The sequence below is a fragment of the Mobula hypostoma genome, chromosome 19 (genome assembly GCF_963921235.1).
Source record: "Mobula hypostoma chromosome 19, sMobHyp1.1, whole genome shotgun sequence".
Classification (NCBI taxonomy): Eukaryota; Metazoa; Chordata; class Chondrichthyes; order Myliobatiformes; family Myliobatidae; genus Mobula; species Mobula hypostoma.
In genome coordinates, this window is record NC_086115.1 from 24,509,207 (window position 1) to 24,653,385 (window position 144,179).

Below are 144,179 nucleotides of genomic sequence, written 5' to 3' on the forward strand. Positions count from 1 at the left end.
CGTCAGAATGTTGTTTCCGGATTTCATTTTGGCATTCAGCACCATAGTCTCACAGACTTTGTTGAGTGAACTTCTGCTCCTCATTCTAAACACACCACTGTACAACTGGGTGTTGGCTTTCCTAACTCATAGACCTCAGATAGTCAGGAAGCACAACCGCTCCTCCCTCCCCATCACCCTCAACACAGGCGCCCCCCAGGGCTGTGCACTGAGCCCATTGCTGTACACTCCGCTCACACGCGACTGACTGCTCGGCCAAACACCCGAGCAACCCCATCGTCAAGTTCACCGATGAGATGACAGTGGTGGGGCTCATCACCAGCAAGCATGAGACGGCCGACAGAGAGGAGGTGGAAGAGCAGGAGGCCTAGTACCAGGCAAAGAACCTCTTCATCAATTGCAACAAGACAAAGGAGATGGTTATTGCCTTCAGGAGAACTCACAGCGTTCATCAGACCAGCGGCACAGCAATTCCAAACTCCTGGGAATGCACATCTCACACAGCCTCTTGTGGTCCCAGAACACATCCTACACAGTCAGGAAAGCCCACCAATGCCTCTACTTTCTGAGGAGGCCGGGGAAAGCCAGACTATGCACACCTTTGTTCATGTCCTTCTGCAGATGTGCAGCAGAGAGCATCCTAACATACTACATCACTGCATAGTGCGGAAACCGCACTGCGGGAGACTGTAAGGCTCTGCAATTGGTAGCCCAATGCAACACCGGCACCAGCCTACCCACCATCAAGGACATAGATAGAGAAAGGTGCTGGAAAAGGGCCAGTAACATCATGAAATATCCCACCCACCCTGTCCCTCTCCCATCAGGGTGGAGCCTATGTAACATCCACACCAGGACTACCAGACTCAAAAACAGTTACTTTCCCCCATCAGTAAGGCCTCCACCCACTAGTTCACCTCACCACACCCCCAACACCACTGCTTTATCATTTCCTATCAGTCACCTCATGCACGGACACTCCTGTGCCTAGTGTCACTTTATGGACATACAAATAATCAATGTATGTAAACTATCTTCTGTATTTATACTTATTGGGGTTTTAAATTATTGCGTTCTTTATCTTGTTGCATTTTTGTTTGTGCTGCATCGGATCTGGAGTATTTTGTTCTCCTTTACACTCGTAACCGGGTGACCGTCGGATCTTATTCAGTAATGTTAAAAGTGTACTTAGGCCTCCATCCGGGTAATGCTAGAATAGTTGTCTGTGCCTTTAAGGGAAACGGTGATGTCACTACGCATGCGCGGGATAGTGGGGAGACCATTCTGCTTTCGGCTGAAGACGTGGTAAGGCGTTGGGAATTGGGTTCCTCCTGAGGCTGGGGATAGTGAGGAAAGATTTTCTCGAGTGAACGACTCAACGCTGGATCGGGTGGCTTGGGCAAAGTTCCTCACCATCCAAGTAGAATTGCCACTACCGTATTTGTACTGTATTAGTTCTGGTATTTTTATACTGCATACCCAATTCTGTCCATACACAAGGGTGTGAATCGGATGTTAAATTGAAATTGTAACAGCAAGAACTGGTTGTAAATTCGTTCGTTTTGTTTCGCGACCCTCTTCTGGCACTTAAACATCGAAAACCGATAAAGGAATTAAAACCCGAAAAAGTCTTTGTTGTCCTGAGCGTGTACTTTTCCCCAGGCTACACACTCGTGTACTGGAAATGACATTAAAGACTGTTGAATGTTGAACAAGGGTAACTATATATAGTAGTTAAAGCAGCCTTAGAGGTGTATTATACAAGGCATCTGTCTTTAGATATTTCCACCATTTCTCCGGGCTTATTAATCTGTCAGAGGAGTCTCTCACCAGCCTGTGGTTCAATCTTCGTGAAATATATCAGTAAAATGGAAACATTTTTATTGAATACAACTTCACCTTTGCCACAAATACAAATTTGTAGACAGAAAATACAGAACACGTCCCAGTGAGCACATTTCTGAAGACATTCTAAAACTCATAAAAAGAGAATCAGACGTATTGTGCATGGTGAGCAGTTTGGGGCCCTTAATCTAAGAAAAGATGTGCTGGCATTGGGAAGGGTCCAGAGGAGAGTGATCCCAGCAATGAAAGAGTTAATGTATGAGGAACGTTTGATGGCTTGAGTTTAGAAGAATGAGGAGGGGATCTCATTGAAACCCATTGAATATTGAAAGATCTTGATAGAGTGGATGTGACGAGGATGTTTATGACAGTGGGGGAGTTTAGGATCAAAGGGCACAGCCTCAGAATAGAAGAACATCTGTTTAGAACAGAGATGAGGAGAAATTTCTTTAGCCAGAAGGTGGTGAACCTGTGGAATTCATTGCCACAGACGGCTGTGGAGGTCAAGTCATTGGGTATATTTAAAGTGGAGGATGATAGGTTCTTGATTAGTAATGGCATCAAAAGTTACAGGAAGAAGGCAGGAGAATGGGGATGAGAGGGATAATAAATCAGCCATGATGGAATGGCGGAGCAGACTCGATGGGCCGAATGGCCTAATTCTACACCAATGTCTTATGGTGTAAAAATAACCACACCAGTTGAAAATCGAAGCTGAGAGTGCAGACTTTCAAAGGCACGTGAAAGACAGTGCTCTTTGCGAACTGAGTTGTGAATGTGGTTCATCAAATATTCTATCATAATGAAGGGCAGTCGATAGTATTCTAGTTTACAAGTGTAATTTGTGTAGTTTATGGTAACCAGGGTGTGATACTAGATATTTGCTTCACTTTTGCTTCAAGGCACCATAAATAATTTCAATTCCGCCAGTTCTCCAGTTGGGGGCAGTAACGCCTCACACGTTCTGTTGTCTTCACTGTCACACTGTCACGTCCCGCTCTGTCTCAATCCCAACTCCCAAAGCAGCTTCCAATGTCGCCACGAAAGTTCCAATATCATCCCTAAAGTTCCAATATCACCACTAAAGTTACTGCAGCTTCCCTACGGGGGAGCAAGAAAACAGGACTGGTGGATTCGAATCAAATCAAGATGACTGAAAGTTAATTTTGGTAACTCAGGGCAGCACACAGAGCAGTAATTAGTACTTTATTACTTTATACTTTATTGTCGCCAAACAATTGATACTAGAACATACGATCATCACAGCGATACTTGATTCTGCGCTTCCCGCTCCCTGGATTACAAATTGATAGTAAATATTAAAAATTTAAATTATAAATCATAAATAGAAAATAGAAAAATGGAAAAATGGAAAGTAAGGTAGTGCAAAAAAAAACCGAGATGCCGGTCCAGATATTTGGAGGGTACGGCCCAGATCTGGGTCAGGATCCGTTCGGCAGTCTTATCACAGTTGGAAAGAAACTGTTCCCAAATCTGGCCGTACGAGTCTTCAAGCTCCTCAGCCTTCTCCCGGAGGGGAGAGGGACGAAAAGTGTGTTGGTTGGGTGGGTCGTGTCCTTGGTCCTGGCAGCACTGCTCCGACAGTGTGCGGTGTAAAGTGAGTCCACGGACAGAAGATTGGTTTGTGTGATGTGCTGCGCTGTGTTCACGATCTTCTGCAGCTTCTTCCGGTCTTGGACAGGACAACTTCCATACCAGATTGTGATGCACCCTAGAAGAATGCTTTCTACTGTGCACCTATAAAAATTAGTGAGGGTTTTAGGGGACAGGCCAAATTTCTTTAGTTTTCTCAGGAAGTAAAGGCGGTGGTGGGCCTTCTTGGCAGTGAACTCTGCTTGGTTGGACCAAGTCAGGTGATTTGTGACATTGACCCCGAGGAACTTAAAGCTTTTGACCAGTTCCACTTGCGTGCCACCGATGTAAATTGGGTCGTGCAATTGCTTTTACAGTGCCAGCGATCATTGATCATCGTTCCATCAGGACTGACAACGGGTCTCAGCCTGAAACATCAACTGTTTATTCTCCCCTATAGATGTCGCCTCACTTGATGAGTTCCTCCTGCAACTTGTGTGTGTTTCACAAGTTCAAACACTTCCCCTGGCTCAGAGCTAGTGGATGGTCCTCTTCTGTTCTCCACCGGGAGACAGACAGCCTGGCCTTCAGTCCAAAGCATTGACTCTACCCCTTCCCACAGATACTGCCCGACTGACTGAATGCTTCTGTTATTTCAGATTTGAGAGGTGGTAGGCAGGGCCCTTAATGAACACTTTGCTTCTGTATTCACCAGAGATATTTATGAGGACAGAATAAAAGCAGACGGATATGCTAAAACATGCCAACATTAGGAAAGAGGATGCACTGGAGTGTTTGAAAAACATTAGGATAGATAAAATCCCAGGGCTGGATGGAATATACACCAGGTTTCTACAGGAAGTGAAGGGAGAGATTGTTGCACATTTGGCCACAGAGGTTTGACCTAACGATTGGCAAATGTTATTCCTTTGTTCAAGAAAAAAAAACCCTGGGAATTATAGACTGATGAGTCTTACTTCAGTGGTGGGCAAATTACTGGAGAAGATTCTTAGAGACAGGATTTACAAGCATTTGGAGAAGCACAGTCTGATGGTCAACATGGGTTTTGTGAGGGCCAGGTCGTGCTTCACGAGCCTGACTGAATTCTTTAATTAAGGTGGGGTAGTGGATGTGGTGTATGTGGGTTTTGATGTATATGGGGGGCCATGTAGAAGGGAAGGGTTACATTGATCTTGGAGTAGGTTAACAGGTCGGCAAAACATTGTGGGCCGAAGGGCCTGTACTGTGCTATAGTGTTCTATGCTCTTTATGTTCCTTTGTGTCGAGCTTACCTCCAGTACAGGGTTGGGCAGCTCTGCGATCTATTACTCCAACCTGTTCAAGACTCAGTACATTTCAGGGAATGTCTGCTGAGGGAAGCCGGGAGCAGAAGTGCTGAGGAGGAGGGGGTGCACTTTGGGCTGGTGTGGGCACGTGGCCAAGTGGTTAAGGCATTGGACTAGCGACCTGAAGGTCGTGAGTTCGAGCCCCAGCTGAGGCAACGTCTTGTGTCCTAGGGCAAGGCACTTAAACACACATTGCTCTGCGACAACACTGGTGCCAAGCTGTATGGGTTCTAATGCCCTTCCCTTGGACAACATTGGTGTCGTGGAGAGGGGAGACTTGCAGCATGGGCAAATGCTGGTCTTCCATACAACCTTGCCCAGGCCTGCACCCTGGAGAGTGAAGACTCATCTCGCAAGACTAACGGATGCCTTTAAACTCTGGAATTTATCCCGAGGTGCTGCTGGTGATTGAGCTGATGAGAGGCAAGTCACATCATCAATAATGCACAGGGTGAGATGGAATACTCTCTGCCTGCTGGGATAACCCCAGCCCAAACATCGCCCAAGGTTGACACCAGACAGAGCGACACATCTCTGTTCGACTGGCATTCCACCCACCAATCCAAACAGACACTTCATCGACCCGACCGTCGCACACACCGCTTGCTCCAGTGGGTACCTGTACCGGCAATTACTTGCCTGGGATGCAACAGTATCTCTTAAAGCCTGTGACCACCACCAAAACCATACGTTCGTCCAGCAAATGGGAATCTCCACTCGCAGTTTGCCCTTCAAGTCACACACTATCCCGACAGGGAAAAGTATTGCTATCTTTTCTCTATCTCAGTTTGGGAACATCCAGCTAAATAATACTTTGGGAGGGCAGACCTTGGCCAGAAGAACATCATCAGGGCATGAAAATGGCTCAATGCCACCTGCTGAAGGATAATTAGTCTTGGATAAAAACCCTGTCCTCAGCACAACTCCTCAAAAATGAATAACAAGATCAGAAGTTTTGGATTAAGTATTCATTTAGAGAGATGATTAGTTGATGGCTGATACAGGAATAATGAATTGAGCATTGTGTGGGGCACAGGGTGTATGAGAACTGAACTCAGCGAGTTGTAGTAAGATCATTAAACTCCCATCACTTGCAGCCACAGTGCATCTTCCATTTGAATACGTGGACTGCCTTTAAGCAGGGCAGACTGCTGCCAAGGCCGATACTTGCAGCCCTGGAGCAACGAGCATAATCCAAATCGATTTCATCGAACAACTGGACGTGGGCTGATGCACTGTTTTGCGGGGCTAAAAAAAAATGCAAAACGTGAACGTGATGGACCAGTCAGTGAATAAAAGAAATGATCATGTGCTCCTCATTCTGGATCAGCTGTCTCGCTGTCCGGCGTGACAGTGGGTACATTAGTGTAGTCTGATGGCCGTAGAGCCGTGTCACGTAACTGCAAAGGACTCTCTGTCAGGAAGCTTGCATTTCCCGCAATGTGGGGTCAGAGGAGCGAAGTCAAACTGGAGTTTATTGTCTTACGCACAAGTATATACTGTCTATATACAGATGCAATGAAAAACAGCACCGTCACAGGCATATAACACCAAATAAGTAGCCTTCAGAAGAAAAAATAAATTAAACATAAAATACACCTTTTTTAACTATCAAAAACACAATTAGAACAAAAAATAAGTCTATTGTAGTGGCAAAGTGATAAAGGTTGCCATGGTGTTACTAAACTGTAGGGATTTGGGTTTTGATGGTTGGTTCAAGAACTAAATGGTTGAAAGTAGCTTTTCTTGAACCTGATTTGTGTAGGACTTCAGGCTTCTGTACCTCCTGCCTGATGGTAGTTGCAAAAAGACGGTCTAGCCCAGACGGTGGGGATGGTGTCGTGATGCACTGGGCTGAGGTAACTACTCTCTGTATCTGCTTATGTTGTTGTACTTGCGACTATGATGCAACCAGTCAGGATACTTTCAACAGCACTGCTGTAGAAGTTAGAGCATGCACTAAGCTAAATGCCCGTAACTTCTTAAGAAAGTGAAGATACTGGTACACTTTCCTCATGATTGTGTCCATGTGCAGGGTCCAGGACAGTTCATCCGATATGTTAACACCCAGTAATTTAAAGCTCCAAACTCTCTCCACCAGTGATTTTCATTGGTAAGAGGCAAGTTTGCTCTCCTTCCCTTTCCTGAAGTCAGCAATCAGCTTTTTTAGTTTTGCTGCTGTTGAGTGAGAGGTTGATATTCACCCAAATGTCCTATCTCACTCTTGAAAGCTGACTTACCGTCACCTGTGGTTCATCCAACAACAGAGGTGTCATCGGAGAATTTGAAGAAGCTGATGGAGAGGTGAACCGGCAGAAATGAAGACTGAAGCAACGGGATGCCTGAATCACAAAACCCGATCCAGGGGTGTGCTGCTATTTGTCACAGCTTGTACAAGATAGAACATCTTCTCTGGACTGTCCATTCGTCAGAAACCGGTGCTTGTCAGAAAATTATATTTACTGCCCCAAACAACTTTATGCCTATCAATTTTTATCATGTATCTAATGATTTTTTGGTATAATGAAAAAGGCTATAAAAAAAAATTAAGGGGCATTCAGGGGCAATCTTGACCATCTGTGCAAGTGGGCCGAGGAATAGCAAAAGGACTTTAAATTGTATTAGTGCAAGGCGCTGCATTTCGGAAAGTCAAGTTAAGGTAGGACTTTCACAATGAACGTAGGGTCCTGCGGAGTGTTATAGAACAGAAGGACCTTGGAGTTCAAGTCCATGGTTACCTAAAAGTGGAGTCACAGGTAGATAGGATGGTGACAGCAGCTTTTGGCACACCAGATTTTCTAAGTCAGAGCATAAAAATTTAGAGTTCATGGTGCGATTGTACAAGAGGCTGCACTTGGAGTACTGTGTTCAGTTTTGGTCACCCTGCTATAGGAACTGGGAAGAGTGCAGAAAATATATTACCAGGACTTGAGGGGGAAGTTGGTCAGACTGGGACTTTATTTCTTAGAGAGCAGGAGACTGAGATGTGTTCTTATGGAGTTGTCTAAAATAATGAGGGGTGTTGGTAAGCTGAATACACTCAGTATTTTCCCCAGAGTTGTGGAACCAAGAACCAGGGGGAAAGGTTTAAGGTGAGAGGGGAAAGATTTAATAGTAGTCTGAGGGGAAAATTGTTTTTACCTGGAGGAAGACACCTATGTGGAATGAGCTGCCTCAGGAAGTAGTTGAGGCAAATGCATTAATAATTTCTAAACTCAGTTGGACGGTCGTATGGACTGGAAAGATATAGATGCTAGCAAGTAGCCCATCTAAGCTGAGCCCAGCTTGGTCAGCAGGGACCAGATGGGCTGAAGGGACAATAACCATACTCTATGATTAACTTCAGCTGCTCATGAATAAACTTCTTGCATGAGGAAGCTAAAGGGGCCGTGCAGAGTGACGTAACAATTCAAATCCAAGTATCTCCTGCTTGACCCATGGGAGCTTTCTGCTAATTTCATGGGTTTCAACAGCTACTTGTCATCTTTCTGAACGTCATGCAGATACTTGTAATAAAAGACCACAGTGCAGAGCAGTAGTTCCCAGAGTCGGAGATATCGACCCCAGGGGCAGTGAGAGGTTCTAAGGTGGCGATAACAATGAAGAGGGTGGTGGTGGGGGCACTCGATAGCAATGGGGTCTGCTGAGGGATTACAGCCTTAATTTAAGAAATGAATTATTCATTACAAGCATTTTATTCTTAGTGCCTCATAACCGATTACAATGATAACGTAATTATCTCAGCTCTTGCAAATTGACCGATCTCATGGACTTTACTCAGAGCATATTATAGTTGTTGAAAAGCAATGTGACACTTCTGTATTTGCAACTTCATGAGAAATCTGGACTGAAGAAATCGTGTTACTTCCAAGAGCATTATTACCCTTCCCTACAGTACAGTGTTAGCTAGTACCCAATTCCCGTACTCTAGTAATTCCTGAGAAGCAGGTTACAGCGCTTGTTACGTTTTGTAGCTCCAAGACAAAAGATGGAGAGCCCCAGCTTAGTTTTTACTTTAAGCGAGGTGCGTGTGTATATGAGGTGACAGTGTGATGTCGTATGCTGAATTATTTAAACAAACAATGCTTATTCAAACAAAACATTTACAATATTACTCAAATATTACTGACATGTTAAATACATAACATTCCTCCCTGCTTAGCAATAAACTGCAACTCAATGTATGTAGAATGCATCTCAACTGTATACACAGCATACTATACAGTACAACTACTATATAGACATCCAGAGCAGAGTAAATTTTAAATGGTCTCATTCAAGCCTAAAGATTTAATCACTGTGGAGGCTTTCTTACTCTTGTGGGATAATGTTTTTCCTGACAAGGATGGTCAGTCTGCTTGGCAGGAGCAACTTGCGGCTGTGAAACCCTCTCAGGGTCTGGGGCTTTTTCTGTGGTGGCTGTAGGGGTTGACTCTGGGATGAAGGACGTTGTTTTAACAGCTCTGAATACCTTTCTTCTGGACATGCTGGTCATAAGGTGTGGGTAAAGCATCTGACCCCACCATTTTCTTTGCCTTCTGGAAAGCCACCTCATACAGCTTTGTTTATTGCCATTTCTTCCCAATGAGTAGTAATGAGCACAAGAGGTGGAACACAGAAGACAGGTTTGGCAAGATATTGTTATAATAACTGACAAATCCTAAAAAGGGACCAAAACTACAATATGTGTTTTGGCATTGGGGCATCCACCCCGTTTGAATTTTCTCAGCTCACTTGTGTAATACTTGTGTGTCAATGGTGTGATCACAGTAAGTGATGCTTAGTTTAAAAAACACATATTTGTTGTGTCCTGTTCTGAGCCCACAATTTTCCAATCTTTTTAACGGTGTCTTGAGATTTTCAGATGTTCCTTGTCATCCTTACAGGTAACAATGATGTCATCCAGATAACACTGAGTGCCTGGGCAGCCTTGCACCACCTGGTCCATAGCTTTCTGCCAGAGTGTTAACCCAAAAATAAGCTTACTGTAGCAATAAACCCTTTGTGAGTATTTATGGTGAGAAACACTTTGGACTCTTTTTCCATCTCTATCTATAAGTAGGCCTCAGCTAAGTCCACTCTGCTGAAGTGTTTCCCTCCAGAAAGGTTTGCAAAGATGTCCTGGGCAGAGGGTATTGGTCTACTTTCACTACTGGGTTGAGGGTCACAGATCCTGACAAACTAATCCTTCTTGGACGCCGGGACAACTGGCATTGCCCATGGGTTCCACTCAACCTCGGAAAGTATTTCTTCAGCACCCGTGGTATCTAGCTCACTGGCTATTTTATCACGGATGGTATAAGGAACCAAGTGGGCTTTGCAAAACTTGCATGTGGCATTTCTATTGAACACTGTTTTACCCTTGATATGCTTCAGTTTTCCAGTGGCACCCATGAATACTGCCGTGTCATCGCCCAGTAACTTTTTAAAATCACTCTCACTTGACTCTATTACAAGGAATATGGCATGCAAATTGTGGATGGCTCTCCGATCAAATTGTAGCAATCTCAGTCAATCATGTCCCCACGATGCTGGCCCTCCTGTTTTTACCACATCCAAGCCCAATGTGGCTTGTTGGTTGTTGTATTTCACTGTTACGAATTTCATTCCCACAGAAGTTATCTTGTCTCCAGTATAACTTCTTAATTAGCATATCTACAGGCTTCAGTTCAGTATTTTTGAAATGTCTTTCAAACTCATTTTGTGGAATTACTGAAACGGCTGAGCCAGTGCCCAATTCCATTTTAATTAATTTTACTTCTGGTGTAAGTCATATTGCTTGTCTATTGTTAGCTTTCACATTGTAAGTCTTAAGGCTATTCAGACCTGTGTCAATCATCATTATCAGCTTTTTCATCAACAGCATACAGATTAGTGTTCTTTCTGAAAATGCAACTTGACTTTTTATCTTTTCCCCTCCCCTATGCAGTCCATTTATTTTGTCTATCTGACATGCCCTTTGTATGTGCCCTACTTTTTCTGTAAGTTTCAGCTTTAAATCTGCATTGGTCTGGTGTATGTAAACCCCTGCCACAACGGTAACACAATTTGTTCAGTCAGACCGGTTTCTGTTTAGACATTGTAATTTTGTTCATGCTCACTTTCCTATCTGACTGCAACTCAATTGTGTCTCTGGCTGCTGTTTCCATTGATACAGCAATTTCAACTGCTCTTTTAAATGTAAGTTGTGTTTCAGTTAGGAGCTGTTTTTGCATATTTTCTTGGAAGATTCCACAAACTAAACGATCTCTCAGTGTATCATTAAACTCATCACTGAACTGACCATGCTCAGACAATCTATTTAATTTAGGCATGTATGCTGAAATGGACACCTCTTCGTTTTGATTTGGTTTATGAAACTAAAGTGTTCTGCAATCAACAATGGTTTCAGTTCTGCATTACTTTCATAATGTCAGCTAACTTAACTTCCGATGGTTTTGCTGGAGCAGTCAAACTTTGAAGCAAACTGTATGCCTTTAAACCCAATGCACTCAGCAAGACTGATACTTGTTTCTCATTGGCTACTTCATTAGCTTTAAAACAGAGCTCAATCTACTCCATGTATAATATCCACAAATCTTTTTTAAAAAAAAATTCAATCATGTCTGTCTGTTCCCGAAGGAACCAACTTCCTTTTCACTCCACCGTTTTTGCTGTGCTTTTTTTAAAAACTCAAACATCTTGCTGTGCTTCAACAGATAGGTAGTAACCTAAAACTTTTGTAACTCCAAAACATAAAATTAATTTAAACAAAAAGATGGAGAGTCTGAAATGTGAAACTAACTTAGATTTTACTATTAGCAAGGTGGCAGATATGATGTGGCAATGTGACGATGTATGCCATTTGTGTACTATTACATATAATGCCTAATGATTTATTTAAACAAAGAATGCTTACACAAACAATATATTTACAATATTAATCAAATATTATTGAAACAGCGTTCAATGGGGCAAAGTTCAGAATCTGCCCTTTCAATCAGTCTTCTGCATTTCCTGAGCCCACTGTACATCAGGGATATCACTACCCTACTTTATGTACCTTCAGGCAAAGAGTGAGGTCTCTCTTGAGCTATGATGACATCATAACTTTCCTGTTTATTGATCACAGTGGTTGAGGCTGGACTCCAACAATGGGTGATTGATCGTGGTCATTAATCCATAACGAAAATGGAAGAAGTGTAGTGCGCAATATCTGAAATATAGATTTATACCTACACCAAGCAACCAACAGTAGCCAATGTGTCTGTTGTATGGAAAAGTTTTTTCAAATGAGGCAATGAATTAGTCCAGGCTCCTTGAACATTTGAGGAGAAAACACTCTGATAAAGCAAACAAGAAATTGCTTTACTTTCAGTCACTTTATGAATGCTATCCGAAACACAGTACACCTCAAAACATGTTTACCAGCACGTCACAACAAAACAGCAATGGTTTGTGTGCTTCATTGCTTGCTCATTGCTAAATCCAGAAAGCCCCAATCAATTGGAGAAGAACTGATTCTGTCAGCGGTAACGGAGGATCGAAGTATGGTTTTGCATAAGTCAACAGGCCAATTAATTGAAGTGATTCCACTTAGCAACAACTCTGTTCAAAGATGAATAGTTGAAATGTTTGAGAATGTGGAAGACACATTGTGCAACATACTTAGGACAACAGAATTTGCTCAGTACAGCTCCAACACCACATACAAATATGCTGATGACACCACGGTTGTGGGCTGTACCAAAGGGGCAGCAAACAGGAGGGAGATTGAAATTTGGCTGAGTGGTGTAACAACCTCTCACTAAATGTCATTTAAGACCAAGGAACTGATAAACTTCTGGAGAAGGAAATCAGAGATCCATGAGCCAGTCCTCATCAGAGGATCAGAGGTGACGAGCGTCAGTAACTTTAAATTCCTGAGTGTCACTATTCCTGAAGACCTGTCCTGGATCCATCATATAAATATACTTGCAAAGAAAGCGCAACAGCGCCATTAATTCCTCAGGAGTCTGCGGAGGTTCGCATGTCATTAAAAACCTTGGCAAGCTTCTATAGATGTGTGGTGGAAAGTGTGCTGACTGGCTGCATTGCAGCCTGGTATGAGAACACCAGTGGCTTTGAGAAGAAAATCCCACAAAAGGTATTGGAATTGGCCCAATACATCACAGGTAAAACTCTCCCAACCGCTGCGCATATCTATGTGAAACATTGCCATAGAAAAGTAGCATTCATCATCAAAGATCCTCATCACCCAGGCCAGGCTCTTTTCTTGCTGTTGCCATCAGGTAGAAGGTACAGGTGCCTCAGATCAAGAACAGTTACTACCCCTCAACTATCAGGCACTTGTACAAAAGGAGATAACTACACTCATTCTATTTCTGGTGTTCCCACAACTGATGGCCTTACTTTGAGGACTCTTTATCTTTGTTATTTCATGCTCTTGTTATTTATTGCTATTTATTTATATTTGCATTTGCACAGTTTGTTGCTCATTGATCCTGTTTACAGTTACTGTTCTATAGATTTGCTAAGTATGCCTGCAGAAGAAGAATCTCATGATTGTATGTGGTGATATGTGTGTACTCTGATATAAATTTTACCTTGATCTTTGAACTTTGCCTTGCAGAGAGATTATTCAACTTTGCCAGGCAATGAATCTTTGCTTTTTGGTTATGTTCACTTCATAAAAGATGAAAGATCCGTTCAAAGAGTTCTTATTTGCAAGGGAGCTAGAAAGAATTATGAATGGGAGTCAATATTTTGATTGTTGAGCAACTTTACAAACAGAAGGGTATTCTGCTCACCAATATTCTTGCTTGTGTAACAGATGGGGCACCATCAATGCCAGGACACAATGCCAGGGTTACTACTTTCTTCAAAAAAGCTGTACCTAACATATTTACCATTCACTGTGTAATTCACAGACAACATCTTGTCGCAAAAAAAGTGATCAAGTCACTAAATACTATTATCACAGTGGTAAATAAAATCAAGTCCCATGCTCTCAATTCTCAACTATTTTGAGAACATTGTACCGAGAATGATAAACAGTTTGAACGCTTGCTGTTGCACACAGAAGCCAGATAGCTTGCAAAAGGAAACTGCCTGAGATGTTTTATGCACTTTTTGAATCTCTGATAAAATTCTTTCAAGACTCAAATGCTTCATTCAGTATTCAACTCAAGAGTATTAGGGCTGACATTGCTTATTTGTCAGAATTATCTGCATTCAGACCATAATACAGGGAGGTAATTATACCTGAGGTGCAAGACACAGGTAACCGTCAGATGGGGACAGGGGATTGGCAGCCAGTTCAGAGTACACCTGTAGTCATGCCCCTCAATAACAGGCATACCATTTTGGATACCATGGGGGATGGGTGGATGATCTAGCAGAGGAAAGCCACAGTAGTCAGGTCTCTAGCATTGAGGAGGCAAGCTGTGGTAATAGGGGATTTGTTAGTTAGGGGGACAGAAAGGAGGTTCCTGGATGGTATGTTGCCTCCTGGGTGCTGGGGTTGGGGGTATCTGGGATCAGGCCCATTGCACATTCCTAAGCAGGAGTGTGAGCAGTCAAAGGTTGTAGGCTACGTTGGAACCAATGACATAGGAAGGAAGGGTGACGAGGTCCTGCTAAGTGTGTTCAGGTGTTAAGTTAAAGGACAGGACTCTAGGGTTGTCAGGATTCAGAATTGCTAGCTATGCCGCTTGCTAGCGAGGCCAGGAACAGGAAGACCGTACACTTTAACACGTGGCTAAGGCGATGGAATAGTGGGGAGGGCATCAGACTTTTGGATCATTGGATCCATGGAAGCTGGAACCTGTACGGACAGGACGGTTTGCATCTGAAATGAAGGAGAATGACATCTTTGTGGGAAGGTTTGCTGGTGCTGCATGCGGGTGGATGGTGGTTGCAGGGGTTGGGAGCCAGAGTGCCAGAACAGAGAGTGGAGTGGTTGTGGGGAACAGTATTGTTAGGTCTACATACAAAGTCAGGAATGGAATAGTTGAGCATGGTGAGACTAACATTCAGAGTTATGTACAGTTCAATGTAGGAAAGGCAGATGAGTTTAGTACGTGGATCAGCATGACATTGCAGCCATTAGTGAGACTGGCAACTCAGTGCTCTGGGGTTCCTTTGTTTTAGACATGACAGAGCGGGAGGGACTAAAGGGGGAGGGGTGGCAATACTAGTCAGGAAATTGTCACGGCTGAGGCTATATGGGTGGAACTGAGGGATAAGAAAGGGATGACCATGTTAATGGGATTGTATTATAGACAGCCAATAGTCTGTGGGATTTAGAGAAGCAAATTTGTAGAGATCTCAGACTGCTGCAGGAAACATTAGGCTGTGATAGCAGGTGATTGTAACTTTCCACATATTGACTGGGAATGGAAGTGGTGAAGGAGAGGGGGGGCATTACTGGAAGTACGAGAAATCGATGTTCATGCCATCAGGTTGGAGGCCACCCAGATGGAATAAAGGATGCTGCTCCTCCAACCTGAGTGTGGCCTCATCGTGGCAGTAGAGGAAGCCATGGACTGACATGTTGGAATGGGAAAGGGAAGTGGAGTTAAAATGGGTGGCCACTGGGAGATCCTACTTTTTCTGGCAGATAGAATGTAGTTGTTTGGCAAAACGATCTCCCAATCTGCATCGGGTCTTATTGATATACAGGAAGCCACATCCCACTGGAGATGGCATAAGTTACAGAGAAATGTGCTGGGTGTGGAGGCTGGTGGGATGGTAGGTGAGGACAAGAGGAACCTTATTCCCTGGTGGAGTGGTGGGATGATGGGGTGAGGACAGATGTGTGTGAAATGGAAGAGATGTGGTTAAGGGCAGCGTTAGTGGTGGAGGAAGGGGAGCCCTTTTCTTTGAAGGAGGAGGTCATCTTCGCTCTGGAATGAAAAACCACATCCTGACAGCAGATGCAGCAGAGACAGAAGGATTGAGAAAAGGAAACGGCATTTTTACAAGTAACAGGGTGAGGAGAGGTATAGTCCAGGTAGCTCTGACATCAGTAGATAAGCTGTCTCCAGAGACACATAGAGACTGAGAAAGAGCAGAGAGGCATTGGAAATGGACTAGGTAAATTTGAGGCAGGGTGGAAGTTGGAAGCAAAGTTGATGAAGTTGATGAGCTTTGCATCACTGCAGGAAGCAGCTCCAATGTTGTTATCGATGTAGCATAGGAAAAGTTGGGGACAGACACCAGTCTAGGCTTGGAACATAGACTGACAAACAGGCAGGCAGGCAAAGCTGCAACCCATGCGAGTGCCCAGGGCTACCCCTTCTGTTTGAAGGAAGTGGGAGGAGCCGAAGGGGAAATTATTGAGAGTGAGGACAAATTCCACCAGATGGAGGAGAATGGTGGTGGAGGGGAAATGGTTGGAGAGCTTTGCGGCTTTCCTTGTGGGGAATGGATGTGTATAAGGACTGGACATCCATAGTGAAAATAAGATGATCGGGGCCAGGGAACATGAAATCATTGAAAAATTCAAGAGCTTCTGAGGTGTCATGGATGTAGGTGGGAAGGAACTGAACCAGGGGGATAAAACAGAGTCGAGGTATGCAGATATGAGTTCAGTGGGGCAGGAACAAACTGAAACAATCAGTCTACCTGGGCAAGCAGTTTTGTGGATTTTGGGTAGGAGGTAGAAACGAGAGGTGGGCGGTGCAGGAACCATGAGGTTGGTGGCAGTGGATGGGAGATCGCCAGAGTCAATGAGGTTGGTGATGGTGTGGGAGACAATGGCTTGGTGCTCCTTAGTGGGGTCCTGTTCGAAGAGTAAGAGGAGGTGTCTGACAGCTGTTGCCAGGCCTCAGCAAGGCCGAGGTCAGTCCCCAGACTACTAAAGCACCCCACTCCCTTATCTGCGAGTTTGATGGTGAGATTAGGATTAGTGTGGAGAGAGTGGGGAGCTGACTGTTCCGGAGGAGTGGGGTTGGAATTGGAAGAGGAGTGGTGAAATTGAGACAGTTGACGTTCCATCAGCAGTTAGCAATTAAAGGCCAGAAGACAAGAGCTGGTGTCCAGGAAGGGGGTGGGGGGTTGAAGACTGGAGAAGGGGTCACCAGTACAGGGTGGAGATTTTGTTAAATGTGTTCAGGAAAGTTTCCTTTATCAATATTTAGAAGTCCCAATAAGAGAGTGGGATACAAAATCTCCTACTGAGGAATGAGGCAGGGCAGGTGACAAGTTTGTGTAGGGGAACATTTATCATCTAGTAATCATAATGCCATTCGTTTCAAGATAATTAAGGAAAGTTAGGTCTGGTCCTTGGAAGGCCATTCTAAGTTGGAGAAAGGCCAATTTTGTTGGATCAGAAAGGAGCCGGCAAGTGTAGATTAGGACAGGTTGTTTTCTGGCAAAAGTGTACTTGGTAAGTATGATGCTTTCAAATATGAAATTTTGTGAGTACAGAGTTTGTATGTTGTGAAAATAAAAGGCATGGATAACAGGTTTTGGTAACCTTGGGCTTTGAGAGATATTGAGGCCCTGGTTAAGGGGAAAAGAAGGTGCATAGTGGTTATAGGCAGGAAGGAATAAATTAAGTATTTCAGGATTATAAGAAATGCAAGAGAACACTTGAGGAGGAAATCAGGAGGGCTAAAAGGCGGCATGAGATTGCTCTAGCAAAGTGAAGGAGAATCCCAGATATTCTACAGATATATTAAGAGCAAAAGGATTACAAGGGTCAAAACTGGTTCTCTTGAAAATCAGTAGCCTCGAAGCCAGAAGATACGGAGATCTTAAATAGATTTTTTGCATCTGTATTTACTTGGGAGATGGACGCAGAGTCTATAGAAGTGAGCCAAAGCAGTAGTGGGCTCCTGGATCATTTGCAGATTACAGAAGAGGAGAGGTTTGCTGTGAGGTAAATTAGGGTGGATAAATCCCCAGGGCCTGACAAGGTGTTCGCTTGGACCTTGTGGGAGGCTAGTGCAGAAATTGCAGGTATCGTAGCAGAGAGATTTAAAATGTTCTTAGCTATGGGTGAGGTGCTGGAGAATTAGAGGACTGCCGATGATGTATTTTGTTTAAGAAAGGCTGTAAGAATAAGCCGGGAAATTGTAGTCCAGTGAGCCTAACATCAGCAGTGGGTAAGTTATTAGAAGGGATTCTAAGAGACCAGGTATACAGTATAAGCATTCGGATAGACAGGGACTAATTAGGGATAGTCAGTAGGTCATGTGTAACCAACCTTATAGAGTATTTTGTGGAAGTTACCGGGAAAGTTGAAGGCAAGGCATTGGTTGTTGTCTATATCGACTCTAGGAAAACCTTTGACAAGGTCCCATCTGGAAAATTAGACCATTAAGATACAACACACAGGAGCAGAATTAGGCCATTCAGCCCATTGAGTCTGCTCCACCTTTCCATCATGGCTGACTTATTATCCCTCTTAACCCCATTCTTGTCTTCTTCCTGTAACCTTTGATGCTGTGATTAATTAAGAACCAATCAACCTCCACTTCAAATATATACTTCTTTATAATTTGGCCTCACTGGGAGTATTGTGAGCAGTTTAGGGGTGCTTATCTAAGAAAAGGCATCTGACCGCAAGTCCCGACAAAGGATTGCAAGGACTGCTGACAGGATCACTGTGGTCTCTCTTGCACACGTCCGTAATATTTATCAGCAATGTTGCATGTACCAGGCTCTTAGCATTGTCCATGATGCCCCCCATCTGTCCAACCATCTCTGACACCCACACACCGCCGCATTAGGACAAGAACTGTTAGGATGGGAAACAGCTTCTTCCCCCAGGCTGTAAGGACTAATTAACTCTCTGCCACCACCCAGGCCTCATCATGTATGAAGTGCCACTACTGTTATATTGTTTACTTTTGAACTTGTATCATGCATGGACCTTATTATTTTGTTACTTTATTTGTGGTAAAATTACTTTGCGTGTTAGATGTGTGAGTTATATGTACTGTGTTGTACTTTGGTCCAGAGGAACATTGCTTAATTTGACAATAGATGTGTGTACAGTTGAGTGACAAGAAACTGAATTGGAACTTGAACTTGAAAGGATGTGCTGGCATTGGAGAGGATACAGAGGAGGCTCACAAGAATAATCGTAAGAATTAAAGGATTAACATATGAAGAGCATTTGATGGCTCTGGGACTGTACTCACTGGAGTTTATTAGAATGAGCAGGGGATCTCATTGAAACCTATTGAATATTGAAAGGCCTTGCTGGAATGGATGTGCAGAAGATATTTCCAATGGTGGAAGAATCTAGTACCAGAGGGCACAAACTCAGAACACAAGGAAGTCCCTGAGGAGGAATTTCTTTAGCTGGAGGGTGGTAAATCTGTGGAGTTCATTGCTGTGGAGGCCATGTCATTGGGTATATTTAAAGCAGAGGTTTACAGATTCTTGGTTGGGGCATCAAAGGGTATATGGAGAATGCAGGGGAATTGGTGGGGGGGGGGTGTTGAGAGGGATAATAAATCAGCCATGATGGTATGGTGGAGCAGACTTGACGGGCTGAACAGCCTAATTCTGATCCTATGTCTTAACGTTCTTATAAATCAGTTGAGTAAATTTCAAGCCTTCTCTCCACCAAAGCCAAATACAAATTAACATTTAGTTTGCAAAAAAATTGAATATTATTTCTTACTTAAAATCATAGATCCTTACATTTAACAGACTTCCCGAGCTAATCAGTTTAATTTGCTGTAAGGATACAAATACAAAGTAATTCTGTTCATGACAGACTGGGAGAGGCAGTTCACTCAAGGCTGGAGTTACCAAAGTGGTAAAAATTGGTTTAAGGAAACACAGGTTTATCTTGCATGATATCACAATTTATGGACACAGTTTTTTCAGTCAGGTACAACAGAAACATGCAGGCAAATACCTTTATGTCCCCCATATTCAGTAGGAAGACTAAAATAGCTCCTAAGTACAAGCAGAAAGGATATCCTGTGCCACATTATTTTTGTTATAAACCTGTGGACTTACTTTTATCAGAGGTTGAAGTCTCCATTCTGATAAACCAAAATTTAAAACTTGCTAAATTTAAATTACATTGGAATTAGCTGTAAACAAGCACTACATTCTTAAAGCATGGCACTATAGTCGCTACATTGGTTATTTTAATGACAGGTCATACGTGATGCACTGATAGGAATAATTTTGTTTTTAAAGCATCTGTGAGGTTCTGGTGAAGCAACATTTATGATGAATTATTTTAAAGCCACTCAGGATCATGTCAACAGTAACAGAATAAAATGGCCATCCAGAGGAAAGCAGGTCACAGCATCAGAAGTCTCCTCTTCAAACAAGGTCATATAATCTTTCAGATCTGGTCCAGTAGCGCCCCTCTCTTTCCGCATCGACGTGATGAGGCTAGATCCTCCAACCAGCTGTCTCAAAGGGGAAAAGTACAACCAAACATGTGACAATAGTGCTTTAAAAAAATGGTAATTTCTATAAAATCAAATTGCAAGGATAGTATTTTTATTTAATTATCTGATCTGCAAATCAAATACTGATACTATTTTATTCATTCATGCAGCAACAAAAAAGTTACAGTTTGTCTTTAGACAATTTATATCACACAGAGTAATTTGTTTAGATTGAAAGACTACAATAAAAAAGGTATACAATGATGCACCCCAATTATTGTAATGTAAACTGATCATTGAGAAGTTGTTGATTTGGTTCCCTCATTATACAGTAGAAATACGTGTAACGTTCCTGATTGGCTTTGAAATACACATCACATTAAGAGCTCACTGAGTGGCACAGGTTGATTCATGAAACTGAGTACCCAGCTGTAAACAGTGCCCCAGTCCATCTGCATGAGAAAGTCATAAAGATCATACATCTGATCATCTGGCACTCATGTTGTACACACAACAGGAACATTGACTGCTATTCTGAGGCACTGTACCTTTAATTTGTTAACAATTTGTTTTTTTTTTTGCAAGTATACTCCCTATAGTTTGTCTTTTGAGGTTTCCTTTTGGTTGTCCAATAGTTCTTTCAGGTTACACACAACCTCCTCAGGAAGTTCTAAAAGGGGGAGATCAACCAGTGAAATGTCCTGAGCTGGCATTTCCAAAGGAGGAAGGTTGGGTATTGGAATGTCTTTTGCTTTCCCAGCATTGGTGGCATCAGTGGACGGTTGACTCAAGCACCATAACTCTGACTGTACAAAGTCAGAGTCCACTTCCAATTCCTTCTCCAATGGGGACTTCCTGAGCCTCGCAATCTCCGTCTTCAGCTGCTTATTCTCCTTCTTTAACCTCTCGTTCTCAGCCAGAAGAAGGTCAACAAGTCTCTTCAACTCAGAGATTTTCACCTCTTGCTCCTCAATCCTTGTTTTGTCATCTTTAGGAGTTTTGCTCACTGCACAGGTTTTTGAAGCAACATGCTTTTTTTCTAACAGAAACAGAAGAGTGTCTGGTTCCCGATCGCAGGAATTCTGAATCCGTCGCAGATATTCCTCTTTGTTAAGGCTACCTATTTCTACACTTGCAGAAAGTGTCTTCAGCCCATCAGATTCAGAGGAGAGTCTTGTAGATGACTGCAGATCGGCCTCCCTGTCTGTTGCTGCTGGGTGTAACTGAGCCCTCAGCTTTTCTTCCCTCTTAGCTCTCTTCCACCTCTCGTGAATTAAAAGCTGATGTTTGATATGACTGTCTCTCTGTAGTTCCAATGACAATAAAGCCTGAATATTGAGAAAATAATAATTTATTAACACAGGAATAAAAGTCTTCACAAAACATAGAACATTACAGCACAGATGTTGTGTTGAGCTATTCAACTACTCTAAGATCAATCTAACCCTTCTCTCCTACTGAGCCCTCTATTTTTCTATCACCATGTGCCTATTCTAGAGTTTATTAAATGTCCCTAATGTAGCTGCCTCTACCACCATCCCTGGCAGTGCAGCCCATACACCCAACACTGTGTAAAAATCTTTTCTGACACCTCCTCTATACTTTCCTTAGAATTAGGCTCCCTGGTATTAGCCATTTCTACCCTGGACAAAGGTTCCGGCTAATCACTTGATTATGCCTCTGATCACTTCGTGCACCTCCACTAAGTCACCTCTCGTCCTCCGTCACCCCAGAGAGAAAAGCCCTAGCTCACTCAACTTATCCGCAGAAGATGTGTTCTTTAATCCAGGTAGCGTCCTGGTAAAGCTCCTCTGTACCCTCTCTAAAGCTTTAACATCTTTCCTACAATGATGCGACCAGAAAAGTAAAGTAATATTTCATTGACGAAATTGAAGAAGATAGCAGTGACTCTGTACACGGTTGTCAGGATTGCTGTTGCTCAGTCACTTGCTCAAGTTGGGTGAATTCCATGCTCCCTGGTGGTAGATCATACAGAATTAAGGAATGAAAGGGAAACAACATTTGTACATTTGCCAAATTGTCCGAGAGCTGATCACTGCTCAGTGATTATACTGTAGCAGAAAGCACAATCTGCTTCAAGATGTTATCAATTTCACATAACCTCCCAGGATTTCCCAGAGTCAACCCTATGAACCCTCAACAGTACTGTGAGACCAGAGGCCTTGTCCGATCTGGCCCTGGCTACATGCTACACTTTCACCGAGATTAACCTTTCCATCTATGTTCCAACCCCAACTGAGTGCTGATGAAATTTTGATGTATGAAACCAAAGAGCTCTCCATCCATTCTGCTTCACTCTACCGTCCATTACCACAGAGAGGATGGTGTGGGTTCATTAATTTGTATAATCATGTAAATGCAAGCTGTAATGCGTGAATATTTGATATTATCCGATGCCTTCGCTTGGAAAAAAAAATCAGCTACTACCTCCTTGGTGACATGCAAGGAATTTTTATTCATGGAGCCCTTTGTCATGTTAATGTTAACGCAGATGCACGTCAGTAAGTATTTACAAAGTGCTAGAAAGTTGTGAACCAAGCTTTCTTGGCCACACATGATGAAACCCAAGCTCTGGTCCTGTATCAAACAGACATACTTAGAGCATAGAAATAGGCCCTTCAGCCCACCACACCCATACTAACATACTAACCATTCTGTCCTAATCCCATTTGCCAGCACTTGGTTTACAGACTTTATGAATCGGCAATTCAAGAGCTACGCAACTGTACCATGGGTGGTACTGAGCTGCCCAGGTTGGGACCTGGCCTGATTCGAACTCAGGACCATCTGCCTTGTACTCCAGTGCTGATGCCACTACACCACCAGCAGGCATAGACTTTATGCATTGGCAATTCAAGAGCTATGCACCCGTACTATAGTATGACACAGTGGGGTAGCTGTTAATGCCAGTGACCACCAATTGGGACTCAATTCTTGCAACTGGGAGGAGTTTGCACGTTAGGATTAGTAAGTTCTGGGCATGCGATGTTGGTGCCAGAAGGGTGGCGACATTTTTAAGCTGCACCCAGCACCTCCTCCACCTGGGTTGGACATTGACGCAAACAATGCATTTTGCTGTATGCTTCGATGTTTCAATGTACATATAAAAAAGTAAAGCTAATCTCTTATCTCTTTAATTTCTGCTCACCTAAATTCCCAGACACACATTGAATACTATAGGTATCTGCCTGCACCCCGGGCAAGGTGTTCCACATTCCATCCAGCCATCGCCACAGGGTGGGGAAAAAGTCCTTCACAACTCACCTCTAAACCTCTTAACTAATCTTATGTTTCAGAATGCTCTGGTGTGGGGGGGAAGTTTCTTTCTGTCTGTCCCAGCTATTGCTCTCATCAAATTGTGGGCTTCTACCCTGTCTCGTCTATTCAAAGGAAAACAGATCCACCCTATCCAATCTCACACCACAACTGCAACGCTTCATCACAGGCGTGAATCTCCATTGCACCGCGGACTACAATTAAATCCTTCCTATGAAGAACTGTACACCCTTTCCAATCTAAAATTGAAATTGAAGTGGTCTTCCCTTTGAAATTTAGAATGAAGAATTGAGTCTCTCTCAGAAAACAGAACAAGAGATTTGATCTGGAAAATTTGGGAAACCAGACATATTTTTCAATGAGGTACATCCATAAATAAGTGCTCTAACATAGAAACCATTGTTACACAACCTCCACTTTCATAATTCGTTAAGAAATCACATCTAGATGCCTTGCAGGAGCATTAGTGGGACGAGGGGTGGGTGGGTGGGCAGGTCAGCTGTAAGATGGGAATTGTAGTCCTGCCACTGTCCGTAAACAGTCCGTATGTTCTCCCCGTGACCGCATGGGTTTCCCTCAGGTGCACCGGTTTCATCTCACATTCCAAATACGTACGGTCAGGGTCGGTGAACGGCGGGCATGGTATGTTAGCGTTGCAAGAGTGGCTGCCTGCAATCCGCGGTGACTTGATTTGATGCAAACAATGCATTTCGCAGAGTACGTTTTGATATTTCAATGTACATTTGACAAATAAGGCTAATCTAATCTTTAAAAAGCATGATACTAAATCACAAAAGGAGATGTTAGGGAAGGTGACAAAAAGGCAAGGTTAAAAAGGAAGCTTTATGCAAAATCCTACAATGAGGGAAGAGGTTAATGAGGGAATTCCAGAGACCCAGGAGACGGCAGAGGCTGGAGCCTGCAAGGACAAAAACTGCTGGAGGAACTCAGTGGGTCAGGCAGCACCTGTGGACAGTTGATGTTTCAGGTCAAGACCCTTAATCTGGAGATAGTCAACATAAAAAGGAGAGTGGAAAGGTTCGGGCAAGAGCTAGCAGGTGATAGGTGGATCCTGTTGTGGATGGGGTGATAAGCAGAAGGAGAAGGGAACAGTGGCAATACCAAGAGACTGGGAGGCTGCAGATGATGGAATCTAATTGGGAAGGAAGGTGGAACACAGAATGAATTAAGGGAGGTGGGAACAATGGGGGTAGGGGGGGGAGATGAGCCAAAGGAAGAGCAAGGTACCTGAAATTGGAGAATCTGGAATTTGGGGCTAGTAAGCTCAAGGACATTTAACATGCTATGATTAGTGCAGACCTCGGAAGGTTGTTTTACTAAGCACTGTTGGTATGCTATGTAGGCACCAGAGTGTGTGGTCACACTGGCGAGCTGCTCCCAGCACACGCTCAGGTGCGTTGGTTGTTAACATAAATGATATATTTCACTGTATATTTCGATATACATGTGATAAATCAACTTGAATCTTGGTTAAAGCCATGTAGAAGAATACGAGATTGTAAATGGAAAAATCATGGAAGAATTTAAAAATACAGATGAGAATTTAAACAACCTGTTACCAAACCAGAAGCTGGCTGAACCTGAGTTCTATTGCTGATCTGTATAGCTCAACAAGCAGAGCAGTGTTATAGAGTCGAGAGATACAGACTGTTCAACGCACTGATTAGCCAACCATCAATCACCCATCTGCACTAATCCTACATTCTCCTATATTGCATATTTTATTCTCCTCACAATCCCATCAATTCCCCTATTCTACCAGTCACCTACACACACACACACAGGCCCTTTGGCTCATCTAGTCTGTGCTGAAGGGCTGGGACAAGTTGCAGCACCCAATTAACTATCAACCCCCATGTCGAGAGTGTGGCAGGAAACCTGAGAGATCATGCAAACTCCAGACTACATGAGCGATCAGGATTGAGTGTTGTGTGTACACAATTTACACATTAGCAGATAGCCAGGAGAGCTCCGGATAATTCCAAGACCATAGAGAGTAGGATGAATATATTGGAATAGTTAAGCATTAGATGTAACAAAGAGATGAATGGGAATTTCAGCACCAGAGTAAGGAGTGGTGGTTTACTGTGACTGGAATATAGCTTCCTGTAACAATCAAGAGATATCTAAAATGTCTTAAAAATTTATTAGTTTTAGCCTGTACGGTTAACGGCTCAGTGAAGAGGGCAGGAGAACGGAATAGTTAATCCACATGATTTCTGAAGTACTCAACAAGGTTAATTATTAATCTGGGTTTAGATTTCTACACATTGTATTTGGAAGAAACACCATGTTTATTGCATTTTTCTTGTGAAGACAATGTCCTCTGTAGCCAAAGGGAAGGTTTATTGTCAAAGGTTTATTATTAAAACTCAGCAACAATAACCACAGAGGTGTTAACAAGGCATCTTTGTATCATGGCTTTCTGAGGCAGAAGACTAGTTGCATTGTTAAACACTGACTTGTTTCACAATTGGTCAGGGGTTCAGAAAGGAAGAATTGCAAACCATTAAAAGCATGGAGAAAAAAGCAATACGGAGAAAAAATATGAAATATGAAGATTAGCTAGCTGATAATATAAAAAGAGGAAACCAAGCTTTTTTTTCCATAGATATATAGAGAGAAAAAGAGAGGTGAGATTGGATATTGGTCTGTTGGAAAATGAAGTTGACGTGGCAGTAGCGGTGAACAAAAAAATGGCAGACAAACTCAGTAAATATTTTTGCATCATTTTTCACTGTGGAAGACACAAGCAGTATGCCAAAAATTTGAGAGTGTCAGAGGGCAGAACTGAGTGTGGTTGCTATTACTAAGATGATGCTTGAGAAGCTGAAAGGTCTGAAGACAGATAAGTCACTTGGATCAGATGAAATACACCCCTAGGGTTCTGAAGGAGGCAGCTGAAAAGATTGTGAGGGCATTAGTAGTGATATTTCAAGAATCACTAGATTGTGGAGTGGTTTTAGAGGACCGGAAAATTGCAAATGTCACTACACTCTTTAAGAAGGGAGGGAGGCAGAAAACAGGAAATTATAGGCCAGTTTGCCTGAATTCAGGGGTTTGTAATGTGTTGGAATCAACTATTGACAATGTTTCAGGGTACTTGGTGGCAGAAGTCAGCAAGGTTTCTTTAAGCAGAAATCTTGCCCGACAAATCTGTTGGAATCCTTTGAGGAAATATCAGGCAGGATAGACAGAAGAGAGCCAACAAATTTTTAATTTAAATTTTCAGAAGGTCTTTGACAAGGTGCTGCACATGAGGCTGCTAAATAAGATAAGAGCCCAGGGTATTACAGGAAAGAAACATGTAGAAATCGTCTGATTGGTAAGAGGGAAAAAGTGGGAATAAAGGTGCCCTTTTCTGGTTGGCTGCCAGTGACTAGTAGGATTATATAGGGGCTGATGTTGAGAACAATTCTTTTCACATTATATTTCAATGATTTGGATGACAGAATTGATGGCTTTGTTGCCAAGTTTGTGGACAATATTAAGATAGGTGGAGGGGCCATTAGTGTTGAGGAAACAGGTGGTCTTCAGAAGACAACAGATAAGGAAAATGGGCAAAGAAATGTCAGATGGAATACGGTGCAGGGAAGTGTATGATCATGCACTTTGGTAGAAGGAATAAAGGCAAAGACTATATTCTAAACGGAGATCAAATTCAAAAATCAGAGGTGCAGAGAGACTTGGGAGTCCTCATGCACAACTCCCAAAAAGCTAACTTGCAGGTTGAAGTCAAAAGCAATATTAGCATTCGTTTAGAAGGGACTAGAATATAAAAGCAAGAATATAATGCTAATGTTTTATAATTACTTGGAGTATGCAGAAAGGCAGACAGATTAGGCAGTTTGGGGCCCTTTATCTAGGAAAGATTGTGCTGGCATTAATGAGGAGATTTTGATGAATCTGGGACTGTACTCACAGGAATTTAGAAGAATAAGGTGGGGAGGGGGGATCTCACTGAAACCTTTACAAATATTAGAAGTCCTAGATAGAGGGGAGTGGATTTTTCCTATAGTGGGGAAGTCTAGGACCAGAAAGCACAGCCTCAGAACTAAGAATGTCACTTCAGAACAAAGCTGAAGAAGAATCTCTTTACTCAGAGGGTGGGAGTTATAAAGAAGGCAAGACAGCATCTATACTTTATTAGGAGTTTGAAGAGATTTGGCACGTCGACAAATACACTCAAAAACTTCTATAGTTGTACCGTGGAGAGGATTCTGACAGGCTGCATCACTCTCTGGTATGGAGGGGCTACTGCACAGGACTGAAAGAAGCTGCAGAAGGTTGTAAATCTAGTCAGCTCCATCTTGGGCATTAGCCTGCAAAGTACCCAGGACATCTTTGAAGTGTCTGAGAAAGGCAGCATCTATTATTAAAGACCTCCAGCACCCAGGGCATGCCCCCTTTCTCACTGTTACCATCAAACAGAGGGTACAGAAGCCTGAAGGCACACACTCAGCGATTCAGGAACAGCTTCTTCCCCTCCGTCATCCGATTCCTAAATGGCCATTGAAGCTTTGGACACTACCTCACTTTTTAAAACAAATATACAGTATTTCTGTTTTTGCATGTTTTAAAAAATCTATTCAATATATGTAATTGATTTACTTGTTAATTTATTATGTTTTATTTTATTTATTATCATTTTTTATTCCTCTCTGCTAGATTATGTATTGCATTGAACTGCTGCTGCTAAGTTAACAAATTTCACGTGGCATGCCGGTGATAATTCTGAATCTGAGGAATTCGTTGCAACTGAAGAGGCCAAGTCATTAGACAGGGTAAAGTGGAGGTTGATAGGTTCTTGATTAGTAAGGGTATCAAAGGTTACAGGAAGAACACAGGAGGTCCAGTACTGATGCCACTACACCACTGGCTGCCATATTCCTGGGTTTATACAGGAGGAAAATTAGTAGGAATTATCAGATGGGGAGGTGTGGTATGGTGTAATTACAAAGTCCTGGGAAACAACTAAAGCAATTACCATACGGGAAGACACTGGAAAAAGGATAAAGAGTATCCAGAGAGTTCGAAGTATTTTCTTAGCAGGGGTACAAGACACCCACCTCTGCAAAACATTTCGATTAAAATGTGTCTACATAAGCACTTTACAGATGTGTTGAACAGTGGACAGTAAAAAATAAAGGAGTCTGCACCCAGGTTGAGGAGGGATCTTTAAAAATCAGCACTTCACGGTCGTTTGTTTTTTGGAGCTTGAGTACTGGCCAAATTGAATTTTGGGATTCATTAGCTAGATCAAACAAAAATAAGACAGGGCCAAGTGGAGCAGTCATTGTTGGAGTGGGACAGTGTGAGAGTGGGGAGACTTTTGGCTTTGCTCAACAGGCTTGGTCAATAACAGACAAGGGTTATATACAGATAAGTATCTGGTAAGCTTTTTCTTGCTCAATCTTCATCTGTTAATGTATAGTTAGGGCAATAAGAATGGCTCCAAGGGCAGTGTTTTGTTGTGTGTGTGGGATGTGGGAATCCTGGGAGACCTCTAGCGCCCTGGATAACCATACCTGCACCAGATGCACCAAGCTGCAGCTTCTCAGAGAACGTGTTAAAGATCTGGAGCTGCAACTAGATGACCTTCAGCTCATAAGAGAACCAGGGGAGATGATAGATAGGAAATACAGGGAGAAAGTCACCCCTAATTGCAGGAGACAGGTGAATGGGTGACTGTTAGGAGAGGGAAGGGAAATAGACAGACGGTACAGAGTACCCATGTGGCCGCTCCCCTCAATAACCAGCATACCGTTTTGGATACTGTTGGGGTGAGGGGAAGAGAGCAGGTTGGATCAACCTACCAGGGAAGAGCTGTAGTGACTGGATCTCTAGCATTGTGACTCAGAGGGGAAGGGGGCAGAGAAGGAATGCAGTGGTGATAGGTGATTCCATAGCTAGAAAAGTAAATTGGAGTCTTTGTAGATGCGATAGACACACTCAGATGATATGTTGCTTCCCAGGTGCCACAGCCAGGGATGTTTCCGATCATGTTCATGACATTATGGGGGTGGGGGGGGTGGGAGTGAGCAGCCAGATGTCTTGGTATATATTGCTACCAATGACATCAGAAGGAAAAGAGAGGAGGTCCTAAAGAGAAAATTTAGAGAGCTAAGTAGAAAGCTGAAAAGCAGGACCTCCAGGATTGCAGACGTCCCACTTCTCGCAGAAGTTCCAGGAGTCTCCCGCATATTGATAGCGGCTCCCTGACGCCCACAAATTGTGTGGTGTGTGTCAGACAGAGAGAGACAGACAGAGAGAGACAGACAGACAGACAGACACACACACACACACACACAGCGAGACAGACAGAGACTCACACACAGCAAGACAGACAGAGAGATTCTGATTGGTCTCTCTTTGTGCTAAGTAGACCTATCAGTTTTTTCTGTGGGCGGGCTTTACAGTTGGCCTCTCTCTCTCTTTCATTGTCCATCAGTTCAGTTTAGTGTCCTGCAGCACCATGGCAGAGAGTTCCAAAAAAAGAAAATATTAAACGTACTTCACCCCAGACTAAAGTGTACCCCTGCCTAATAGGGGTCAAAAATAGTAACAGTGTTGCTCACTGCACTGTTTGCAACAGTGACTTTTCTATTGCCCATGGTGGGCTAAATGACTGTAAAAGACATGTTGAGGTGAGTTTAACAAGTGTCATTCATTTATTAGCATAGCTAACATTATTTAAACTAGCTGGCTAGCTGCTAAGGAACTACTCTACTGATGTCCTACGTGACGAGGCCAAACTCCTTGTAGACTTGCTTAAAGTTGTAATAGAATCAAAAAACTACTCCATGATAATACAGTATATTGGAGAAGTTCCCAATGAGAGACCAAATCTTGAAAAATCTGTCAGTGGTCAATACAGAGAGCCAAGATGAGGTGAATCCAGAGCAGATTTTGACTTTGGCAGAGAGATTTCCAAATATGATCAAGGCAGATGCAAGAGAACAACTCCACTTGGAAGTCCTGGATTATGTCTCAACTAACCTTGAAGGACTGGTGCCAAACTACAAAAGTTTGCCAGTTGATGAGTTCTGGGGGAAGCTGTCCAAAGTAAAATCTGTGAGCACAGGGCAGTTGAGATTCAAAGAGCTCTGCCAGTTGAAGAAGCTGCTTTTGGGGGCTATTTCATTGAAACTTATCGAATGTTGAAAGGTCTAGATAGAGTAGATGTAAAGAGGATGCTTCCTTGGGTTGGGAGGCGGGGGGGGGGAGTGGGGGAGTCTAGGACCAGAGGGCACACCCTCAAAATAGAGGGTGGTGAATCTGTGGAATGCATTGCCACACGTGGCTGTGGAGGCCAGGTCATTGCGTGCATTTAAGGTGGAAGGTGATAGTCCCTGATTAGTCAGGGCGTGAAAGGTTATGGGGAGAAGGCAGAAGGGTTGAGAGGGAAATGGATCAACCATGATGAAATGGCAGAGCAGACTCAATAGGCTGAGTGGCCTACTTCTGCTTCTGAGTCTAATGGTCTTGTGATCTTTTACCTAAACGTGTCATGTGATGGAGAGCAGGGAGGAAAGTTGTACACTGCAGGAATATTTAAAGAAATAATCATTTGATGAAGGGAATCTATCTTGACATGGCATGAGGTTCGTACTGGGGAAGTGCAGACAGAGAAAGTTAATAAAACATGTAAAAGCAAGTTAGAAGACTTCAAGGAGGACAAGGGAGATTTAGCAGTCAACGTTCATAGATTTCTGAAAGGAGAACAATTTAATAAAGTGGTTGTGAAAGTATACAGTGAAACTTGAGTTTGTTGGCTGAGGTAACTGAACAAAATGTCAGTTATGGCACAGTCACATACAGTTTTAGTCACCAGACCAGAGGAAGGTTTGGCATAGTATTAGAACAGATGCAAAGGAAATATAACATTTTAGTTATAGGAACAGACTCAGATTTAATTGTTGCATACAATATTATAAAACACATAGATAAGGTGAATAGGAAGGATCTATTTCCCTTGGCAGTGTCAATAACTAGATAATTTAAACTTTCTTTTATTAGTAAAGGGAGACAGGAGGAAGACGAGAGATGGTCTGATTGGAATAGTGCTGAAGAGGTTTTCAGGATACACACTTGAGGAGCCTTAACCTGCAAGACAATGAACCTAGAAAAGCAAAATAGAAATGCCTCAAATAGCTCCTTTTTTGGCTGGTATGTACATTAAAGGTCAAATGTACTTTCCTGTGCTGTAAATTTCTACGGTTCTTTCATACTGGATCAGGAGAGGGTAGAGAATGCCAAGCAAGAAGCATTTACTTTCCTGATTCAAAGTGATGTTATATAAAGTACTTGTGAATTAATCACATTTCTCACTCAATGCATACCTGTTCTGAACGTGTTAGCTTCATGGCTTCTTCAAGATGTTCTGCATAGAAAGGAGAAAAAAAAGCATTGTTAGTGGATGATGCACGATGTGGTGTAAACAAGTAACAAATAGACCACGTTTAGAACAGCATAGAAGCAGGGCCTTCGGGCCATCTAGTCCATACCAAACCATTTAAATTGCCTATTCCAATTGACCTGCATCAAGACCATAGCTGTCCATACCCTTACCATCCATATACCTATCCAAACTTCTCTTAAAAGTTGAAATCGAGCTTGCATACACCATTTGCACTGGCAGCTCCTTACACTCTCACCATCCTCGAGTGAAGAAGTTTCTCCTCACATTTCCCTTAAACATTTTACCTTTCACCCTTACTTCATGACCCCCGGTTGTATGCCCACACAACATCAGTAGAAAATGCCTGCTTGCATTTACCCTATCTATACCCCTCCTAATACCCTTCATAAACGGACAGGACAAATATTACAAAAGATCAGGGCTTTATAGACAACAGTAAAATCACTTAATGCACAACCTATTCCATTCCACAAGAACTGTCCCACTCACTGAACAGTGGATATCACAGAAATGTAGTCACCAAGTAAACAACTAAACGAGAGGTAGAACTATAGCATCCAGGTGCACTACTTCCATGTTATCCAGGAAACAAACCATGTTTGCATATTTAAATATCAACACAAAGGAAGTTGTGTAGCCTCATACAGACATACACAGCTCTACATCTTTATCTAAATGATGAGGTTAAACGTTAACTGGATTCATTAAAATAAATACCGAAATTACACGCCTTGTCTCTAAAATGTTGGACAAAACTTGGATTATGGAAGCTTCAGAACAAGTTACAATTTAAAATGTTAACATTAAAAAGTTCACATAGGTAATCCAAATCCAATAGTCCACTTTCCAGCTTCAATTCATCTTAATATGATCGACATCATGGGGTGAAGTTGAAAGTTGGAGGCCCAAAATCTGGGAGTCAGAGAATCCAGGGACAAGGACTGGAGGCAGTCTGTACTGGGGTTGGAAGTCTGTTTGGAGTGTGAGTGTGAGCAGGGGAGCGGGAGTGGTGTATTTTGTTGTGGGTTATCTTGGTTTTTTTTTGCTGCCTCTGTTGTTCTGTGAAACACTGTGGCCATGCTACTGTATGTTGGCATGTATGTGCCAGACTGTGTGGTGATACTTGTGGGCTGCCCCCCAGCACATCTTTGGGTATGCTGGTTGTTAACGTATTTCACTGTATGTTTTGATGTACATGTAATAAATCTGAAGCTTATATAACAATGGACAGTCGGCATTCATGTTTAATTATTGCCACTTTTAGGAGAGCTATTTCAACTTGCATTGCAATTTTGAAAAATATTGAAAAAACATTGATCATGCAATACGCTGGAGGAACTCAGCAGGTCGGGCAGCATCAGTGGAAACGATGAGTTGATGTTTCAGGCTGGAACCCTTCATCAGGACTGAAGAGGGAAGGGGCAGAGGCCCTATAAAGAAGGTGAGGGGAGGGTGGGAAGGAGAAGGCTGGTAGGTTCCAGGTGAAAAACCAGTAAGGGGAAAGATAAAGGCATGGGGGAAGGGAGGCAGGGAGGTGATAGACAGGAAAGGTGAAAAAGGAACAGGGGAAAACACAATGGGTAGTAGGAGGAGGCAGAACCATGAGGGAGGTGATAGGCAACTGGAGGAGGGGGCAGAGTGAAATAGGAATAGAGGAAGGGAGGGGGAGGGAATTACCAGAAATTGGAGAACGCTATGTTCATACCAAGGGGCTGGAGACTACCTAGACGGTATATGAGGTATTGCTCCTCCAACCTGACTTTAGCCTCATAATGGCAATAGAGGAGGCCATGTATGGACATATCTGAATGGGAATGGGAATGGGAATTAAGAGTTGAAGTGGGTGGCTACCGGGAGATCCTGTCTGTTGTGGCGGATGGAGCAGAGGTGCTCGACGAAGCGGTCCCCCAATCTGCATCGGGTTTCACCGATGTAGAGGAGGCCACACCGGGAGCACTGGATGCAATAGATGACCCCAACAGACTCACAAGTGAAGTGTTGCCTCACCTGGAAGGACTGTTTGGGGCCCTGAATGGTGGCAAGAGAGGAGGTGTAGCGACAGGTGTAGCACTTAGGCTTACAGGGATAAGTGCCGGGTGGGAAATCCGTGGGGAGGGACGTGTGGATAAGGGAGTCGCGGAGGGACCAATCCCTGTGGAAAGTGGAGAGGGGTGGAGAGGGAAAGATGTGCTTAGTGGTGGGGTCCTGTTTAAGGTGGCGGAAGTTGCGGAGGATAATGTGCTGGATCTGGAGGCTGGTGGGGTGGTAGGTGAGGACAAGGGGGACTCTGTCCCTATTGTGCTGGCGGGAGGATGGGGTGAGGGGCGAAGTGCGGGAAATGGAGGAGATGCGGGTGAGGGCATCATTGATGACGGTAGAAGGGAAACCACGATCCTTAAAGAAAGAGGACATTTGAGATGTCCTGGAATGGAAAGCCTCATCCTGGGAGCAGATGTGGCAGAGATGGAGGAACTGGGAATAGGGAATGGCATTTTTGCATGTGGCGGGGTGGGATGAGGTATAGTTGAGGTAGTTATGAGAGTCAGTGGGCTTGTAGAAGATGTCAGTGGATAGTCTGTCTCCAGAGATGGAGACCGAGAGAGAGGAGAGAAGTGTCCAAGATAGACCAAGTGAATTTGAGGGCTGGGTGGAAGTTAGAAGTAAAGTCGATGAAATTGACGAGCTCAGCATGGGTGCAGGAAGCAGCACCAATGTAGTCATCAATGTACCGAAGGAAAAGTTGGGGAGCAGCAGGTTTGGAGCACAGACTGTTCCACATAACCAACGAAGAGGCAGGCATAGCTGGGGCCCATGCGAGTTCCCATAGCTACACCCTTAGTCTGAAGAAAGTGGGAAGAGCCAAAAGAGAAGTTATTAAGTGTGAGAATCAGTTCCGCCAACCGGAGGAGGGTAGTGGTGGTGGGGAACTGGTGAGGTATGTTATCCGGAAAGTAGCAGAGGGCTTTGAGGCCTTCTTCATGGGGAGTGGAGGTGTGTAAGGATTGGACATCCATAGTGAAAATGAAGCGGTCGGGACCAAGGAACTGCAAGTTATTGAAGAGGTGGAGGGCATGGGATGTATCCCGGATGTAGATGTGGAGGGACTGAACTATGGGTGACAAAATGGAGTCCAGGTAAGCAGATACAAGTTCGGTGGGACAGAAGCAGTCCTCTACAGTCCTGACGAAGGGTTCCAGCCCGAAACATTGACTCATCGTTTCCACGGATGCTGCCCGACCTGCTGAGTTCCTCCAGCGTGTTGTGAGTGTTGCTTTGATCCCAGCATCTGCACATTATTTTGTGCTATTGATCAAGCAATAACCCCACTTGTTTGGAAGGATGAGACAGGGCAAATGACCAAAGCTACACTAGGCTAGGTAGGAAGATGCTAGTTTGGATCTGTTACTTGCTTGGACTATATGCATGAATACTAATGACTACAGTAATGGAAGCACTTTTTGCTTGATGTCTAACATCCAAGATGAAGCATCAAAACTTAAAGGAGTCACCTGATAATCTGAAAAGTTTTATACCCTTAAACCACAACTCTGGTTATCTACTTATCTGCTTATCCTCCATATTTCACTTGTTTCTGTCCGGATCTTCAAAGCCCATCCATATCACCCCTATACCCCCACCCCCAATCCCAGTGAGGAATTTTAGAACCCAACATGATTCTAAATTAATTTAAAATAAATTTTAAAGTACCGCACATTATGCACAGTAGCAGCAATTTGTATGGTCTACAGGAAGCTTTGCTGCAACTCTGGCAGCACCTACCACCTCTACCAGTTAGAAGTACATGGACAGCAAAAGCATGAACACCACCACCTCCACCTGGAAGTTGCCCTCCACACCACACACTTGGAAATATGTCACACTGGTTCAAAATTCTGGCACTCTCTCCCTAACACTACAGTGGATATACCCACACATCAAGAACAAACAGTTAAAGGCAGCAGCTTCAAGGATAATTAGGAATAGTCAATTAAATCCCAGCTCAGTCCATAAAGTCCTCATCTCTTGATTGAATAAGAATTGTTCATAAGTTGCTGTAAATGGTTGATAGCTTCATCCTGTTATAGTGATCCTTTGAACATGTACCAATATAGCATGAGAACAGGCTCTTCGGCCCACGATACCTGTACCAACCAGGATGCCAAATTAAGTCTGCATGCACATAGTCTAAATCTCTGCCTGTTCATGTGCCTGTCTAATGCCTTGTGAATGTTTCTGTTGTATCTACTTCCACAATCTCTCCAGGCTGCGCAGAAATCTCCACTAAGTGTTCCCTCTCAACTTTACCTGTACAATTAGCCAAAATTTCTATTCTAAATATAAATCCTATGATTAATCAATCATTACAAATCTGGTACCAGTTTTGTAAGTTTTTTTAATCTTAAAAAATTTAACCTTTTTAGTTTAATTTATCAAAACTATTTATTTAAACCTTCACTTAGTGATCCCATCTTTTCTCTTTGGAGGAATAAAGGAATTTTTTCCTTTATGGATTTGTTTCAAGGCCGATTGCTAGTAACTAAGTACTCTCTCTTATGTTCACACCTCTTGCAATATCTTCAGGTCAGACATTTCTTACAAGAATATTTACGTAATTTTCCATATATACAAGACTCTGACCTGTTAGACATTATTTTAAAAATGAACCCTTTAGTGGAAGGTTCCATTGGAAAAATTTATATTTTACTATTACAACAGGATAACTATCCTTTACTTAAGATTAAGCAAGATTGGGAAAGAGAGCTTAACATGACCTTGATAACAGAGGATTGGCTGCGAATTTTGAAGCTGGTTAACTCTTCTTTGATTTGTGCCAGCCAGTCATTCTCTAATTCAATTTAAAATTATACATTGTTATTATCTGACAAAGGAGAGATTGTCTAAAATATTTCCTAATGTAAATAGTCAGTGTGATATTTGCAAAACTGAGATAGCTACATTGACACATATGTTTTGGTCGTGTTCTGTATTGAAACAATTTTGGAAATCTATTTTTTCTACAATTTTTAAAGCTTTAAAAATCAATTTACAATCTAATAAATTGACAGTTTTGTGTGGTATAATTCCTCAATATTTTCATGGTATTTCCTTATCAGACCAATACGTAATTGCATTTGTCACATTACTGGCTAGAAGGGCTATTTTATTAAAATGGAAAGATGCCTCTGCTCCCACTTTGATACAATGGTTCTCTCAGGTGATGTTATGTCTTAGTTTGGAAAAAATTAGAAGTCGAACTTTTGATCCTAGATTTGACTTCGAGAAAAGGTGGGGTTCTTTTGTCCGTTACTATCATTTGATTTGAGTTAATAAAGATGGTCCTTTTCTGATGCTTGGGTAAATGGATTTGGTTGGCGGATTGATGTCTTTTTTTATGGAAGCTTGTAAGGCGTATAGCTCTGGGTTTGTGCTCCAAATGGGTTTTTCTCCCCCCCTTTTTTTGTTATTAGGGGTTTTTTGTTTTAGTTAGTAGGGGTTCTTTTTTCTTTCTTTCTTTTTTTCCCATAAAAAAAGCTTTAACACTTTGTTTTTTTTTAATTATTATTGATATACTGTTCAGTTTGGTTGATAGTTTAACTCTTATTCTACATATGGATATGTTGTCTTGACTATTTTGATGTATTTTTCTTTGTTGATTTTCAATAATAATTAATAAAAAAGATTTAAAAATGAAAAAGAAGTGTTCCCTTTCTCACCTTAAAGCAATGAGCTCTAGTATCTGATATTTCCACCCTGGAAGAAAGACTGACTATGTTAACCATACCTCTCATAATTTTATATATTTTCTCCAGAGAAAACAATCTAAATTTGTCCAATTTCTTATAGCCAAAACACTAATCCTAACATCCTGATGAATCTTTTCTGCATCCTCTCCAAAGCCTCCACATCCTTCCAATTATGCAGTGACCAGAACTACACATGCTAGCAGGCATAGTCTTGGCGGGCTAATCAGCCTCCTTCATATGGAAAAATGGAATATTCCAAATGTGGCATAATTAAAGTTTTACACAGGTGCAGCACGAATTGTCAGCTTTTAAATTCAGCGCTCCAACCAATGAAGGCAATTACACTGTACTCATTCTCCACCTTATCCACTTGTGTAGCCACTTTCAGTGAGCTATTGACTTGCACCCCACAATCCTTCTGTACATCAGTGCTCCTAAGGGTCCTGACATTTACTGTATAATTTCCTCTTACATTTGACTTCCCAAAATGCAATATCTCATACTTGTCTAGACAGAGCTCCAGCCGCCATTTCTATACACATATTTTCAACTGATCTACATCTTATCCTTTGCATTGAACTTTTTTTTCAGATTTAAGATCAAGGACAAAAGAACCAGAGGGGAAGCGAGGAAGATATTTTTATGCAGCGGGCTTACAATCCCTTAAGGAATACACTACCTTAAGGAAGGGTGTGAACATTTTTCAAAAAGTAATTTTCTGAATTTCAGGGTATTGAGGAGTAGGTAATCAGACTAATTGGATAAAACTCTCTAAGGATCTGCCACACGCACAATTTGGCATATGCACAATGAGCTCAATTTCCCCCTTCTGCGATGTATTACTTTACTACCTACAGTCATGACTGTACCATAACTACTCTGAAGGCTTCACACTTTCAAACACATAAATTTGAGTTCACCTTGAACTCCAAGATTTTTATCTCAATTAATGTTCATTCACACTCATGTTATCCCTGTCTTAATAGCATGGGCAGCCAACACTCAGTCTTTTCTGTAACCTCCTCCTCGTTTATAACACTTCATAAATTATTTATAACTCTATCTTCTCTGCTTGTACCCTTGTGATGTCCCTCCATAATTGCAATTGCTTATATTCCAAGCTTAGGAATTCCTCCTTAGTCATTTCTCTGTGAGTTGGTGTCAAACTCTGTCGAATTACACTCCCGTGAAACAACTTGGGACAGTTTACTACATTAGAGAATCTTCATCAGGACAGCTTGGTACTGATTTCATACTATTCCAAACTAGAAGACACTATAGCAAGGAGACTACACCAGGTATATAAAATAGTCAAACAGTGTCCAAGATAAATCACATTGTGTAATGTCTCCTAAATTATTTGAACCACAATAAGAACGGGCTTTCAGATGCAAAAATTTCCAAACATGCTTTACAGAAAAACTTTTTAGTTACATATGCTGGAAAGATTCACCAACCTGCAGCCTTCCCATGACAATCAATTGCTTCAGCATATTTTCCTGCTGCTAGCATACGCTCCGCCTTTCTGCTTTGCTGGTGAGCCTGAAAGAAACAATACTTCTGAGCAGGATACACTTGCACCATACGTCATTTCAAATCAAGACGACTCTTGCCCTGCAGCTGAACTCAGCAGTTTTATCATTTCTGCTGGCAAGGACTGTGAAGAGAGTGAATGCGTAAACTTTCTCGTGACATTACATCTCCTAACTTATTGATCCCTGAAGAATGACTTGGCAGCAAGTTCACAAAATAACATACAACACTTGAACACACTGCAACTCGTACAAAAGACAAAAACACAAACAACATGAAGACCTCAGTGGGGAATGTCCTATTTCCAGATATAGCAGATCATCACACTGAAGCTGCTGTTGTTGTACTACCTTCAAGTTACTGACTAAACTGCAATTATCTATTTCACACTATAATCAATGCTTCCTTAAAGACACGGATTTTATTCCTGAAATGTTCAAAATGCTGGCCTTTAAATTTCTCAATTAAAAGTACATCCCAATGCTCCCACATTACACCCCTTTACAGTTAACATTACAAATTAATCTGTATTTGGTTCTGGCCAGTACAGGTCACTCTGGCAGATCAATAGGTAATCCTCAGGTTAAGACTGAACAAGTCATAAATATAATTGCCCTTTGTTAATTAAAATAGTTTTAAGTTCTGAAATATCTCAGCCCTTTTAATCCCATCCTCATCTCATATCCATCCAAGGCCCTTTCTATTTAACTGCTGCCAGGTTTACAATCCACTGAAATACCTGGGGTCTCAGTTGCTCTCTTGGTAATTCACAAATGTAATCATCTCACATTTAATGATATGCACCAATTGTAGGCCTCAAACCAAGTTGCAATTATCTATTTCACAACTATAATAAATACTTACCTGAAGACACAGATTTTTTCCTGAAATTTTCAAATGCTGGACTTTATCATTTTCCCTCTCCAAACCAGTGTCATATCCAATTTCTCTTTAGTATCCTCATTAAAGCTTTTCTGACCAATCTTTAACTTACTATAAACCTTTCATGACTTGGGATCAGTTTTTTTTTAGTATGATCATGTATTTGAGATATTTCTGCTGCATTAATGGGACTATACAAAGGGAAGTTGCTGTTATCATTGAAGTTTCAATAAGCCCAGCATGCTTTAATGAAAAAATACATGCAGATCACCAATATGTCCGCCTCTGACAGCCAACAAAAATAAGTTTAAAATTGGAAAGTGCAAGTAGAAGTGGCTCTGTTCACCAATAATTCTGCACTTTAAGGATGGGCTCATAATTTTGGGATATTCAAGACTGAAATACGGGACAATTTAAGCAAAATTATAAACAAAAAACACCAAATGGCTCAGGGAGAATTTGGAAAATTAAATTAACATAAACTGCAACACACCATCATGTCAGAGCACATTACAATATACTTGGTTCTAAAACACACTGGTAGCTAAACTTTTGAAAGTCTGTCATTTATTAAAAAAATAGATACAACTAAGGTTTAATATTAGGTTTAGAACCATTATTAAGGTATTTTCTTTATCCTTTAACCTGTAAATGGGTGAGATAATTACAACATGGCGAGCCAGACCATGCTAGATAATTCAGGTGCACCACATGCCCAAAAAGAACAATAACTATTTGTGTTATCTGTAGCAAGGTTCCCCCCCCCCCCACCGATAGCTCAGAATGTAGACTCAGTGCAACATTTGGAACATCATGTTTACAACACACACAAAATGAGGAACTCAGTAGGTCAGGCAGCAACGATGGAAATGAATAAGCAGTCGATGTTTTGGGCCGAGACCCTTCATCGGAACTGGAAAGGAAGGAAGGAGACACCAGAATAAAAAGGTGGGGGAGGGGGAGGAAGACAAGCTAAAAGATGATAGGTGAAGCTAGGTGGGTGGAAAACGTAAAGGGCTGGATGGGAATGAACCTGATAGGAGAGGACAGTGCACAACAGCAGAAAGGGAAAGAGGTGACAGGCAGGTGAGGAGAAGAGGTAAGACGCCAGAATGGGGAATAGAAGAGGAGGGAAGGGGGAGGGAAAAAGGAGAAAAGAAAAAAAAAGAAAAATAAACACTGGTAAGCTGGGGAAATCAACATCAAGTTGGAGGCTACCTAGATGGAATAGGAGGTGTTGCTTCTCCAGCATGAAAGGGGTCTCTTGCAGCAGAAGAGGAGGCCATGGACTGACATGTTGGAACAGGAATGGGGATAGGAATTACAATGGTTGACCACTGGAAAGTTCCGCTTTTGGCAGATGGAGCAGAGCTGCTCGACAAAGCAGTCTTCCAATTTAGGTCAGAATTTAGCATTGGGAGCACTGAATACAATAGACAGCCCCAAAAGATTCACAGGTGAAGTGCTTGCGTCATGTTTACAATAACACAGCATGCCAGATTGTACTTTGCTGCATGCAAAATACAGGCATTAAACAATGGTTCACAAGAAAAGCTAGTGGAAATCTCATACAGATAAATTAATATATTAATTGCAGAACTTTACAGTGCTCTACAATAAAACTGAACATATGATGCAGTCACACTGTTATTGATTCTTAACTAATTGCTGAAAAGTTACTGCAGGATCACAATCCAGATCAATGTGATAAAAGTACATTTCCTTTACCATCTTGCTTTGTCAGTCAGGGGAGGGGAGAATGGTATATCCAACCAGCTGCTCCAAGGACAGTAGGTTTACTTCCTGCAACTGCACCTCACAAAATGCCTCAACTTCAGCTAGGTTACAGCATGGAGGTCACAAGGTCAGATAATTCCTCGTTTTGGAAGGAGCTGAGGAGGAAGGGAGAGGGATGTGCGTAATGGTCGAGGGGCAGTTTTACGGAAATGTGACTGAAAGTAATCCTTACACAATATGTAACAAACTAAAATGCAAGATTTTAGTCAAAAATATGGAGCATATTCTGCCTGGATGTTGGTGATGACAGGTGTTTCTTGGGGATCTGTTCTGGGACCCTATTTTTTGATTTTTATAAATGACTTGGATTACTTTAGGGTCCCCCTCCCCCTCGTATCCCATCTGTTACTTATTTTTATGCACACATTCTTTCTCTCACTCTCCTTTTTCTCCCTCTGTCCCTCTGAATATACCTCTTGCCCATCCTCTGGGTCCCCCCCCCCCACCGTCTTTCTTCCCAGACCTCCTGTCCCATGATCCTCTCGTATCCCCTTTTGCCTATCACCTGTCCAGCTCTCGGCTCTATCCCTCCCCCTCCTGTCTTCTCCTATTATTTTGGATCTCCCCTCCCCCCTCCAACTTTCAAATCCCTTACTCACTCTTCCTTCAGTTAGTCCTGATGAAGGGTCTCGGCCTGAAACGTCGACTGTACCTCTTCCTAGAGATGCTGCCTGGCCTGCTGCGTTCACCAGCAACTTTGATGTGTGTTGCTTGAATTTCCAGCATCTGCAGAATTCCTGTTGTTTGGATTACTTTTTACTGTTTACCTGCACTGTGTACTAACCGCATTTTGAATTATATTTATGAGCTTATTTGTTGTAATATTTTTCTTTACGTGCTGTGTGTGATACATGCTTTTGGGTGCACCAAGTCCAGAGGAACGTTGTTTCATTTGGTTGTATATGTGTATAGTCAGATGACATTCAATTAAACTCAAATTGAACAATAGACTTGAACTTGGATGAGGACGTGGAAGGGTGGGTTAGTAAGTTTGTAGACAATACGAATGCTGGCATTGTGGATAGTGTGGAGGGCTGTCAGAGTTTCTAACAGGATATTGACAGGATGCTGAGCTGGGTGGAGAAATGGCAGATGGAGTCCATCTGGAAAAGCGTGAAGTGATTCACTTTGGACAATCAAACTTGAAGGCAGGGTGCAAGGTTAATGGCAAGTTTCGAAGCAGTGTGGAGGCTACCTCAGTAAATATATTTAAGACAAGGTTGGATAGATTTTTGTGTCGTAGGAGAATTAAGGGTTATGAGGAAAAGGCAGGTAGGTGGAGATGAGTCCACAGCCAGATCAACCATAATCTTACTGAATGGCAGAGCAGGCTCGACAGGCCAGATGGCCGACTCCTGTTCCTATTTCTTATGTTCTTAAGGAGGAAAAAAGGGATCTTGGGGTCCAAGTCTATAGGTCCCCAAAATTTGCCTTGCAAGTTGGTAGGGTTGTTAGGAAGGCATAGGGTGTGCTGGCTTTCATTAGTTGTAAGACTGAGTACAAGTGCCACATGGTTATGATGCAGCTCTATAAAACTTTGGTTTCTCGGAGTACAGTGTCCAGTTTTGGTTGCCTCATTATGTGGGATCTTTAGAGAGGGTGCAGAGGGCATTTACCTGGACTAGAAACTATGTCTTATGAGAAGGGTTGACTGAGCTAGGGTTTTTCTCTTTGGAGCAAAAGAGGACAAAATACTTGACAGAGGTGTACACCATTATGAGAAGCATACAGTGGACAGCCAGCACCTTTTTCCCAGGGCGGCAATGGCCAATATCAGATGATTTTGAAGATAAGTGATGAAAAGTTACGGGGAGATGTCAGACGTAGTGTTGGGTGCCTGGAACACGCTGCTAGGGTGGTGATAGGGATATTGAAGAGATTCTTACATGGGCACACAGATGTAAGAAAACTGGATGGTTATGTAGGAGGGAAGGGTCAGTGATCATAGAGTAGATATATGTATTTATATAGGTTGGCACAATATCATAGGATGGAGTACATAACGTTTTATGTCCTAAAAAGTTCTGACCAGCAAAACAGATTCATGTGTATATTTAGCACAACACTGACTCCTCACCTCAACCCAATAAATTATTTACTTTAGCAAGTGAACGGGTAGCAGTTTTAATCTCCATAAGTCTGATTGTCAGAGACAGACACTTCAGCAAATGACGTGCATCGTTTTTCATGTTCCTGATTCTAAGTCAGTGTCTTGGAAACAAACAAATATGAAATAAAATAAAATTGTTTTTGATGGTCTAACTACCTGTTAATTTAACATAACTGGAGAAGGGTCCTTTGTCAACTCAGCACCTAATCTTATCTGATATAAACCTCAAGGCTCTGATCTCTATATAGTGAAGGTCACTCAATATTTAATGTTTGTGTCTGACATGAAATACAAGTTTGTATACACTCTTCTTACACAGACATTCTGACTTTGGGAAAGATTTTGTACAGGTGATAATGCCTATTTCTATCTCACTGTTATACAATTTGAACTGCTTTCATAAAGAACACTAGAAATAACTAAGCAAAAAAAATGTTTCTTTTGCTGCCATTTCTCCAGCTGTGGGATGGACCTTGCAAAGGAATGGAAAAACCAACAAAGGGTTACCTGCTGAAGGATTTCTGCCCGAAACAGAGACTAGTTTTTTTCCATAGATGCTACCTGGCCTGCTACGTTCCTTGAGCATTTTGTGTGTGTTGCTCGGACTTCCAGCATCTGCAGATTTTCTTGTATGAAAAAATCCAACGTGCTTGCTAGGTCGAACAACTCCACCAAGGTGTTTGCACCTCCATGCTCCCTAGTAGCAAATCTATCTGAACACTGTTTAGTGTTCTAGTGCTCATTTCCATCTCTTCCACTTTTAATCCCACACTCACCCAACCCACATCATTTAAGCAGCTTGCTTCTTCCTGCTCTCTGGGCTTTCTGCTGGGACAAGGGGAGAAAGGCAAACAAATTAGGAAAGTGAGGAAAAGAGAGTGAACAAATATACAAGGAAGAAAACGCAGTGATGTTGAAATATGAGTAGTTCAGTGAAACTGCTACCACATAGTATGTGGTAGAGGCATGAAACAATGCAGGTTTTTGTAAAAAGCAAAGGAATAAAATAGCAGTAGGAAGTGGCAAATGTTTAAAATTTGGCAATGGAAAATGGCAAAAAAAATGAGGAAGAGGGCAGATTTTTAAAAGTTACCATCACTATTAGATGATTTGGTGTTGCAGTTTTCATCTTCATTTCCATACTAGTGACTCTCTACATTATTTTTTCGGGTTTGTTTGGTGCAAACTTTTTTTTTGGGAGGAAACATTTTAAATGTCAAGAAATTTATAAAAACAAAAATTACTGCAGAGTCTCTTCAGTGAGTCAACTACTAGTATCCCTGCCAATTCACAAATGCATTCTTGAAAAGCTGTTTTTAGAACTCTTCTGCTTGCAATAGATACTATTTTGCAAATTAGATTGTGCTCATATGTTATAATGGCATAATATTTGACAAACTTTGTGACAGGTGTTAAAATATATTTTTTTTACATTGTGCAATAAATGTAAGTGTACGGAGGAATTTTGCATTCATATGCATACGATTCTCCCAGACTTTAACTGAGGTACACCATTATTAGTTCACAAGCAAACAACTAGCACTTACAGAGAGTATTCTGCATACAGAAAGATCTCAGGCAACTTCACAAGAGTTATAAAAAAAAATCAGCTGGCATCAAACCACATTAGAATCTTAAACGCAAGAGATTTTACAGATGCTGGAAATCCATAGCAACACAGCCAATGCTGGAAGAAATCAACAGGTCAGGGAGCACCTTGAGGGGAATAATCAGTCAACATTTCAGGCCAAGACCTGAAGGGTCTCACTGTTGACTTCTCCACCAATCTTTGGCTCATCCAAGAACTTGCTTATCATGCCTTATACATCCACATCCAAATCAATTACCCAGATTAGAAATAGCAAGGGACTTAGCACCAATCTCTGTGAAACACCTCTAATCACAGGAATCCACATCCCAAAGAAACAGCCACCTGCCACTAACTTTTGTGGATAGTTGGGGGATGTATGATAGAGATGGACTGAGGGGGTTGAAAGAGATCACATGAACATGGTGCAAAATGATTCTGAAACTTGGTCTGGTTTCACGTGGCAAAATGAATTTTAAATCATAACATTGACAAAAAGTGACTTTTTTTTTGCTTTCACTTTATAGTAGCTAATGGATAGCACTTTATCCCCTTACCTAATATTTCTGTGTTAAAGAATGCCCAAAAGGGAAGCTGAAATATGAAAATTAGTATTCCGTATGCTAACACTGTATTACCTTCAAGAACAAACTTGCAGCATACGTCTCTACAAAATCAAAACAGATTCAACACCTTTGGGCATTGACTTAGGAAAACAAGTGGCTTAGTGCTTCATTATTTAGAATCTATTAAATCATGTTTTTCTATAAATAATGTAAGACGTTTTTAAACTGCAACCCTGTTGACTGTCTTGACTGAATTCATCAATCTGAGGCCCTGCTTGAAATCTTGAGTGGAAAACTTTCCACAATACAAGCCTGCTGTAAAACAGGGGAGTTTTCTCAGATATGTTGGACAACATTTTCTTCCCCCCTTCAAACAACAACTTGTATTTTATAAGTAACAAAATGCCAGGGCCTTTCACTGGAGCATTAATTTATAACAATTCAAAAGTAAATAACTATCAATGCAATTAACAGTAACTATATAAATTCCAACTTTTCTTTGACATAGTATCAGCTTCCAAGGTATAATCCAATGGGACTTTACCACCATCTTTAGCCTTGAACCATGTGTTGGGTCATCTTCCGCTTGATACAAAATTATGGACAAGCCAGAATCTTAGGTTTCAAGCTAGGGGAAAATCAGTTACAGTATTCCTCGAATCCTAAATACTTGTTATCCAAGCCCCAGTTATACTCTACAACTTCGACTGCTTAGCTTCAATCACTGAAGTTTTTCACTTCCTGTCATTCCTTTCTCCTATATAGTCTTTAGTGACTTCCCCCAGCACCAATTCTAAATTGATGTTTATTTCAATTATTTGAGCATCTTTATGAAACACTTTGCAACCAATACAATTTTTAATGAAAAACATGGAAATGGTTGTTACTGTGTGTAAAATACCTAACACAAGAGATTCTGCAGAGGCTGGAGATCCAGAGCAACACACACACAAAATGTTGGAGGAACTCAGCAGGTCAGGTAGCACCTATGGAAATATTTTGATGTTTCAGGCCAGGACCCTTCTTTAGGACCTATACCTGTTTGCTTTCATATGAAATAACTGACAAACATTTACACATTGGCTTTCACAACGGAGGAACTCCTAAAACATTTGCATCTAGAGAAATGCTAGAAAGGGAATTATAGTAATAAATTTGAGAGATAAATATTAGCATTGACAAAACTCCCTCTTCTAGACTCCTGGAATCTTTTAGGTTCACCCAGAGAAGCAGACCAGCTACTGGTCAAATGTCTCAACCAAAAGCCGACTTCTCCACGAATCATCCCTTTAATGATATTCTATGGCGGCATCCTAATTTGCATTTTCAAATCATTGCAGTCTGATTTTAAGCCATCACTTCCTGACATAGGCAAGATGATTACTGAACCAAAGCTGAATGCACAATGAGTGGTTAGTCACCATGAAGTTTAATCAGCTGAATTTTAAAATGATTTTTGGAACTGAACAAGAGTTCATCTGCTTTAACCTACAAAACTGAAACACCACCAGAGCTAAATACATGGAGAAATTCTAGAAATTAAAAGAAAACATCAGCCTCCAAGATTTGGTATCCATTGCAATGTACTGAACTGAGATAATAACTTCAATAATTTTGTCCATATATTGTAAATATATTGATAAAACACCTGCATAACAAGCAAAATAGTAAAAAACAATGTGTTCTTAAATTAAACCAGGAAGTACTATATTTATCATGGTGTCATGATGTATTATGGGCACATGGCCAAGTGGTTAAGGCGTTCGCCTAGTGATCTGAAGGACGTTAGTTTGAGCCTCAGCTGTGGCAGCGTGTTTGTGTCCTTGAGCAAGGCACTTAACCACACATTGCTCTAGTGTCTGTGCAAGGAGTGGCGCCCCACACAGACTTCCAATCTGCCCCTTGTAAGGCATGAAAATGCCTGACGCAGGCCTCTCATGGTCTGTGTCGACGTTCCCTCCCTCGCCCTCCCCTCCCCATGGTATCTGAGCTTATATTCTGAATGAATAACATTACACGATTAAGCTGATTTTATATTTAATTCAATGTACTACCATATGACTTCCGAGTATTTTTAAACTGTAACTTTAAACCTTTATTTCTAAAGGTTAGCCAAGCCATTTCTTTCATGGATGTGGAAGTTCGCCCAGTCACGGCAATATAAAAGTAGATGCAATTAGCTAAATTCTGCTATATTAAAAAAGTCATGAAGAAAATCAATGGCAGACTCCAACCTATATTATCTCCCACGCTCGCCACCAGTTGTGAGGTAGGATGCAAAAATCTCTGACATATGCATATAATTGCAACTATTTAATTAGTAAAGAAATGTTTCAACACATTTTTGCATCATAGGGTCACAGCACTGAAATTAGGACTTTTGAAACAGTGCAAAGGTACTGGTAAGCAGCACCTACTACACTACTCCTGTTCCCTCTCAAATCCCAATCAACTCCCCTTCCACCCCCTAACAAGTCGAAGTGCTTGGTTTATCAAACAGGCTCTTTGGTAACACAGAGTTTACAGGTTTACAGGACCTGTAATCCTGGTTTACAGGACATGGATTTGGGTCCATGCCCAAAGACTTAAAATCTAAACCTTCACCCCAGAGAAGGACTGGGATTGTTGTTACTAGGAGTGTCATTTTCAGATCAGATATTGACGTGGAATGAAATATTTTAGTACTGTTGAAGAACAGTAAGGAAGCTTTACTCCCCAGACACGGTCAATATTTATTTTTCAACCAACTTCACTGAAACACAAATCTAGTCATCAAACTGCTGTTTGTGGGTTCTTACTGTGTATAAACTGGTTGTTCTGGTTCTCAAGCGTAACACTCGCAAAGTACTCGATGGGTTGTAAATACTTGCCGGTGTTCTGAAAAGTGGTATGTGAATGCAGTGCTTTATTTTAATCTTGTTCGTTTACAAACAGGGCGAGGACACTGACAGGCTAAACAACAACATCCAGTTGGGCACAAACACGGAAAGCAAAGGGCCCACAGGAAGGTGACACACCACAGGAGGGTAGAGATGGACATGTCCCACTGCCTCCAATCCCGAGACGCGGCGGCTGGACAGAGATCAGTGGCCCCATGATCCGACCGGCAGCAGGGCCCGTGTCCCCACCGGCAAAGCCAGCGATCACTCACCAGGTTCAGTGGGCTTTCCATAACGTCCATTGGGTTCCTCCTCACTCCGCCGCATCCGAGTCGTCGGGCTCGGCTCAGCCCGGCCGCCGTCAGGCTGCACTCACAGAGCTGAGGGACGGCATCAGCCGGGCCGGGCCGGGCCGAGCTGGGCCAGCTGCTTCTCCCTCCGAGCGGAGGGAGCCGCGCTCAGCTCGCCCCCTCCCTCCCGTCCCCCGGCTCCGCTGACGACAGCACAGCGGCCCCTGTTGCGTCGATAAACTCCGTGACCTTGGACCTTCCTCCCCCCTCCTCCCCTCCTCCTCTCGCGAATGCCACGAGATTCCGCGAGAACCGACCTCGTTGCCGTGGTTACGGAGCGGCTGGAGAAGAAGCGGCGGCGGTATGCCGGGTGGTGGGCCTTGCACAGCCATAGGTAACTGAAACGCAATATCTGGCGTGCCGAATAATACGCGCACATTCTTCTTTTGATTTTTAGCTCGTCTCTGCCGTATTTAGGTTTTGTAAAGAAATACCTTACAACAGGGACCACCAAAGCGCTGCACGATCAGTTGTGCAGAGAACAGGTCTCCATGTTGTGTGAACCGAATGGGAAGATGCTGAACAAACTGCCCCACAGCTGGTTGGTCCGATGGTAATTTCAGTATCACATTTTCATTTACTGCACGGTAGTGCCGTGGTTAGTACAACACTTTACAGTACAAGCGACTCGGTTCAATTCCTGCCGGTGACTGTAAGGAGCTTGTACTCGCCCCCGTGACCGGTTTCCTCGCACTGTCCTCAGACCTATGGGTTGGCGGGGTAATTGCTCAATGTAAATGTAAATTGTTCCGTGCTTAGGCTAGGATTAAATTGGGAGATTGCTGGGTGGTGCGGTCAAAAGGCTGGAAGGGCATATTCTGTGCTGTTTCTTAATAAATACACTTTTTATCCCCTTGCTCAGCAAGTACCTCTCTGACATAAGATATTCAAACACTCTGCAGAAGAGGGTTGGAATGGCTCATGGTCGTGAGAGGAAAAATTGTCTTGCCTCCTTTCTGCATTAACTGGGCTACTTCCTATTTTTAAACGCAAACAACAGGAATTCTGCAGATGCTGGAAATTCAAGCAACATACATCAAAGTTGCTGGTGAACGCAGCAGGCCAAGCAGCATCTGTAGGAAGAGGTGCAGTCGACGTTTCAGGCCGAGACCTGACGAAGGGTCTCGGCCTGAAACGTCGACTGCACCTCTTCCTACAGATGTTGCTTGGCCTGCTGCGTTCACCAGCAACTTTGATGTATGTTGCTCCTATTTTTAAACAGTGACTTTCTAGTTCTAGATTCCACCGCAACAAGAAACATACTTTCCACACTCATCATGTCAAGTCCATTGGGATTTTATGTACTTAAATCAAATTCCCTCATTCTTCCAAACTTAAGTCATGAATGTAACTGGAACAGTCTTTTTTCAAGATCTGCGTACCCCAGGTATTACTCCAGTAGACCTTCTCTGAACTGTTTCCACTATATTTGCTCGGGGATGCAGCACAGAACAGGCTCTTCCAGTCCAATGAGCTGCACCTCCCAGCACCCTACGAATTTAACCCTAACCTGTGGGAGAAAACTGGAGCATCAGGAGGAAACCCATGCACGTATAGGAAAAGGAAAGGTACGTCGCATCCGGAGTTTCTCCAGTTAGCGGACAATTTCCCTCCACACTTTTCCAACGTAGTGGGGAACTGCGTATGAGGCAAGTTACAGCCGTGGTTTGTCATTGCCTTCTGCGAACTCGGGACCTTTCGTCCCGAAGTCCAACACTGATGCCACTACACCACCAGCCGTGTCGCATGTATAGGAAGGATGTAAAAGAAAAACCTCTTTAGGGAGCGTTGGAAATAAACTTGGAACTCCAACACTGAGTTGTAGCAGCATCACGCTAACCACCAACTACCGTGGTCGCCCTATATTATCATCCTTAAATAGGAAGACCATTGCTGTACACAATACTACTTAAGCAGTATCAGCAGTACATGACTTTACTGAAGCAGATTGACCTGTATGTTTAAGCGTTTCAAGAATGAGGTGACGTTACTGAAACACTATGATGATGTTTTATCTTGGCCTTCATAACAAGGGGAGTTGAGTATAGGAGCAAAGAGGTCCTTCTGCATTGTACAGGGCCCTGGTGAGACCACACCTGGAGTATTGTGTATAGTTTTGGTCTCCAAATTTGAGGAAGGACATTCTTGCTATTGAGGGAGTGCAGCGTAGGTTCACGAAGTTAATTCCCGGGATGGTGGGACTGTCATATGTTGAAAGATTGGAGCAACTGGAGTTGTATACACTGGAATTTAGAAGGATGAGAGGGGATCTGATTGAAACATATATGATTATTAAGGGATTGGACACGCTAGAGGCAGGAAACATGTTCCTGATGTTGGGGGGAGTCCAGAACCAGAGGCCACAGTTTAAGAATAAGGGGTAGACAATTTAGAATGGAGCTGAGGAAAAACTTTTTCCACACAGAGGGTTGTGGTTCTGTAGAATGCTGTGCCTCAGAAGGCAGTGGAGGCCAATTCTCTGGATCCTTTCAAGAAAGAGTTAGATAGAGCTCTTAAAAGATAGCGGAGTGAAGGGATATAGGGAGAAGGCAGGAAAAGGGTACTGATTGTGGATGATCAGCCATGATCGCAGTGAATGGTGGAGCTGGCTCGAAGGGCTGACTGGCCTACTCCTGCACCTATGGTCTATTACTGCATCTGGTGCACAAAGGTTTTGTGTTATGAGAGCAAGTTGAGTGAGCTAGGGCTCTTCTATCTGGAGAAAAGGAGGATGAGAGATGACTTGATAGAGGTGTACAAGATGGTAAGAAACATAGGTCAAGTGGACAGTCATTGACTTTCCCAGGGCAGAATGGCTAATGCAAGGGCGCATAATATTGAAGTGAATGGAGGAAAGTACAAGGGGGATGTCGGAGGTTATTTATTTATTTGTTTTTACACAGAGTGGTGGGTGCATGAAATGCCCTGCCAGGAGTGGTGGTAGAGGCAGGTACATTAGGAGCATTTAAGAAACACCTACATAGACATATGGATGATAGAAAAATGGAGGCATTATAGGAGGTCCAATCACAAACAAGAGAAAGTCAGCAGATGCTGAAAATCTAAAGGACTGCCGAGGGGTTTTGGCCCGATACGCCGACTGTACTCTTTTCTTAGATGCTGCCTGGCCTGCTGAGTTCCTCCAGCATTTTGTGTGTGTTGCTCGGCTATGTAGGAGGGAAGGGTTAGACTGGTCTTAGAGTAGGTTAAGGGGTCAGCCCAACATCATAGGCTGAAGGGCCTGTGTTAAGCTGTAGTGTTCTGTATAAGGTGACATTGTGTCATGGTGAAGTGTTTCCCCATTTAAGGCAGAGATGAAAATAAATTGTTTTCCCAAGGGTTTAGAATTTTTGGAATTTTCTGATCCCAAATCATAATTTTCTGATCTTTAAGCATACTCAAGGATGAAAAGACTTTTGGACTATAGTGCATCAAGGATTCGCTATACACAGTGTATTCAAGAGCCAGATTAACAGATATTTGGATGCTAATGGAATCAAGTGATAATGGAAATAGTGGAACACAATCTTAATCTGAGTGAATGGTAGGACAAGTGTGAAGGGCTGAATGGTCTACTCTAGGCCTTTTACTTTATTATATAGTAGTAACCTCTCCGCTCACCAAAAAGATAAAATTTGGTATCTCAATAAATGATTGAAATGAAGATAAAGAATGCATTTAAGGGAAATATAATCAAAGCATATATTAATACAAGAATTAGATGCAGCAAAGAAAAACTTGCATCTATAATTTCCATGCCCCTGGGTTGTTCCAAAATACTTAATTGTCAAAGTACTTTTGAAATATGGTGTTTGTTGTAATAAAGGAAACAATTGGTGCATTATCATTGTCAAGAATCAACAAATGGTAGTATGACATTCAGATAGTTTAGAAATTCAGATTTTTTTTTCCCTATTCCAAAAATTAAACTACTGGAGGAACTCAATGCAACGGGCAGTATTTGTGGTGGCAGAGGGATGATGTTGGATCTTGACCCGAAACATTGACTATCCTTCTGTCTCCACATATTCTTTCTGACCCATTGAGTTCCTCCAACAGTCTTCTGCTCCAGAGTAAAACATCATCAGTCTCTATTTGTTTTATTTTCTATTGATTGAGTTAATATTGACCTTGGATAAGCCTCTGTGCTTTTCCTTGAAATAATGTATTGGAATATTTTACATCCACTTTAGTAAGCAGATGTCTTGGTTTCTGATCTCAGCTTAAATGTAGGTCTTTAATGATCCAGTACTTCCTGGATGTTGGACCTCACGGGGTTCAAGATTCAATTAGTACATACATAACCCATAGTGCAAATTGGAATCCTACCCCAAGTTGGGTTATATTGGGCAGCATTTGGTGGAGGCAGGCCTTTCATACTGCGGTGATACAGCATTTGTTCTACAATGCCTAGGGCCCTGGTAATTTAGTGAGAGCTTCCAGGTTTGTGTCAGCCTCAGCTAAAATTATCTGAAGTGGAATGGATCCAAACCCTGCACTTAGCAATGAGTACTAGAAATCAAGCTATAGATGGCACAAATAGAACAGGAATAGTTGCATGTGCAGGACACTCATGATTACAGTTGGTGATAACAGCTGGACTCTGTTCTGTAAATTTAGTGTAGTATTTTACTCTTTGGAGGGAGCTCATCGACTTGGTGTAGTTAAGGCAGCAATTGCATACATAGAATAAGAATCAGATTTATTATTGCTGATAAATGAGGTGAAATTTGTTTTCTGAAGTACAGTGCAAGACAAAAATAATGTTACAATAAAAATTAAATGAATAGTGCAAAAGAGGAATAGTAAGGTAGTGTTCATGGACAATTTAGAAATCTGATGGCTCAGGAGCTGATCCTAAAATATTGAGTCTGGATCCTCAGTTTTCCTGTACCTCCTTCCTGTTGGTAGTTCTCAGGGCACTGCACTTTGAAATGAAAATGTGCTCAGTGGTGGGGAGGCTTGTGCTGGTGATGGAGCTGGCTGATTCTAAACACTCTGCAGCCTTTTACTGTTCTTTGGAGCCTCTGTACCAGCTGGTGATGTAACCAGTCAGAGTGCTCTCCATGGTACAGCTGTAGAATTTTGATAAAAACTTTGGTGACATAACAAATCTCAAGTTCCTAATGATATATAGCCATGGGTGCACCTTCTTTGTAGTTGTGTCAATATGTTGGGTCCAGGATAGATCCTGTAAGATGCTAATCACTCTTTCCTCCACTGAACCCTAAACCTCATCACCAGAGATTCTGCCAGAAACAGTAGTGTCTTTGGTGAATTTATAGATGGCATGAGGTGTTTCTAGTAGAACAATGGCCTAAGCATAGAGACTTGAGGTACACCTGTGGTGATCCTGAGAGAGGAGGAGATCTTATTACCAATTCAGAGTGACTGCAAGTTATCACACACAATAAAAAAAATGAAATATACAATATTTGATCAGGACTCAATGAAAATTCCCTAGCAGAAAAGAAACGTGGGAACTTTTAAATCCTTGGAGAAGCGTGAATTGTGCTTCACTTAATTCCTTCAGTGAGGTATGCCCACTTTTATGTTCAGAGGCAAAATCAATACTTGTTAGTTAACCCATATTGCAATGAGCTAAATAGGACAGCACAGCAACTTGAATTCTCTACATCTAAACCCATGAACAAGCAAAAGTAGGCAATACAAACCTACTCTGCCATAAAATACAATACCATATCATAATATCTTGTTCCTGCTTTCTTCTCATAAACCTTGATGCCTTTAATGTCAAAAATCTCTTTCCCTCCTTCTACAAGTGATTTGGTGTCTAATATCCGTTGTGACGGAGAATTCCACATCTCAATCCTATGTGCCATAACCTGCATTCTCAAACTCTGAATCCTGGTTTTAGACTTCCCAATCAGAAGAAATTTTCACCCTTTGACCAGTCTGTCGAGTCCTATCAGATTGTGTGTGTTTTAATGGAATCTCATTCCTGTAAACCCTAATGAATACAGGTCTAGTCTACTCTCTCATACAGCAGTCCCACCATCCTGGGAATCAATTTGTTGAACACCCATTGCATTTACTCCCTCTATGGACAGTACATCTTACCTTGACACCAAAACATTCAGAATATTTCAAATGTGATATCACCAAAACCCTATATAATTGTAGCAAGCTTTGCTTCTCTTGTACTTAAAATCTTTTACAGTGAAGGCAAAAGTATCATTTGCTATCTCAATAGCTTGGTGACTACTGGGTCATTTGTATATCAACATTTTCTATTCCAACTTCACTTTTTAGTGTTATCAGCATTACTCACAGTGATGAAGGGCCATGCATTTGCCCAATCACTAGACTTATCTAAATAACCAGTCTAATTCTGGTTTCCTCATTATAGGAGGGATGTGAAAGCTTTAGAGAGGGTGCGGAGGAGATTTACCAGGATGCTGCCTGGATTAGAGCTCAAGCAACACACATCAAAGTTGCTGGTGAACGCAGCAGGCCAGGCAGCATCTGTAGGAAGAGGTGCAGTCGATGTTTCAGGCCGAGACCCTTCGTTCACCAGCAACTTTGATGTGTGTTGCTTGAATTTCCAGCATCTGCAGAATTCCTGTTCTCTGGATTAGAGCTCATGTCGTTTGAGTGAACTAGGGCTTTTCTCTTTGGAGTCAAGGAGGTTGAGGGCCGATTTGATAGAGGTGTACAAAATGATATGAGCCATAGATCGAGCGGATAGCCAGAGACCTTTTTCCAGGACAGAAATTGATAAAATGAGGGGACATAATTTTAAGGTGATTGGAGGAAAGTTAAGGGGGGGGGGGTGTCTGAGGTAAGCTGTTTTATTCCCCACAGAGTGGTGAGTGCATGAAATACCCTGCAAAGGGTGGTAGTAGAGGCAGATTAGAGATAATTCACTATTCCATCCAGTTTTATGTCATTGGCACACTTGAAAATGGTACATATATTCTATGCATCAATTCCTTAGATATATTACGAGTAGCAGGAGCCCAAGCACTGATCCCTGTACAACCTGTTAATCACTGCCTGCCAACCCAAGAAAGTCCCATTTATTGTTATTCTCTATTCCCTGCCTATCATTCAATTTCCAATTTATGTTAGTATATTAGCTCCAATCAGACCAAAATCCATAAGATATTGGAGCAGAATTAGGCCATTTGGCCAATCAAGTCTGCTTCACCCTTTCAACATTGCTGATTCAATTTTCCTCTCAGCCCCAGTCTCATGTCTCTCTCCCCCCCCCACCCCCATATCCCTTCATGCCCTGACCAATCAAGAATCTATCAACCTCTGCCTTAAATATACATAAAGACTTGGCATATACAGCTGTCTGTGGCAAAGAATTCCACTGATTCACCACTCTCTGGCTAAAGAAATCCCTCATCTCCATTCTACAAGGACGTCCCTCTATTCTAAGGCTGAGTCCTCTAGTTTTAAACTCTCCCACCATAGGAAACACCTCCTCCACACCCACTGCATCAAGGCCTTACACGATTCGACAGGTTTCTATTAGGTTGCTCCTCATTCTTTTGAATTCGAGTAAGTACGGCCCAGAGCCATCAATCACTCTTCATATGATAAGCCATTCAAACCTGGAGTCATTTTCATGAACCTCCTCTGAACCCTCTGCAGCTTCAGCACATTTTTTTTCAAAACTGCTCACAATATTCAAAATTACATTTTTGCTTTTATATTCTAGGCCTCTTGAAATAAATTTGCCTTCCTCACCACTAACTCAATCTGCAAATTAACATTTAAAGAGTCCTGCACAAGAACTCCCAAGTCCCTTTGCACCTCAGTTTTTTTGTATTTTCTCTTCATTTAGAAAATAGTCAACTCTTTCATTTCTTCTGCCAAAGTACATGACCACACACTTCCTGACAATGTATTCCATCTGTCACTCTTGGCCCGTTCTCCCAATCTATCTAAGTCCTCCTGTAGCCTATCTACTTTCTCAAAACGACTTGCCTCTCCACCTATCTTCATATCTGTAAACTTTGCAACAAAGCCATCAATTCCTTCATCCAAATCATTGACATATAATGTCAAAAGAATCAGTCCAAACTCAGACCCCTGTGGGAAAACCAGTAGTTACTGGCAGACAACCAGAAAAGGCTCCCATTGTTCCCACTCTTTGCCTCCTGCCAATCAGCCACTGCTTTATCCATGCTAGAATCTTTCCTATAATACCATGGGCTCATAGCTTGTTAAGCAGCCTCCTGTGTGGCACCTTGTCAATGGCCTTCTGAAAATCCAAGTACACAACATCAACTGATCCTCCTTTGTGTATCCTGCTTTTCAATTCTTCAAAGAATTCCAACAGATTCATCAGGCAAGATTTTCCATTGAGAAAACCATGCTGACTACAGCTTATTTTATCACATGCCTCCAAGTACCCAGAGACCTCATCCTTAACAATTGACTCCAACTTCTTCCCAACCACCAACATCAGACAAACTGGCATATAATTTCCTTTCTTCTGTCTCTCTCTCTTCTTGAAGAGTGGAGTAATATTTGCAATTTTCCAGTCGTCCAGAACCATTCCGTAATGTAGTGATCCTTGAAAGATCATTACTAATGCCTCTACAATCAGTTCAGCCACCTCTTTCAGAACTCGGGTGTACATAATCTGGTCCAGGTGACTTATCTACCCTCAGACCTTTCAGTTTCCCAAGAACCTTCTCTAGTATTGGTAACTTCATACATTTCATGGCCCCTGATACCTGGAACTTCCACCATACTGCTCATGTTTTCCACAGTGAAGACTGATGACAGCATTCTTTAATGTTGTATACCAACTTCTTATGTGGGGCTTTCTCAGACCTTCTGATAATCCAAGTGAAACTGGTATGGCTTCCCCTAGGTCAATGGCCTTCAAGTCTTTTTTTTTCAGTTTTTAACTCATGTGACCATGTGCTAATTTTAAATCCACTTGTAAGTGCTATCAACCCATTTTGGATAAGCCCTAAATGTAAGTGCAAATTACATTCAATGAAAATCAAATTTGAGATCATGAAATAGAAACAGAAACAAGAGAAGGCTATTTGGCCCTTCAAGCCTGATTTGCCATTCCATAAGATCATGGCAGGTATTTTACATCCAGTTCCAGCTTCCTATATTAACCTCAAATCACTTAATATCTGAAAAATCTTCGGATAGAACTTCCACGGACCTTTTAGAATGATAATTTCAGTGATTTTCTACCCTCGAGTGAAGAAGCTTCTTCTCATTTTCATATCCCCTTCTGGCATGAGCTTAAATCTTTCTTCTACTAACACGCGTCTCCTGATTGAGTCCCTGAGAGTCCTTGCTCATCCCTCATTTCCATTATTCTGCCATCAGCTCTACATTTTTTGTATACTCTTGTACTGCCTGGCTAGTTCTCAAAACAATGCTTGAAACTAACGTTATTCACATAACTGACACTTTAGATGAAGTATCACCATTGGGAGTTTTAACTAAGTGCACAGATTTGTAGACCTTCAAGGAAGCTCTAAAGAGTAAGTTCATTTGGATGCATGCCCATTCAGAGGTAGATTTTCAAAGCAACTTAATGGCATTTTTATTTTTCCAGGAAATCATCTGCTGGTCCTCAATGCCAACCATTAACAGTTTTCTGAAATTTAAGATTGAGCCATTAACAAGTCAGGAAGGGACTGATTAAGAATGCTTGTATTTGATTATAACTCCATTTTCAGCTGCACCAATCAAGTTTTCACTCAAGTATAAAAAGGAAGTTTATTTTAGCAAAATTTAAATAAAATTATCTATTAAAATGTTAATCCTGCTGTGCTACTTCACAGCAGACATTTCATTTGGTATCATGCAAATGAATTTGAGCAAAATATTATCTAATAAGAAACTCTTATTGTCCCTGTGTATTGTCCCTAAGATGAAACATTCCATTGTATTTGAGATAGCATGCCTAAGGGTTATTTCAGCAATATGATTAACTAGATTTATCATGGGTTGCCTACCAGACTTTTCTGAGAGGTTGTACATCAATGGTCGGAATTTAGTTAGTGGTGACTCCTGACTAACCTTGCTGACCTTGGGTTTAAAGAATGTATCTCAAGTGATTCTCAGTGAGAATTTGCGGAAAACACAGGAAAATCCAATGTAATAGGGTACTGAATTTAGAAAGGGCCTTCTGTATTGTAAGTAAGATCATGTGGGTGGGCAGACCAAGCTCCATCATCAAAATAACCAGCAAAATACATTGACAGACGGGGCTATAACACACCCTTAAAAACTGACACTCCAGCTCTGAGGATAAAGCAACTGAAATAAAATAAAACTTTAAAACTGGAAACTTTTGAAACTGTTTGTAACATCTTTAATCACTTTGAAATGTATAAGTCAAGTAGATTTTATTTTAAAGAAAGGGCATCAAAATCAATTTAAAGATTTTATAAAATTATGAAACTTGTACAAAACTTTTCCAGCTACCTCTTTCTACTCAGATTAATAGCAAAATATATGCCTGACCTGATGCAAAATTTTAATGAATAATGCAATTAGCCCAACCCTTTGCTTGCTTGCAGAGCTTCTGTTCAGAGTTGGAATACAGTATACTTTGTAGTATTGAATTATGAACAGCAATTTCAGGATTTTCAAGTTGGCATTGTATCAGTGGAAATTGCAACACTGCAGCCAGGATGCATTGCAATGATGCTGGAGGTTTCTCACTCATTCTCCTGCAAAATCTGCTCCAAAGATAATTCCAGCATATTGTGACGCTGGGGGGTGTGGGGTGGGGTGGGGTGGCATGGTCAACAGCCCACTCATGCATCTCTAATGACCAGTACTGTTTAACTGTTTGTTGTTCATTTTAGTTTGGGTTATACAGTTATTTGCTTGTGTATTTGTGGGTCACCCTAACCTCAACCGGGGTGTGTGGTGGTCACCTCCCTGGTCTGTGAGAGACTGGTTGGGTTTACTCTCCAGGCATGGTGCCCAGTCTGTTTTGTGTCTATCACAATAAAATGGTTGTTGAGTTAAAGAGCTTCCTCTTCTGTCATTATGGACCAAATACTCATCACAATATGAAAGTCTAAAATAAGGTTGTGAAGGATTAATGAACAAGTTATTTCACAGTGATAATCAACTGCATAAAAACAGATTCTTCACCCCACCATGCCCAAGTAACCCACCTATAATCTCATTTACCAGCATTTGACTATGCTCATCTGGGTATTTCAGAAATGTTGTGAAAATACTTGTCTCCATCATTCTTTCAGTTCAACCTCTGATATAGAGAATAAATGCTACTCTTGGTAGGGTTGTACATATCCTGATAGGTGAATTACTAAAAATATTTGTTCAAAGTATCAGCTTTGGCAGAGCTCACCTATGCAGAACAATTCATCTCGGAGACCTGACAATAAAAGTTCATGGTAATACAGACACAAGAAAGTCTGCAGATGCTGGAAATCCAAAGCAACACACAAAACACTGGAGGAACTCACCAGTTCAGGTAGCATCCACAGAAAAGAATAAACAGTTGACGTTTTGGGCCAAGACTCTTCTTCAGTACTGAGAAAGGAGGAGGAAGGTGGCAGGAAGGGAAAGAGGCGAGCTGGATGTTGATATGTAAAGCCAGGTGGGTGGGAAATCGCAAAGACTGGAGATGAAAGGATCCAACAGAGTAGAATTGGCCAGGAGAAAGAGAAGGAAGTGTAGACCCAGGGGGAAGTAATAGGCAGGTGAGAAGAAGTAAAAGGTCAGAGTGGCCTGGGGGGGTGGGGAGGGGAAGGTTGGTATTTGTCTCCCAGAAGGAGACATCAATATTCATGCTATCAGGTTGGAGGGTATATGCTATTACCAGTGCAATACTGAGAGAGTGTTGGATTGTTGCTATCTTATTTTAGATGAAACACTCCCTACTTTTTCAGGTGAACATAATATACACTGAGTAGTCACTTTATTAAGTACACCATACACCTGTTTGTTAATGCAAGTAGCTAATAGCCAATCATGTGGCAGCAACTCAAAGCATAACGATATGGTCAAGAAGTTCAGCTGTTCAGACCAATCATCAGAATGAGAGGGTGGATGAGTTGGCAAAGAGGGCGTTAAAGAAAGAAAATGTAGAAATGCACATTAGTATCAGTAAAGCAGAGGTTAAGTATGTAATCTGGGAAAAAGTCAACCAAATGTGGCAAGAAAGATGGGACAGGGAGGGGAAAGGGAGGCATTTATATCAAATACAAAAAAGTGTTGCAGGTACTAGGGTAGGTAGTGGAAACAGAAGAGAGGAAACTGTGTAGACTAGGTTAAGGCTGGGACACCGTGCGTTAAACAAAACATTGAAAATGATAGGGAAACACCAGACAGGAATGTGTGAGGAATGTCAGGAAGAGGAGTCAGTAGAACATGTAGTTCTGAGTTGCAGGAAGTATGGGATACAGAGAGAGATGACGAGAATTAATCTAAGGGAATTGAGGGTGCAGGAATTCACATTAAAAGGGTTGCTGGGCATGGTGAGAGAGCACAGGTTAGGGTATTTTTAGTATTCTTAAGGGGTACAGGGGTTTGATATGACGGATAAACAGGAATAGGGTACTAGGATGGTCAAAGATGGGAGGGTAAATTGTAGGTTAGTGTTAGTGTGTGTGTGTGTGTGTGTGTGTGTGTGTGTGTGTGTGTGTGTGTGTGCGTGTGTGAGCGAGATTGGGTGAAGGGATTTAGAATATATGTCCAGTGCACATTCCGGAACAGAAGGTGGCGGTAATGTACCATTAAGCTGGATGCCAACCGCCGTAAAACAAGACAAACAGACAGACAGACCAATCATCAGAATGGGGAAGAACAGTCTTTAGAGTTGTTTGGAGACTGTGTCTAGAACAGTCTCTTAGAGTTTACAGAGAGTGGCGCAAAAAAAAAACATCAGTGAGGGACAGTTCTGTGGGCAAAAAAGCCTTTTAATGAGAGCAGTCAGCTCAGAATAGTTCAAGGTAATAGGAAGGTGAGAGTAATTCAAATAACTGCACATTACTACAGTGGTATGCAGAACAGCATTTCTGAATGCAAAACACATTGAACCTTGAAGTTGATGGGCTACAGCAGATACATCTAATGCTTTTTGCTAATATTTATCTTTTAATTGATATTCATAAAATGATCTGGATTATTTGGTCATTATTTTATTGCTTGTGTGTGCACTGCATGCAGATTGACTAATATTTTTGAGCTAATTACATTGTATGTACAGTTCTGTACTATTTTCGGAAAGCGACATGAAAGGTGCCTCATTTAGTGAGGGAGAATATAACTACAGCTGCGAAGATCCCTGCTGTACCCTGTGATCCTGTGATCTCTGTCTTGGAGGCTGATGGTATGCTGTCTTTAAGGACACCCTTGCAAGGTGGCAGGCCCCAGTGGAGTACCTGGTAAGGCTCTGAAAACGTGTACCTTCCAACAGGCGGGAATATTCAAGAACATTTCAACCTCTCACTGCTACAGTCAGAAGTTCCCACCTGCTTTAAAAAGGCAACAATTATACCAGTGCCTAAGAGTAGTTGTGAGTTGCCCTACTACCTATCGCCCAGTAGAACTCACATCTATGGTGATGAAATGCTTTGAGAGTTTGGTCATGGCTAGAATGAACTTCTGCCTCAGCAAGGACCTGGACCCACTGCAATTAGCCTATCATCACAATAGATCTACGGCAGTTGCAATCTCAATGGCTCTTCACACAGCCTAGATCACCTGCACAATACAAACACCTATGTCATGTTGCTGTTCATTAACTATAGCTCAGTGTGCCCACAGTTCCCACAATTCCCACAATCCTGATCAATAAGCTACAAAACTTGGGCCTCTGTACCTCTGTCTGCAATTGGATCATTGACTTTCCTAACCGGAGGACCACAATCTATGTGGATTGGTGATAATATCTCCTCTCTGATGATCAACACTGGCACACCTCAGGGATGTGTGCTTAGCTCACTGCTCTACTCTCTCTATACCCATGACTGTGCGGCTAGGCATAGCTCAAATATCATCTATAAATTTGTTGATGATACAACCATTGTTGGTAGAATCTCAGATGAAGGTGAAAGGCATACAGGAGCGAGATATACCAATTAGTTGAGTGTTTTTGTAGCCATAACTGTGCACTCAATGTCAGTAAGACGAAAGAGCTGAATGTTGACTTTACGAAGGGTAAGACGAGGAAACACAAACCAATCCTCATTGAGGGATCAGAAGTGGAGAGAGTGAGCAATTGCAAGTTCCTGGGTGTCAAGATTTCTGAGGATCTAGCCTGGTCCCAACATATTGATGCAGCAAGACAGCTGCTACATTTTGTTACGAGTTTGAGGAATTTGAAAACACTCAAACATCTATAGATGTACTGTGGAGAACATTCTGACAGTCTGTTATAGGGGCGGGGCGGGGGGAGTACTACTGCACAGGATCGGAAGAAGCTACAGAGATTCGTAAAATTAGTCAGCTCCGTCTAGGGTACTAGCTTCTGTAGTACCCAAGTCATCGTCAAGGAGCGGTACCTCAGAAAGACTACGTCTGTTATTACAGACCCCTATCACCCAGGGCATGCCCTCTTCTCATTGTTACCATCAGGGAGGAGGTGCGGAAGCCTGATTTAGGAACAGCTTCTTCCCCTCTGCCATATGATTCTTAAATGGACATTGAACCCATGAACACTACCTCACTGTAAAAAAATATATATTATTTCTGTTTTTGCAGTATTTTAATCTATTCTAAATATTTACTGTAATTTATTTATTCATTCTTTCTATATTATCATGTATTGCATTGTACTGCTGCTGCTAAGTTAACGAATTTCAAGACATATGCCAGTGATAATAAACCTGATTCTGATTCTAATTTGGCATATTGTTTTTGTCACCTACTTACAGCACAGATATCAATAACTTTGAAAGAGTTCAGAGAAAATTAATAAGATGTTGCCAAGACATGAGGACCCAAGTTATAGGAAAAGGTGGAATGGTTACTTTAACCCTGGAGTGTAAGAGAATGAGGGAAGATCTGATAGAGGTATACAAAAATTATGTGGGGTATAGATAGGGTAAATGCCAGCAGGCTTTTTTCATGGAGGTTGGGTGAGACTAGAACTAGAGATCATAGGTTAAGCATGACAGATGAACTATATAAGGGGAACCTGAGGGGGAATTTCTTCACTCCGAGGTGGCAAGAGTGTTGAATGAGCTGCCACCAGAGTGGTGGATGTGGGTTTGATTTCAACATTTAAGAGAAATTTGAATACATATATAGATTGGAGGCATTTAGAGGGCTATGCTCCAGGTGTAGGTCAATGGGACTAGAAAGAATAACAATATGGCACAGACCAGATGAGCTGATGGGCCTGTTTTTTTCACTGTAGTGCTTTATGATTTTATGATTCTATGCCATGTATATACAATTTAAAGAAATAATCACAACTATTCATCAGGTTTGACATCACAGTTTCTAGTAAACCACTGGCTCATGTGCAGCTTGCATTCTTAGAAATAATACAGGTTAACAGAACTGCTTGCTCCACTCCCACATATTTTCCAAATGAATTATGTTCCGTATAAATTTTTTAGAGACTGTTGAAATCCCACACCTTGGATATTTACAAATGTATTACTAGTTGTGGAAATCATTGTGTTCTCTGCGTGCAGAACATCAGAAGTAAAACTGTCATTGTAAAATATCTTGCCCTGTGAACCAATAAATTGTACTTGAATACTTGTGATTAATATGATTGTAGATTCTCATCTAATTATACTAATAATGAAAATAAAAAGCAAAATTTGACAAAGACTGAAGGTAAACCCCAGAAAATATGAATTTGCTTGAAATGCAAGTTGCAAATTTTGTTAACAAGACAGGTATACCATTATTGAATAAGCTAAATACAAAATAGCTCTACACAATTCTTTTTGTGATTAAATAATACCACAGTACGAAATTCATCCACTTTTCCATTCAGTCTAGAATCAATATCTGAACTGTCTTGTGTAATACAATTTTTTTGGCATGTTAGATTCTGAGAAGTCAATTGGATATGGTTGCCATTGTTTCTTTGCTATGCTATTTCTTTCCCTGTTTAGTTGAAAGCTTATTGGCCTGAAATGTTAACCCTGTTCCTACAGTTTCTGTCTGGCCTGCAGGGTATTTCCTTCACTTTCTGTTAACATCCACATTATTTTCCTTTGATATTTCTTATGTCCCTCTTTATTTTTGGCCTTTTGGGTAGATTGTCATCGATCTCAAAGCAAAATGGACATCATTGAAGGAGCTTTTCTCCTGTTTGGTACTGGAGCAGTTTCCATTTCTCCCATACTTTGTTACTTGGCGACCATTGAAAACACCCTATTTTCTCATTTACTGTTTGACAGACCTCCAAACATTTTAAAAAAACATATATTGCATCCAAGATAGATATACATCCTTGGGTCAAAGTTTAATGTACTATCTGCAAAGATATTTGAAGCTAAAGCAGTGCAATGTCTGTTTTGAGGGCTTGGAAAGTCTTTAAACAAGGAAAAAGGGCTCATGATATGTTCCTACATCTGGCCAGCCATTTTTCAGGTGCTATCTTTGTGTAAGTCTTTGCACATTGTTTTGATGATGGTGCAGTTTTTTAAAAAACTCTAATTTCATGCTCTAATTTATTCCCTCTCTTAATCTAGCATAAACAGACATGAAGTTACACGCCGTGAAGGACACTGCCAGTGCCATTTAAAGTGATCATGAGCTACTTAAAGGATTGTTGCTCATATATTTATCTTGGTTGCTGCTGTTATGGCTGCAAATAGCATTCACTATTAATTTTGAGCTGTGAAGCTGACAATTTAAGGATTTTAGGAATGTGTATTTTAGTATGAAATTTCTAAACTTGTCAGTGATTTGGCTTCATATAGTAGGCATCTATGCTACAATCTTCAATCGCTAAAAGTTATGAGAATTTAGCTAACTAGATTAAGATAGCTTTAGTATATATTACTGAATAGATAATTTTAGTTTTGAGTTTACAGTGACGTACTAAGCATTCATTTCAGCTTATTTACATCGAGGACATTTACTGTACATCTAAGAAAATTTACTTTATCTGGATGTATTGTAATTTGCTTTATTTCCTAAATTGCTAAATAAAAGGATCTTAAATAAATTTTACATTTGAAAACATTCATATGCTCTTTCTGCTTCTACTTTAAATATCAATATATTTAAATTTAATTAGATGCTATGTTTTTTTTAAGTTATTAAAACCATTTTCTGAGTTTCTGTCTGTAAGGTTTTGTTAAAGAGCTTGGTTGCTCAGCCATCTTGATGTTAGTATAACTGTTGTTCATCAGAGATCAGTGACTCATCACCTTGGGACTTGTACTGCACATAGTAAGACTCTAATAATCCACTATCCAACTATTGGAGATCAGCTTTTTTCCACATGTATGCAGAATCCTCAGGAAAGGCCTACCATTCTGAAACCGGAGCCTGAAAGGGATTGAATTGAGGCTTTGCAATTGCTTTAGCCAACTGCTTTTTTTTCTCCCTGGGCTGGAAATGGGCAACTGAGAAGAATATCTTCTTATCCATGCACACTCTAAAACCAGTGGACTACTGCAAAATCAACTTCCTCATCACCATCATCTTGGAAAAACTCTGCAAGAATATTGTGGGCAACTCAGGAGTTCGATCTTAATGCCAGGACTCACTTTTTCTCTTTCCTATGCAGTTAGTGCTTACTGCAAATTATCCCGATACCATTCAAAGAGGATTATTTATATACTGATCTTGTTTGTAAATGCAGAGAGAGACACTGTGCAAAAAAGCCCTTCAACCCACTACATCTATGGCCATTATGAAGCGCCATCTATACTAATGTCATTTAGCAGTAGTTGATCTAAAAGGCTTTAATACTTTGGCAATTCAGATGCTTATCAGTAGTCTTAAATGTTGTGAGAGTCACCATGTTAACCACCTCCTCAGGCAGCACATCTCTGGGTGAAAAAGAATTCTTCTTTAGTTTCCCTTTAAATCTTCATACTTCAATCCTATGCCCTTGGTTTTAGACACCTCTGCTCTGGAGCAAGATCTCTCGCAACCTGTCTATGCCCCTTATAATTTTGTATACCTCTACCAGGTGCTCTGATAGCTACCTCGTCTCCAAGGAAGACAGAACAGTCTATCTGGAGTCTTATCACCACTGAAATACCCCTGGCAACACCCCGCTGCTGAATCTGTTGCATCCTCTCCAGTGCAATCACATCCTTCCTGTAGAATGAGAACCAAAAATGGACTCAGTACTCCAGAAGTCAGTGCTAATTGTTGCAAGATATTTACTTGCCGCTGGATGTATTGAAGCATATACCTTGCAAGCAAGGAATTTAAAAAAACTTAAGGGACTGAACTTCAACTTTTGATTACATCCTTTGACTTTATAGATCTCCTGATTTAATGAGTTCAGTGGTATCAGGAAGTTCTTTGTTTAACTTTACTTTTCTATATCTGGATGGTGCTAACAAGGCTAGTATTTATTGTTATACCTAATTGCCCTGGAGAAAGTGATAGAAAACCACTTTCCTGAACTGTTGGAATAATTCTGGTGAAGATAGTCCCACAGTGCTGATGGATAGAGAACTTCAGGATTTGGACCCAGTATCAATGAAGGTCCAGTGATATGTTTCCAGATGAGAAGGGGGTATGACAAAGAGTCATAAGAGAAGAAACAGGCACTTTCTATCTTGTCCATGCCGAATTGTAATTCTGCTTAGTCCCATCAACTTACACCTGGACCATAGCTATCCATACCCCCCCCCCCCCTTACATGCACTTATCGAAGCTTCTTTTAAATGTTGAAATCAAACCTGGGTTGACCACTTCTGCTGGCAGCTCATTCCACACTCTGAATGAAGAAGTTCCCTCTCAGGTTTCCTTAAATATTTTACCTTTCAACCTTAACCTGTGACCTCTAGTTCTAGTGTCACCCAATCTCAGTTGAAAAAGCCTGCTTGCATTTATCCTATCTATACCCTTCTTAAATTTGTATACCTCTATCAAATCCCCCTTATTTTCCTATGCTCCAGGGAATAAAGACCTAACCCATTCAATCTTTCCCTATAACTCAGGTCCTCAAGTCCTGGCAACATCCTTGAAAATTTTCTCTGTGTTCTTTCAATATCTTTAGGTGACCAGAACTGCACACACTTCTCCAAAATAGGCCTCACCATCGTCTTAGACAACTTCAACATAACATCCCAACTCCTGTACTCAATGCTTGGAGAAAACCTGATGGTATTGGTATTCTCGTGCATCTGCTGTCCTTGTCCTTTTGACAGAGGTCATAGATGGTAACATATTGGCCTGGACAAACAAGTGTATTGCATTTATTGCCACTGCACACTTGTGGTATTGAGAATTGATGTTTTTGCTGTTGATGGAGTACAAGTCAGGGAGGCTGTTTTGTCCAGAATGATGTTGAGCTTCTGAGAGTTATTTTTTTTGCAAATGCAGAGTATCCATTGTGCTCCTGATTTGTGCCTTGTAGATGGTGGAAGATAATTGACATGTCAGGAGTGACTCTCTCACCACAAGATAGCTAGCCTCAGAACTGCTCTAGAAGCAATAGTTTATGGTTAGTCTGGTTAAGTTTCTGGTCAGTGGTGATGGTGGTGGACTGAGTGATTGTAGTGCAGCTAACACAAGAGTATATCATTGGATTCCCTCTGGTTTGCAGACAGTTGTTGCCTGACATTTTTGTGGCATGAGTATTACTTACCACTTGCCAGCCCATAGCTGAATATTGTGTATGTTTTGCAGTGTGCATGTGTGGAATGATTAAGTCACTGAGGAATTATGAATGGAAATGAATATTGTGCAGTTGTCAGTGAACACCAGGTTTCCTGTCAAGATAGAAGAAGATGGTTGGACCTCGGGCATTGCCCTGAAGATCCTCAAGAAATGGTGTGCTGTGGTTGAAATGTTTGACCCCCGGCCGTCATAGCTATTTTCTTCTCTGTGAAGTATGACTGAACCATTAGAATGTTTTCCCTTTTATGCCCATTGACTTCACTTTTACCAGGGCTTCTTGATGCCATGCTTGGTCATATATTGCTATGATGCCAACAATAGTCCGCTCACCCCCACCTTCGGAGATCAGTTCTTTGGTCTTTTTATGGACAAAGCCCATGACAAAGTGGTCCTTTCAAAATATAAATTGGCCATCGATAGTTGGTTATTAATGGGATGTGCTGCTACATAGCTCCATAATGATCTTGTCTATTACTTTATCCCTTGATTGAGAGTAGACTAATTAGGCTATAATCAATTGGTTAGTTCTACCTTTTGTGAAAGGGATATATCTAGGTGATTTTTCACTTTGTTGGGTTAGTGCCAGCACTGTAACTTTACTGGAACAATTCAGCTGGAGGCATAGCTGGGGCGTTGTCCGGCCTTTATTGTATCCTGTATTTTTAGACATTCCCTGATGTAATGTGGAATTTAATGTAAATGGCTGACAATTGTTCCTGTGATTAGAATCGGATAAAAAAAAACAACTGCAGATGCTGGAAATCTGAAATAAAGCTGGATGTAATGCTGAGGTTTTATAAGGCATTGATTAGACCACAAATGGTGTATTATGAGCAGTCTTGGGCATCTTATCTAAGAAAAGATGAAGTTCATGAGTATGATCCTGGGAAGGTAAGGGTTAACATATACGGTATGTTTGGTGGCTCTGGGCCTGTATTTGCTGGAATTTAGAACAATGGGTGGGGAATCTCATTGAAACCTATTAAATATTGAAAGGCCTAGATGGAATGGACATGAATAGGATATTTTCTATCATGGGAGAGCCTAGGACCAGAGGGCAATGCCTCAGAATAGAAGAGTGCCTCCGTAAAACAGAGATGAGGAGGAATTTCTATAGCCAGAACATGGTGAATCTGTGGAATTCATTGCCACAGACAGCTGTGGCGGTCACGTCATTGGGTATATTTAAAGCAAAGGTTGTGATAGGTTTCTGATTAGTAAGGGCATCAAAGCTTATGGGGAGAATGCAGAAGAATGGGGTTGTGAATGATAATAGAGCAGCTATGATGGAATAGCAGAGTGACTGGATAGGCCGAATGGCCTAATTCTGCTCCTATGTCTTTACTGTTATGGTGGTGAGGAGGAGGAAAGGAAGGAATAGTCAAACAAGGGTACGCCATAAATGAAAAAAAAAAGATTAAATGGAAAAAGGGATGAAGATGCAAGCAAAAAGTGTGGTTATGTCAATTAATGAAATTAAAAGTGTGTATGTAGGTAATATAAATTAAAATTGTAAAATACTTTTCTTTAAGGCTAATTATAATGCAATTTTGGCAACCCACAAACATATCCTCATATATAAACACAACATACAATAAAACAATCTCAAAAGCAACAGATAACCTAAGGATAAGCAACTTGATCAGCATGCACAGCTGGGCTGAAGTGCTTCTGTCAGTGTTGTATATCTCCATGACTCTGTAACTCTGTAATATACTGTATCTCAACAATTTTTCCTGTTTGTTGGGTTAATGCCAACATTGTTTCTTTACTGGAACAGCATAGCCAGAGACACAGCCGGGATGTTGTCTCGCCTGTGGTATCTGGTACTCTCAGACATTTCTTGATATCATGTGGAATTAATTTACAAAATTTGACTGGAGTAGGTTGTTTGAGGAAAAGGGAAATCTGGCAAGTGGGAGCTTTAAGTGGGATATTAAGAGTTCAAGATCTGCATGTCCCCATTAGAATGAAGGGCAAATCTGGCAGGCATATAAAAACTAGAAACTCAGCAGATGTTGGAAATCCAGAGCAACACACAAAATAGTGGAGAAACTCAGCAGGTACGGCAGCATCTATGAAGGGGAAATAAATAGCCACCTGCCAGCTTGTACTCCCCCTGGCCCCTGCCCCACCTTCTTATTCTGGCTTCTTTCCCCTTCCTTTCCAGTCCTGACAAAGGGTCTCAGTCTGAAATGTCCACTGTTTATTCCACTCCATAGCTGCTGCATGACTTGCTGTGTTCCTCCAACATTTTGTTGGCAGGAATAGGAAACCCTGGATGATTAGGATAATGAGACTGTCAGGATAAAAGGACACTTGGGCCAGGTACATGCAGCTAGGATCAAGTGAATCTGGGGAGGAATATAGGGATTCGAGGGATTAAACTCAAGACATCAGAAAGACAAATCTGGAATGGGATAGCTTTGGCAGAGAAGATTAAGTATAATCTATAATGATTGTATAAGAGTATTAAGGGGAAAACATTAGTGAGAGACATCTTTGTGTATAGCTGAAAGAGATGGGTGAGGTCCTCAATAAGTATTTCTCCTTTGTTTTTACTGTGGAGAAAGACATGAATCTTCAGACCTTGAGATAGTTAATGGGGATATCTTGGGGATAGGCTTCATTACACTAAAGGAAGTTCTGGATATTTTAAAAGGTACAAAAGTAGATAAATTTCCATAGCCTGATCAGGTATAGTGAAGAATACTCTGGGAAGCTAGAGAAGAAATGGCAGGAGCTCTGGCTGAGATATATTCATCATCATTAATGACATTTGAGGTGCTGGAAGACTGGAGGGTAGCCAATTTTGTGCCTTTATTTAACAGGCTACCACTGTCTACATCCCTTCCTTGCTCTGCACCTACCATCCGCACCTGCATATACTAACTGCTATCATCCTAATCTTCACCTCCCCCAGCCCCCACCTTCCATCAACTCCCCAGTCATCATGGACTCAGCTTCACTACTGAGCAGGTGTGAAGGGCTCTGGGAAACTCAGAGATGGCAAAGCATTTGGACTGGATGGTGTGAACCCCAACGTCCTGAAGGAGCATTCTGAGTAGTTGCATGGAGTTCTCCAGTGCATTTTCATTCCGAGTCTCTGCTGAGTCTCTGCCTGGAAAGGGTTCTGACTGTGTGGAAAGCATCGTGTGGTCCAAGTATCCAAGAAGGGCCAATCGAAAGTCTTGAATGACTGCTGTCCAGTCGACCTGACCTCACACATCATGAAGACCCTAGAGGCTGGTACTGGCTCACCTCTGACTCCTAATCAGATCTGCCCTTGATCCCCTGTAGTTTGGCCACCAGGAACACATTGGAGTCGACGGTGCGGTCAGCCTACTTCCATTTGGACAAGCAGGACAGCACTGTGAGGATCATGTTTTTTGATTTCTCAAGTGCTTTCAATATCATACAGCCCTCATTGCTGGGGGAAAATCTCCATTCATTGAAGATTGGCACCTCCATTGTATCCTGGATAATGGACTACCTGACCGCAAGACCACAGTATGTGCAGCTTCAGAGCTGTGGGTCAGACATGGCTATAAGCAGCACTGGGGCCCCACAGGGAACTGTAGCCTGTATACCTCAGACTTTAGATACAACAATGTGTCAACTCAACTGCAGAAATTCTCTGATGATTCAGCAATAGTTGGCAGTATAAAGGGAGGATGGGTGGATGAATACAGGGCCCTGGTGGAGGACTTTGTCAAATGGTGCAAGCTGAATCATATATAGCTTAACATTAGTAAGACAACAGAGATGGTGATGGACTTTAGGAAGACTAAGCCTGCATTGCTCCCTGTACTATTGATGGTAAGGACATGGATGTGGGGAGGACCTACAAGTATCTGGGGGTGCATCTGGATGACAGACTTGAGTGAAGCACCCAGACAGAGACTGTGTACAAGAAGGGCCAGAGTCCACTATACTTCCTGAAGAGAATAAGGTCCTTTGGAATATGCAGGCCTGTTCTTCACATGTTCTACCAGTCTGTTGTTGCCAGTACAGTCTTCTATGTGGTGGTGTGCTGGGGCAATGGTGTCAATATGGGTGATTCCAACAGGCTCAATTAACTGATTAGAAAGGCTGGCTCTGTTATGTTTATCAAACTGGACACACTAGAGGCTGTGGTAGAACAAAGGACCCTACGGAAAATCCTGGCAATTCTGGACAATGTTTCTCACCCTCTGCATGTCACCTTGGCTGACAGAGGAGCACTTTCAGCAAAAGACTAAGACAACTGTGTTGCTCCAAAGAGCGCTATATGAGGTCATTCTTGCCCTCGGCCATTAGGCTCTATAATGAGTCAACCAATAGCCAGGGAAGTGATGACCCCCTCCTGTTAGGCTCTTTCTGGTAACTTTTTTTCATTCTTTCTATTTCCCTTCTAATATTTAGTAGCACTTGTAATGCTACTGTGACACTGTAACTTCCTTTGGGATCAATGAAGTATCTATCTTTCTTAGGAAGAGCTGCAAAGAAAAGCCTGGGAATTATTGGTCAGTAAACCTAACAGCTGTGGTAGGTAATTTACTTGAGGGATAGGGATAAAATATACAAGCATTTGGAAAAATAGGGTTTGATGAAGGATAGTTAACATTGCATTGTGTCTGAGAAATTGTCTTATGAATTTGACAGTTTTTTGAAGTAACCAAGAAAGACAGTGGGGGTAGAGCAGTAGACACAGTCTACGAGGACTTCGGTAAGGCCTTTGATAAGGTTCTTCATGGTAGCCTAACATGGAATCCAAGCAGAGCTTGCTAATTGGATAGAGAATTGGCTTGATGGTAGGAAACAGAGGGTGATGGTGGAAAGTTGTTTGTCAGACTGAAGATCTGTGCCTACTAGTGTTCCCCAGGGGCTGGTGCAAGGCTCATTGCTATTTTTCATCTATAGAATGATTTGAATGAGAATGTGTAACACATGGTTAGTAAATGTGCAGATGACACTAAAGTGTGCAGTGTTGTTGAGAGTGAAGACAGTTATCAGGATTTACAGAGGGATCTTGATCAGCTGAGGAATGGCAAATGGAGTTTAATCCAAATACGTGTGAGGTATTGCATTTGGAAGACAGATGAGGGGAGGACTTTTGCAGTGAATGGTAGGGCCCTGGGGAGTGCTATAGAACAGAGGGAACTAGGAGTACAAATGCATGGTCTCCAAAAAGTGATATTGCATATGAACAAGGTGGTGAAGATGATGATAACTGACCTTCATCAGGGCATTGAGTATAAGGTGAATGTGCAGCATCAGTGTGGTGGGAATCGAAAACTGGAGAGCATAGCTTTAAGGTGGGAGGTGAGAATCATGAATTAGAGAATATAGCTTTGAGACGTGAGATCAAGAACTGGAGGACATAGGTTTAAGGTGATAGCAGAGAAATTTAGCTTGGATGAGAATCTTGTTCAGCATGGACCAGTTGGACTGAAGGTCTGTTTTTTGTGCTCTGTGTATGACTCTATGAATGAAATTGGCTAAAGTCTTCCTATAACAAGAAATAATTTTTAAAATCTGGAAATCTGAAGTAAAGTGGAAAATATTGGAAACATTCAGTAAGTCAGGTAACATCTATACAAAGAGGAATATTTCTGATGACTGATCCTTCATCAGCTCTGATGGTGTGGTTTTCATCCTGAAATATCAACTGCGCTGCTTCTTCCACACATGTTAACTGACCTGTGGAGTGTTTCCAGCTCTTCCTGTTTTTATTATTGGTTTCTATGATGGTGGGTATCTCAGGAGGAAGCTCAGCTGGATAATCTGTCTATTCAACACTTATCGTCAAATGGAGCTCTGAAGGTAACAGCTTTGTCTTTAGCACTCACCTGCTAGGCCCAGATATCAAGAATGGCAGGGGTCTTGAGACCTTTTCCTTGCATCTGCTGTTTAAATATTCTCCAACATTCTGAGTTTGATGTGGTAGAAATGATGAGAGGTCAATGATCTGAAAGATTAATTATGTTCCTTGATCTGCTGAATGTTTCTACTATTTTCTGCTTTACTTCAGATTTCTAGCATATGCTGTTTTTTTCCCCCACTTCTAATCATAGAACACTCTTCAGCCAATATATTCACATGATATCAAGAAATGTCTAAGAGCACCAGACACACCAAAGCCCAGCTGTGTGTGCAGTTAAGCTGTTCTGATAAAGGTACAATACTGGCATTAACCCAATGATTTCAATAATTGCCTAAATGCTACAGAGTTGGAGTCATAGAAGTATGGAGCAAATTCACCACCAGGCTACACTGTAGAGCAAAGAAACAGTCTGTTTAGTCTAAGTCATCTATGCCCACCAAGTTGGCTATCCTAATGTTATTTGTTGGTTTTGAGACAGCATTATTGCATGCTGTGTTTATTTGTGGGTTGCCACTATTGTTGAACTATATAGTCTAAAAAAATTCCTATTTTAATTTGCACTACCTCTAGACACACGTTTATTTTGTTACGCAAACATGAGGAAATTGCAGATGTGGAATTTCAAGCAATACGCATAAAAGTTGCTGGTGAACGCAGCAGGTCAGGCAGCATCTCTAGGAAGAGGTACAGTCGACGTTTCGGGCCAAGACCCTTCGTCAGGACTAACTGAAAGAAGAGCTAGTAAGAGATTTGAAAATGGGAGGGGGAGGGGGAGATTTGAAATGATAGGAGAAGACAGGAGGGGGAGGGATGGAACCAAGAGCTGGACAGTTGATTGGGAAAAGGGGATATGAGAGGATCATGGGCCAGGAGGCCTAGAGAGAAAGAAAAGGGGAGTGGGGAAAAAAGCCCAGAGGATGGGCAAGGGGTATAGTGAGAGGGACAGAGGGAGAAAAAGGAGAGAGAGAAAAAGAATGTGTGTATATAAATAAATAACGGATGGGGTACGAGGGGGAGGTGGGGCATTAGTGGAAGTTTGAGAAGTCAATGTTCATGCCATCAGGTTGGAGGCTACCCAGACGGAATATAAGGTGTTGTTCCTCCAACCTGAGTGTAGCTTCATCTTTACAGTAGAGGAGGCCGTGGATAGACATGTCAGAATGGGAATGGGACGTGGAATTAAAATGTGTGATCACTGGGAGATCCTGCTTTCTCTGGCGGACAGAGCGTAGGTGTTCAGCGAAACAATCTCCCAGTCTGCGTTGGGTCTCGCCAATATATAGAAGGCCACACCGGGAGCACTGGACGCAGTATATCACCCCAGCCAACTCACAGGTGAAGTGTCGCCTCACCTGGAAGAACTGTCTGGGGCCCTGAATGGTAGTGAGGGAGGAAGTGTAAGGGCATGTGTAGCACTTGTTCCGCTTACAAGGATAAGTGCCAGGAGGGGGATCGGTGGGGAAGGATGGGGGTGGGGGGGCGAATGGCCAAGGGAGTCGTGTAGGGAGCGATCCCTGCGGAAAGCGGGGGGGGGGGAGGGAAAGATGTGCTCAGTGGTGGGATTCTGCTGGAGGTGGTGGAAGTTACGGAGAATTATATGTTGGACCCAGAGGCTGGTGGGGTGGTAGGTGAGGACAAGGGGAACCCTATTCCTAGTGGGGTGGCGGAAGGATGGAGTGAGAGCAGATGTACGTGAAATGGGGGAGATGTGTTTGAGAGCAGAATTGATGGTGGAGGAAGGGAAGCCCCTTTCTCTAAAAAAGGAGGACATCTCCCTCGTCCTGGAATGAAAAGCCTCATCCTGAGAGCAGATGCGGCAGAGACAGAGGAATTGCGAAAAGGGGATGGCATTTTTGCAAGAAACAGGGTGGGAAGAGGAATAGTCCAGATAGCTGTGAGAGTCAGTAGGCTTATAGTAGACATCAGTAGATAAGCTGTCTCCAGAGATAGAGACAGAAAGATCTAGAAAGGGGAGGGAGGTGTTGGAAAAGGACCAGGTAAACTTGAGGGCAGGGTGAAAGTTGGAGGCAAAGTTAATAAAGTCAACGAGCTCAGCATGCGTGCAGGAAGCAATGCCAATGCAGTCGTCGATGTAGCGAAGGAAAAGTGGATTGGCGCTGCTTCCTGCAAGCATGCTGAGCTCGTTGACTTCATTAACTTTGCCTCCAACTTCCACCCTGCCCTCAAATTTACCTGGTCCATTTCCGACACCTCTCTCCCCTTTCATGATCTTTCTGTCTCTGTCTCTGGAGACAGCTTATCTGCTGATGTCAACTATAAGCTTATGGACTCACAGCTACCTGGACTATTCCTCTTCCCACCCTGTCTCAAGCAAAAATGCCATTGCCTTCTCACAATTCCTCCATCTCCACCGCATCTGCTCTCAGGATGAGGCCTTTCATTCCAGGACGAAGGAGATGTCTTCCTTTTTTAAAGAAAGGTGCTTCCCTTCCTCCACCATCAACTCTGCTGTCAAACGCATCTCTCCCATTTCATACACCTCTGCTCTCACCCCATCCTTCTGCCACCCCACTAGGGATAGGGTTCCCCATGTCCTCACCTACCACCCCACCAGCCTCCAGGTCCAACATAATTCTCCATAACTTCCACCACCTCCAACGGGATCCCCCCACCAAGCACGTCTTTCCCTCCCCCCCCGTTCTGCTTTCCGCAGGGATCGCTCCCTACGCGGCTCCCTTGTCCATTCGTCCTCCCCATCCCTTCCCATGATCTCCCTCCTGGCACTTATCCTTGTAAGCGGAACAAGTGCTACACATGACCTGACACTTCCTCCCTCACCACTATTCAGGGCCCCAGACAATCCTTCCAGGTGAGGCGACACTTCACTTGTGAGTCGGCTATTTATTATTTATTATTTTTTTCCTTTTTTTCCTCTCTCTGTCCCTCTCACAAAAAGGCCTGCTCTTGCTTGCTCTCCATCTTCCTCTGGCGCTCCCCTCCCCCTTTCTTTCGCCCTTGACCTCCCGTCCCATGACCCTCTCCCTTCTCTAGCCTTGTATCCCTCTTGCCAATCAGCTTTCCAGCTCGTAGCTCTATTCCTCCCCCTCCTGTCTTCTCCTATCATTTTGGATCTCCCCCTCCCCCTCCCACTTTCAAATCTCTTACTATCTCTTCTTTCAGTTAGTCCTGACGAAGGGTCTTGGCCTGAAACATCGACTGTGCTTCTTTCTATGGATGCTATCTGGCCTGCTACATTCTACCAGCATTTTTATGTGTGTTGACAAATGAGCAGCACTTTCTTTGAGTTCAAATCCTGAAACTAAATCATCTGAAAATACGTCATCAGAGACAGTATACTATCAAGGGCAAGACCCTTAATAGGGTTGATGAGCAGAGGGATCTTGGGGTCCAAGTTAATAGATCCTTGAAAGTGGCTACATAGTTTGACAGGGTGGTGAAGTAGATGTACGGCATGCTTGCATTTTTTGTTTTAAAATAGAGACACTGAGTTTTAAAGTCAGGATGTTATGTTGTAACTTTATAGAACTCTGGTTAGGCTGGACACTTGCACAATTCTGGTTACCCCATTATGAGAAGGATGTCAAGGCTTTGGAGAGGGTGCAGAAGAGGTTTACCAGGATACTGCCTGGTTTAGAGGGCAAGTGTTATAACGAGAGGCTGGACAAACTTGGGTTGTTTTCTCTGGAGCGGCAGAGGCTGAGGAGAGATCCAGTTGAGGTTTCTAAGATTATGAGAGGCATAGATGGAGTAGATAGACAGAATCCTTTTCTCAGGGTTGAAATGTCTAATACAAGGGGGCATGTATTTAAGGTGAGAAGGGGTAAGTTCAAAGGAGATGTGAGAGGCAAGTATTTTTTTAAATAAAGTGTGATAGGTGCCTGGAATGCGCTGCCTGTGGTGGTGGTAGAGTCAGATATATTCGGGACACGTGAATGTGAGGAGAATGGAGGGATATGTAGGTTGTGAAGGCAGAAGACGTTAGTTTAATTGACCATTTGATTACTAATTTCATTAATTCAGCGCAACATTGCGGGCTCAAATGCTTGGTCCTCTGCTGTATTGTTCTATGTTCTATGAAACTGGATTCAACATAAAACAAATTAGAAAGATTTCAAAAACGGATTGGTAGACTGGATGTAGTTGTTTCTACAAGTATGTTTTTTTGTATCTCACTGTTGATTAAAATGAAACTTAACTTAAACACAAATGTGCTGCTCCCTCTGTATGAAGATATTCATATTTTCCTTGACAGGACAGGAGATTCATGTCGTGTAACTCCTCTGAGCGATGTGATATTTTCATATTTAGTCTATCGTCTTAAAGTCTCAACATGTACGTTGTCTGTGTGTTGTCTAGCAAAAAAACATAAACTTAAACACACTACATAAAAATATGCTTTGTAAGGGTATTAGAATCTTTCTTTCCCAGTGCAAAAAAAACTTAGCTCCTTAATATTTGTCATGTTAGTGATATTCTTAGTGTTGCTTGCATGCCAGTAAATCTTTTTTACCACATTACAAATATTCCTCAGTTCTTTGGAGTGGTAAAGGAGCCAAAATGATGCACAATAGATCAAGTGTGATCTAATCAAACGTCTCTCTGAGTTTAATATAATTTCCTAACTTTTAAAGCATAAGTATGAATTGATTAGTTTATACCCAGCTACCTGAAGCTTTTCTCGTAACGTCATCTATTTTAGAATCGTTTTAAAAATCATAAACACAAAATAATCTGCAGATGCTGTTGTCAAAGGAACACTCACAATGCGCTGGAGGAACTCAGCAGGTCAGTCAGCATCAGTTGAAAAGATTAGTCGATGTTTCAGGTTGAAACCCTTCGTCAGGACTGAAGGAAGAACTTTGGGGAGGGTTTGAAGAATGCTGGTAGTTGAAAAAAACAGTAATTTGAAAGACAAAGGGGTGGGGGAGGGGAAGAGGGAGGTGAATGGCAGGAGGACAATGCGCAGTAGTAGAAATTATGAGGGAGGTGATGTGAAATAGGGATAGAGGAAGGGAGGGGGAGGGAATTACTGGAAGTTGGAGAATTCTATGTTCATACCAAAGGGCTGGAGACTACCTAGACAGTATATGAGGTGTTGCTCCTCCAGCCTGAGTTTAGCCTCATCATGGCAGTAGAGGAGGCCATGTATGGACATATCTGAATGGGAATGGGAAGCAGAGTTGAAGTGGGTGGCTACCGGGAGATCCTGTCTGTTGTGGCGGACGGAGTGGAGGTGCTCGACGAAGTGGTCCCCCAATCTGCGTCGGGTTTTACCGATGTAGAGGAGGCCGCACCGGGAGCACCGGATCCAATAGATGACCCCAGCAGATTCGCAAGTGAAGTGTTGCCTCGCCTGGAAGGACTGTTTGGGGCCCTGAATGGTTGCAAGAGATGAGGTGTAGGGACAGGTGTAGCACTTACGCTTACAGGGATAAGTGCCGGGTGGGAGATCCGTGGGGATGGACGTGCGGAAAAGTGAGTCGCGGAGGGATCGATCCTTGTGGAAAGTGGAGAGCAGTGGAGAGGGAAAGATGTGCTTAGTGGTGGGGTCCTGTTGAAGGTGGCGGAAGTTGTGGAGGATAATGTGCTGGATCCAGAGGCTGGTGGGGTGGTAGGTGAGGACAAGGGGAACTCTGTCCCTGTTGTGTTGGCAGGAAGATGGGGTGAGGGCCAAAGTGCGGGAAATGGAGGAGATGTGGGTGAGGGCATCATTGATCACCGTAGAAGGGAAACCACGATCCTTAAAGAAAGAGGACATTTGAGATGTCCTGGAACGGAAAGCCTCATCCTGGGAGCAGATGCGGTGGAGATGGAGGAACTGGGAATAGGGAATGGCATTTTAGCCTACCCTAATTGGGAATTCTGTGAGTTTATTAAAATTGTTGGCAGCTAGCAACTTCACCTGGACCTAGGGATATCTGAATTTGTCATGGCAGGTACCTATGATGGGTGAGTTGTTGCTTGTCATCTGTATCAATGATCTGGATAATAATGTGATAAACTAGATCAATAAATTTGCAGATATCACCAAGACTAGAGGAATAGTAGACAGTGAGGAAGTTGATCAAAGTTTACAGTGGAATCTGGACCAGCAGGAAAAAGGGACTGAAAAATGGCAGATGGAATTTAATACAGACTAGAGTGTGGTGGTGTACTTTGGGAGGACAGACCAGGGTAGGACTTACAGGTAGAATAACAACTCGGCATGGATTAGATGCTGTAATGTACCTGAACCTGGACTTGCAACCATGCTGTCAAACTTTCAGACTGTAAGTTACAAATGGTGCATATACATCTGACGCTGAAGTACTATGTCAAAGGACTTAACATCAGGGAGTAAACAGCCTTCAGTATGAACTGTCTCAGGGTCAACTCTTTGGAAATGTTTCCAGATTATATTCCAATTTGTTATTTTTTAAAACCACCAATCCTGGACACGAAGACTTAAATGAAAGCATCACTGAATGATTTTGTTTGAAAAATGTAATACATAGCTTTTAAGGTTTGTGAAGGGTATCTTTGCCTTGGTAACATACTAGCCTCACCTAGGGAGGAGGGAGAGCAGCGTGCCTGCGTGCACAGCCCTCAGGTGAAAAATGATATCGTATCTGTTAAATAGAGGCAGTGGACAATTCTGATTTGATGGAGAATGGATGTGAAAGCACAGAGGAACATCTGGAGAAAATTCTGAAACGCTCGTTCGCTGCTGTTGATACTGCGTGGTCGGGAATCTTTTGGAGGGTAGGCCTCAAAATCCCTGGCCTTGCCTGCTTTTGGCGACCAAGAAGGAGGACGAATTGTTCGGACAGAGATGCTGCTCGGTACTCGGTGTCGGACAGCTGATCAGAGCTCGAAGTCTTCGGATGACTCAGAGTTGGACTGTGGTCGGCATGGCAGGGAGAGTTTTTCTTCCTTCTCCCGTCTGCGTGAGATGGAGGACATTTGAGAGACTTTGAACTTTACTGTGCTCATGGACTTCTTCATCAAGTTATGATATAGTTGCACTGTTGTAACTATATGTTATAATTATGTGGTTTTGTCAGTTTTTTCAGTCTTGGTCTGTCCTGTGTTTTGTGATATCACATCGGAGGAAATATTGTATCATTTCTTAATGCATGCATTACTAAATGACAATAAAAGAGGACTACGTATCTTCATAATCTAAGTATTGAGCCTGTGGCTCACTTGTTAAGAAAGTCACCAATTACCACTGCACTCTAAGGTTACATGTTAAGAATACATGTTGTTTAAAAAATGGTTTTATGCTCAAACATTTAAGACTTGTGCAAGTGTCCAAGTTGATGAGTTAATAATGGTGAGTTGAAAAACTCACAGACCTACAGTGCCTGTAAAAAGTATTCATCCCCCTTGAAAGTTTTCATGTTGTTTTACAACATTGAATCACAGTGGATTAAATTTGGCTTTTTTGACACTGAGCAACAGAAAAAGTCTCTTTTGTGTCAAAGCAGAAATAAATTTCTACAAATTGGTCTAAATTTATTGCAATTATTAAACACAGAATAATTGATTGCATAATTACTCACCCCCTTCAAGTCAGTGTTTAGTAGATGCACCTTTGGCAGTGTAAGGGGTTTCTTCTTTTATGTTACTGCGAAGGCTCATAAAATGGCTTCTTTATTATGTTAGAATAAAATTGGCTTTTCTGTAATAATAACTGCGATGTAAGGAGTTCGCTCTCCCTCTGCTTGTTTGGGTTATATTATTGATGAGAGAGAGAATGAACCAATGAGTGTGCATGTTATTCTTTTTGTGGGTGATATTCTGTCTCATATGGGTGGGAACCATGTGGTTTGGCGGGCTTTTTGGGAGGAGACCTGAAGAGGAAGGACGTGCTGGAAGTGCTCTAGTCGACCACCGTGGTTGGTCCTGAGTGGCGAGTCGAGGGGGTTGGAGGGGATCGAATGGTAGAAAGAGGACCCCATTAATTGAGCTCCAATCGTTGTGCACGAAGTGGTTGAACTCTGATAAGTCTGGCGCCTTTTACTTCCCCTTTTATATTGTATCTCTATTAATTACATAGTTTCAGTAAGATTTATAAAGTGTAATCTGTAAATCGTACATTGTGTGCTGTCTGATATTTGATGTGTGAGTTTGTACCAGGTGGTATTACACAGCAACGGCACAACCATGAGACATGATTTGGTGGACGGACGGGGCTTCCCCTAGATAAAGACAAGCTGATAGACCTGAGTGTTGCAGCAGTAATTACAGCCATGAGTCTGTGAGGATAGGTCTCTATCAGCTTTACACATCTGGACCCTGCAATTTTGCCTTATTCTTCTTTACAAAACTGCTCAATCTCTGTCAGATTGCTTGGGGATCATGAATGAACAGCCCTTTTCAATTCCAGCCACAAATTCTCTATTGGATTGAGATCTGGACTCTGATTTGGCCACTCGAGGACATTAACTTTGTTGTTTTTAAGCCATTCCTGTGTAGCTTTGGCTTTATGCTTGGGGTCATTGTCTTGCTGGAAAACAAATCTTCTCCCAAGTTGTAGTTCTCTTGCAGACTGCATCAGATTTTCCCCCAGGATTTCCCTGTATTTTGCTGCATTCCTTTTACCCTCTACCTTCACAAGCCTTCCAGGGCCTGCTACAGTGAAGCATCCCCATAGCATGATGCAGCCACCACCATGCTTCACGATAGGGATGGTGCATTTTTAATGATGTGCAGTGTTTTGCTTGCACCAAACATAGCATTTAGTCTGATGGCCTGAAAGCTCAGTCTGGGTTTCATCAGACCATAGAACCTTCTTCCAGCTGACTTCAGAGTCTCCCACGTGCCTTCTGGCAAACTCTAGCTGAGATTTCATGAGTTTTTTTCAACAGTGGCTTTCTCTTTGCCACTTAACCAATAAAGCTGCGACTGGTGAAGCACCCGGGCAACAGTCATATGTACAGTCTCTCCTATCTCGGCCACTGAAGCTTGTAACTCCTCCAGGTCACTTGGTGGCCTCGCTCACTAGTCCCTTTCTTGCATGGTCAGTCAGTTTTTGAGGACCGCCTGCTCTAGTCAGATTTAAAGCTGTGACATATTCTTTCCATTTCTTGATGATTGACTTAACTGTACTCCAAGGGATATTAAGTGACTTGGAATTTTTCTTGTATTCATCTCCTGACTTGTGCTTTTAAATAATCTTTTTGTGGAGTTGCTTGGAGTGTTGTTTTGTTTTCACGTTGTAGCTTTTGCCAGATCCTGACTCACCAGCATTGGACCTTCCAAACACAGGTGTATTTTTACTACAATCAATTGAAACACCTTGAATGCATACAAGTGATTTCCATTTAACTAATAATGTGACTTCTAGAATGATTGTGCTGCACCAGTGATGATTTGGTGTACCATATTAAAGGGGGTGAATTCTCATGCAATCAATTATTTTGTGTTTTATATTTGTAATTAATTTAGATCACTTTAGTAGAGATCTGTTTTCACTTTGACACAAAGGAGTTTTTCCTGTTGATCAGTGTCAAAAAAAGCCAAATTAAATCCACTGTGATTCAATGTTGTAGACCAATAAAACATGAAAACTTCTTGGGTGGGGGTAAGAGGGGGTTGAATACTTTTTACAGGCACTGTATGTCCTCTAGTTTCTTAATATTTCAACAGGATAAATTTTGGTAACAGGATGTGATTTAGAATCGTAAAAGCACTATGGAAGGAAGAGAGCTTGTGCTTACTGGCTCCTAAGTAGTGAAGAGACAGAAAGAAACTGTAGAGTTATAAAGCAAATGACACAACATTGTCACAGCTGCTCTGCTTCATGAGATGATTTCTTTCTCTCAGTGCAGTCACTGATCTACTAGGATGTGCACTAAGTCGAGACATTGCCTGGATATAAATTCAACTTGCCAAAAAAAAACAAAACTGCCAGAGGTTAGAAAAGACTAACTGCTGGAAGAACTCAGCGAGTCAGTCAGGATCTGTGAAAGCAGATGGGTGGTCAACATTTGGGTCGAGACCTTGTATCAGATGCTGGAGTGAACGGCTGCTTTCCTTGCAACATCATTTATTTGCAATAATTGATTAACACGACTTCGTCAATTTACTCTCATTGACTAATATGTTTTGACTAGTTTCAAACCACAGTTTTAATTGACGAATGAAAGAATGAGGTACCTACATTTATGTAGCATCTTTTATTAGCTCCAGTTGTAAAAGGCTTTTACAATTACATTCAGTTACCTCCTTTAGAAGTTCAATTTTAACTCAAATGGCATTGTTATAATAAACAGATGAAATCTAAATGAATACAAGAAATGGTTGGTCAGACAGCATCTTTACGACAACAGAATTACTAATTTGGATCCAGGACCCTCCATCAAGAATGAAAAGTGAGACAACAAACATGTGAAGTTACAGAGAGGAGAAGGGATGGAGAGAACTTTGTGAATCTCTCTATAGAGTGCAGGTAAAGTTGATAAGGCGATAATTATTTTATAATCTGATAATTAGAGATTGGAGATAGGGAAGTACAGCTATATCTATAGGGAGATATAATAAAAGAAAAGGGGTGGTTACCCAGAATAGTTAAATTCTCCATTAAGCTCTGAGGGCTTCAATGTATCCAGACAGAAATAAGGTGCTACACACATCAAAGTTGCTGGTGAACGCAGCAGGCCAGGCAGCATCTATAGGAAGAGGCGCAGTGGACGTTTCAGGCCGAGACCCTTTGTCAGGACTAGAAATAAGGTGCTGTTCCTCGAGCTTCCATTGAGCATCTTTGAGGTGATGTAGGAGAACAAGGCAAAGAGATCAGAGTGTGAGGGAGGTGTAGAGTTAAAGTGATAGGTAACTGGAAGCCCAGGGTCACCCCTTTGCATAATAGTTACCTAACCTACATTTGGTTTTTCCACTGAAGGGGAGACTACCTCATCAACACCCAATATTTACTTACTGCCCATTATGCTGCTGGTGTTTAGGGCAGCAATGAAGGTCCTGCATCTCTCTCTGTCTTTGGTCATCTTCTCTATTGTACCCCAGGCGTGGTTCAGGGTCTTCATTTCAGCCTCTATGGTATAGCACCAGGTTGTCTTTGGTCACCTGGAGGAATTGTCTGAACAACATTGAACCTCTTGATCATTTCTGGATGCTTTTACCCATTGAGTGGCTGCCACATGATTGTCTGATTAGATAGCTGTAATAACAAACAGGCGTTCGTGTAAGGCAAACAATTTACCTGAACTCTGTAAAATAGTGATAGTATAATCAGTAACAGACACCAGTGGACACCTAAAATAATAAAAAAAAGTAATCAAAAACACATGAAGATATAATCTTGCACAGGCTTATGCTTCCACTGTCTGTAGTATGTCTAGTCCCTAGAGAAGCTACATTTTCAATATGTCCAGGCAATCTACAGAACTACCGACAAACTATTTGAAATTTTTAATCATTCTGGGATTTGACATCTGGACTCAAGGACCAGTGAAAACCAACACTTTGGAGACTAGATCGACATGCGTTCTGAGTTTCCTTTTCTGACTGATCTTCCTGCAATCTGAACGAAGCATTCTGTATTCAAGTTCTGCTTTGGAGATGAGCACAAAAATCTCCACAGCAGTGCTGAAAAGCAGCATAATGTTGGAGGTTTGCGGTTTTCTTGGTTCTCCATGGTGGTTATAAAAGATCCAATGCACTATTTTGAATAAGAACACCAGAGACTTATCATTACTCTTCCTCTCCTTATGCTTATCGATTCTCCCAAATAAACCAATAGCTTGTCTTCAATTTCATAGAAATAATGATTTCTTCTGAAGGGCTTCATCAAATGACTTCTGTAATCCATATATGGAGCATACCCAAGCTTCATCGAGTATTCAACCTGGTTCAGTAGGCATGACCAGATCTTTACAGACAAAAGAGGCTACAGATCTAGAATAAAGAAGGCCGGAAGAAATCTGTGGGCCAACCAGATTCTGTGGCGGCAGAAATTGAATGGTTTGCTTTGAAACCCTGCATCAGGACTGACTGTTTCTTATCCTGATTTAGGATCTCAACCTAAGAACATTGACTGACACCTTTTGCCTCCATGGAGGCTGCCTGACCTGCTGAGTTCTTGCAGCTTTCTGTTTTTGTGCTCTATAGATCTTTTCTGGATCCTTCTTATCACTGGATAAATTGGAAAAAAATCCAATTCAATTTCAAATTCTTCCTTTGATTATGGACAAAATTTCTTCACAATAATATTAAGGTAACTGTTCTGCTATGACATAACAAATTTTATGTCATTTCTGACCTCACAATTTTCAAATGCAAAGCAACAGTTCCTGAATTAAGAGAATATTGGATAAATGAACTTTGAGTACCTACAACGCTCTCAGCTACTTCTTTTAAAGCCCAAGAAATGAAACAATCTGTTGAGGATCTGTCACTCCATCGTGTCATTATTTTCTTTATTAGTCTGGCTTTACATCTGTTGGTTTTGGGGAGCTATTGTCCCTGATTCAGGATTGGTTTCCTTGAGATGAATGATATGTTATTGTCCCCTCTATTGTACCTAAAGGTATAAAGTAACCATTTGATATGTCCCAATTCTTTAATTTCTTTTACAAGATCACTGTTAGTAGTTTTCTAGAGGCCTGTTTTGTTCTGCTCAATTTTGTTCAGAATGTATTTGTCATGGAATTTGTATTGATTTTCATTAACAGTACCTTGCAAGGTTCTTTATATATTCCCTTTTTATAACTCACTACCTATGTTTAACTTCTGTTTCTCATTTTAACCACTACCTCCACTCCTCCTGTGCCCACTAGCTGCTGGACTGAACAGGTTTTACAGCATTATATATTTTTTTTCATTTTTCAATGCCCCTTGCCTTTAGAGTCACCTTTGACTGCTTTCACTTGATGTACAGGTGATATTCTCAATTAATGCCCTAAATTCAACATTGTAGGAGGCTGCCACTGACTAAATACTTAACTCCACCAGCCACTCAGAAGCTAGTAATTGGTAGTAAGTTGTTGACCACTTTCACCCTCTGCAAGTCAAAAGATAGTGTTTGACTAAATATTTGCTACATACCCAGATGATTCACTTATCTCTAACAACCCTCAAGAATCTTGACAATCCAAGATGAAGTAATAACCTAGGCTGGTATTCCATCCAAGACATTCACTCTCCCATCTATCGGGATACATAAGACCATAAGGCATAGGAACAGAATGAGGCCATTTGGCCCATCGAGTCTGCTCTGCCATTCCATCATGAATGGCAGAGCAGACTCAATGGGCCGAATAGCCTAATAAAGGATGGATGATGGAATAGCGAATCTGTCTTAACCCATACTTTCCTGCCGCCTTCTTGTAATCTTTGACACCTTTACCAATCAAGAACCTATCAACCTCCACTTTAAATACACTCAATGACTTGGCCTCCACAGCTGTCTTTGGCAATGAATTCCACAGGTTCACCACCCTCTAGCTAAGGAAATTCCTCCTCATCTCTGTTCTAAAGGAATACTCGTATACTTTGAAGCTACGTTCTCTGGACCTAGACACCCCATTATACGAAAAATCATCTCCTCCATATCCACTAGGCCTTTCAATATTTGATAGGTCTCATATATTAGATACAGTATGCTTTATTTATAAGATTATCTGCAACGACACAAAGTTCCTTTGATAGTCCTCCAAAAATCTGCGATCTCTCATCAAGGTGTGCAAAAAGAAAGCTAACAAAGGATTTAATGAAGAGAGTTTGTTTTGTGTTGCTTAAGAGACAGTTTAAACTGGAGGTTAGAGTCAATTGCATTAGCTTCAAAGAATTAGGTTATTTCTTTGATTCTTTTTTTGTTGGTCGATAATGGGTCAGTCAGATAGCAGGAGCACGTCCTCTTTGTGCTTTCAAGACCATTGCTCATTGGACAGAAAAGAAATCACCTTACGAAGGAGTGGGTGGGGAATACTGACTGGAATACACTGTGACTTATGTAACTTATGGACAAGTTTCCAATCATTTAAGGGAATTAGAGTCTAATTGGCCTTGGGTAAATTTCTTGTTTTGTTTTCTCTCCCCTGGGAGGGTAGTGGCTGATATAGGCAGATGGCTACGTGTGAAGTTGAGCACGAATTTCCATTCAGAACATTCCAGAACAATAAATGTTCCATGATCATACCACAACAGATGGGGGCAGATCTCCATTGTCTCAAACATCAGGACATCTGCCTTTCTCACATGTTCATGGCTCCTTGACTATCCTATTTCCTATATTACTGTGGTGATTTCACCTCTCCTTCTTTGGCTATCGAGTTCTTTGAGATGGTTTGACGTTGTACAAAATGCTATATAAGTCCAAATCTTCATTTTCTTTTCAACTTGTTTGGGATTGTCATAGAAACCTGGCCTTGAGGGGGCGTAATTGCACCATAACACCAGTCCTGTGAGCCACCGTTCCCTTTCACAATGCTTGCAGTGTCGTTTTATTCCTCTAGATGGCTTTGAAGACTAGTAAATGAATCGAAGTGCTATGTTGCTGAACTGCTACTCAATTGCTACTTTCTATTAATTGCTGAAAGGGGCAATGTTTCAAGAAAGTACTTATCCAACAATGGCTAAGAATGAAAATGAATCTCAAAAGGAGGAAGGGTTGAGTGAGCTGAGGTTTTTCTTTTGCAGATTCAGATTTAATAATCACAAGCACATCGAAACATGTCATTGTTAAAAACCAGTACAACCTGAAGGAAAGGAGGATGAAAGTTGACTTCATAGATGTGTATAAGGAGATGAGGCATAGATAGAGTGGACAGCCAGTGTCTTTTCCCTTGAGTACCAATGACTACTACCAGTGGGCATTTTCTTAAAGAGAGTGGAGTAAAGTTGAGGGGAGATGTCAGAGGTAGCTTCTTCACTCTGAAAGGGGTAGGTATCTGGAATACACTGCCGGGGTTGGTGGTTGAGGCTGATATATTAGCGACATTTAAGAGACTCTTAGATAGGCACAAAGATGAAAGAAAACTGGAGGGTCATGGGCTATGTAGGAAAGAGGGGTTTGATTGAACATGGAGTAGGTTTCTGTAGGTTGGCACAACATCGTGGGCTGAAGGACCATTACTGTGCTATACTGTTCTATGTTCATAGCCAGGTGTAAGTTTTGCTGCCCTGATACAATATAGTCTAATCAATGATGATTCCAAATGAAGTAATAGGTTTATTGAACATTTTAAGGAATAGATCCTCTCAAAATAATACAGCCTGGATTCTGCTGAGTCCTCACCTTTAATGTACATAGTCCAGCTGGCAGTTCTTGAACACCTCCTCATAGCTTCCCTGGGAAATGACCCCACTAACAAACACCAGGCCATGGACTCCTAGACCTTTATAAATCAGGTATTCTCCCTCCAAAGCCTCCAACCTTGCACTGCCCATTTTATCTCTTACTTAACATCCAAACCAAAATGCCCTGCTAAATCCATTGTTTCTGCCTGCTCTTACCCACCAAACGCATCTCTTCGTACCTTGACTTTATCCTTTCTCTCTTTCTTCAGTCCCGCTCCTCCTCTTTCTGAGATATCGCTCACGTCTTCTTCTATTTTCATGGCTTCCTAGTCTCTGGTCCTGGCGGCCACTCCTTCACCATAGGTTTCCAGTTTGTGCACATCTCGATCCTTCATCAGGAAGGTCTGAAGGCCCTTCACATCTTTCTGGAACAAAGACCCATCTAGCTCCCTCCACCAAAACTCTTGTGTGCCTGGCAGAACTTGTTCTTCCAAGATTCAAGTACATTTATTATCAAATAATGTGTAACTATATAACCCTGAGATTTGCTTGCTCTCAGGTAGCCACAATGCAAGAAACCCAAAAGAACCCAATTAAAGAAAAGAATAAAAATAAAAGACCAACGCTCGATGCACAAGAAAGAAAAAAAAATACAAATCATGTAAACTTTTGAAGTGAGCAACAGCATTCCGAACCAAAATTGAGTCCTCGGATCCAGACCGTGGAGCAGCCTGGAGTAGGCCCAAAGCCTCGTTATCAGTTCATCATATTAGCAGGCATGGAGCAAAGCAGCTGGGAGGTCTTCATAGCCCCAATGCCATGGAGATGACCAACACGGAGAACAAGTGAAATTTGCTCTCATTCTGGATCCCAACACCCTGTCTCTTTGGTCTATCTGGGCTGGTGTTTAAATTAACCAAACACTGGACAACGAAAGGCTCTGGTGTCCTGGAGAGAGGAGTGAACATCGTGGAGAGTGAGCGAAATCGGTTTTCGCCTCCGATCTTGCCCGGAGTTTAAATTGTCTGAACAGCATATTGTACTTGCACTAGGACCCAGGCACCTCCGCAGCAAAAGGCTCCAAGCCTAGACCACGCCACCTAACGACTTGCTCCGGGCCCAGATTTCGTCACCCACCTCGAAGCCATTCCCAAGCTCATCAAATCAGCTCGGTGCCCAGAATGATGCAACCTTGCGCCTGGGCCGGTTGTATGGGCACCGAATCTCCTCTGCCTGGGCCTCAACCTTCGGTGTCCAGAATGATTCAGCCTCGCTCCCAGGCCAGCTATACGGGCATCAGAACTTCATCTGCAAAGATTCTGCCACACACCATCTCGAACTCGCCTCACCATCACTCACCCCTTCATCGTTTGCGGCGATAATTGAACACAATTTACCTCAGTGATGTTTTTAGTTGGATTTCTTAGCTTTCTGATCACCAGAAAGCTGTCTCACACGTTCGGTAGTGCCATCTTAACTGGAAGTCTTACTACCATCTTACAACCTCAACAACTTTTCTTTCTATTTCTCCCACTTTCTGCAAATCAAATTGTAGTCACAGATGGCAGCATGCCTGTCTTTTTGCTAACTTTTGGAACAGCCCTTTTTCCAAACTACTTCTGCACACCTTCCCAACTCTTTCTGTGCTACATCAACAATTGCATTGGTGCTGTTTCCTGCACTCATGTGGAATGCATTGATTTTATGCATTTGTGATCGTCCACCCTGCTCTCAAATTCCTCTGGACTATTTGTGACTTTCCTTCTCCTTTCCTGTGTCTCTTTGAGTCCACCACAGGAGATAAATTATCAATTGATATCTGCTACAAACCCTCGGACTTCCACAGCTACCTCAACTACTCCTCCTCCCACTGTCTCCTGTAAAGATGCCATCCCCTTTCCTCGGTCTCTCTGTCTCAGCTGCATCTGCTCTCATGATGAGGCTTCCCACTCTGGGATTTCTGAAATATCCCCTTCTTTAGGAAGCATAGCTTTCCCTCTGACACTGTTATTAGAGCCCTCATGTGCATTTCCTACATTTCTCACACTCTTAAATCGCTCTTAAATGGTTCTGCCCAGCCATAACTGGGATAGATTTCGTTAACAGACGAGATTCTGCAGTTGCTAGAAATCCAGAGCAACACATTCAAAGTGCTGGAGGAACTCAGCCAATCAGGCAGCATCTATGGAGGGGATAAACAGTCAATATCATAAATGCTACCTGACCTACTTCATTTCTCTAACATTTTGTATGTGTTGCACTGGGATAAATTCAACTGGTCCCCATCTTTCACCCTACTGACTGCCATATCCAGCATTTCACCCTTCACCACTTCTGCCAGCTCCAATGAAATCCTAACGCCAGTCACATCTTCCCCTCTCCACCTCTTCTGTTTGCTGCAGAGGCCACTCTCTCTGTGACTTACGAGTCCACCTCTTTCATTCCACCCATCCCTTTCCCATCTCCTGGCACCTCTCTCTGGAACCATAGGAACTGTAACACTTGTCCCTGTAACTCCTTCCTAATCACCATCCAGGGACTTGAAACAGCCCTTCCAGCTGAGACAAACGTTCATGTGCACCTTCTCCAATCTGATCTATTGCATTTAGTACTTGTGAAATGGTCTTATTTTACATTGGCGAGATTAGGGTGTAGATTATGATTATGAAGACACGTAGTCCTCTTTTATTGTCATTTAGTAATGCATGCATTAAGAAGTGATACATTATTTCCTCCAGTGTGAAATCACAAAACACAGGACAAACCAAGACTGAAAAAAACGCATAATGATAACATATAGTTACAACAGTACAACAATACCATAACTTGATGAAGAAGTCCATGAGCACAGTAAAGTTCAAAGTTTCTCAAATGTCCCACATCACACGCAGACGGGAGAAGGAAGAAAAACTCTCCCTGCCATGCTGACCACAATCCGACTCTGAGTCATCCGAAAACTTCGAGCTCTGATCAGCTCTCCGACACCGAGTACTGAGCGCCATCTCTGTCCGAACAATTCGACCTACTTCTTGGTCACCAAAAGCAGGCAAAGCCGGGGATTTTGAGGCAGACCCTCCGAAAGATTCACGACCACACAGTAACGACAGCAGCGAACGGGCGTTTCGGAAATTTCTCCAGATGTTCCTTTGTGCTTTCATGTCCATTCTCCACCAGATCAGAATTGTCCACGGCCCCTATTTAACAGATACAATATCATTTTTCACCGGAGGGCTGTGCACGCTCGGCACGCCGCCATCTTCTCCTCCTCGACCATTAGGCGACCATTTTGCAGAGCGTTTGTGCTCAATCACCAGTAGGCATCTCAAGCTTCTGGTTGGACATCATTTCAGTTTCATTTCCCATTCCCCAAACAGACCTGTCTACCTTTGTGCTTCTGCATTGCCAGGGTGATGTCAAATACCAACTAGAATTACAGCACCTCTTATCTCATTTGGGTGACCTACAGCTCAATGGTGTGAACATTGGATTTTCCAATATCAGGTAACTCAATACCCCTCTGTTCCTCACCCACTCCCACCAGCCCACCAGTGTCTCTATTTCTTTGTCTACCTTTTTCATCCCTACTGCCCTTGTTACTTTGATTCATCACACTCCCCCACTTGGCTCAATCTGCACATTTACACACATACTTCTGTCTTGGTTCATATTTTCTATCCTCTCCCCCACCTCTATCAGCGTACACCTATCACCTACCAGCCCCTGACAAACCCCTCACTCGTACTTTCATACACTAGCTGTTTTCCTCTACACTCTCAATCCTGATTTAGGGTCCTGACCAGAAGTATTGACCACCCCTTTTGGCTCCACAGATGCAGTGCATTTTCCCAGCAGTTTATTTTTTTGCCTCAAGTTCCAACGTTTGCGGTCTGTCCTGTCTCTTGTTTCTACTGCAACACACACGAAATGCTGGAGGAGCTCAGCAGGCCAGGCATCATTGGAAAAAAGTATAGTTGACGTCTCAGGCCAAGACCCTTCAGCAGGAGTGGAGATTTTTTTCTCTACTGACTTGCCATTACCTGTATCATGGTACTACTCTAACAAATTTCCCTTCACCTCACTTTCAAAGACATTCCCATGACCTACTGCTCATTACTTTTGAATATAGACAGATGGGCACTGGGGTTGAGATGGATAATTAATCAGCCTTGAGGGAATGGCAGAACAGACTCAATGGGTCATATGGTGGGAGAGTCTAAGACCAGAGGACACAGCCTCAGAGTAGAGCAGTGTTGCTTTAGAACAGAGATGATGAGGAGTTTCTTTAGCCAGAGAGTGGTAAATCCGTGGAGTTCATTGCCACAGGTAGCTGTGGAGGCCAATTCTTTAGGTATATTTAAGGAGCAAAGGTTGGTGGATTCTTGATTGGTCAGTGCATGAAGGGATATGGGGAGAAGGCCAGGAGATTGGGGCTGAGAGGAAAGTTGATCAGTCATTATGAAATGGTGGAGCAGACTTGATGGACTAAATGTCTAATTCTGTTCCTATATCTTATAGTCTTATGGATCGAAAGGCCTAATTCTGCTCCTTTGACTTATGGTCGGATGGTCACTGAATATCTGTACACCAACTCAACTCGATTTCTCAATATCATTTAAAATGATATCACAAGAACCAACCTCCCATCTATGAACTCTTCTATACTTCCCAATGCCTCATGAAAGTAGCCAGCAAAATTAAAGACCCCATCCAACACAGATATTCTCTCTTCTCCCCTCTCCCATCAGGCAGAAGATACAAAAGCTTGAAAGCACAAACCACCAGGCTCATGGACAGCTTCCATTTCATTGTTATCAGGCTTTTAAATGGACCTCTGGTACGATAAGATGGACTCTTGGCTTACAATCTACTTTGTTATGATCTTGCACTTTATCGCTTCCACTCTTTCAGTAGCTTTTACACTTCATTCTGCATGGTTATTTGTACCTTATTCTAGCCCAATGCACTGTGTAATGATTTGATCTGAATGAAAAATATGCAAGACAAGTTTTTCACTGTTTCTTGGTACAGGTGACAATAATAAAACCAGTACCAATAAATGGTCTTGCTGCTGTTTGGCTGGTCCATTTTGAAAAAACCATATTGTCTCATGGGTCTATAAATGCTACTGGGTATTTTTTTTGATTGATTGGTGTAATTGTGATGGAAGGAAATCTGCAATGGGAAAAGAATGGTTACTTGAACTGTTTTACTCGGGAATCTGCCAATTTTCCAACAGAGTGGCAAGAGAACCTTGCCAAAACTTCCCCCCCCCCCCGCCTCCCCTGAGATATTAATTATCACTGTTTCCTTTGCATTTAGTTTTGGGGCAAATGCAGTTTTCCCATCCTTTTCTGCATCTGGAATTCCCTTGGAGTTATTTGCAAGTTTCCATCTTGATCGGCTAATTTCTTTAATCTCTGGCTCTTTTCCAAGGTCAGAGAACTAGCAGAATGAAATAATTAATTTTATTTATTGTTATTCATCCTCTATCAATCTTCTCATGGCTCAGAATTTAATTTTGAACTTGCTTATTTCAGCTCTCAGTTTTTAATGAGGACGTGATCATAGAAACATAGAAAACCTACAGCACAATACAGGCCCTTCGGCCCACAAAGTTGTGCCGAACATGTCCCTACCTTAGAAATTACTAGGCTTACCCAAAGCCCTCTATTTTTCTCAGCTCCATGTACCTATCCAAAAGTCTCTTAAAAGCCCCTGTCGTATCCGCCTGCACCACCGTTGCCGGCAACCCATTCCACACACTCACCACTCTCTGCGTAAAAAAAACTTACCCCTGACATCTCCTCTGTACCTTTTCCCCAGCACCTTAAACCTGTGTCCTCTTGTGGCAACCATTTCAACCCTGGGAAAAAGCCTCTGACTATCCACATGATCAATGCCTCTCATCATCTTATAGAACCATAGAACATTACAGCACAGAAAAAGGCCTTTTGGCCCTTCTTGGCTGTGCTGAACCATTCTTCATCCCACTGATCTGCACCTGGACCATGTCCCTCCATACACCTCTCATCCATGTACCTGTCCAAGTTTTTCTTAAATGTTAAAAGTGAGTCTGCATTTACCATTTCATCTTGCAGCTCATTCCACATTCCCACCACTCTCTGTGTGAAGAAGCACCCCCTAATGTTCCCTTTAAACTTTTCCCCCTTCACCCTTAACCCATGTCCTCTGGTTTTTTTCTCTGGAATTTTGTATCTGTATTCCCAGATCCCTCTGTTCTACTGAACTCCTCAGTGCCCTACCATTAACCCTGTATGTTCTACCTTGGTTTGTCCTTCCAAAGTGCAATACCTCACACTTGTCCTTATTAAACTCCATCTGCCATTTTTCAGCCCATTTTTCCAGCTGTTCCAAATCCCTCTGCGTTTTGAAAACCTTCCTCACTGTCCACTACACCTCCAATCTTTGTATCATCAGCAAATTTGCTGATCCAATTTACCACATTATCATCCAGATCATTGATATAGATGACAAATAACAATGGACCCAGCACTGATCCCTGTGGCAAACCACTATATACCTCTATCAGGTCACCTCTCATAATCCATTGCTCCAAGGAGAAAAGGCCAAGTTCACTGAACCTATTCTTATAAGGCATGCTCCCCAATCCAGGCAACATCCTTGTAACTCTCCTCTGCACCCTTTCTATGGTTTCCACATCCTTCCTGTTGTGAGGCGACAAGAACTGAGCACAGTACTCCAAGTGGGGTCTGACCTGGATCCTATATAGCTGCAACATTACCTCTTGACTCTTAAACTCAATCCCACAATTGATGAAGGTCAATACACTGTATGCCTTCTTAACCACAGAGTCAACCTGCGCAGCTGCTTTCACAAGATCACAAGACAAAGGAGCTGAAGTAGGCCATTCGGCCCATCGAGTCTACTCCGCCACTCCACCATATTCTCCCATCTAGTTCCAATTTCCGGCTTTTTCCCCATATCCCTTGATACCCTGACTAATTTGATACCTATCCATCTCCTCCTTAAACACCCTCAATGATCGGGCCTCCACAGCTGTATGTGGCAACAGAGTCCATAAATCCACAACCCTCTGGTTAAAAAAATTTCTCCTCATCTCTGCTTTGAACGTCCTACGGACTCGGACCCCAAGATCCCTCTGATCCTCCACACTGCCAAGAGTCTTACCATTAATACTATATTCTGCCATCATATTTGACCTACAAAAATGAACCACCTCACACTTATCTGGGCTGAACTCTATCTACCACTTCTCAGACCAGTTTTGTATCCTATCAATGTCCCGCTGTAACCTCTGACAGCCCTCCACACTATCCACAACACCCCCAACCTTTGTGTCATCAGCAAATTTACTATCCCATCCCTCTACTTCCTCATCCAGGTCATTTATAAAAATCACGAAGAGTGAGGGTCCCAGAACAGATCCCTGAGGCACACCATTGGTCACCGACCTCCATGCACAATATGACCCGTCTACAACCACTCTTTGCCTTCTGTGGATCCAAGCCAGTTCTGGATCCACAAAGCAATGTCCCCTTGGATCCCATGCCTCTTTACTTTCTCAATCAGCTTTGTATGGGGTACCTTATCAAATGCTTTGCTGAAATTCATATACACTACATCTACTGCTCTTCCTTCATCAATGTGTTTAGTCACAACCTCAAAAAATTCAATCAGGCTGTTGACAAAGCCATGCTGACTATTCCTAATCATATTATACCTCTCCAAATGTTCATAAATCCTGCCTGTTAGGATTTTCTCCATCAACTTACCAACCACTGAAGTAAGACTCACTGGTCTATACTTTCCTAGGCTATCCCTACTCCCTTTCTTGAATAAAGGAACAACATCTGCAACCCTCCAATGCTCTGGAACCTCGCCTGTCCCCACTGATGATGCAAAGATCATCGCCAGAGGGTCAGCAATCTCCTCCCTCGCCTCCCACAGTAACCTGGGGTACATCTTGTCCGGTCCCGGTGACTTATCCAACTTGATGCTTTCCAAAAGCTCCACCACATCCTCTTTCTTAATATCTACATGCTCAAGCTTTTCAGTTTGCTGCAAGTCATCCCTACAATCACCAAGATCCTTTTCCATACTGAATACTGAAGTAAAGTATTCATTAAGTACCTCTGCTATTTCCTCCGGTTCCATACACACTTTCACACTTGATAGGTCCTATTCTTTCACGTCTTATGCTTTTGCTGTTCACATACTTGTAGAATGCCTTGGGGTTTTCCTTAATCCTGCCCGCCAAGGCCTTCTCATGGCCCCTTCTGGCTCTCCTAATTTCTTTCTTAAGCTCTTTCCTGTTAGCCTTATAGTTTTCTAGATCTCTAACATATCCTAGCTCTCTGAACCTTTTGTAAGCTTTTCTTTTCTTCTTGACTGGATTTATTACAGCCTTTGTACACCACGGTTCCTGTACCCTACCATAACTTCCCTGTCTCATTGGAATGTACCTATGCAGAACTCCACACAAATATCCCCTGAACATTTGCCACATTTCTTCCGTACTTTTCCCTAAGAACATCTGTTCCCAATTTAAGCTTCCAATTTCCTGCCTGATAGCCTCATAATTCCCCTTATTCCAACTTGTCTGTTCCTATCTCTCTCCAATGCTATTGTAAAGAAGATAGAATTATGATCACTATCTCCAAAATGCTCTCCCACTGAGAAATCTGACATCTGACCAGATTCATTTCCCAATACCAAGTCAAATATAGTCTCTCCTCTTGTAGGCTTACTTACATATTGTGTCAAGAAACCCCCTGAACACACCTAACAAACTCCATCCCACCTAAACCCCTCACTCTAGGGAGATGCCAATTGATATTTGGGGAATTAAAATCTCCCATCACGACAACTCTGCTATTATTACACCTTTCCAGGATCCATTTCCCTATCTGCTCCTCGATAGCCCTGTTACTATTGGGCAGCCTATAAAAAACACCCAGTAAAGTTATTGACCCCCTCCTGTTCCTAACCTCCACCCACAGAGACTCCGTAGACAATCCCTCCATGACGTCTTCCTTTTCTGCAGCCGTGACACTATCTCTGATCAACAGTGCCATGCCCCCACCTGTTTTGCCTCCCTCCCTGACCTTTCTAAAACATCTAAAAACTGGCACTTGAAGTAACCATTCCTGTCCCTGAACCATCCAAGTCTCTGTAATGGCCACCACATCATAGCTCCAAGTACTGATCCATGCTCTAAGCTCATCTGCTTTGTTCACAATACTCCTTGCCTTAAAATAGACACATCTCAAACCGTCAGTCTGAGTGCGTCCCTTCTCTATCACCTTTAAAGTAATCTGATACAAGTATCGTGACACCTGCTACTGAAAACTAAGAAGTTTCTAGAAAAGTACAGAAGCAACTATACCATAATTACTGGAAAATTCACTGAACAATTAGATACAGTAAGTGATTATATAAAAACACAACCAAGCATGGGAAAGTTAAACATTCTACACCCCAATCCAACAGAGTAGAGGTAAACTTGAGAACTTACGGGAAACTATTCAGCCTCAGGTTATTCCTGAATCAAGGACACCCCAGTTCTAAAAGTTGACCTGCAACATCTGGATGATACTGCCATTTGCTCATACACAAAGCCTAAGCTCCAAGCCACTGTTGAGAGAATGGGTCTTACACTCAACATCTGCAAAACAAAGCCCTATACCAGCATACCCCAAATGTGCAACGTTCCTCTCCGACAATAAAGGTTCATGTGAGACACTGGTAACCGGCACAGGTAACTGTATATCTTGGGAGTCTAGACCTGATGAAGTTAGATAAAATTCACCATCTTCAGTGCATTGACTTTGGTTCACTAAGGATAAGGATGTTTGAACATCAAGCCCTCAGACCTAACTCTATTCGTGATCTACCAGGTAGGCTTTACCTAATGCTGAACTGACTTTAAAAACTATAGACACACTTCCATGGGCTCTACAACTGATTCTCAGTTTTATTCTATTTAATTCTTTATTACTTGCACAATTTTTTTTCCTTTGCACGCTGGTTGCTTGTCAGTCTTTGTTTGTGTATAGTTTTTCATAATTTTTATTGTATTTCTTTATTTTCCCGTAGGAAAATGAATCTCAAGGCAGTATATGGTAGCATACACTCAGTGGCCACTTCCTGTACCTAAAAGAGTGGCCACTGAGTACATGTTTGTGGTCTTCTGCTGCTGTAGCCCATCAACTTCAAGGTTCAATGTGTTGCACATTCAGAGATGCTCTTCTGTACACCACTGTTGTAATATGTGGCTGTTTAAGTTACTGTCGCCTTCCTGTCAGCTAGAACCAGTCTGTCATTCTCCTTTGACTTCTCTCATTAACAAGGTGTTTTCACTCACATAGCTGCTCACTGGATTTTTTTGTTGTTTTTCACACCTTTCTCTGTAAACTCTAGAGACTGTTGTGGAAAATCACTGGAGATCAGCAGTTTCTGAGATACTCGAACCACCCCCTCTGACAACAATAACTTCCCCATTCTGGTTGGTCTGAACACCAATTGAACCTCTTGACCAGGTCTGCATGCTTTTATGCATTGAGTTGTCACCACATGATTGGCTGGTTAGATATTTACATTAACAAGCATTTGTACCTAGTGAAGAGGCCTTTGTGTCTACACTTAGTTTGATAATAAATTTACTTTGACTTTGAGTTCTAGGTTACTTGGAACATACATCTCAAAGCACATAGAAGGAACCACTAACATTTCCTCTCTAAAATCTTCCTAGTGCACCTGCAATGAGGCCGAATTATACTCAGACATCTACACTGTGAATGCCAGATTGTTTGCATACTCAACACCAGACCCCGAAAGGCATTCTGTTCTGAGCTCAGCAAGTTTCACGACATTTGCCAGTGACATTAAACCTGATTCTGACTCTGATTCTCTGACATGGGAAAAGATTACCAGGTGGACAGAGAAAATGAGTTAAGGATGTTCAAAGCCCCTTAGAAAAAGATGCAACATCTGTTCATGCTCTTTGGAATCCCTGGGCCATGAGTATTGAAGTTGTAGCCCAAGACTCCATGATTCATAATGAGTCACTCATTGTCTAAATTAAGAAGTTCTTGGAGACTTTAGAAATATTGTAAAGAGTTTTTTGAAACAAATAACCCATCTGACAATTTTTTAAGGAGCTAATCCCTTAGGTGTTGTTCTCACAGCTGTGGTGCGGAGCAGTTAGTCCAATCCCATTTTCCTGTGTACCTAGGGGTGCAGGATCATAGTGCAGCTGTTTACCCTCCACCAAATGATGATGTCTTCTTAAATATTCCTGGGTTTGCATGGGAATCTCAGTTTTTATCAGGATAATGATAAATGATGTTGGCAGCTTCCCTCCAAACTTGAACATGCACTTTAATTGTGGAGTGCATGTGACTTATCTGGTTGCATAAGAAGCAGGATTTGCTGGTACTGTACACCAAAATTAGGCGTTAGCTGTGTACATACATCTCTTGATGCTTCTGGACACATCTTCAGTGATGTTCCTGGAATCATCAGGTGTTTCAGGTCTTTCAACATCATACAGCCTCCTCCAGGTGACCCATCTGGGGCTGATCAGACCCCAGCTTGTGTCCAGATGGCTAGCTACTTATGACTCCATGGCTCCCCTCTTTTGAGCCACAGCCATCTTGAGGCTCTCTCTGCCGCAAAAATTATGTGATTATTGGACTCTTACATAATCTCATTGCAGTCTTCAAGCTCTGATGGTAAACATGATTAATAGAGGGACAAGAGCTGTGAGCCAAGATTCAGATTTATTTTTCACATTTACATCAAAACATACAGTGAAATGCATCATTTGCATTAACAGCCAGCACAACCAAGGATGTGCCGGTGTCAACCCGCAAGTGTCGCTACAGATTCTGGTGCCCGCATAGTGTGCCCACAGTTTTCAGCACAGCAGTCACGCAACAGAACAACACAAGCAGCAACAACAACAGAACAAAAGGTCAAAAGTAATGCAAGCCCCTTTCCCACCCTCCCACTCACACCCCTACCCATACCACCTCACACAGACAAGTCTCCAACGCCAGGTCAGGCCTCTGAGCCTCCAGTTCTTGGGCCCAGTCTCTCAGACATCGGGCCTCCACCATCTGTTTCTGTCCCGGATTCACAGACTTGACCTTTAGGCACTGACCTCTGGTCTCACCAACTTCAGTCTTTGAGGTTTTGGGCTTTCTACGCCACTACTTGCTGAGCTCTGGACCTTTGGCTTTGGCTTGCAGATTTCCTTGAACTCTGAGTATCAACCCCAGAATGTTCAACCATGGCAAATGATTGTAAATTAATTGTTAGATATTTCACACCTTATCAAATTATATGCATAGATCCTGCTCATCATTTCCATATAAGGTACTAACAAAATGCTACAACAGTTCTTAAAGGTAATTACATTCTAGACAACATAACCTGTAATTATGAGTGCCAAATGCTTTTGAGTTGTATTCTGATAAACAGGAAGTGTCTGGGGATAAAGCCCTGGCTTTACAAATGATGACCAGAAAAGTACAGGAGTAGCCAGTGGAGTTGCTGTCATCACTGAATCATGGCTGAAGAAGATTATAGCTGAGAGCTTAATGCCCAATGATGCACGTTGTATCAAAAGGACAAGCAGGAAGGCAGAGGGGGCAGCATCGCTCTGTTGGTAAAAAATGAAGTCAAATCATTAGTAAGCGGTGACTTGGGGTCGGAAAGTGTTGAATCATTGTGGGTAGAGCTAAGAAACTGCAAGGGTAAAAAGACCCTGATTGGAGTTGTATACAGACTCTCTAACAATAGGAAGGAGGTGGTCTACAAATTACAATGGGAGATAGAAAATGCATGTCAAAAGGGCAGTGTTACAATACTTATGGGTGATTTCAATATACAGGTAGATTGGGAAAATCAGGTTGGTGCTGGATTCCAGGAGGGGGAGTTTCTAGGATGCCTACAAGATGGCTTTTTAGAGCAGCTCATAGCTGAACCCACTAGGGGATCAGCTATTCTGGATTGGGTGTTGTGCAATGATCTGGAATTGATTAGGGAACTCAAAGTAAAAGAACCATTAGGGGTAAAAATGTGATCGATTTCACACTGAAATTTGAGAAGAAGCTGAAGTAAGATGTATCAGTATTACAGTGGAGTAAAGGGAGTTGCTGAGGCATGAGAGAGGAGTTGGCCAGAATTGATTGGAAAAGAACACAGGCAGGGTTGATGGCAGAGCAGCAAAGGCTGGAATTTCTGGAAGCAGTTCGGAAGGCACAGGATATACAGTAAATGTCCCAAAGAGGAAGAAATATTCGAAAGGCAAAATGACACAACTGTGACTAACAAGGGAAGTCAAAGACAGTGAGGGCATATAACAGAGCAAAAATTATTGGAAAGGTGGAGGATTGGGAAGCTTTTAAAAACCAACAGAAGGCAACTAAAAAAGTCATTAAGAAGGTAAAGATGGGATATGAAAGTAAACTAGTCAGTAATATTTAAAGAGAATACCAAAAGATTCTTCAGATAAATAAAGTGTAAAAGAGAGCTGAGAGTGGATATTGGACCACTGGAAAACTATGCTGGAGAGGTGGTAATGGGAGATAAAGAAATGGTGAATGAACTGAACAAGCTTGTGTCTGTCTTCTCTGTGGAAGACAATAGCTGTATGGTGGAAGTTCCAGGTGTCAGGGGTCATGAAGTGTGTGAAGTTACCATTACTAGAGGGAAGATTCTTGGGAACCTGAAAGGTCTGAAGGTAGATAAGTCACCTAGACCAGATGTTGTGCACCCCATGGTTCTGAAAGAGGTGGCTTAAGAGATTGTGGAGACATTGGTAATGATGTTTCAAGAACCACTAGATTCTGAAATGGTTCCGAAAGACTGGAAAATTTCAGATGTCACTCTACTCTTCAAGAAGGGAGAGAGGCAGAAGAAAGGAGACTGTAGGGCAGTTAGTCTGACCTCGGTGGTTGGGAAGATGTCGGGCCTCTGGCAATGAGTCTGACTCTGTGGCTCAGAAGGGAAGGGGGAGAAGATGCAAGCTGTAGTGATAAGGGATTCATTGGTTAGGAGAACAGAAAGGAGGATCTGTGGATGAGAACAAGTTTTCTGGATGGTATGTTGCCTCGCAGGTTCCCCTGTCAGGGACTTCTCAGATCACGTCCACAGCATTCTAAAGTGTGACGATGAGCAGCCAGAGGTTGTGGTCGACATCTGTACCAATGACTTAAGCAGGAGGGGTGACGAGGTCCTGCAAAGTGAGTTCAGGGAGTTAGGTGCAAGATTGTGATTTTAGGATTGTAATCTGTACCATGTGCTATTGAGGCCACAAATATGAAGATCTACAGTACAGTTTAAAACATGGCTAAGGAGTTGGTGCATCAGGGAAGGCTTCAGAGTTTTGAATCATTTGGCTCTCTCCCAGGGAAGGTGAGACCTTTATAGAAGGAACAGTTTGCTACTGAACTGGAGGGGGACTAATATCCTAGTGGGAAGGTTTGCTAGTGCTGCAGGATGGCGGGGGGTGCGGTTTAAACTAGAGTTGCAGGGAGGATTGGAACAGAGCACCAGGACAGATAGTGGAGTGGAGAAAGATGCTGTTAAGCCAACCTACAAAGTCAGGAAACAAAAGGTTGAGTATGGTGTGACTAATGTTCTGAGCTGCGTAAATTTCAATGCAAGGAGTATTGTAGGAAAGGCAGACAAGCTAGGGCATGGATGAGCATGAGGAATTATGACAGTGTGGCCATTAGTGAGACTTGGTTTCCAGAGGGGCAGGACTGGCAGCTCAAAGTTCTGGGTTCTGTTGTTTTAGACATAATAGAGCGGAAGGGATTAAAGAGGAGGGGTGGCAATACTAGCCAGGGAAAATGTCACGGCAGTGCTCAGACAGGACAGATTGGAGAGCTCATCTAATGAAGCTTTATGAGGAGAACTGAGGAATAAGAAAGGGATGACCCCATTAATGGGATTATATTATAGGCCACCCAACAGTCTGCAGGATTTAGGGGAGCAAATTTCTAGAGAAATTATGGACTGTTGCAAGAAACATAAGGTTGTGATAGTAGGTGAATTTAACTTTCCACATATTGACTAGGAGTCCCATAATGTAAAAGAGGTGGATGGGAAAAAGTTTGTCAAATGTGTTCGAAAAGTTTCCTTACTAAGTACATAAAGTCCCAATTAGAGCGAATGCAATTCTTGATCTCCTATTAGGGAATGAGACTTGGCAGGTGACAAAAGTTTGTGTAGGGGAACATTTCGTATCTAGTGATCATAAAGCCTTTAATTTCAAGGTAATTATGGAAAATGATAGGTCTGGTCCTTGGGTTGAGATTCTAAATTGGAGAAAGGCCAATTTTGATGGTATCAAAAAAGACCTGGCATGTGTGGATAGGGACAGTGGGATCTGGACCAGCTGGAAAAATGGGCTGAAAAATGGCAGATGGAATTTAATGCAGACAAGTGTAAGGTGTTGCACTTGGGGAGGATAAACCAGGGTAGATCTTACATGGGGAGTGGTAGGGCACTGAGGAGTGTCGTAGAACAGAGAGATCTGGGAATATCACCCATCATTCCTTGAAAGCGAAATCACAGATAGGTAGGGTCATAAAGAAATCTTTTGGCAAACTGGTTTTCATAAATCAATGTATTGAGTACAGGAGTTGGGATGTTAAGTTTAATTGTATAAGATGTTGCTGAGATCTAACTTGGAGTATTATGGTCACCTACCTACAGGAAGGCTGGAAAAGAGATTGAAAGAGTGCAAAGAAAATTTACGAGGGTGTTGCTGGGACTTGAACCTGAGTTATAGGGAAAGATTGAATTGGTTCAGACTTTATTCCCCACAGCGTAGGAGACTAAGGGGAAATTTGATAGAGGTATACAAAATTATGATGGGTTTATATAGCGTAAATGCAAGCAGGCTTTTCCCACTGAGGTTGGATGAGACTACAACCAGAGGTCTTGGGTTAAGGGTGAAAGGTGAAATGTTTAAGGGGAACCTGAGGGGGAACATCTTCACTCAGAGGGTGGTGAGAATGTGGAATGAGCTGCCAGTGGAAGTGATGGATGCAGGGTCGATTTCAACATTTAAGAGAAATTTGGACAGATACAGTACATGGATGGGGGTGAGGTGGGTGGTGAGGATGTATGGAGGGCTATGGTCCAGGTACAGCTCGATGGGACTAAGCAGATTAATGGTTCAGCACAGACTAGATGGGCTGAAGGGCCTGTTTATTTGCTGTAGTGTTTTATGACTATGATTCTATAGAAACAGAGTTATTCTTTTCTGGTTTTTAGATATAGAAAAAGAATTGAAACGTAAATTGCAGGGACTAAGAGGTTGGAGAGAACGGAGGATGTGTCTATGATAAAGTGAAGATCAATGTTTTCAATGTAACAATTACTTTAAACTTTGAGGTGGAAAAGAAAAGAAACTAAGGATCAAACTAAAATATTCAGCAATGTCTTTAGAGGGAGAAAAAATGCTGGATTCTTGAAATTGTTGAATTCAGAAATGACTCCTGAGGACTGTAAGGTACTCATATGGAAGTAAAATGCTGTTCTTCAAGTTTATCATTAGAACAGTGTGTGAGGCCAAAGGCAAAAAGATCAGCATAGGAGTGAAAATGGCAAATTAAAACAATAGTATGACTAGACGTTCGGAACGATCTCTGCGGACTGAACAGATGTGTTCTGTAAAGTTTATCTGATCAGTTATTGGTTTCTTCACAGTAGTGGAGTCTACATTGTGAAAATGTCTCTGGCTATCCATTTGATCTGTGCCTCTTATTTTGTACACCTCTATCAAGTCATCTTTGCTCCAAAGAGAAAAGTCCCAGCTCACGCAACCTATCCTCGTAAGTCCAGGCATCATCCTGGTGAATCTCCTGTGCACTCTCCCTAACGCTGCTGCATTCTTCTTATAATGAAGCGACCAGAATGGAACACAATATTCCATGGAGCTGATCTGTGAGCCTCTACACATCCCACTTTAGGAAGGAAATAACTAAAGATGTTTGGGCCTAGGGAATTTCTGTAGTGGTACTCTGGGGCTCAGATGACTAACCTTGAACCATGATAGTTGTTCTTTGTGTGAGTTACGGATTCAACCTTAGAATGATTTCCCTCATATGTCTCCAGTTTTACCAGAGCAATGCCTTGACTTTTGGGGCAGTCAATCGTGCCCCGTCCCCCAAAGATTCAGCTTTTAGTCAGGTTTGGATCCAGGCTGCAATGGTTTCTGGGGCCTAATAGTTCTGGTGACCCCAAGATAGTACATACTGAGGCCTCTGTAGATAGATGGTTGAAACATTTTGACCATCAATCCACAGGGGCCTCAGTATGTGCGATCTACATAAGGCAATGTAGTTAATTGCCTAGGAATTGATGAATATGTTATTGATGCATGAATTCTATTCCAGCTAATGGTACTGTCAATGGCAATTTCCATCGCTTTGCTGATTATTGAAAGTACAATGATTGGGAAATAATTAGCCAAGCTGGATTTGTCCTGTTGTCATTTTGTGACAAAATTAATGTCAGTTCTTAGTATCATTTCATTTAGTAAATTGAATACACCGCAGATCCTGTGTACTCTAATGGCTGGTACATGACCCTTTTTAATCAGCATATTTTAAGAGACATATTTCTGACTTATTTCCATTCAGTCATTTGTGAATGAGAACAAAACCAAACGTAGAAGACATAGGAGGAATGAACAAAAATAATATTGGCAATTTCTCCTCTATGCTGTTTCTACGTGGAAATTTATACACAGAGGAAAATAAACCCCCACATGAGTTTCAGAATTTGAAAACTTCAGGTTAATCATGTCTTGGGTTTATGCTGTTCTGACTCTCTGCTGTTTTACAATCTCCATTAATGCAGCCACACGATTCAACAAGTTTGCTAATACTTCTGGATCTGGAAACCAGCTTATTAAATCAAATCATCTCAAGGCATTTTACATCATGAATGACTTCTCGAGAAGCAATGACTACTATGTAGGCAAATGCAACAGCCAATCTTACCCTGATAATGTGCTAGAAATAGTAAATTACTATGTCAGCTTGTCTTGTTTTATTTGTGTGTTCAAACCCTCCAATAAATATCTATCACAGGCACAGACGATAGAAGCAATTTGTGCTGCTGAGCAGAGGTTTTGTTATAATGAGGAGGAGATGTTTAATTGTGATCTACCTGTCTATTGCTGCTTTAAGACATGATGAGCTGGCTTTTTCAAACTGTCTTCTCCTCAGGAGGTAACATTCTTCAGCCCACACTTTGCTTATCACTTAGTAGCTTTTATTTATCCTTTGTGTGCTTTTTTTTGGGATCTGACGAGTTAGTGCAATTGAGTTATGCTCTAGCTAAAGGCACAACTAGTTCTGTCATGATAGGGAAGCCCACATATCCTCCCACACAGGGTCTTCCTCAAAGAGAGAAAAGGAATACCATCTTCTTTGAAGCAGAGCTTTTAAACAAAGGGGATCCCTTTGAGAGTTGCTATGCTTGACAATTATTCCTTTCTTACCACTACACATGTAAAGCTATTAGACCATGATACGTTCATCCACATTTCTAAGGTACTTCACCCACACATTAAGACTGATGTCTTTCCTTTTCCTCCTTTTTTGTGCTTTGTTGTATATTTTTGAGACCTGGAATTCTGAATTGGACTTCTTTTCTTGCAGCTTTAGGAGTGCAACAACATGGTTCTGACCTAATAGGTTATCTAGCAAAATGGGAAAACATTGGAAATATATCTAGTCGGTATATTTAACCTCAACTGTCATTCTGTAATGTGTATTTTGTTTCTTGTCACATTACAGGTAATGGCCATTAAGGATTATATGACAGTACTTGGCAACCTAGATAAAACTGATGGTTGTGGTACATGATTATTTGAATTGGTTGATAGAATAATTAGTTCAGCATTAAATTTTTGAAGTGCTTTCTACCATGCTTCGTTGAATTCTAAATCAACACACAAAACTCTTGTACCAGCCAATTGCTGCAGTAATTGACATGGTTAGGTAAGTGTGTCAGATATCATGTTTTATGTTCAGTAATTTTTCCTAATTCCCCTGTCATTTCGTAGAGACCACATATCCATTGTATGCATTACAGTGATCTATTTTATTTTCTTAAATACGTTTTAGTTTACAAAACAGAGACTAAAATCTTGAGGTTCACCTCACAACATTTTCCAGTAAAATCATAGTAAGAACGATTCAATGTAGTTAATGTAAAACACTTAATTGGTAGGATGACACTATGCTAATACTATTGTAGTAATCTGAGTTCAAAATGTTGAGCTATGTTCAGTCTGTTATTATTCAGTAAGCTCCATTAAGTCTCATTGAAGGCTAGCTTCGGAAAACATCCTTACGATGCAAACATGGTTAAAGTTCTAAACTTTAAACTTAAAGTTCTATGCCAAACTTCAAGCATTTCTGCTTGGGAACTCTGAGCATTTTCTGTTCTTATTATAGTCTGTTTCAGTTCACTGATAATTGCAATCCTATAATATTAGCAAAGTTTGACATGAAGAATGTAAACAAAGATACAAAGAAGGATTTGAAGACCTTAAGATGTAGAAAAGTACAATTTGCTTCCAAAAGAAATGGACTTCAGTTCCAAGGATGAATTGGTGAGCTGTCCACCTGAAGTAAAAGAAAAAGGCAACGTTGAAAATGAATCGGGTAAGACAAAATGGACAGGAATGTAGATGGAATGAGATGAATCGCGCATCCATAAGCGTCAGAACAAACTTGATGGACTGAATGGCAAAACTCTGTGCTGTGAGGATTTAATGGTTCTATAAACGACCTATCTCCACAACACAGCAAAGTGTCACCTGCCCACAAATGACCATTAAGAACAGGGCATACAACACATGTAAGGGACTCCTGCGAAAAGCTACCTTTCAAGTCCCAGCAATAGAGCAACTAAAAAGACTCATGGCCATATCAAAACTAAATTGCCTCTGCTCGTAACTAAAAGGCTGCTAGCCAAAGCACAATCGTCCAGCAGCAATTACATCCACTGGGATGAAGTACTTTGAGAGGTTGTTGAAACATATCAACTCCTGCCCGAGAAATGACTCAGATCCACTCCAATTTGCCTACCTGTGCAACAGGTCAGCAATAGATGCCATTTCATTGGCTCTTCATTCAACCCTGGGACATAGAAACATAGAAACATAGAAAATAGGTGCAGGAGTAGGCCATTTGGCCCTTCGAGCCTGCACCGCCATTTATTATGATCATGGCTGATCATCCAACTCAGAACCCAGCCTTCCCTCCATACCCCCTGACCCCTGTAGCCACAAGGGCCATATCTAACTTCCTCTTAAACACAGCCAATGAACCGGCCTCAACAGTTTGCTGTGGCAGAGAATTCCACAGATTCACCACTCTCTGTGTGAAGAAGTTTTTCCTAATCTCGGTCCTAAAAGGCTTCCCCTCTATCCTTAAACTGTGACCCCTCGTTCTGGACCTCCCCAACATCGGGAACAATCTTCCCGCATCTAGCCTGTCCAATCCCTTTAGGATCTTATACGTTTCAATCAGATCCCATCTGCACGGTGAAGATACATATATCAGGATGTACTTCATTGACTACAGCTGAGCATTCAATACTATCAGCCCCTCAAAACTAATCAATAAGCTTCAAAAACTTTGGCTCAATACCTCCTAGTGCAACCAGATCCTTGATTTCCTCACTTGCAGACCCCGGTCAGTTCAGATGGGCAACAACATCACCATCAGCACAGGTGCACCATGAGGCTGTGTGCTTACCCCTCTGTTCTACTTGCATAGTACATACGATTGTGAGGCCAAGCACAGCTCCAATGCCAGATTTAAGTTTGCTGATGACACCACCGTCGTAGGCTGAATCAGAAGTAGTGACGTAATAGGAGAGAGATTGAAAATCTGGCTGAGTGGTGCTTCAACAACAACAACCTCTTACTCAATATCAGCAAGACCAAGGAGCTGATTATTGACTTCAGGAGGAGGAAACCGGAGGTCCATGAGCCAGTTCTCATTGGAGGATCAGAGAAGGAGAGGGTCAACAACTTTAAATACCTAGTGTTATTATTTCAGAGGATCTGTCCTGGGTCCAGAACGTAACGGCCATTAAAAAGAAAGCAAGGCAACACCTCTACTTTTTTAGAAGTTTTCAAAGATTCAAAATGTCATTAAAATTTGATAAACTTCTGTAGATATGTGGTGGAGAGCATATCGTCCGGTTGTATCACAGCCTGGTATGGAAACACCAAATCCCTTGAACAGAAAAACCTACAAAAAGTAGTGGATACAACCCAGTCTATCACGGGCAAAGCTCTTCCCAGCATTAAGCACATCTGCATTGAGCACAGTCACAGGAAAGCAGCATCTATCATCAAAGAACCCCCATCATCCAGACCCTGATCTCTTCTGCTGCCGCCATTAAGGAGAAGGAACAGGAGCCTCAGGACCCACACCACCAAGTTCAGGTACAGTTATTGCTCCTCAACCATCAGGCTGTTGAAACAGAGGGGATAACTTCACTCAATTTCACTCGCTCTATCACTGAGCTATTCCCACAACCAATGGACTCACTTTCAAGGACTGTACGTTACATGTTTATTATTGTCACTTTGATAATAAATTCAGTTTGAATCTGAACTTGGAACTAACAAAATCCTGCCCTTACCAAACCAAGAGGCCTCCTTTGGCACTAAAAGACCACTAACCATAACACAATTGGAAGGAGCTCTGCCCATAAACAAGCCTCACACATGCCAACCAAAATGCACCTGATCATCACACAATTATAATTTCTGCCCAAAACTCATCTATGAGCCCCCTAACCATAACAATTAAAGACATTTGTCTACAACACATCTAAAAGAATTCTATTATTAACCCATGTGGTAAAGTCCCTCCAAAAGACCAACCACATGACAGCAAACAACCTTGTGCAAAACATCCAATAAAACACCCACCTACAATTTAAATAACGGTCCTTAGCAATAAATAAGTTGACGAGTACAACTAAAAGAATTGGCTAAATAACCATAGCCACATATAAAAAAAATGATAAGAAAGACAAGGGCTAGAAATTATTACAATGCTGTTTATTTGGTATTGTGTTATGTACCTTCTTAAAAAGCCTCACAGATACTGCTACATTGCAGACCACAACTTTAAATAATATATAAATGTATATAAATGTATAAATGTATATCACTCATATAAATGTAGTGATCTAGAAACTGTGAGTGTTGAAATTCTTGCAGTTGCGGGAACTTGGCCATGCAGCCGAGACCTCCTCAGATAACCTTCAAAGACACACTTGCACAACAAGAGCGCCATTTAGCTATAGGAAAACACTGTTTATTTGCAGATGGCAGGACCAGTGATTCATAAGACCAGAAGACATAGGAGCAGAATTATGGGCTTTCTGCTCATAACCTTTGGCACTCTTACTGATCAAGTCCTGACGAAGGGTCTCGGCCTGAAACGTCGACTGCGCCTCTTCCTATAGATGCTGCTTGGCCTGCTGCGTTCACCAGCAACTTTGATGTATGTTGCAAGAACATTTTAATCTCCACTTTAATGTACCCAATGACTTGGACTCCATTGCCATATTGTAGGCCTCTGTTAGTCTCGTGAAACCATGGATTTGCACCTTGGAAGGTTTCCAGGGCGCAAACCTGGGCAAGGTTGTATGGAAGACCGGCAGTTGCCCATGCTGCAAGTCTCCCCTCTCCATGCCACCGATGTTGTCCAAGGGAAGGGCATTAGGATCCATACAGCTTGGCACCGGTGTCGTTGCAGAGCAATGTGTGGTTAAGTGCCTTGCTCAAGGACACACACACAGCCTCAGCCAAGGCTCGAACTAGCGACCTTCAGATCACTAGACGAACACCTTAACCATTTGGCCATACGCCACACATATATGGCAAAGAATTCGATAGATTCACCACTCTCTGGCTAAAGAAATTACTGTTATAAAGAGATGTTCTTGTAGCCTGAGTTTGTGGCCTCTGCTCCTAGACACCCCCCCCCCCACTATAGGAAACATCTTCTCTGCATCCACTCTATCTAGGCATTTCAATATCCAATTCTTCTAAACTCCAGTGAGTACAGGCCCAGAGCCATCAAATGCTCTTCATATGTTAACCCTTACGTTTCCAGGATCGTTCTCATGATTCTTAAGGGCAGGGAGCATGTTCCCAGGAATAGTGAGAGAACTTTTGATGGTTTAGTGAATTAAATTGTACACAGGAGTGTCATATCCCATACGTGCTCTTCTAGGCTACCTGTAGGTATCAATGATAGGAGGCCTACACAGCTGTGACAAATCTTATGATCTCATGAAACTAATACCTTATAGCTTGAGTCTCCATCACACAAAATGCTGGAGGAAGTGAGCAGATCAGGCAGCATCTACGGAGAGGAATAAACCATTGACGTTTCAGGCCAAGACCCTTGATCAGGACCCTTTACTCCTGTCCATGGATAAGACTTTACACACAAGATACTTACACATTGTTCTTTCACATCCAATCACCCATCTCCTTCTCATTGTGTAGGCACAAGTTTTTCTTCTCACTTTTTCTTTTTCTCTCCCTCCCTCTCTCTGTTCTCTGTCTGACCCTCTCACTTCCTTTCTGGGGTTTTCTGCTTTTCCTCCTTTGTCTCATTCACTCCACATGTCTTCCTTCTGTCAGCCCTCCTCACCTTGCCCCCACACACGCAGCCTGGACTGGTTTCTTTAACGCTTGAACCCGCTGCAGACTGTAAGATCTGAGGCTCCATGACCCGCATACAGCATTGACAGTTCTAACAGAGGTACCAGCTCCAGATTGGGAGCCATGTGCCAATCACGGGACACCCAGCAGTGTCAACGTATCCATCTGCAGGGATAGCTTGGTACACAGCACCATGTATAAACACGCAGGCCAGTTTACAGGGGATAGAACTGGAAGCAGCTTGGTGAAGGTCTCAGGAGGCGGGGATCTCAGTGTAGCAGGGGCAAGCTTTAAAAGTTCCAACACGCTCTTTCAATTACATTTTCTTGTCCATCTCCCTCTCCCTCTCTCTCCCCCTCCCTCTCCCTCTTTCCCCTTCCTCGCCCTCTTTCCCCTTTCTCTCCCTCTCTCCCCTTCTCTCTCCCCTCTCCCTTTCCCTCTCTCCCCTTTCTCTCCATCTCCCTCTCCCTCTCTCCCTTTCCCTCTCCCTCCCTCTCCCTCCCTCTGCCTCTTCCTCTCTCCCCTTTCTCTCCCTTTCCCTTTCCCTCTCTATCCCTCTCCGTTTCTCTCCCACTTCCTCTCTCTCCCTTTCTCTCCCTCTCTCCCTCTTTCTCTCCCCCCTCCCTCTCTCTCTTTCTCGTTCTCTGTCTGGTTTCTGTCTGATGCTTTCTCCCTGTTTCTCTGTCCCTCTCACTCACAAGCAGCCTTGTCCTACTCAGACTCTGTCTCAAAAGCACGACCAATGCACTCTCTCACACCGGCACGAAACTGGTAGCACACTTTGCCCCCTCCTCTCCACCACTGCTCCTCATACTCAGTAAGTACTTCACACGATCATCCAAGAAGGTCACAGTGTTATTCTCCTCAGTCACAATTCACGGTTGGTCCTCATTGCAGGCAAAGATCACTGGGATCAGGCAACTGTCACAGCAGACTGGAACTGCCCAAGCCAGGAGTACAGGATGAACCCGCTGAAGGAGGGAGCTCTGTGCTACAGGACACAGGGAGGGGCGAGCCCCAGCATGAAGAGAAATGGAACACATCCAAGGTCCACTTTATCATTTCATCAGCATACAGTGGGTGTCCTTGCCTGTAGGGAGTGCATCTTTAGTCAGGAGGATTTTCTTTAAGCACTCCCAGTAAATGGAGACTTTGAACCTTAAATTGCCACCTTGACTGAAGGATGGATGGTCGTACAAACATCACCGAGATGCCCTTGGCCAAGAGGACACCCCAACAATCAAAAGTTGATTGCTGGGTAAAGCATCAACACATAACTGTGCATGAATACAACTCAGCGTAAGCATGCTTAAGACAAGCAACCCACATTTGAAACCTTTCCAACTGGAAATCCTTTTTCATTATAGGGTGGCTGCATTGTAAAGCAGATGGTAATCAGTGGTTTCAATTGCAAATTCTTGTGTATGTTGAGAATATGTACAAAGGAAGATATCAAAGTTATTGATTTATTGTGATTATTTCTAGGGTGATAGATAAAATCAAGTAGATTCAGAAAGATGTTTATTTGCAGAAGCATGACATGGGGGTTCTGTTGCTGATGGTGTGGACCAACACACACAAAATGCTGGAGGGACTCAGCAGATTAGACGGCATCTGTGGAAGAGAATAAATAGTCAGCGTTCCAGGATGACCCTTCACGGAAGAAGCCAGAATTAGAATTGGGTGGGGGGGGGGAACAAGTGATAGGTGAAACCGGGGAGGGGGAAGATGGGTGGATAGGGGAGTGGGGGATGACGTGAGAATCTGGGAGGTGATAGGTGGGAAAGGTGAAGGGCTGAAAAAGAAGGAATCTGTTAGGAGAGGAGAGTGGGCCATGGGAGGAAGGGAAAGGGAAGAGGCACAAGAGGGATGTGACAGGTAGGTGAGGAGAAGAGAAAGGGTTAGAGGCGAGCCAGAATGGGAATGGAGAAAGAGAGAAGTAGGAGGGGGAAGAAATGACCAGAAGTTAAAGAAATAGATGTTCATGCTGTCAGGCTGGAGGCTACCCAGACAGAATATGAAGTGTTGCTCTTCCAGACTGAGAGTGGCCTGATCGTGGCAGCAGAGTAGGCCATGGACCAACATGTCACAGTGGGAAGTAGAATTAAAATGGGTGGCCTGCGGGAAAGCCTGCCTGTTGTGCGGACTTTCTACATCTTCCAATGCGTGTCTAAGCCCAAGTGGTCCTAACGCTTTGACTGATGGTCAAATTAGGCAATGCAGAGGAAACCAGTACAGATACTGTAGCTCCTGAATATTGTTGCATGCCGCTGGAGAATTGTAGATAAGTCTCATGTTGATCTCATGTTGAGCAGGCCCTGGTGTGATTTCCTCTGAGCCACTGAGGAATGACATTACTCATTTCATGTGTATGCAGCTATGAGCAGACTGATTAGCAAGAGATTGTTATTGTTTCCCAGCTTTACAGGATAATCAGAATCACAAGTTTAAAACAGTATCACCGGCATATGTCGTGCAATTTGTTTTCTTTGCGGCAGCAGTACAATGCAATACATCATAATAGAGAGAAAAGGAAAACTTAATTACAGTAAATTTATATATATATTTAAAATATATATAAATAAATTATACATATAATAAAAATATATAAAATAGTTAAATAAGTCATAAAGAAAGGAAATAAAAAGCAGTGAGGTAGTCTTCATGGGTTCAATGTCCTTTCAGAAATCAGATGGCAGAGGAGAAGAAGCTGCTCCTGAACTGTCGAGTGTGTGCCTTCAGGCTTCTGTACCTCCTACCTGATGGTAGCAATGAAAAGAGCTCAGGTCCTGGGTGGTGGGGGTCCTTAATGATGGACGCCGCCTTTCTGAGGCACTGCTCTTTGAAGGTGACCTGCATACCTTGGAGACTAGTGCCCATGATTACTTCGATCCTGTGCAGTAGCCTCCCCCCCCCCCCCCCCCAATGCTAGACAGCGATGCGGCCAGTTAGAATGCTCTCCACAGTACACCTGTAGAAATTTGGGAGTGTTTTTGTGACGTACCAAATCACCTCAAACTTCTAATGAAATATAGCTGCTATCTCATCTTCCTTATAGCTGCATCGATACATTGGGTTCAGGTTGGGTCCTCAGAGATATTGACACCCAGAATCTTGAAATTACTCACTGTCTCCACTTCTGATCCTTCTATAAGGAGTGGTGTGTGTTCCCTCATCTTACCCGTTCTGAAGTCCACAATCAGCTCTTTGGTCTTGCTGACGTTGAGTGCCAGGTTGTTGCTGCAACAGCACTCAATTAGCTGGTATATCTCGCTCCCGTACAGCCTCTTGTCGCCATTTGAGATTCTGCCAACAATGGTTGTATCGTCAGCAAATTTATAGATGGCATTTGAGCTGTGCCTTACTACACAGTCATGGGTGTAAACTGAAATGAGAAGTAGATGTATCTGCCTAAGAATGAATGAGTCATGGTAGCTTCCAGCACACTTGGGATTGAACATCAACTACTTCAATAGTTACAATTAATGACTAAACACCATTAATGCAGTTCTAATAACCTCTCCTTGGTTGCTCCCTCAGGCTGTCTATTTTTGTGCCTCTGCTTTCATTCCATCATGCATTCTAATTTTATAAAGGAATCTAATTCTAATTTTATAAAAGGAAATAGATATTTCTTCTTTCCTGCTGCTCCTTTGGAAGTCACACATTCATCTCCTCTGACTTTCCCTTTCTGTACTTTCTCCATGCCATTCAACTCTACCATGATGTTACTTCATGGTCATCCTGCATTCTGACCACTATGCTTTGGGTTGCTATTAGGAAGACCACACCTACTGTAACATCTCTCATATATCCTTCAAAGGTTTTGGACGGCCTACATGTTACAAAGTAGTCCTCCTTGAAAACAACCAGCTCAGTTTGCGGGAGATTCACTTACTCTACAAACAGCAAGGACATTGTCACCTCTGAGCCCTTCACACAAACACTCATCTATACTATTTTGGACTGGACATGGTACTTCTAACATTGTCTAACATTGTCTGGGAAGTTTGGCCAGGTGGATTCAGAATTGGCTTGCTTGCAGAAGGCAGAGCGTGGTGGTGGAGGGAGTACATTCAGATTGGAGGATTGTGACTAGTGGTGTCCCACAAGGATCTGTTCTGGTACCTCTACTTTTCGTGATTTTTATTAACGACCTGGATGTGGGGGTAGAAGAGTGCGTTGGCAAGTTTGCAGATGACACAAAGGTTGGTGGTGTTGTAGATAGTGTAGAGGATTGTCAAAGATTGCAGAGAGACATTGATAGGGGATGCAGAAGTGGGCTGAGAAGTGGCAGATGGAGTTCAACCCGGAGAAGTGTGAGGTGGTACACTTTGGAAGGACAAACTCCAAGGCAGAGTACAAAGTAAATGGCAGGATACTTGGTAGTGTGGAGGAGCAGAGGGATCTCGGGGTACATGTCCATAGATCCCTGAAAGTTGCCTCACAGGTGGATTGGGTAGTTAAGAAAGCTTATGGGGTGTTAGCTTTCATAAGTCGAGGGATAGAGTTTAAGAGTCGCGATGTAATGATGCAGCTCTATAAAACTCTGGTGAGGCCACACTTGGAGTACTGTGTCCAGTTCTGGTCGCCTCACTATAGGAAGGATGTGGAAGCATTGGAAAGGGTACAGAGGAGATTTACCAGGATACTGCCTGGTTTAGAAAGTATGTATTATGATCAGAGATTAAGGGAGCTAGGGCTTTACTCTTTGGAGAGAAGGAGGATGAGAGGAGACATGACAGAGGTGTACAAGATAATAAGAGGAATAGATAGAGTGGATAGCCAGCGCCTCTTCCCCAGGGCACCACTGCTCAATACAAGAGGACATGACTTTAAGGTAAGGGGTGGGAAGTTAAAGGGGGATATTAGAGGAAGGTTTTTTACTCAGAGAGTGGTTGGTGCATGGAATGCACTGCCTGAGTCAGTGGTGGAGGCAGATACACTAGTGAAGTTTAAGCGACTACTAGACAGGTATATGGAGGAATTTAAGGTGAGGGCTTATATGGGAGGCAGGGTTTGAGGGTCGGCACAACATTGTGGGCTGAAGGGCCTGTACTGTGCTGTACTATTCTATGTTCTATGTTCTATGTTCTATGTCTTGGGCTAACTGTTTACTGGCATTCCAGTGAACATGTTGTCTGATGCCATTCAAACAGTTTGCAGACTCGTCCGCTAAATGTATGCCATTGAGGTTTGCAATAGCTCTATTATCTGTGTGATATCTTTGACTTGGGTTACTCCTAATGGACTCTCCTACTACTAGGCTCCAGAAACAGAATGATTTTTCCCCTCTGAAACACCTTACCTTCATCTAATTTTTCTAGCTTTGCTTTGCAGTCCTGATGCATGGTTTTGACCCAAAACATTAACAATTCCTTCCCTCCCACAGATGCAGCTTGACCTGCTGAGTTCTTCCAGCAGATTGTGTGTTTGCTTTGCAAGTTTGTTTCTCAATATTGTGACTGTCTTTGCCTTAGTTCTACTATTGACACTTTCTGGCCTAGCATTTCGCCATCAATGAAAGCATGGCTGCACCTCTACTTTCTTAGAAGTTAGTGAACATTTGGCATATCATCTAAAACTTTGAGAAACTTCTATAGAGGTGTGTTGGAGAGTATATTGACTGGATGCATCACGGCCTGCATGGAAAACCCTACAAAACGTAATGGATATTGCCCAGTCCCTCCCCACCATTTAGCATTATTATTATTATTTTGTTATTTCTTCTCTTTCTTTTTGTATTTGCACAGATTGTTGTTTATTTTTAACATATTATTTGTTTTGCTGTTGATTATATTGTGTTTTTTTTTGTATATACTTTGATTGCCCAGAAGAAAATGAATCACAGGGTTTTATATGGTAACATATACATAATTTGGTAATTAATTTACTTTGAACTTTTAGCTTTGACCCAATGTGACACAACTGCAAATACCAGCTGATTTGCGGCAAACTGAAACACACCCATCCTTTGTGGTCAAACATCCTTTGTGGTGAACATGACAAACCCATAGTTCTCATGGAATGTCACAGTATTCTTTCTTTGTCTTGGAAGATAAATCCTTTATTAATATTAGTCAATCTCATTGCACAGCCACTCCTGGAGGTATCAAGTTCTCATTCACTGCTTGGCAGCTTCACATTGCCCTTGGCTTTGCATTTCACAAGTTTTTCGTGATTGGCTTGGAACATACCACCTGAATGTTTTGTCCAAACTTCTCTATTACTTCCTATTGGGATGTTTTTATGGCTTTCTTTCCACATAGAACATTGCAGAACAGTACAGGCCTTTTGGCTGATGATGTTGTGCCAATCTTTTAACCCACTCTAAGAACAATCTAACCCTTTCTTCATACCTAGCCCTCCAGTTTTCTTTCATCCATGTGCCTATCTGAGAGTTTATTAAAATGTCCCTAATGTATCTGCCTTTACCACCACCCCCGGCAGGACATTCCACACACCCAGCACTCTGTGTGTAAAAACTTATCTCTGACGTTCCCTCTATACTTTCCTACACTCACCTTGAAATTATGCTCCCTTGTATTAGCCATTTCTGTCCTGGAGAAAGCCTCCAGCTACCCACTTAATCCCTGCCTCTTATTATCTTGTATGTCTCCATCAAGTGATCTCTTATCCTGTTTCACTCCAAAGAGAAAAGCCCTAGCTCACTCAGCCTATCCTCATAAGACGTACTACATATTCCCAATGACTATTTTCCTGATAATATTTGTATACACCAAACCATTCACATAAGACTTAAGGCAAGAACTAGTAGTTCTTATCAACTCTTTCAATAGTTACAATAACACCTTTCCTTTCACCTCAAGGATTATATTCATCCTTAGGTGAGCTGAGGTCAAATTCCATCTGTAATCTTGCTGGTGTGTTACCAGCCATCTCTTGTACATCACACCTGCCCCTTTAGAGAGGGCTGCCTTCTCTCCCCTTGAGTGCCATTCCCTGCTGTTCCATCTGCCTGTGCAGTTCATGTAGATTCAAGATTGCTTACTGTCATTTCTAGTACACAGCTGTAAAGGAGAATAAATTATTGTTACTCCAGATCCAATGCAGTACAAATAAAACACAATAAGATAAAGAACACGATAATAAAAATACAATAAGTGTAAATATATAAGGTATTACAGCGACATAGACTGATTGCATGTCCATAAAGTGGCACTAGGCACAGGAGTGTCTGGAGATAAGGTGGCTGACAGGGAATGATAAAGTATTGGTGTTGGTGGGTGTGATGAGGTGAGTCAGTGGATGGAGGTGTTGATCAGCCTTACTGCTTGGGAAAAGTAACTGTTTTTTTTCTGACTGGTGGTCCTGGCGTGGATGCTACATAGCCTCCTTCCTGATAGAGCGGGACAAACAGTCCATGAGCAGGGTAGGTGGGAACCTTTATGATGTTGCTGGCCTCTTTCCAGCACCTTTCAGTACATTTTATATATTTGATGGTTGGTAGACTGGTACCAGTAATGCTCTGGGCAGATTTGACTGCCCGTTGTAGAGCCCCCCTATTGGCTGTAGTTCATTTTCTGAGCCATGTAGTGATGCAGCCTGTTAGAATGGCCTCTGCTGTGCATCTACAGAAGGACATGAGTATTAGTGTGCATAGTCCAGCTCTCTTCAGAAAGTAAGTGCATCGGTGAGCGTTCTTGACTGTGTAGGATGTGTTCTGGGATGCTGAGAGGCTGTGTAAGTTGTGGCCTCCCAGGAAGCCAAAACTACTCACAATTTCCACCGCTGTACCGCCGGTGTAAAGAAGTGTGAGTGGTACCAGTTCTCTTGAAGTTGATAACTATATCCTTTGTCTTGTTGACATTGAGGAAGAAGTTATTTGCCTGGAGCTTCTCCACCTCCTCTCTGTAGGTTGTGTCATCGTTGTTTATGAGCCTCACCACTGTCATGTTTTCCATAACTACTGAGCTACTGTTTTCCATAACTATGTTGTTGGTGCTGCAGCCAGTAACACTGGTCCCAGGTGGAGACATCTTGACATCTTTTGTCCATCATCTCTGTAGTTTGTTTGGCAAAGGCCAGTGCACCCTGACGTCTGAATGGCTCTTGGATCACATTATATCCAATACTGAGAACCTCCAAAAAACATCCAATGGGGTCGGTCAGATCCATGCCCACCTTCACTGGTCCATAATTGTGACAGACCACTGGGCCCATTTGTCTTTTCTGGTGACTAACAGTAAGCCCCCCTCCCCCGTAACTCGGAGTCCCTTCTATAAATTTGTCTTATTTCAAGCTGATCGGCTACAGGAGATTTACCAGGAACTTGCCTTACCAGGAGCCTGTCTTATGACAATAGGATGAGCGAGATAGGGCTTTACTCTTTAAGAAAAAGGAGAATGAGAGGTACAACATAATAAGAGGTGTGGATCGAGTGGATAGTCAGAGACTTTTTTCCGGGGTGGAACTTTCTGATAGGAGGGGACTTAATTTAAAGAGATTGGAGGAAGGTATGAAGGAGATATCAGAGGTGAGTTTTTTCTTATGCAGAAAAGTGGGTGTGTGGAATGTCCTGGCAGGGATGGTGGTGGAGGCAGGTACATTATGGACATTTAAAAACTCTTAAATAGGCAAATGGATGATAGAAAAATGGAAGGCTATGTTGGAAGGAAGAGATAGATTGATCTTAGACTAGGTTAAAAAGTTGGCAGAGCGTCATAAGCTGAAGGGTGGGTACTGTGCTGTAATTTTCTGTGTTATATGTACAAAATAAATAGACTGAAGTATTTCACACCTGCATCATTGCTTCCTCAGTTAATGAGGCCTTAACTGTATAACTCTCTGTCTACTTTCCTGAGCTAAGTAAAGACCAATGTCTTTATCGGCAAATACATTCTTCCTGGACATTTTAAAATTCTGGAACCAAACCACCTTAAGAGGATATTCTGGGTCTGAACAGTGCCCATAACAGCCACAGCAAGACTTTGTGACTTTTGCACCCGTGTGACCTGGTTCTGTGGCTTCATGTTACAGATTGTCCTGCACCTGGGTGACTTTCTATTTACTTTATTTTACTTTACTTTATTGTCGCCAAACAATTGATACTAGAGCGTACAATCATCACAGCAATATTTGATTCTGTACTTGGCGCTCCCTGGAGTACAAATCAATAGTGAATAGAGTAAAAATTTAAATTATAAATCATAGATAGAAAATAGAAAAGGGAAAGTAAGGTAGTGCAAAAAAACTGAGAGGCAGGTCCGGATATTTGGAGGGTACGGCCCAGATCTGGGTCAGGATCCGTTCAGCAGTCTTATCGCAGTTGGAAAGAAGCTGTTCCCAAATCTGGCCGTACGAGTCTTCAAGCTCCTGAGCCTTCTCCCGGGTGGAAGAGGGACAAAAGGTGTGTTGGCTGGGTGGGTCGTGTCCTTGATTATCCCGGCAGCACTGCTGCGACAGCACGCAGTGTAAAGTGAGTCCAAGGACGGAAGATTGGTTTGTGTGATGTGCTGGGCTGTGTTCATGATCTTCTGCAGCTTCTTTCAGTCTTGGACAGGACGACTTCCATACCAGGTTGTGATACACCCTAGAAGAATGCTTTCTACAGTGCATCTATAAAAATTAGTGAGGGTTTTAGGGGACAGGCCAAATTTCTTTAGCTTTCTCAGGAAGTAAAGGCGCTGGTGGGCCTTCTTGGCAGTGAACTCTGCTTGGCTGGACCAAGTCAGATCATTTGTGATATTGACCCCGAGGAAATTAAAGCTTTTGACCTGTTCCACTTGTGCACCACCGATGTAAATTGGGTCGTGCGTTCCGCTACTCCTTCTGAAGTCAACAACCAATTCCTTCATCTTGCTGACATTGAGGGATAGGTTATTTTCTTCACACCATGCCACCAGGTTCTTAATTTTTTCTCTGTACTCAAACTCATCATTACCCGAGATACGGCCTACAATTGTAGTGTCATCAGCAAACTTATATATTGAGTTCGATGGAAACTTGGCTACACAATCATGGGTGTACAGTGAGTACAGCAGGGGGCTGAGTACACAGCCTTGTGGGGCACTGGTGCTCAGAGTGATTGTAGAGGAGAGCTTGTCCCCTATTTTTACAGCCTGGGTCCTGTCTGTAAGGAAGTTGAAGATCCAGCTGCAGATCTGAGTGCTAAGGCCCAGGTTCTGGAGCTTAGGAATCAGTTTATTGGGAATGAAGGTGTTAAAGGCAGAGCTGTAGTCAATGAAAGGGAGCCTTACATATGTGTCTTTATTCTCCAGGTGTTCTAAGGAGGAATGTAGGGCCAGAGAGATGGCATCTGCCGTTGACCTGTTGCTCCGGTAGGTGAATTGCAAAGCGTCGAGGTTGACGTGTGCCATAACCAATCACTCGAAGCACTTCATAGTAATTGATGTCAGAGCCGCAGGTCGATAGTCATTCAGGCATGCCACCTTGCTCTTCTTCGGCACTGGGATTATCGTTGGCTTCTTAAAACACGAGGGGATCTTAGACTGAAGCAAGGAGCAGTTGAAGATGTCAGCAAACACTCCAGCTAGCTCGCTTGCACAGGCCCGGAGAACCCGTCCCGGGAGGCCGTCTGGGCCTGTCACCTTCCTTGGATTTGCCTTCTAACGTCCTCCTCGGTGACAATGAATCTCGATGCCACCAGGTCCGATTCATCTGGAGGGGCTGGGATGCTCCTCTTCTGTTCGAATCTTGCGTAGAATATGATAAGTTCGATAGGAAGAGGAGTGCTACAGTTATTGATATTCCCAGCCTTTTCTTTGCGCCCAGTGATCTCATCTAGACCCTGCTATTGTCTACTCGCATCCCTCTGGTAAGCCTGTGCTTCCAACTTGGCTTGATACTGCCTCTCAGCGCCCTTAATGGCTTTCCGGAGTTCACGCCTGGATTCCGTGTAGCGACTGGTATCCCCGGACCTAAAAGCCGCAGCTCTAGCCTTCAAAAGGGACTGGACCTCATAATTCATCCAAGGTTTCCAGTTAGGGAATACCCGGATTGCCTTGTCAGACACACAGTCCTCTGTGCATTTCCAGATAAAGTCCGTGACAGCTGAGGCATACTCATCGAGGTTAGCTGCCGAGTCCTTGAATACTAACCAGTCCACCGATTCAAAGCAGTCACGGAGGACCTCATCTGTTTCCTCTGTCCAACGCGACACCACTTTTGATACCGTGACCTCCCGCTTCAGTTCCTCTTTGTAAGCCGGGAGGAGGAGTACGGCCTGATGGTCCGATTTTCTGAAGTGAGGTCGTGGGATGGAACGGTAGGCATCCTTGACTGCTGTGTAGCAGTGGTCAAGTATATTCGGGCCTCTAGTGGGACAGGAGATATGTTGGTATAACTTTGGCAGCGCCTTTCTGAGGTTGGCCTGGTTAAAGTCCCCGGCTGTAATGAGCAAAGCCTCCAGATACCTGGTCTCAAGTTCACTGATGTTGGCATACAGTATGTTCAGAGCACACTCCACGTCCGCCTGGGGGGGGGGGGGGGGAGTGTAGACCGCTGTCAGTATGACCGAGGTGAATTCCCATGGCAGATAGTAGGGAGGACACTTCACCGACAGGTGTTCCAGGTCCGGGCTGCAGGACCTTGTCAGTGCCACTGTTTCCGAGCACCACCCAGTGTTGATCAGTAGGCAAACACCACCTCCCCTCGTCTTGCCCGAAGACGCCGTGCGGTCCATCTGATGGATCGAAAATCCCTCCAGTTGGATGATACAGTCGGGGTGGCAGGGGAGAGCCAGGTCTCCCTGAAACAGAATACACAGCAGTTCTGCATCTCCCTGCAGTAGGTGTGTCTCCATTTAAGATCATCCACCTTGTTTTCTATGGCTTGCACATTAGCCAGTAGGATGGTGGGCATAGGGACCCTGAAGCCCCTTAGCTTCAATCTGACCAGCAGCCCAGCTCTTTTCCCACGCTTTCTCGGTAAATAGTGCATTTTTCCAGGTTTCCATCGATGCAGTGTGTTGTTGGCAGCTGTTTTGAGGTTGGTAGATGCGTCCTGTGCGGATCGATCGGCGGGTCGCATCATCGGGCGCTCCGGGTTGGGCCGAGTGACATCAAACCTATTTGTCTCATTTTGCTGTGAAGCTGAAGATCATGCTTTTTCTCCCATTCTGTGGGCTCGTGCCCTGTTTGCACCTTGGAATTGTGTCTTAAGCAAAATTAATTCACATTTGTAATTATCAACTCTGTACTAGGGGCTATTCTACATAAATTAATGCCTCAAACTGTTTGCTTGTATTCTCTCATTTTCCAGTAGGTACACAAAGTCATCCTATTCTGCCCAACATCTAGAAATTGTTATCTCTTTACCACTTTTGTCTCCAACAGCTTCCTCTCATTTCTGATTGCATATGACAAACTTGTGGCTCTTGAAAATCATTAATGGTACCAGATTAAAGAATCCCTTAAAGGTTTTAGCTGTTTTCATTTGGAACTTGAAAGCTTGTGGTGGATTCACCAATGATTCACTCATGTACTGCATGTCTGGTCCTACCACCAGCAACAACATTGCCTGCCCCATCCTGCACATAACTTCATTTCCCTACTCTGAGTCTCCCAGGGCTGTTTGCTTTTGGAGATATTTTCAGTTGTCCCTTACACAGCTTCAATAATAGGCATCCGTTAGTCTCGTGAGACCATGGATTTGCGCCTTGGAAGGTTTCCAGGGCGCAGGCCTGGGCAAGGTTGTATGGAAGACCAGCAGTTGCCCATGCTGCAAGTCTCCCCTCTCCATGCCACTGATGTTGTCCAAGGGAAGGGCATTAGGACCAATACAGCTTGGCACTGGTGTCATCACAGAGCAATGTGTGGTTAAGTGCCTTGCTCAAGGACACAACACGCTGCCTAAGCCAAGACTCGAACTAGCGACCTTCAGATCACTAGACGAACGCCTTAACCACTTGGCCACGCGCCAACACCTTACACAGCTGACCTTCCCCTATCTCTGGACCTCACCAATATATCCCCCACATTGCCAGCCAGCGTCCTGTACTACTTGGACAATACAATTGTTTATACTGCATCACTATTCCACTATTCCCTTCAGCAGAGCATCCCAAACCTGACACCAGTGCAGTGCTTACAGGTTCCTTTGTGCTGTTATTGAATGTCCTTTATTGAAGGCAATAATTCAACAAAAGGCAGTGTCTGGTATGTATGTATGTATTCAGTGATGCAGTGTGAAATAGGCCCTACCATCCCTTCAAACTGCGCCGCCCAGCAACCCCCGATTAAACCCTAGCCAAATCATGGTACAATTTACAATCACCAATTAACCTACTTACTGGAATGCCTTTGGACTGTGGGAGGAAACCGGAGCACCCGGAGAAAACCCATGCATTCCATGGGGAGGACATAAGACTCCTTACAGATGATGTTGGAAATGAACCCCGAACTCCAACGCCCCGACCTGTAATAGTGTCATGCTAACCGATACGCTACCATGGCACCCATAAAATAATTATAAACCCATTCCACATAATACAATCAATTTTTTTCATCATATTTATGTAATATCCTTTAAGAAGGAATGTAGGTTTAGTATGTGTGGCATTAAAAGTCCTTTGATCTTTTAGCGTGATTGTACCGTGAACACTTTTTAGATCAATGTGGTACAAAATCACGCCATTGAAGAATTTGAGGATTGCACTACTGTTGATGTCATTTGTGAGAAGTTTGATGCTGGGTATAAAGTACACAGTGAATTTCAGTTCAAAAATAACCACTTAGTGTTTCTGTTTGGGACTCAAAACAACTGGAAATCTGCATCAAATAGCTTTACTGTTAGTGTTATTTTCAACAGTTCAAATTCATTCCAGCCCAAATTATAATGCAGGAGATTTTTATAATGTTCTTGCGCAAATTCGCTGTTAGCTTACATTTAAAACTTTCGTGTTCGAACTTATTTTGAGTCTCCATCTGCTTGGCATTCTGCACTGTCCATTCTGTGTGCTTGGAGTGTAGTAATGGCCTGTGGCATGTGCCTTTTCTGCTTCTGAATTCCAACACTGTGTCTGCTTTGGAAGGCCTGTCAGTGGAGAATGATTCACTGGTCAATTCCCCTTCCTTTTCCAATTGAGTATCTTGCTTCTCTTCACATTGATATCTTTGGTGACACAGACGAAGTGGGATTAGAATCATTCTGTCTTGGACCAGTCCTTTGGGTACTATGTTTAATGCATAGTTTAAAATTTTCAATGGAAACATTCCCAGTTTTGCTGCATCTTCAAGGCCCCGGTTATTTATTGAAAGTATGGTATATTTATCCTGAGTGAGTGATCTCGGAATGTGCCATGGAATTTTGATCCAGTATCTTTCAATGGGGCTCATTTAGAAGGTCCTGAAAGCCTAATATTCTATTAGAATATAAAGCACTACAGCACAGTACAGGCCCTTCAGCCCATGATATTGTGCTAACCTCTTAATTTACACTAAGATCAATCTACTCCTTCCCTCCTACATAGCACTTCCCCATTTTTTTATCATCCATATGCCTATCTAAGATTTTCTTAAATATCCCTAATGTATCTGCCTCTATCACCACCCCTGGCAGGACGTTCCATGGACCAACCACTTTCTGTGTTAAAAACTTACCTCTGACATCCCTCCTATTTTTTTTCTTTTTTTTGCCCTTAACTCGACAGTGGAGTTATCGGGGCACTGTCATGACGGTGTTTCCGTAGCAAGCTATTCTTTTTTTTACGAGGCCGAGTTGCTAGCTCAACGCTGAACCCGACTTGGATTTGAACTCGGGAACCTTCGTTCCGGAGTCCAGCGCTGATATTATTGCACCACCAAGCAGGACACATCCCTCCTATACTTTCCTCCAATCACCTTAAAATTATGTCCCCTTGTGTTAGATATATCCACCTCGGGAAAAAGTCTTTGGGCATCCACTTGATCTATGCCCCTTGTCATCTTGTACAAGGGTTCCCAGTAATTTTGCACTCCATGCCACTGGACCCTGACTGACCGCAGTCTGCCAAGGTTCATGTAGTGGCTACCCATGAACCGGCCTCCCCGCGTTAAACAAAGTCACGCACAGGCATTCTCCATTAAGGGAATCTACCCTAACATCCGGATTAAGTCCTGTGGCAATCAGCAGGTGGCAAAGGGGTTAGGATTGTGTGGTCAGCCCCTGGTCACATGCTGGTACATTAGATGGTGGGTGTTTGATTCAGTTGCTGGGCTCTTGGTAGGAAGAACACTTTGGTAGCTGCACCCACAATACGGCACCCTATTTAGGATCCATTCTGCACCCACAACAAGGTACCCTATCTAGGATCCACTCTGCTCGCACTACTTGGGGAAAGGGCTGGAAAAAGTGCCCTAATTATGTTTTGTAATTCCAAAATATAAAACTAATTGAAAGAAAAATATGGGGCCAGAAGATGCATGTCTTCATTTTGTTTTTTTTACATTATGTGAGGCATGCACATATGACGTCATGACATGATGGTGTATGCCATTCACATACTTTTACATATAACCTGTAATGAATTATGTAAACAAAGAATGCTTAATATTTATATTACTCAAATATTACTGAAATATTTTCTGCACAACATTCTTCCCTGCTTAGCTATAAAATCTAACTCAATATAGAATGCATCTCAACATTAATATATATAAATATATACAGCCCAATACGGGTCTTGGGCTGGAGCCCTCATGCTTACTCTACATCTACCCACAAAAACCTCTGGTTGAGAGTGACAGGAACAAGAAGAGTCATGATGGCTCAGATGTCGCCCTGATTAACAAGGTCCGCACCAATGGTTAGGAAACCGGGACTATCTGGTGAGAATGGACTACCGGAACAAACCATAAATGGATGAGCTGGACAACATGGAATTAATGGAATGCTACTTTTAACAGCAACTCACATGGAAGAGGATACATCAAGCACATATGGGGACTCTGGCAACAACACAGACTGTCATCCACATTCACGGAAAAACAACTGGTTACCCAGCGATCAGAACATAGTCAACAGTGGATTGCTATCACATCTTGAATTGGAAGACATACAATCACGATGCACCACAGCAACATCACCCCAGAACCGAGCTGATCAGGGAATACAAGTTCAGACCCCACCTCCACAGCTCACAGATGACGCAAAGGTAGTAGCATCACCTTGTATGTGGAAAATGCAAGTTCAAACCTCACCTCGGGGCATATCGACACTGGCTGCTGCAATCAAAGAGAAGATCATAGCTAAACTGGTGACTGCCAATCAATGAACTAAACTCCCCAGACGTACTGATAAAATTCCAACAGACAGCATGCTCGAAGCAGCCAATGAAGCACCACTCACATTTGCAACCTCCAGCATAACTGAGACCAATAATCTGATTTATATATTTCTTATATTACGCCTTTCCTGATGGGGAATCACTCTGCTTGGTAGGTGAGAGTTGTGGCTGTGAAACAATCTCAAGTGATGGGGTCTCTTCTGTGCTGGTTGTAGGAGTTGACTCTGGGATTGCAGGAAGTGGTTATGACATCTCTGGACACCTTTCTTCTCTGACAATTGACTCAATTGACTTTAACTGATCGATGTGTCATCTCCAGATGCCATTAGATGCAATCTCCATTGTGTAGGGGAGTGGTCCGGTTCTTTCCTTAATCTTTCCAAGTATCCACTTCTGATCGCCTCTGTAGTCCCTCGCCAGGACTGCTTATCCTGGAGTGAAACATTGAAACTCCTTGTATGAGGAGCACTCAATTTGTCTCAGCTGTTTGCCCTGCTCCATACTCCTTCTGAGACTGGGTGTTTGGAGATCCAAACATGACCTTTTGTATCACAACCTGGTACTCCAGCTGCAGTGCTGTCGACAAAAAAGCCTTGCAGAGGGTGGTTAGGGGAGCAGAGAAGGTTATTGGGGTCTCCCTACCTTCTGTCCAAGACCTCTTTCAGAGTCGATGCCTCCAGAACACACGGTACATCATTAAAGACCCCTCACACCCTCTCCATGAACTGTTTGTTCTTCTGCCATCAGGCAAACGTTACAGGAGCATCAAAACTAAAACCACAAGGCTACTAAACAGCTTCCTCCCACAGGCAGTTAGACTGCTAAATAGTTGCTCTACCTGACTCTGCTTTGGACACTTTTAACTTGCACTGGACACTTATAACTTGATTTTAACTGACATATGGCTGTTGTGTTTTACTATTTATTGTTATGTTTATTATTTAGTGTTGCGTTTGTTATGTTATGATTGCACTGCTCCTGGGAAACGCTGTCTCATTCTGCCCTGCAGAGCTGATGTACAGTTAGAATGACAATAAAGTTTTTTGAATCTTGAATCTTGAACATAAGGGATGGCCCAGAAACAGCACATTTGGTGAGTAGTTGGTTGTGGAGTGTGTTGCATTATGATACACAAGGGGGAAATTGGCAAGCTTCTGATTCAATGCCAGTGTAGTCTGTTCTACTGACATTGCTTGCAATGCATTCTTTCGACTCCGGACAAACCTTTCCACCAAGCTATTTGTAGCTAGGTGGTATGGTGCAGAGGTAATATGGCCTATTCCATTTATTTTCAGGAATGACTGACACTGTTCTGCAACAAACATATGGATGTCAGGAGTATGGAGAGCTATGGTCCGGGTGCAGGTCGATGGGACTGGGCAGTTTCAGCACAGGCTAGATAGGCTGAAGAGCCTGTTTCTGTGCTGAACTTTTCTATGACTACAACAAATTGTGGTCCATTGTCACTGACTAAGTGTTCTGGAACACCAGTCTTTGAGACGATGCCTCAAAATGCATCAACAGAGTGAGGGGCTGCAGTAGAGGCTATTGGGAACATTTTTGGCCACTTTATAGCTACATCCACTACTACCAAGAGAAATGAATGGTCTGACAAAATCCACATGAATCCTCTGCCAGGGAACTGCAGGCCATTCCCAGGGATGGAGAGACGCTTCTCTTGGCATCTTCTGGATGTGTTGAGATCTCAAACAGTGCCTGGCGAGCTGCTCGATCTGCTGATCTATCCCAGGCCACCAGACAAAGCTTCAAGCCGATGCTTTCATTTTGACCATGTCTAGATGACCATCATGTAACTCCTCCAACACTTTAGCTCTCAGCTTGGATGGTACAACAACTCTCAATCTCCACATATGGCAACATCTGTCAAGGGCAAGTTCATCCCATCGTTGGTAAAAATGGGAGAACTGGAATTTCTGCTGCGCATTCCAGCCATGTTAGGTGGCCATGTAGACTTGAAACAGTGTGGGGTCTTCTCTGATTTCCCTTTGGATCATCTCTTCTGTAATAGGGAGACTTTAGATTTTCATTAGGGAGAATACGTAAAGAGGAGTGTATTTTTCAGTAAAATTTACAGATATTTCCTTTTCCAACGGTAAGCAGGACAATAAATCAGCATTTCCATGATTAGTGGTCCTCTTGAATTCAATTGTAATTGTGTCCTCCAAGAAAAAGAGCCCATCTCTGCACCTGTTCTTCTGTTGTTAGTAGAACACCCTTCTGTGGATTGAAAATGGACGCTAGTGGTTGATGATCAGTAACGAGGGTAAAATCTCTCCCATATAAGTACTGGTTGAAGCATTTTGTACTCCAAAGCAGACTCAAGGTATCTCTGTCAATCTGTGCATAATTTTCTCTGCAGTGATAAGGGAACATGATGCGAAGGCTATGGACCATTCACTTCCATCACTCATAACATGTGACATGACTGCATCTATATCAGAAGGCGAGGCATCACAGGCAAACACCACTGTGTGATTTGGATTGTACTATGTGAGTAGGGTGCTGGGTGTCACCATTTCCCTTACCTGTTTGAAAGCCATCTCACACTGCTTTGCCCGTTGCCATTTCTTCCCGACTGTAGTAATGAGTTCAAACGGTGGAGCAAAGCAGCTAGGTTTGGCAGGAACCTCTTATTGCAATTGATGAATCCTAAAAAGGACCACAACTGTGACATGTTCTTTAGCTGCAGGGCATCCAGAACTGCTTGAATTTTCTCAGCACACTTGTGTCATTCTTGTATGACATGTGCAATAATCACAGGAAATGATGCTTGGATTAAAGAATTCACACTTGTGGCCTGAGCCTGTAATCTTCTAATCTTCTGTATACTGTTTTGAGATTTTGAAGATGTTCCTTGTTATCCTTACTTGTAACATTGATGTCATCTTGGTCAAACTGAGTGCCTGGGAAGCCTTGTAGCACCTGGTCCGTAGATTGCTGTCGGTATGGAGGTGCAGATGCTACTCCAAAAAAATGCCCATTATAGCAATATACCATTTATGAGTGTTTATGGTGAAGAACACTTCAGACTCTTCTTCCACCTTCATCTGTAGGTAGGCCCCAGCTGTCCACTTTGCTGAAGTGTATTACCCCAGAAAAGTTTGCAAAAATATCCCCTATCCTAGGCAAAAGGTATAAAAAATACTTTCAGTACTGGGTTGGTGGTAACCTTAAAATCACCACAGATCCTGAAAGATCCATTCTTCTTGGCTACTGAGACCACCGGCAATGCCCATGGTCTTCACTCAATCTTGGAAAGAATTCTTTCAGCCTCCATGCGATCTAGCTCACCGGCTACTTTATTACAGATGGTATAAGGAACCAGTCCGGCTTTGTAAAACTGTGGTGTGCAGCATGGAGATAGTTCTGCAATTGTCCAATACCCATTTTAGATCCCCTTCAGTTGGCTGTTGCAGGCGATGTGGCATGCGAATCATGGATGGATTTCCAATCAAGTTGTAGTTGTTTTGGCCACTCATAGACCTAACAATGCTGGCTGTCCTGTCTTTTTTTACCCCAAACAAACACAATGTGGTTTGTTGGTTGTTGTATTTTAGTGTTATGAATGTCATTCCCACAGGAGTTATCTTTGCTCCAATATATGTTCTGAGATGGAAATCTGCAGGTTTCAGTTCAGTATCTTTGAAATGCCGTTCAAACTCACTTTGTGGAGCAACTGAAATCAAAGCTAGTATCCAATTCTATTTTAAGTAATTTGCATTCACTTCAGGTGTAAGTCATATTGTTTGTCTATTGTCAGTTTTCACATTTTAAATCTCAAGGCTACTCAGTCCTTTGTCACTCTGATTATTATCTGATCTTTCATCAACAGCATGCAGATTAGTGCTCCTTTTGAAACTGCAACTTGACTTTTTATCTTTTTCTCTTCCCTGTGCAGATCATTTATTTTTGTCGCATGACATGCTCTTTGTATGTCTCCTACTTTGTTGTATTTGGTACAAGTATCACCTTTAAACCTGCATTGGTCAGGTGTATGTTTGCCCCTGTCACAATGGTAACATAATATGTTCAGACAGGCCCGTTTCTGTCTGGACACTGCCATTTTGTTCAGGCTCACTTTCATTCTTGACTGTAACTCAGTTGTTTCTCTGTCTGCTATTTCTGTTGATAGAGCAATTTCAAATGTAAGTTGTGCTTCAGTTAGGTGCTGTCTTTGAATCATTTCTAAAGAGATTCCACAAACTAAATGATCTCTCTGTGCATCATTTAGCACATTATGGAACTGCCAATGCTCAGACAATCTCTCCAATTCAGCCATGGACACTGAACTCCCCTTCCTTTTGATTCCACTTATGAAACTTAAAGTGTTCTGCAATCAACAATGGTTTTGGTTCTAAATGCTCCCGCATTACTTTCACAATGTCAGCAAAGCTCATATAAACTGGTTTGGTTGGAGCAGTCAAATTTCTGACTATATTGTATGCTTTCCCACCTCATGCATTCAGCAAAACTGGCAGTCGCTTTTCATTTGCTTCAAAATACTACTCAATTCGCTCAGTATATAATATCCAGTTATCTTTTGTGCAATCAAACACATCTCTCTTTCTGATGTAGCCGGCCAGTTCTGCTCTTTTTAAATTCTGATCGCTTGGTACTTACTGTTTCTGAACCTGTGAATTTGTTCTTTTTCTGTCTTTTTCTTAACTTGAACATCTTGCTGCCCTTCAACAGGTGTCAGGTTTGTTTAAATCTTATTCATCGCCACTGTTATGTTTTGTAACTCAAAAACATAAAAGTAATTGAAAGAAAATCATGGAGCTGGGGAATGCAAGTCTTTTTTTTACTTGCAGTGAGGCGCACAAATATGACGCTGAGGCCTGGTGGCTTATCCATTCATGTACTTTAACATATGAATTATTTAAACAAACAAAAAATGTTTAATCAAATATATTTGCAATATTACTCAAATATTAAATACATATCACCCTAAAAATAGCCTGTTTGAATCCTCATGACTGGATTACTGTGTCCAAAGGGATCACCATATATGGTTAGGAACAAAGAAATATGACATTTAGAGCCTGGAATATGCACGCTCTGATAGATAGTGCAACCAGTTATCGACCAGAGAGGAAAAATGCCATCATCACCAGAGAACTGAGGAATTGCCAGATTTACCCAGCTGCTCTTTCTGAAACCCTTTTGGCAGATGAAGGGCAACTGAGGGAAGAGAAGGGTGGTTGCACCTTCTTCTGGAAAGGGAAGGCAGCTGATGAGCACAGGCTTCATGGTGTTGGGTTTGCAATAAAGAACCAGCTTGTCAGTCAGCTATCTGAACTTTCCATGGGGATCAGTGAATATCTCATGACAATCCATTTGGTGCTCGTCAACAACCAGACGGCAACAGTCATGAGTGTTTATGCACCAGCTCAGATGAGTATGAAAAAGAGTCCTTCTACATTTGCCTGGACGTGACACTGTCAAGCATTCCCAAGAAGGATAAGGTAATTTTCTTAAGGAACTTCAATGCCAGAGTTGGGTGGGACTTCAACCTTTGGAAAGGAAGGCATTGGCAACATGAACTCAAATGGAGAACTACTTTTCACCATTTGTGCTGAGCACAGTTGTATCATCATGAGCAATGTCTTCCACCAGGAAAACAAATTCAAAGCATCTTGGCAGTATCCCCAAGCTAAAGAGTGGCATCTCATTGACTAGGTCATTGTCCAGGCCAGGGATGTGAGTATCACGAGGGCCATGATTGGCACAGGTATCTGCTGGACAGACCATTGCCTGATCTACTTCACCATGCCCATCAGACTGATGAAAAAGAGGAGGGTTCATAAGAAGCAGATCAAGCCAAGACTAAAACTCAAGACCCTGCTTGATGTTGGCACTCAACCACACCTACAGGCCTTATTTAGGGAAAGCCTCCAACAGAAATGTTCAGAGGATATCAAAGAACATGGAAAGAGCTCTGTTTAAACCCACCATCCTTGATTCCTGCAAAAACATCCTTGGGTACAAGTCCAGAAAGTATCAGGATTGGTTTGATGATAACAATGTGGAGATAGAGCAACAAGCAAAGGAAAGCTTTTTATGCTTGGCAGAATGATATTGGCAGCAAGGATAAAAGAGAAGCTTACTCCAGAGCCAAGGCAAATGCCCAGTGCAGGGTGAAGGAGCTACAGAATTCTTGGTGGACTGAGAAAGCCCTGGAAATCCAGAGACCGGTAGATCCTGGTGACATGAGAAGCTTCTTCAGTGCCACCAAGGCAGTCTATGGTCCAAGTTACTTTAGATTAAATCCCCTGCACTCGAAGGCCATAAAACCATAAGATATAGGAGCAGAAGTATGCCATTTGGCCCATCAAGTCTACTTCGCCATTCAGTCATAGGCTGATTCAATTCTTCCAGTCATTCCCACTCCCCCGCCTTCTCCCCATACCCTTTGATGCCCTGGCTAATGAAGAACCTATCTATCTCTGCCTTAAATACGCCCAATGAGTTGTCCTCCACAGCCACTCGTGGCAACAAATTCCACAGACTTACCACCCTCTGACTTCTTCAGATTGAACTCCATCTGCCACTTCTCAGCCCAGCTTGTCAATACCCGTTGTGGCCTATGACAATCTTCTCCACTGTCCTCAACTCCACTAACCGTGGTGAACAGCTGCCCTTCCACTTCCTCATCCAAGTAATTTATAAAAATCACAAAGCTCAGGGGTCCCAGATCAAATCCCTGCAGAAGACCACTGGTCACTCACCTCCATGCAGTACGCTGTCCACGCACTACCACTTGCTCACTTCTTGAGCAAGCCCATAGAATACGTAAAGTAATCAAGCAATATGTGTTTAGAAGGATGAGATAATGAAACTGGGGATAGGCAGTAAAATGTTAGCTCCTGAAAGCTGCATTCATTCAACAAGATGCAGCTGTAAGTGAAAGGAGAAAGTACATTTTATTTGGAACCTTTCTAGTCCTCAGGCAAAGAAGCATAATTTTTTTAAAAAGTGCTATCAGTGTCATGTAGGAAAACACAACCTCTGTTTTGTGTATAATTTAGTAATGTTAATAGTCAAATTATGTGTTTTAGTGCTGTTACTTGAAAGAAAAGTATTTGTCAGGGTACCAGAATGAGGTGTGTTTAAATAATGCTATTAGAGATCATGTATTGACATAACCCCATTGAATATTGAAAGGCCAAGATGGAGTGGATGTTGAGAGGATGTTCCTGATAATGGGGAACAGCCTCAGACATCCCTTTAGAACAGAGATGAGGGCAAATTTATTCAGCTTAATGGTGGTGAATCTGTGAAATTCATCTACATAGAGGGCTATGGAGGTTATTGTGTACATTTAAAGCAGAGGTTGATAGGTTCTTGATTAGTAAAGACATCAAAGATAGGCAGGAAAATGGGGTTGAGAGATAATAAATCAGCTATGATCGAGTTGATCATCCAAATAGCCTAATTCTGCTCCAGTGCATGTCTATGTCTTATGGCTTGAATGGGGAGACGATTCCTGGTTAAGTATTTCATTTGAAAGATGATGCCTTCAAATATGCCACACTCTTTGAATACTCCACTGGAGATTGAAGCTATCCGCATGCTGACAAGCCGTCACTCTGCTATCAGTCTTTGTATCAGCAAAAGGAAATGTTTCAGATAATCAGTAATCTCACAATATTCACAATCACTCTACAATTTCTAGGTCTTTATCTGGAAACATGGAATTAATCAGCATAATTAGAGATGAAATTGCAACTGTGGAGAGAGAGCTGTCCAAAGTTAGCATTTCAGGTCATTGGCTTAAGAAATCATTAGAATTCTAACATTTCATAGTTAGGGAAGCAGAGAGTTTTCACCTGTTTTGATTTGTTCTGTATCAGAAGAAAGTATGCTTGAAATAATTTTTTTGGAAATCCATTTTACAAGAACACTTTAATATTACATTTATGCTGCTAAAGAAACTGCATTTTTCATAAATATGACATGAAATAAATTCAGGGCAATAATGAAGATATACAGGATTGTTGATAATGTGTTTTAAAATGCAACTGAAAATGTATACAGCTTTGTAATCTCAAATTTTAAAATTGGAATGGCCTAATATGTTAGGATTTATTACAACCTGGGGCTAAGGCAATTTAATTTGACTGGCTACCCGTAGGTCACATGACAAAAATGAGTTTATTGCATTGATTTGTTTCTAAAGGGCAATATTCCTATGATAATCAGTCAAAGAGAACAACAGGGCTTGATGGTGTATTTTTTTATATGGAAAACTACCTGATTTGCAAGTTTAAAGATTTTGGTCAAAGTATCTTAGCAACTCCCCGGCATTATTGATGATATGCACTAAATATATTTGAACAACTATTGATGACAAGAAGGAAGAAACCTGTGTTCATCGTAAATCAAAAACCCCAATCCCAAAAATATGGGAAATACACAGCTGGCATGTCGTTGTTGTAAATTTGAAATGTTAATAGTTTGGATGTAATCTTTCACAATGGTTCAGCTTGTAGAGCTGCTGCCTTGCAGTGCCAAAGACCCCTGTTCAAAGTTCAAAATCTAAAGTTCAAAGTACATTTATTATCAAAGTATGTATACATTATACAAACTTGAGATTTGTTTCCTTACTGGCAGCCACAAAACAAAGAAACCCAAAAGAACAGATAAAAAAATGAAGACCATCAAACACTCAATATGCAGAGAGGAAAAACAAATATTGCAGACAATAAAGGTAAGCAAATAGAATTCAGAACAAGAGTGAGTTCATGGACACAAAGCCTGAAGCAGCTGGCACAGGCCACAGTCTCAACCTCAGTTTGGCGCAGAGCTGAGTAATCATCGCCGAGCCATCAGACAAGGAGCCTGGAGCAGGCCTCAGCCTTAGTTCAGTGCAGAGCCGAGTAAACGTCGTGGAGCAGTGAGCATAACTGGCCTGACTCTCGCCTCTTGTCCCGACACCCTGCCTTTTCAATCCATCTGGCCCAGTGTTTAAATTGTCCCAGCATCAGGTCATTCCTTGCTCGAGGACTCAGGCCCTGATGCATCAAACAGCTCTAGGCCTGGACCCTGCTGCCACATATCGACCCTTACCCAACCTTTCCAAATCAGCCTGGTGCTTAGCTTGATCAAACCTCGCTCTCGGTATAGGAGGACAGGCCTCGAATCTGCCTCTCCTCCGCTCCAACTTTGCTCCACTCCGCTCGCCCCGACCTTGCCTTGAATATATCTTGACCTCACCTCGCAGCCGCACGCTTCAACCCTTGACTCAGCCTTGCCTTTGCTTGCATCTCCATTCTTTGCAATGATCATTTACCATAAATTTTACAGGAAGAAGTGCTAGTAAAAAGTATTTTGTTGTATTCTTTGTTTTGTTTGCTACCAGTAAGTAGTCGATGGGCTTCACCAGCACCATCCTAAACTGTCAGGTAGTGTTTGCATGTTCTCCCTGCGACCATAAGGGTTTCCTCCAAGTTTTCTGGTTTCTTTCTATATCCCAGTGATGTGTGGATTGGTGTGTGAATTGGCCACTTGAATTCCCGGAGACTGTAGGTATATGGTAGAATCTTGGGGTGAGTTGAGAATGTAGGGAGAATTTAAAACATGGGACTAATGTGTGATTAGTGCGATGGGTGACTGACGGCCAGTGCAGACTCAGTGGCCAGATCCGATTGTAAGACTTGCACTGTTTCTCTATAACAAAGCTCGATTTCCGTGCCTTAGAGCAATGGTTTCCAAACGTTTTTGGGTTACCGTCCCCTTGGCTCCAGACCACATTCCCAGCAACCCAATCTCCCTTTCTGGCCATTACATTAAATCTATAAACAACTTTGATTAGCGATGCACAGTGTAAGAAAGCAGGAGCTGCAAATTCAAAGCTGTGACAAACGATTAAAATCGATTTAAAGCTACAAATAAAATTATTTCTTAATCACAGTAATAACAATTTTCATCAACAATTTTAGAGCATGCATTAGTAGTCTAACTATCCACTGCTTCATTGCTTTTTCACCTTTCAATGAGATGGATGGGCTTAGTGCAAGTGATGTCATCTTCTCGACGTCAGGCTGAATGTCACTCAGAAAGAGCCCCAGATCCCCTCATTCAGTCATTTGCAATCTATTCTGTTGCTTTGAAAGAATTTGGGCGACTGCACCAAAGCCATGCTCCGCTAAATATGATGTTGAAAAGGCAATAAAGAGCATCTTGAACCTTTTCCATGGGGCAGGATAAGGTTCAGAGGTTTCTTTCTGCAACCAAAAGTTTTGATATGATTTTGTGAGCGTCAGCTTCAAAGTCATTTTGTAGCGAGATCAGTATTCCTCCATCCTTCCTGGTAATTCCTCATCATGAGTGTTCTCTCTGACATGTCTTTATGCAGCTCACCCAGGTGGGCACAGCATGCTTAAAGATCATCACCTGGGTTTTCTTTCTTTTGCTTGCAACTCAGAGATGCTAAGAAGTTAGAACAGGCCATGACGGTCAAAGTTGCACTTAAATAGGGTTAACTTGGACAGAAATGTGGAGACAACTGATTTGACTGATAAAATTCACATCATTTCCTTGCAACTGAAGATTGGTTTCATTAAACTTTGCAAATAATTCTGACAAATAAGCAATGTCATGGCCCATAATCTTTAGTTGGTTACTGAATGAAGCATTTGAGTCTTCAAAGAATTTTATCACAGTTTCAACAAGTCCATCAAAACGTCTCAGGCAGTTTCTTTTTGAGAGCCATCTGACTTCTGTGTGCAACAACAAGCGTTCAAACTGTTTATCATTTTCAATGCAAAGCTCTTGAAATAGTTGAGAATTGAGAGAATGCCAGTGAGCTGAATGTCCTTCACTGAAAAATTGCTTGGCTCCTTCTTCCTATGTTTCTAGTCTCCTTGCAAATAATGCTCTTGAACCATACGTTCATCTTTTATGAACCAAATATAACCAAGAAGTGAAGACTTATTGCCTGGCAAAGTTGACTTATCCAGAGTAAGTTTTATTGTCCTATGTATGTCGCGCTATGTGTTTTCCATTTTCTCAAACATTTTATCTAATTGTTTTTGAACAGAGTTGTCATTGAGTGGAATCGCTTTATTTATTGGTCTGGTGACTTATGCAAAACTGTACTCAGATCCTCCCTTACTGTTGACAGAATCAGATCTTCTCCAATTGATTGGAGCTTTCCAGATTTAGCAATGAGCAATGAAATGATAGATGAAGCACTCAAATCATCATATTTTGTTGTGAAGTGCAGGAAAACATATTTTGAAGTGTTACAAAAGGTTTTCATGAAGTGACTGAAAATAATCCAAGTTCTTGTTTGCTTTATCAGTGTGTATTCTCTTCAAGTGTTCAAGGAGCTTGGAGAGTTTCATCATCTCATTTGAACCACCTTTTCACACAACAAACACATTGGCTGCTGTTGGTTGCTTGGTGCTGATATAAGTCTGTATTTCTATACTCTGCACCATACTGTCTCCACTTCTTTTTGTTTGGTCTACTTATGCCATTTTATTATGGATTAACGACCATGGTCAATCGTCTATTGTTTAAGTCCAACCTCAAGTGCTGTGATCAATAAAGGGGAAAGTTATGATGTCTTAGCAGGACAGGCAAAATAAAAATCTGATTCTCTGCCTGAAGGTGCATAAAGTGGGGTAGCAATATCTCAGTCGGGCTGTGGGTTGGAGAAGTACAGTCAAGGCTTCACTCATCTTCACTTCAATGTTGCCTCTAATTCGGAATGACCAGTGTGCACAAAAATCTTGTGCTGTGCAATTTCTTTGCCCAGTGGTGACAACATGTGTGCACTGAATAATTTCTTCAATAAAAACAGTATAAATAAGCTGGTTCTAAAATTTGCAGACAATTGTAGAGCTTAGAGGTGCAAAAGAATTTTTTGTGCATAAATTGCAAGAACGGCAAATAATTAATAAACCTCTAAGAGGCAGACTTATAACTACAAGGAGCACTGCCACAAGAAAGCAGCATTGATCATCAAAAACCCCCCACCATTCAGGCCATGCCCTCTTCTTGTTAGCACCATTGGGCAGGATGTATAGAAACATCAGGTCTCACACCATCAGGTTCAGGAACAGTTATTATCCTTCGACCATCAGGCTCCTGAGCTTGATTGGATAACTTCAATCACCACCAATCTGAGCTGATTCTACAACCTACAGTCTCACTTTCCAGGACTCCTTACAACTTACGTTCTCAGTATTATTTTTTATTTGCACAGTTTGTCTTCTTTTGCACATTCTTTGTCAGTCTTTGTGTATAGTTTTTTAAAAAATAAATTTTATCTTATTTCTTTATTTTTCCTGTAAAGCCCGCAAGAAAACAAATCTCAATGTAACATATAATAACTTTTACTTTTTGATTTTGAATATATTTGCTAAGATAGGGTGAAGGGTTACCATGAGATGTGAATGCACAGCAGAAGTTACAATCATTTCAACTATGGTATTATTAAGTGGCTAGGTTACCTACTCATGTTTCTAATGTGTAGACATCTGCTCGCATGTTCTTTTGCTGTAATTGTTTGAAGAAGGTGACCTACTACCACAATTTCAAGAGAAGTAAGAGGTGGGCATTGTATCCTGGTCTGACTTACATTCAGTAGTGTTCATTCTGTGAGAGTGGGCATGACAAATCGCCGGTTGATTTAGCCGTGCTTATTTGCTCATCAGTTGTATATTTACAATATATAAATGCCTTGTACACTGATACTGAAAAATCTACTTATTGTTATGGGTCCATTTTTGAAGTTTTGACAGTTTGTTAGCTATTAATGCCCCAAATGAAAAATAGTTGTGACTCGATACATTTAACAGCAACTTAACACAATAATAGAGCTGAAAGCTATTATCAGAGCCCGTAATGAGCCTCTAAAGTAGGATTAAGAACAATCTGCAGGTCTTACACGACCTAGGCACAAAATGCATCTTCGGAAAGGAAATTCAGCAGTCAATAAGTTCAAGAACCAAAACTCCACGTTACACAGAGACACTGAGTTAAGAACGACATGCTAAGTTGGAGTTATCAGTAGGAAGCTCTGTGCTGCTATTATGGAAATTTGCTCCAATATACAACAATACTCATTTTAATTATCTATGTAGCACCATAAAATCTATCACTATCACAATTATAATTACATCAATGACCATTTAACTGTGAAAATGTCAAATTAGCTCATTAGGACCACTCAATCATAACCAATGAAAATCTTTAGTATCCATAAACCCCCCAAAAACAAAATAAGAATGATTTCAGTGTCAGATGTGTTTCACTTGAGACTTGACCTCAGGCAAAGGATGACGTAGCAGCAGGTGATTTGCACCACTGGGTTCAGGGAATGAGATGGATGCAACGTTTGGAGAATTCAATCTTTCAGCTTGTAGAATCATTATTTGCAAACATTATGACACATGATGTTGTAGGGAGATGTGCCTATGTGTCCACTTTGTAAATAATGCTTCAGTAACATCTCTTTTATTTTCACTTTTCATGGCAAGCTCGCCCTTGTGGTTCTGATTTTTTTTTCCATGAGCGATTAAGCTGCAGTTATTAATATGATTACAGTTAAAAGTCTGACATTCTGCAATGTTGTACTGTACATGTAGAATTAAAGAAGAGGCAAGAAATATATTACAATTGTTTAATTATATGTATGCAGTATTAGCTGGATTAGAATAGTATGGATACAGAATCAAACCAGGTCACTACTAGAGCTATTAGTGTAAGAGTTACTTCATCGTGTCAGATAAGATATTGGTTCTTTAGATTATTAATATCTGCTAACAGCATATACTTTAATTGAACATTCGGTTACATTCAAAATTAAGATTCAGTGAAGAATTTGAATTTTGTTGCTGCCTTCTTCTACCAACTATCCATTAAATACAACTGTTGTATATTTACCAAACTCCTTAAAGTGACCCTGTTTGTAGGTTGAGTGCTATAAAATACACCAGCTTGTTAACATAAATCAGCCGATCATGTGGCAG

At 42.2% G+C, this 144,179-nt stretch overlaps 1 protein-coding gene and 1 long non-coding RNA gene across 2 annotated transcripts; one reads left to right on the forward strand and one right to left on the reverse strand.

The window, feature by feature from the left end:
* Positions 1–20,229: 20,229 nt before the first annotated feature.
* nrbf2b (nuclear receptor binding factor 2b) lies at positions 20,230–49,443 on the reverse strand. Its single transcript, XM_063071156.1, has 4 exons — positions 49,246–49,443; positions 39,076–39,160; positions 31,795–31,835; positions 20,230–21,462 (listed from the first exon to the last, which is right to left on the reverse strand). Exons 1-4 carry the CDS (start codon positions 49,273–49,275, stop codon positions 20,728–20,730), a joined length of 891 nt encoding a protein of 296 aa, XP_062927226.1. The 5' UTR covers positions 49,276–49,443; the 3' UTR covers positions 20,230–20,727.
* A 142-nt stretch (positions 49,444–49,585) lies between these two features.
* On the forward strand, positions 49,586–66,456 carry LOC134358699 (uncharacterized). The gene is made up of 3 exons (XR_010020924.1): positions 49,586–49,657; positions 62,528–62,705; positions 65,979–66,456. It is a non-coding gene; the product is annotated as an uncharacterized LOC134358699 (long non-coding RNA).
* The last annotated feature ends 77,723 nt before the right edge of the window (positions 66,457–144,179 follow it).

Coding starts and splice junctions, on each gene's coding strand:
- nrbf2b (XM_063071156.1), bottom strand. CDS start 49,275: ATGGACGTTATGGAAAGCCCACTGAACCTG. Junction 39,161..49,245: donor TGGAAAGCCCACTGAACCTG/GTGAGTGATCGC, acceptor TGTTTCTTTCAG/GCTCACCAGCAAAGCAGAAA. Junction 21,463..31,794: donor AGCTAACACGTTCAGAACAG/GTATGCATTGAG, acceptor CTCAATATTCAG/GCTTTATTGTCATTGGAACT.